The sequence below is a fragment of the Spea bombifrons genome, chromosome 5 (assembly GCF_027358695.1).
Source record: "Spea bombifrons isolate aSpeBom1 chromosome 5, aSpeBom1.2.pri, whole genome shotgun sequence".
Taxonomy (NCBI): Eukaryota; Metazoa; Chordata; class Amphibia; order Anura; family Pelobatidae; genus Spea; species Spea bombifrons.
Genome location: NC_071091.1, coordinates 106,224,435 through 106,368,613, shown reverse-complemented (window position 1 = coordinate 106,368,613; position 144,179 = coordinate 106,224,435). Strand labels below are relative to the sequence as shown.

General features: G+C 44.5%; 3 protein-coding genes across 3 annotated transcripts; 1 reads left to right on the top strand and 2 right to left on the bottom strand.

Annotated features, from left to right (window-relative positions):
* Positions 1–24,287: 24,287 nt before the first annotated feature.
* GPR20 (G protein-coupled receptor 20) lies at positions 24,288–25,543 on the top strand. The gene has a single exon (XM_053466164.1). It carries the CDS (start codon positions 24,304–24,306, stop codon positions 25,363–25,365), a length of 1,062 nt encoding a protein of 353 aa, XP_053322139.1. The 5' UTR covers positions 24,288–24,303; the 3' UTR covers positions 25,366–25,543.
* Positions 25,544–43,273: 17,730 nt separating this feature from the next.
* SLC45A4 (solute carrier family 45 member 4) lies at positions 43,274–84,699 on the bottom strand. The gene is made up of 8 exons (XM_053466162.1): positions 84,501–84,699; positions 64,050–64,684; positions 51,878–52,066; positions 48,224–48,403; positions 45,353–46,422; positions 45,167–45,266; positions 44,568–44,779; positions 43,274–43,935 (listed from the first exon to the last, which is right to left on the bottom strand). The coding sequence occupies exons 2-8, from the start codon at positions 64,285–64,287 to the stop codon at positions 43,570–43,572; spliced, it is 2,355 nt and encodes a 784-aa protein (XP_053322137.1). The 5' UTR covers positions 64,288–64,684; positions 84,501–84,699; the 3' UTR covers positions 43,274–43,569.
* Positions 84,700–96,057: 11,358 nt separating this feature from the next.
* Positions 96,058–121,303, bottom strand: DENND3 (DENN domain containing 3). Its single transcript, XM_053466160.1, has 24 exons — positions 121,211–121,303; positions 120,365–120,460; positions 112,829–113,108; positions 112,522–112,637; positions 111,995–112,140; positions 111,729–111,840; positions 111,029–111,148; positions 109,599–109,817; positions 108,661–108,779; positions 107,736–107,891; positions 105,641–105,737; positions 105,381–105,484; positions 104,766–104,959; positions 102,599–103,120; positions 101,428–101,687; positions 100,640–100,810; positions 100,119–100,248; positions 98,904–99,011; positions 98,252–98,385; positions 97,790–97,950; positions 97,081–97,214; positions 96,744–96,862; positions 96,510–96,647; positions 96,058–96,258 (listed from the first exon to the last, which is right to left on the bottom strand). Exons 2-24 carry the CDS (start codon positions 120,449–120,451, stop codon positions 96,058–96,060), a joined length of 3,828 nt encoding a protein of 1,275 aa, XP_053322135.1. The 5' UTR covers positions 120,452–120,460; positions 121,211–121,303.
* Between the last annotated feature and the right edge of the window lie 22,876 nt (positions 121,304–144,179).

Below are 144,179 nucleotides of genomic sequence, written 5' to 3'. Positions count from 1 at the left end.
ACCAAGGGCCTCAAACACGTGGCTGGCGGGCCAAATGCAGCCCGTCAGACATCAAGGTGGGGCCGGCTCGAGAACCATGCGGACGTATATATACAACCCGTATTAAAATCTTGCAGGCCCTCTGAGCCCAACGCTATTTGCAGGGGCTCAATGACAGAGGCTGAATCAGACCACCTAGACCCTCCCTTGCCAGGATTTCAGAAGTTTAGGGGTTAATGTTCTGTGCCTGCTGCCTGATCGCTCCATGAGAGTCACTAGCCTGATTGCGGCATTTTAGGAGTTAATGTTTGTATCTTCAGGTACCAAATTACAGTCCATGCTGTGCTCCTGTGGAGCACCAGCATTGAAAGAGTAAAAAAAAATGCTGTCAATTAGACTTTGCAGCAGTTTTAACCGCTGCAGAGCCAGTCAGGAATGGGCTGATGATGATGATCGGAACACCCCTGACCAATAGGAGCGATCTGATCATTATAACCCCCCCCACACACACAAGATATATTAGTCATGCGGCTGCGATCGGGGGGCACATACATGTTTATGTTGACGAGCCCGCTGTGCCATCGGAAAATATGCCAAATATTTGCCTTTTAGAATCTTGGCCGGGACTCAAAATCCAGGAAATCCGTGCTGAGCGAGCATGAGAAAAATACTGAGCGACCCAGACGCGGGAAGAAACGTCTCCCGCCAATAGATCCTCGCGGGTCACAAAGTCCTAAAGCTCTCCATATGATAAATAACCACGGTATTTAAATGGTTAAAAAAAAACCATCCTACGAAGCGTGGATCATTTTAATTGTCGTTTTCTCCACTCGATTCCTGCACCAGTTCTAAGACAAGTTACACCGAGGCCGACGGCAGCCCATGGCAGAGCCAGCATTATCTCATCAAGTTCTCTCTCCTTTCCAACCCCAACTCACAATACAAAGACTGTCTGAACCAATCAGAAACAAGCAGTAACTCAACGATAGGGAAGAGATAACGTAATGGGGAGGAATAATGATGCAGATCCTGAGAACAGGAGGGCTGCTCTCACAGTATATACAAAGCATAACCCCCAACACTTAAGGCAGGTGGGGGTTGGGGTAAGAGGCAGGGGTAAATACATATTCTATATAACACATCTGTTTCTTTACATACCCTATAGAGATGACGGTAATAATGATTATTTTTGGACGTGGCTCTAATTCGCTGAATCTATAGCGCTGTTCTATGTCTCTTAAACAGAGAGGTAGAAAGTAACCCCCGGCTGGGAACGGAAAATCATTATTCTGAATGATTATTTATATTCAGGGGGGTCTCACAAAAAAGGGCTGGTTTTGAGACCATCCAGCTGCCTGTATTTAAAGCTATAGATCCGTCATCTAAATCACACGCGAGCTGAACCAGCGAGAACGGCAGGAGTGACCCATCAAACCCCCCCCCCGACGGAGCAGAGTGTGCCGAGTGATCACGAATTCCTAACACTGTATACAGTAATAACCCCCCCCCCCCGGTGACAAAAAGCTGGATTTATCTAATTTTCTTCCAATAAACTCCCTTTATCTGCAGACCTGGAGCCGCCATTGCTGTCAGTCATGTGATATTTTGGGTGACTTTCCCGGCTCAAACACCACACTGAGCTGATGCTTTATGGCAATGCTAATGAAGTCCGTTCCTCCATAGACTTTCATTAGTCAGAGAGTCCATCTGGGTGATTAAGACGGAGCCATTCTATTGTTTCCCACAGGCAGTATGATAAGGAGTTGGGGGGTTTAGTAGATCGGGGGTCAGATAACAGAGCGAGAATCATACAAACGGCTGATACGCAGCTGCCTGAAAACTTTATATTACGGGGCAAAACATTCTTTAAGATGATTGTTTAAACCTCTTCGGTACCAAAGTTCGTGAAGCGTCAGCATCTACCTGGATCTACAAAGTTCTATTTCCAGCATTATTGCTATATAATTGATTAAGAAAGACTTCAGGGAAGAAAAGAGATTTGAGTGCCAAAGAGGGACTAGCCCTCCTAATCGGGGGTATTTGGGAGCTATGCTTGTGTAGTCCATCATAGGCTAACGTAAAAAGACCATCTTTTGCCCCATTGATTTATTTCACAGCTACAATGTTACAAAGAGCTTTTAACCCTCTGCAGCCAGGCGCTCGTTCATTCTTTTCCCTGCAGGTCCGTCCTCCCAAGTGGGCTTTATAAGTAGATTCCTTCTGTGGGGTGGAATAAATCGCATGATTCTTGCCCATTATTACCATTATTCCCACTGCATGCAAAAGAGGGGCATTGGGGCAGCTAAGTGGGGGCAACAGCACCGTGCCCCCGGAAATCAGGACTGTCCTGCGAAAAACCAGGACAGTTGGGAGGTATTATACAGTGAATCCCTGAGAAAATAGATGTGAAAAATAACACTGCTCGCAGGTGATTGGTGGGCTGCTTTGTGTCTGCAATAAACCTGATTCCCGGCGTAATAAATTTTCCGTCCCGATGCCATAATTTCGTGAAATGTGTACAGAGGGATGGGGAAGTTTTGGTGGGTCCGTCCGCCGGCTGCACCTTACCTGCTTCCTGCTTACAAGGCCTGTCACCGTGACACGGAGCAGAAGGACTGGAATATTTACATTAGAATCACACGACAACAGAAGCGCGGACTTTCTAACTCAAACGCTAGCAATCAATAGCAAGACACAGAACCTGCCGGCAGATCGGCCCCATTCGGCCCCCGTCTAGTCCGGCCCGTTTCTCCTGCTGTAAAGACTCAAACCTTTATCAGTCGTTGGTCTCGGATTCAGGAGCCGTATGTCTATCCCATGCATGTTTAATACCCTCACTGTATTACCCTCTACCACTTCTGCTGGGAGGCTGTTCCACTTATCTACCACCAGGGGACTATAAAGGATGAATTAGGTCAGTCCTCAATGAATGCCAAAAACCCATAGCCACTTAATTACCAACAATTTTTTTAAAAAAATTATTTTATTACACAGTAAAGCGATGGGTCCATAGGTGCGTTTGTTAAACGACCAATCAGGTCCCCCCTAACAAAAGATTTTGCAGAATTAGCTAACTAAAACCCCCATTTTTTATGCAATGGATGCGAGGGAATGTAGGGACATCTGGACTTTAAGCTTCGTTGAAAGCCTGTGATGGAAGTGGGCTTTTCTATATATATTCAGATATTTTTTGGGTAGAAATAACCTGGGGAAAAAAACAATTTTTTTGGTGATTTTACAGGATGACGGGTCCACTTATAGGCCGCGTTGGGCATCATCTATAAGAGTTACATTTTTTATTGTTGATGCATTTTTTATTGAATTTTAAATAAATATAACATTTTTTTTACATATAAAATTGGTCCATGTGGGCTTATCGTATAGCCAGCATCTAGCTGACATTGTTTTACTTTACTAAGAGGTAGTGGATGATTAGTGGAACAGCCTCCCAGCAGAAGTGGTAGAGGGTAATACAGTAAGGGGATTAAACACGCATGGGATAGACATACAGCTCCTGAATCTAAGACGAGACCAACGACTGATTAAGGTTTGAGTCTTTACAGCAGGAGAGAATGGACGACTAGACGGGGGCCAGATGGGGCCGATCTGCCGGTAGATTCTATTTTTTACGTTATTAACTCTTAAGGGGAAAGAACTAAATGACAGATCTGCTAAGGGTTAATAGAGAATAATAAGCGCTCTTGTGAAGCGGCTCAATTAACCCGTTGATCGTGTGATTCGCACGGCCGCTGCTCTTTGATCGTTTAAAGCTTCGTGTGAAGGTCCCGTTCCTGTTTATTTTTTGGGGTTGTTTCCGTTCTTCCTGGACGTTTATGAAGATTATCCACCTGCTTCTCCAAACACCAGAGTGGATCGGATTTCTGGAGATCACGGAAATTTGATGGGGGCTTTTGGAGGCGACGCAGCGAAACCCGTTATATTTAACCCCCGGCGCTAAAACTCACATCCACTACCCATCCGTGTAACGAGAGGAGCTACAAGAGCCATCCTTATATCTGTTTGGCTTTTCATAGCTGCCAAAAGTCCTGAATTTACCTTCACGGTTCCAGCAAAGCAGGCCTATATGTTAGATGTTAGCATACCTAGGAGCTCTGAGGATTTGGAATGGGTCCCGAGGTCCGCTTCCTCCTTCTTCAGTGTCCTCAGTGGCCTCCAGGAATAAATGGAAGGCTTACAAAGCATGCGAAACACAGGAGGGGGGCTTTATGATGGCGCCCCCCCCCCAATGGTCATACCTGGGAACTCTCCAGATTTCACCCGGGGGCTCCAGGACAATCGCCGGTTCTCCGGGTTGACACCTGAATCCTCTGGGCCGCAGGATCTTGACCCGCCCCACTGCCCACCAGTTTAACCCTTAAATGGGGGGGTCCCACAACATTAGCGGGCCTAATCCCGCAAGGGTAGGCTCCAGGTAGCCCAAAAATTCCCAGGTATGCCAATGGCCTGTCCTCCACCGCCTATGTCCTGAGTCTCTCGAAATAATAGCCCGTCGTGAATATTCTGTGTAGCGATCGTGTAGCAACCAGCCGGTGACTGCGCCAGCCGGCTTTGAACTTGGAGCGATGCTGACCAGTAGCCAAACCGGACCATTTGCCCAGCGTGCCAGATGGCCAGTCCCGGCCCGGCTTCATAGAATAGAGACATTGTTTTCATTGTAATTGTTTTTCGGTAGCTTTACGCGCATTCCAACAGTTCCGGAATTCCGCGTTAAGGCAAACCATTTCGCGTTTATACGTTTTATATGACGGAGGAAAGGACTTCCATTCATTCTCTGGATGTATTTCTTCAAAATGTGATTCAGACGAAAGAAAAAATGCTCCAGGTTTTATGTCTGCAGCGCTTCTCAGGAAAGGACGTTCCATCCGGGTGATATACGTAACCGCGAGAAAAAACACAAGAACACGCAAATACAATATTCCAATATATACTCGCTTTCCAAAATAAGGGAAATGGTCCAAGAAAAAATGGAGCTTTCAGTTGAGGATGATCATAAAAATTTGAGAAATCAAAGGTTCATTACATATACCGGTATATATATATATATACACACACACATTATATATATACACACACACACACACAGTATATATATATATATACACACACACACAGTATATATATATATATATATATACACACACACAGTATATATACACACACACACACAGTATATATATATATATATACACACACACACACAGTATATATACACACACACACACAGTATATATATATATACACGCACACACACACAGTATATATATATATATATACACACACACACAGTATATATATATATATATACACACACACACACAGTATATATATATATATATACACACACACACACAGTATATATATATATACACGCACACACACACAGTATATATATATATACACGCACACACACACAGTATATATATATATACACACACACACACACAGTATATATATATATACACGCACACACACACAGTATATATATATATATACACACACACACAGTATATATATATATAGCGCCTACAGATTCCATAGCATTTTACAATCAGAGACGCTAGAAAGGTCCAAAATCTCTGTGTAGTAGACCAACCATTTGTTGGTAGATAGGTCTCATTGTACACAGGGCCGAGAGATCCATACTCTATGTAAAAGACCCCAATTTACAATTGGGGGGTCTGCCGCAAAGCAAATCTGCGGTGATGTTTAGAGAATGTAAAGTTCAGCGATGCTATCATTAAAAGTAGCGTTCCATTCCATCAGGGGTCTTGTTTTCTAAGCAAATCATTCTGTAGCAGATTTATTCTTTCCTCGCAAGGTTTAAAGTGGCTCATTTTGTGTCATGTGACAATTAAGTGTTCCCAACCTAAACTTTGAATGCAGCAAAATGTGGAGGAAAGTGTGGGCGCTAATACGATGTCCCTTAAAGGAATAATAATGAGGATCCATCATCTGCACTTTAATGCAAATAACTCCGAGGCCCCTTTATAAGATGCCCCCCTTACCAATTATTATTATTATTATTTACTGTTTTATATAGCGCCATCATATTCCATAGCACATGAATTTGCCCCTTTTGCACACCCCTAGGTATTTTCAATGCAAAAGATGTATTTCATACATATAGATTGCTCAGGGTGCTCTCTGTGACACTGGACTGTCCCTTTAAGACAAAATTACTTATTTTACATAACTGGTAAAAACGTGACAAAAGCAGAATAAAACACTCTTAATATATATTACCGGTATATATTATATATATATTATATATTATATTATATATTTTATATTATGTTATATATTTATTTTATATTATATTATATATTATATATTTATTATATATTTTATATTATATTATATATTTATTTTATATTATATTATATATTATATATTTATTATATATTTTATATTATATTATATATTATATATTTATTATATATTATATTATATATTATATATTTTTTATTATAATATATATTATATATTTTATTTTCAACCATTTCGAAACTGTGTGTCTCAGGGATTTTATCCTAATTTAACAGTTCACGCTACACAACCCATCACATGGCAGGTAGACACGCACAACCTGGAGTTAAACGCCCCAAATTATACTAAAGAAACCAAATCCGGGCAGAAAATACAAATTTCCATAAATAAGACACTCCTTTTGCACTTTTCCCCTTCTGTGGATTCCAACTCCCATGACCCTCATCATCATTGCGGTACAGATCGATGTTCCAGTGCGTGTTTCCTGCATTTTAGCGGGGATCAGACAATTGTTTCTACGTGCCGGCTGCCAGCATGCGGTTATTTCTATTATAATAAAATATTCATTATAATTAAATATATCATTAGCATGCAGCACCGATCTCTGCGGCAGGGATTTTATCTTTTTTTCTTCGTATTTGTCTATATGATGTTTAGAATAATGGAAGATTTTATACATGTATATAGAACATGCGTGTTTGGTTTCATCAGCCTGTAATTAATTTCTATTGTGGTTTTCTTACTATTTGTATATCAACATGTAACTTAATGTTGTGAATACATGCTAATATTTGTGCAAAAATAAATCTCAATGCGTAAAAAATACATTGTTAACATGTCATTTAACATTCCACCCTATCAATACCCCTAGACTCTCTTAACATTATTTCCCTTACCACCTCTGCTGGGTGGCAGACCTACAAATGTAGCGTCTAATTAAATTTCTTTAAATGCCCCCTAACCTCTTGCCTGTATTTGTCTTCAGCTTTCCAAAATCAAATTCCATTTTTACTTTCTATAATAACGCAGTTATCAAGGCGGTCTTTTTTACTAATTTGGTGTCCCTGCCTTGAATTCTCTCTAATCTAATGAAGCCCTTTTGGTATGATGATGATGATGATGATGATGATGATGATGACGGGAAGCATCTAAAGTGATTCCATTACATATATAACTCTAGAACAAAGGAGTTAGTTAATGCATCTGGATTGTTGAGAAACACAATGTATCCAGGGATCGTGAGCCCAAGAGCTTGCAATCTGTTCTAGGTTCATAGCATAGTAACTTTTCTCTAACTTCAATCCCAGTCTGCGGCTTTTTTTTTTTTTTTTGGCTTGTAAGGACTGCCTTTAGCTAAACCGAGCTGGGGATACGAGGGAAACAGCTGACGTCAAAGAAAAAGTAAACCAAGTGGTCTGGTTCCTGTATCAGTGCGAGGAAGACGAGCCGAAGAGTGAGAGCTTTATCCTCCGAATCCAAAGTCTGCAACATCTGTCTGGGACGCTTCCCATTCACACCGCGCGTAAGTACCGGGTCGCTCCGCGGGTCGCTCCGCGGGTCGCTCCGCGGGTCGCTCCGCGCTGGGGTAGTGCGCTGAACCGCTCACAGACGGAATAACCCCGCATTCTGTGCGTTCTTTTTTAGAATGTTCTCATTATTTGCACTTTAAACATTTTTTTCCGGTAATAGATGCGATGAAGCCGATTGTGATGTCACGGCTACAGATCGTTTAATTATTATACGTGTAAATACCTTATTCTGCCCGATTACCTGGATCGCCGTCGCATTGTAAAATATTATTGTTTTGGAGTATGATGCGAAAAAAGATGTATATTAACTCTTCACTTTGTGGTATGGGTCGTTGCCACCCCTTAAGAGTAATCAAAGGGTTAAGTTCCACCAGTGATATTTTTTTGGGGGGAGTACAGGATAGTAAATTCAGAAAATAATTTTTGTAATAAAATGACTTAGAATGTGAGTTATTGGAGTGGAACGGGATATTTAACCCGTTGTGGTATTAGTGTGTAGGGTGGGCTTTGGAGAGGAGGCTTGTTTTATGTTTGATTTTAATAGTTGTGCTTGTGAATATAAAATGTCATTCAATCACTTTGTGCCCTCGGTATAGAAAAAGCTATTAACACAGAAACATAGAATCTGCCGGCAGATCGGCCCAATTCGGCCCCCGTCTAGTCGCCCGTTTCTTCTGCTTTAAAGTCTCAAACCTTAATCAGTCGTTGGTCTCGTCTTAGATTCAGGAGCCGTATGTCTATCCCATGCATGTTCAATACCCTCACTGTATTACCCTCTACCACTTCTGCTGTTCACTTATGTGAAGTCATCTAGGTGTCTGGCTTGGACCATACCAAGCACATTGGACCATACCAAGTTAAGTGTTAAACCTACTTGGGCAGATCTGTATTCATATGAAATTGAAATGGCTTTAACCCATCTGAATTTGCTGCTGAATAACTCGTCTTATTCAGAGACATCATGTTTATTAACATGCTTTTTACAGAAAAAAATGTAAAAAATATTATTTTTTTAGGGAAATCTATACAGAACTAAAACAGAAGCCAAAAATCCCTCGACAGTTTTGCCTTCGTGTTTGTAGGGCGAGATGCAACTTTAGCCGTGTGCACATAATAAAATAATGTTAAATTAGGCTGCTTACCTTTCAATGCCTTTCGGAGGGTGGTATAACTCAATGCCTATCACAACCCCCCGATAGTTGGGCTGTCCCGGCACTCACTAAAGGGTTAAGAATCATAGTAATTCTAAATGATCGAATCCACGTGTTGCTGGGTATGTTTAACCACGAACACATACTTTTCATTCAGACATGTGAATGTTTATTATGCTTCGACCGCCAAATGACACAACGACGAAGTGACTGCAGATGGAGGAAAGGAGAGTTAAAGGGCTCGAGTAGGACAGTGTGCTTTCCCTTTAATATCTAAATATCTGGAACGGTTCGGGGTGTCTGGATTTGTCTCGGGTTGAAAACCCTGTATTTTTACCGTTGTCTCTGGGAAAAACCCTTCTTAAGGGGCAAAAGAGCTTCAGGAAGTTCCTCTCCAACCATAGAGAGGTCCTTCTCATCCAGAAGAATGCTCGTCGATGCAGAGATCACCATGGCTACCATTCTAAATGGAACCCTAGAATCATTGCCTTGATTGGTCATTAATTTAGTATTCTTATTAAATTCAGTACCGGGGTGTATAATTAGCGCGGCCACCTAATTGTTGGCCATTACCAACTGCACGATGTCTCTCCCGTGAGGCACCTGATCGCCTCTTCATGATTTGCTGTTCATTTTTCTTTTATGTTGGGGCAGAATTCAGGAGCCGGGATATATTTGCCCTAAATGCCCTTCTCAGAGCTTCTGCTGTCTGAACAATATCCATACCTAGGGATATCTCAGGGCCTGGCCCCCAAGATTTGCCCCACCTCTCCTGCTCTAACAAGGGGCAGGAGGGATCATGTCTGAGATAATGGGGCAACTTAAACGGCCCACAGAAGTGGAGTTACCCCCAAATCACCTTAAAAGGGGTACGTAGCTGGTGAAAATGAAACACTTTGGCCCATAGGCCTGGTAATCATCTCTAATTCCCGATGCCACCTGCTGAAATCTGGATAGTCCCTACAACCCCATTAAAAGATTAAAAATATATATAATAAATAATAAAAAAATATATATTTCCATGGAAAAATATTTCTGAACCCACATTATTACAGAGAATCGCAACACTTGGTATTTTTTACACTACCTATTTTCTGCGATCGTCCCAGAAATTTGGCCTTACTTTTAAATCTGTCGTTTTTATTCTCGAAACTAAAGAGCCGTAAACACCGAATGTTAAACCAGCGTAAGCACAACACGCGATGAAAAGTAAAAGGGATTTATAAAAATAGAATAAATTAAACAGGAAAATGGAACAAAAAAAAAAAGTCCAGGGCCTAATTATCTTGTTTACGGCTCTAGAGAGCCTATAGGACGGCCTTTTGTTGTTCTCCTTCCATGGCCGCCGGTCCTCTTGCCCTGGCGATAGGACGCGTGTGCCCTGCCCATCCTGTGGGCAGATCGGATCCAGTGGCACCGTTTGGAAAAGATGACAAATTGATGTTTTGGCCCCGTTCCAGAAGACATCACGCAGGCCGTGGTCTCCTTATCGCGTTTCCTAAGAAAAAAACAAACGTTCCATCGGTCTGAAGACCTCGCTTTCCTGTAAGACGTTCGGAAGGACATTTAAAAAAAGCACATTTTTTATTTTTTTCCCCCCTGATGTAAGGATGTTACTCCACAGGTGACTCCGTTAAAGGGCCCGGATCTCCAGCTCGCCAAATACCAACACGTAATCGCTTTGCGTCTAGTCTGGGGTGAAAAAATCCCTTTCCACCCTAAATTAAAAGAAAAGAAAACTAATAAAAATTTAAATGTACCTCCTAAATGTCAAATTTACTAAAAAATATATTTTTAGAGGAGTTGTGGGTGTGGCTAGGGCGTGGCTTTATCACAATTTTTGACATGGTGTTGCGACATGGCGTTATAAAGCCGTTTCCTGCTTTTTTGTTTTTATTTTATTTTATCTTTTAGCTGTTTATGAAACAAAGACATTTAAAAATAGAGTAAAGTGGTTTATTTTAGTTTAATTTATAAAGCCGTTTCCTGCTGTTTCTATACACATTATCGGGGCTTTTAGGGCTGTAGAACCCTGCGATCCCCTCATACCCAGCAAACATTCTGACCTCCTAGAAAAGAGGGGCATCAGGGGAGGAAAGGGGGCATCAGGATTTGGGAGGCATGAATTCATATTTAAATGTATTGAAAGAAAAGCCCAGTAGAAAAGATGATTTTTTTTTTCTTTTTGAACTGAAAATGTATTTCTTATTCTTACTTTAAACTAACCTTATCTGCAGGCCGCCATTGTATGTAGTGATGTCATATTTGGTTGCCATCTGCTACTCATAACCCACGCCAGGCTGTCTGCTTTATGGCAAAGGCTTTGAACTCTTTGTTTAAGGTAAATTTTTATGCCACCGGCAGCTCAAAGCGTATTTAAAGAGTACTTTAATACGTATTCTTTGAAATGTAAAAAATACAAGAGAAGCTGCAGCTCCAAAGCTGCAGCCAAATGCCTCCTCCATGGTCGAACAATCCGCTTCACTGATTGAAGCAGCCAATCAGCGACAGGACGGCATTCCCATTGAAGTCAATGGGAAGGCTTTCCAACGCATGTTCACAGGGGGTCTTCCCCCTTAAGAATGCTTATATAGCCAGGGATGGGCTATAGAGCCGAGGACCTGCTAGCCCGCTAAACCAGCTGCCCCAGTCACCCTAGTTGACCCAGTAAAGCCCAGATAAAGTTTTATGATATTTATGATATTATTATTATTTATTGTTTTATATAGCGCCATCATATTCCGCAGCGCTGTACAATGGGATGCCATGTGATCTGCATTCTATCACATAATCCAGAATAAGTGATATATTGTCTGGAAGGAGGCGATGCCCTGTAAGGTCTAGATTAATATGAATAAATATTTTATCGCAATGACACGAATCAAGATACGACCGAATAAACCCCCCCTCTCCACCACCACTATCTCAATGCCCCTGAGAACAGAACTCTGGGAATTTTGAATTTATTGGGTATTTAAAAAAAAAAAAATCCTAAGAATTAACATTATATTCTACTTCCACGGCCAGTGGAATTGTGGTACTTTGCCAGATTCTATTAATTGCAAGTGGCTAATGGAAAAAACATCGTGAGCCCTCTGGCAATATCTGGGTTAATTTTAAGGTTCCCGGGAAACAAGTTTATTTGCTTTACTTTAGACACGGACAAAAAATATATATTCGAAGTTTAATATCTAGGGACGCGGTTGTAGATCAGGCTTTTTTTTTAAAAAAAATTGTATTTTTCCGTTCTAAAAATATATGTTTCTCCCAGGAAACAAAACTGAAGTTTTAAACAATTTCACTTTTTTTATATTATTTTCATTTTTTTTTCATTTTTTTTTACTTGAAAAGTTGCAATATACATTAAATAAATCAATTATAAATGTAGAATTGTCCACTGGTTGTACAATTAACTTGTTCAGTGCCACTGGGGTGAGGGCTGGATTAACCAGGGGGCATACGGAGCAATTGCTTGTGCGCTGGGTCTATAGTTAGGGGCAAAAAAAGAGGGGCCCCTTCTTAGTCGGGTCTTGCGCTCAGACAATGGCTCTTCTCGATCCTTTCCCCACCCCCTCCCGGACTTGTCTCGTGGTGTATTTTTACTTAACGACATGAGAAACAATTTAAAGCCTCCCATCTGGCTTCTTCCAATAAAAATAACCATTTATTTCTGGCGCGGTTGCCCTGGTACAAATCATTTTTGATCTCCAGCTAAACCAAGGGCTTCGAGGTCCGACCTGAAGTGGAAGCTTTTATTTACATAAGCTTAGACTTTCCCCATGAAACGTTTATTGGGAAAGTTCAAGTGCACTTAAAATATTTAAGATGCTGTTACGGTAATAAGTGGCTCGTAGACGATGGGTTCTCGTAGTGCCTACAAGACGTGACGAAGTCAGGGGTGGAAGGAAGCTATTCTTATAATACGTGCTATCAAAAAAGGTTTCCATGTAGCCACATATTCTGGCCTGGGGTGGCAGGTCTAGGGGGGCAGAAGTCCACCTGCCACATAACCGTGGGGCAGATCACCCTCTTGGGCAGTCATGGCGGGGGGCGGCTGTAAGTGCTGCCTTGGGTCAGGCCTAGGGCAGTTCCCAGGGTAAAAACCCCTCTGCGTGTAGTGATATCTGGTCACCAAAGACCCCTACATTGTGCTAAGCGGGGAAGCGGCATTTGGCTCCGCCTAGATCCCACCCACTCCCCACCCCTTCCCAGTCTATTGGGGGCTGGCCCCACCTCCTTATGGCAGCTTCACTGCTTTATCGGACACGGGGGGATATGTGTGTGATTATTTAACCTGCAAAAAGCCCACTATCCATAAATGAATCATTGCCGGCATCTATAGGACCTTTACGACTTATAATGAGCGGAGGGCAATACGACAGCCGCTGCAGACTGCGTATGTAGAATAGATTGCAAGCTTCTAAGGTTACTTGGCTGAATCCACTTTTTCTATACTCAGGAAAGGGTGAGAGCCCATAAAATACTTGCTGCCGGGATGATAAACACATTGAGTAGAAATGCTTGGATGGTGGTGGGGGCAATAGGGTGGTTGGCTAGTTTTTACTCCCAAGTATGATCATTAGGTAGTGATATGTAAGTATGTATGTATGTATGTATATATTATATATGTATATATAGATACTGTATGTATATATATTCTGATTATACCGCTACGACATTTAATGTGACTTTTTTTTTAGCTGTTTATGTAACAAAGGCATTTAAAAATAGAGTAAAGTGGTTTATTTTAGTTTAATTTATAAAGCCGTTTCCTGCTGTTTCTATACACATTATCGGGGCTTTTAGGGCCGTAGAACCCTGCGATACCCTCATACCCAGCAACCATTCCGAGCTGCTAGAAAAGAGGGGCATCAGGGGAGGAAAGAGAGATTTGGGGGGCTCTTGCTACGTATGAAACATGATTGTGTCTGGTAATAGTTGTCTGCGAGTAGATCTTAGGGCTGAGGATCATGTGCCGGAACTTTCCATGTGGGGCCCATCGATGTGCGACTGTCTGGCACCAGACCAACTAAACTTAAAAAAAATGCAATTGAAATACCTTTTTTGCCAATAATTTGCATTACCAGTAAGTGGTGATTCACCGGAGTCAACTGAACCTTCCCAGAGCAGACTACAAGAGTGCTCCCTTTCTGGGGGGAGTGGCTTCATGTAGGGGTAGGGCTAGCCATTCATGGGGGTGTGGCTAGTGCCACCACGCCCCTGCCCATAGAAAGTGAAGAGTGACCCGGAGACTCAGGGAAGCAGCAGTTCTCCCAGAGACTCCGGGTCAGACCTGTAGAGTTCCCAGTTATGCTGAACTCCAATTAAATATTAAAATATTATTATTTTGTTACATTATTATAAGGTAAATGGGAACTTATTTCTATAATTTCTCCCTGGAGAGTCACAGATGTTTGCAGGACGTTAGGTATAAACATAAGGTGATAAGGGATTGACTGTGGGGCCGGGTGATTAGACCGTTCCCTTGGTTAGTATGGTGATGAAATCTCTTTTTAACCCCTTCTTCACTAAGGGTATAGTGCTCCCTGAAACCTGAAGTTAAATTCGTGAATTTAGCATCTGCTCGTTTAACCGTAATACCTCTTTTTATCATCTTTAGTGTACCCCCTAAACTTACATATTGGGGTTTTTTACTCAGATACAGATAGAGATAGAAAAATCACCATTATTTGCCCACATAAGCTAAACGAAATCAGCACGTGTAGGTACGCATAACCAGGGCCGGACTAGGGATACCTAAGCGGCTCTGGCACTTTAAGGCCAATGGCCCACTAAATAATGCATGTCCGGCCACCGGATGGATACATGCGGCCGCATGTTGCATTTGTTGTAAGTAAGGATTTAATTTTTACCCATGAAAGAGTCTCTCATAGCAGCTTCCTTCGACTTAATTTGATTTATTGATTAATCAATTAAAAATATGGCTACTTTAAGGTAAATGTTTTATACGATGTGTGGAGCTACAAAATTCTGAAAGGAGTTAAATACAGTCTTTTTTTTTTCCATAACAATTTAGACAGTAGTTAAACTGTAGCATTTTCCATAAAAAAAAAACAGTTCTAATTTATGCAGTTCCAATCTTAAAAAGAATGCGATGTTCCCGTCATTTATTTTTAAGCTTTGTAAATATTGGGGTAAAAGAAAAATAAATGAAAGTAAGTATTTGTAGCAAGGACACTTTACAGAATGTGGAAAAAAAAGGTTCTTATATTAATGTAAAGTAATGACGTTCATGAGAATGGAACCACTTGAGCTCCCCCAAGGCTTTGCTTGCCCCCTGCTCTCCGGGGATCGATCTCGATCATTTGAGGATCTCATTTGGTGTCTGCATTTTATTCATGTATAAAGTATAAGGTATATATATATATATATATATATATATATATATATATACATATATATATGTATATATATATTTAACCCCTTAAGGACAATGGGTGGTCCCTAAACCCATTGAAAACAATGCATTTTGAGCCCGTACATGTACGAACTTTGTCATTAAGGGGTTAATATATCTAATGTTTCTCAGAGTTCTTCTGAATATATAACACCTGTTAACGTATCCTTTTCTTTTGGTGTGCAGCTCATATTCATACCCCCACCGGGTTGGATTCGGAGTCTCCGGTTGACACCCCACTTCCCCGGGTCAGTTTCCTCTTTCCCTCGGCAGGGGAGCAGTGTTTGGCCACACCCACTACCTCCCACTTCCTGCCTGCTCCCCACCAACTTCCCTCCCACTAAAGGCGTCTCTTCACAAATCCACTCCCTAGGAAGAGGAAGAGCTCCCGGTAGCCTACTCTGGGAAGTACCGGGGGCACTGGGCGTGGGAATTGTGGGTCGACGGAGGGTTCCCGCCCACATGTGTGAGTGGAGCCATAAATGCTTAAACGTCCCAGCGTGGGACCCCCAAAAGTTGATAAATAGAGGGAGAAAGAACACCATTTTACGTCTCTATTCACAGCAGCTGGTCGCTAACCATTAGACAGAGGCTGCAGCCACCATCTACCTTCCATATGTGCCAGTTCTTACCAATATGGCAAAATAATATCTTGCTTCTTGGTCCGGTTGCCTATTTTATGCGCCGAATATCCTTACGGACTATGAGTCTCTCAACAGAGGTTTGGGTACCAAGTAGGGACTGGACAAATTAAGCAGGGACACTTGGGGGGTTTACAGCGGCAGGTTATATAGTATCACCTGACCAAGGAATAAAGACTCTTTTCCCCTATGGATTTCTACCTTCTGGATACAGGGAGCTGTCTGTGACAAACTATATACACGGCGAGTGTTTTCTGTAAATACCCGCACCGGGGAACACGTTTTATAAACACACAAACGGCCTGGAATTTCCTGGTTTATATCTAAATATATACAACGTGATATAATAATAACTATATATAAATGCATGTATACACTTATTGTCCTGGCGAAGGTTCTGGCGTTATATACGGGTGTGTATACACACGCAAAAAAGGCACAATTGTGTCTGTCGTATGATGTGTTTACATACACATACATTTAGCTGTTGTTGCTGTGAAGGCTTGAGGGCCGGTGCTTCTAAACCAGGGGCGTCCAACCTGCGGCCCTCCAGCTGCTGCAGGACTACATCTCCCATAATGCTCTTTCAGCTAAGGGGCTGGCTGAGGAGGATGGGAGATGTAGTCCTGCAGCAGCTGGAGGGCCACAGGTTGGACGCCCCTGTTCTAAACCCAAATCGGCAGCCTTTGTTCACAAGGAGCTGCCTGGTGGCTGGCTGGGAGTTGTGGTCTTCATAAGCGGCATGTGTCTGGACTTGTAAGCACTTTTTTCAAACCCGCGATAAAAAATAAAATGAATTGCTTAGTTTAAGGAGAAGTTGCAGCTCCAGAGTTGCAGCAGAATGCCTCCTGAGATGAGGTGGCATCTCCCCAAGGTTCCTTGGCTCCTAGACTTCGCAGAGCTCTTATTTCATATCCATGTGACTGTAGAAAAAAAAATGTCAATTACTAATCATTGTTAGTTATTAAAGTATTTATTTGAACTATTAATATTCCCAGACTCCTTGCACCCCCCCCCAACACGTACCGTCCACATCCAATCCTCCGTCTGCGGCACCGCTGAGTGGGTTTGATGTTTTCAGCGAAGATTATTCCTCATCCGCCGGATCCAAGTGCTCGACCCTTGTGGTTGGCATGACGTACGCGTCTTTTGCAAAAATAACTTTTACTTTTGTTTTTTTCCAAGGAAAAATATAGCGGGGTAAAAAAATTAAACAGCTGGATATTGGAACTGAAGTTAGTTCAGTACTAAAACACAAAAATTATAAATATATATTATACAAACTATATTATATATATAATAACTGTGAGTATATGGTGTTAGCATGTGTGCATGTATGCTGTAAGTATGTGTGTCCTTGTTACTGTATGGTGTTAGTTTAAGTGTAAATGTTAGTGTATGGTGTCAGCATGAGTGTGTGTGTTAGCATAATGTGTTAGAGTGTGTGTTTTAGTTTATGGTTGTTATGGTGTTAAGGTGAGTGCGTGTGCCAGCGTATGGCTTTAGACTACGTGTGTTAGTGTATGGCATTATCATCATTTCGGTGTTAGTATATGGTGTTAGTGTGAGTATGTGCCGGCATATAGTGTAGGAACAGCCTAGTTGTGAGGGGGACAAAGTGCATGTATGTGAAAGTGTATGGTGTTAGAGTAAGTTTGCATGTTAGTATGTGAGTGTGTTTTAGCTAAAGAGGGCTCCAAATAAATACTGCCCTAGGGCCTCCATTGCAGCTGAGCCCCCCCCCCCCCCGCATGGGGTCCCTGGCTGAGGTTCTTAAAAACGACAAACACTCTTTATTTTTCTCCCTGGTGTCCACCAAAAAGATTAATGGTTTGAAGTCCAGAGCGGCCACTTTTGTTGCGTTTGGATAAATGCCCCAAACACACTGTGTAAAGCTGCGATAAACTGGAGACAAGGTGGTCAACATGATATAAACGGGGTATTAAATATACATTTTTATTACATTTTTAATAGACATCTGTCAGAGAAAAACCAGTTCTGATGACCAATGCTGATCAAAGGCTTTATAATATTTGCTGCCAATAAGAATTAACACTTTTCCCAAAAAAAAGTTTTAATATTTGATTTGTTATCATCTACCCTACCTAGCTAATGTCTGCCCTATCTCCAGCTTGGCCCCTATAAGTTGCCATCGTGCCTGCCTTGCCCTTGTTGTTCTATCTTGGTCCATCTCTGTTCATATAATTCTTCCGCCCGTCCCTTAGCCTATTTCATTATCAAATATAGAAGTGGTTCTCTAAATGCCAACGTTAACCCATTTTTGCTGAAACTGTCCTCTAATCATGACCAAAACCCACACATGGCAGACAGACAACCCCAAGGGACCTCTGCTGAGAAGTCACCACCTTCTTACACTAACAAAAGGTAGAAGATCTAGAACCCTACCAGATTGTTTCACACCTGGAAAGTCCAAGCAGGTCCCAGTTTTTGTCGTCGTGTTTGTCGTATATCTTTTTTTCGGGCAATGATGGGTTGCCTTGCGAGCACAGATCGCGGTGTTTGGATATTATTTTATGGCAAGCTTGGCAGGTCTTTTTGTGTTTCCCTTGCAATACCACTCATTGCCACCGGGGAGTCTAAAACGCAGTAATGCTTGGCAACCTTTTCACCCTGACTGGATCAGTTTTTTGGTCCTTTTGCTGAGCAAATGCTCAGCAGGACTACATAATGCGCTCTTAGTGTGCCATCAGACAAATGTGTTGAATCTCATATAAATAGGCCATTGGGTTAGGCTTGTGGGCTAATATTTTCCAGTGGTTGACCCCAGTAAATAAAAAAAATATATTCTGCCTAAGTCACCAAGAAAATCTGTCTTTTTGTATACTTTTCTTACTCGAGCTCCAGACACCAGCCCTTCCATAGCCATAGTACAGCATTCTAATACAATTAATCAACGAATAAAAGATCACTGAGGCTTTGGCTTTATTTTTATTTTTTTTATTTTTTCCTTTTAGGGAGTTAAGGGTTAGGAGGAATTATTTTTTATTTCTTTTATTCGTATTTTTTTACATTTTTCTGTAATTTTTGTAATCATCATCTGCTCATTTGTTTTGGAAAAAAATAATTTAAAATTAAAAAAAAAATTGCATCAAGGCTCTTCTCTCGTCAATCGGTATTTAAAATAAACGAGAAAGCCTCTGTACCGATAATTAATGTATCTGCCGCATTTACCATATCCTATGCCAGGTATACTCAACAACGAAAGATCCATCTGCGACGTGTCTTGTTGAATTTTTGTAGACCAAATACAATATATTTCCCTATTCTGTGTGACAGCTCCTTCTACAGACTCTTCAAATGTTTGTCTTACGATATTTAAAAAAAGAACACATGAATTACACATTTTCCACCCGTTACAACAAATTATGTATTGCGCTTATCCTTGAATTTACATTTCGCAAGCGCTTACAAAGCAGGCGTTTACACCTCATCTCAACACCGAGCAGTCAAAGGGTTTTCTCATCGCACCGATTATTCCTCTGGGTGTAAAATAAACTCTAAGCACATCGCTCTGTCCTCTAAAAAAATATATTATATACATGAAGGTGTATATTTTACCCAGTGTATAAATGTGTACGTTTATAAATATATACATGTGCCAGGGTCATCCCAGTACCTCCTATATACAGCGAGCAGGTTTAGTAATTTAATGCTTTGGTCTCTCCAAGAACAGATAGGTGGAATACGATCTCCATCTCTCCATGATATTGGACATAGAGGATGGGAAAAGGCTTTATCGGCCCCTGTGGACAGTGCCCTTGCAGCCCTCTACCTGGGCCAGGACTGGGTCCTCACGGCCTGCTTGTCTTTGCAGGCTTTGGGGCACAGATGGCCCTTTACTAGGGATTGGCGCCCAGGAGCTCCTGTCTAGAGATTAGGGCTGAATGTCCCCTTTCCGTACCTAGTGTTTCCTTCCAGGACATTGGGGCCTAGTGGCTCCATTATGAGCTTTAGAGGCTGGTGGCCCCATTGTGATGCATGAGGCCGCATGGTCGGAGGAGTATAAGGTGTGGTGGGACAAGCATGGGCAGGGTGGTCTTCTATATAGGTTTGTTGGCCCCAAGATTTCTGATGACGGCCCTAGGAAATAGCAACCTCAAAAAAACTTAAGTAGAAAAAGGCATTTAAAAAAATGGTGAAAACACTTTAGCAAATCATTTTTTTTTTTTTATAAAACCAACATTTATTGATTATACAATGTCTATTATTATTATTATTATTATTATTATTATTATAATTAAAACAAAAGTATGCTCAATAAAATAATTACACAAAAAAATATTTTGCTTCCTCCTGGTCGCTCTGCGTTGTGGATTCCGTATGTTTACTGCTCACCCATTTTAGGGCTGAATGTGAAATGCCCGTTACTGAAATCCTGAAGGAGTCAATGGTTTTATTATGTATTTTGGTTTTATTATTAGTATTATAATTAGTATTATGATTAAACGAGTCAGGTTCTCGGCACTGGATCCAATATCAATACACCTTCTGCTGCAGAAAACTTTTTGTTCTGTTCTAACAAATCCCTTTTCAGGTCACCCCTTTTTTATCCAATATACCGTATGTGCGTGTTCCCTTAACATGGTAGTAAATCAGGTCCTGTCACTTTAAGGCTTGGGGACAGACCCTAATGCATGTATCTCTAGAACATGTCAAAGGGAAAGTATATGAAGGACTCCTCTTTAAATATAAGTGTGTATAAATATATATATATATATATATATATATATATTTATATATATATATATATACACATATTGAACACAAATATATATATTTTATATATATATATATATATATATATAGGGAATAGTATATATAGGGAATAATATATATATATATATATATATAAGGAATAATAAATATATATGGAATTATATATATATATATATATATATATAGATTTATATAGGATAATATAGAGTTATATTGCCCACCCATGGAGACGTATCCTGTAATTTTCAGGAAGGACGGAATGAAAGTGTTCTTTGTATCGTATTGAGTCATCCATTCTTTGACTCGTATTTAAAGAGGATTTGTCATTATTGTGCTCTGTTTATAAAAGGCTAGAGGACGGCCTTTGAAAAGTCTGCGTTTCACACCATCCGCTGGCGTAAATAATAAATAACGGGATCACTATTTGATTTCTCAGTGACTCAGTGTTTAGATAATAACTATATGAGGTGAGGTCACCCTAATAAAAGGTTCATTCCATGTATAGTATAGAGATTACGTGAGACAAATAATGATGTCATTAACATTGGCCAATGAGTGTCTGAGTCACGTCTCTGTAGGTGATACCAGCAGTAGATACATTACTGAATAATGACTAATTACTGAATAATGACTAATTACTGAATAATTACATACTAATATAATGCTACTGCCTTCAAAGGGTACATCTAATGGGAAATATCTCTCCTTCAGCATTAAATCCAGCGCTGTATACAATAATATAACCCCCCCAGCGCTGTATACAGTAATATAACCCCCAGCGCTGTATACAGTAATATAACCCCCCCAGCGCTGTATACAGTAATATAACCCCCCTAGCGCTGTATACAGTAATATAACCCCCAGCACTGTATACAGTAATATAACCCCCAGTGCTGTATACAGTAATATAACCCCAAGCGCTGTATACAGTAATATAACCCCCAGCGCTGTATACAGTAATATAACCCCCCAGCGCTGTATACAGTAATATACCCCCCCAGCGCTGTATACAGTAATATAACCCCCCCCGCACTGTATAGAGTAATATAACCCCCAGCACTGTATACAGTAATATAACCCCCAGTGCTGTATACAGTAATATAACCCCAAGCGCTGTATACAGTAATATAACCCCCCAGCGCTGTATACAGTAATACAACCCCCAGCGCTGTATACAGTAATATACCCCCCCAGCGCTGTATACAGTAATATAACCCCCCAGCGCTCTATACAGTAATATAACCCCCCAGCGCTGCATACAGTAATATAACCCCCAGCGCTGTATACAGTAATATAACCCCCCAGCGCTGTATACAGTAATATAACCCCCAGCTCTGTATACAGTAATATAACCCGCCAGCATTGTATACAGTAATATAACCCCCAGCATTGTATACAGTAATATAACCCCCAGCGCTGTATACAGTAATATAACCCCCTAGCCCCGTATAGAGTAATATAAAACCCCAGCCCTGTATAGAGTACTACACCCTAGTGCTGTATACAGTAATATCATTGGCAAAAAACAGATTTTATCTAATTTTGTTCCAATAATCTCCCTTTATCTGCAGTCCTGGAGCGGCCATCGCTGTCAGTCATGTGATATTTCGGGTGACTTTCCCGGCTCAAACACCACACTGAGCTGATGCTTTATGGCGATGCTAATGAAGTCCCTTCCTCCGTAGACTTTCACTAGTCAGAATGTTCAGCTGGGTGATTAAAACCATGCCATTCTATTTCCCACAGGCAGTATGATAAGGAGTCGGAGGGTTTGTCTGGTAGATTGGGCTCAGATAACAGCGCGAGATGTTTAATGTAGGAGGGAGTTCTTTTAATCTATTTAGTGATTAAACCTATAATAGGGCTTTAATATACACTATGTTTGTAATGCTGGATCCAGGTACCGGCAGTAGGGGGAACAGCATCTCTAAGTTTTAGTAAAAGAAAGAAAATAAATCTAACAGTCTGATGAGCCTTATTTTCAATAATGGACGGAGACGACGATGGAAGACGAGAGCCTTGGGTCATGGGAAGAGAGCGTTCAGGGAGATGTTGTGAGGGAGGACAGAGCCGCGGAGGGTACTTCATCCTCAAGTCGGAGGACAATTCTCCCCCCTTTTCTTTGTAGAGCCATATTTGGTAAATTTCACAAAACCGTTCTGTCAAATATGTTAAGAGATTTAAATAAAATGACTCAGATCGTTTAACCCTTCGCTGGAAAAAACCGAAGGCTAAATCACAAAAACTGAAACGGCGGAGGGCAGATTACTAAACAGAGCGGAACGCGGGTGAGAAAAAAATAAACATTAGTTCACGCGTGGCAGATGTTCCAAAAGCTCCGTCCACCTTCAGTTCCTGAGTCTCCGGCTCGTTCAGGATTTATCCAAACAAAGAAAAGAGAAAGATGGCGGCTCCTGCATATAATAATAATAAATAATATAATAAAATCAGATATTAATGGGAGATTTTTGTATTTAAAAAATAATAATACACGGTTGAGATTATAATTTTATTATTTATCTTTTGGGGCCTTGTGCGAAGTCAGTTGATTTCTTTCCTCAGGTTTTTATAATAAGATAATATATTACGATATATATATAATATCACTAATATTACATGACAGAGATGATAAGTTCCTTATGCTTTCTATAGAATCTCAATTGTAATAAATACACATTTAAAATTTCGACCAAAGCTTGTGATTTTTTTGCAATAGTACATAATATGTTCCCGGTTTAAAAATCTCCTGAAAAAGAAGGAAAAAGTGAGCGTTATAATATTATTAAGTCTATTACATGTACCTTCATGTGAATGTCAGAAGGGTTGTGGACAGATACATTAACACATTCATTAATACAAATCTCCGTTAGGAGTGAGAGGGCAGAATTCCAGGGGGAAAGCCCCGTAATGTATATATTAATACCTAACGCCTCTTTCTTGTTTCAGGTATGTCCGTCTGGCGTCTGTCTGTGTGGTAGGACCTTAAAGGTTCCATGAAAAGTCCATGCCGCTTGTTACTGCAGCCCGGTGTCACACCCTCATCCTATGCATAGAGAGCCAGACACATTTTACAGGATCCCTGTTTTTTTCCCCCAAAGAACACTAAAGGTAAGATTTATTTATCCAACCTGCGCACAGAGATTGTTTACATATTAAAAAAAACAGCCTGTTGTTTTTAATTAATGCAAAGTCTTTAGGAGGCGGATTCCGTATCTTTCCTGCTTTTACTGTACCAATGCCGAACATCTTCTTTTAAGTCACAGGTTGGATGGAGTCAACTAACTTCTCATCTTAGACACCTAAAAAATCTTAGTCTCGCCAACCCCCTACGCAATTTGGAAAAACGAGGTCGCTAGATTTTTAAGGGGCCATATTTTTTTTTTTTACCCAAGATAGATTTAATTATATCCGACCAAAGAGACACAGCGAATCTTGGTGTTCTATTCACATGAAAATGATATATTTTTTATATATATGTTTTATATTGTGTATGTTACCAGTGGCCAGGCTTCTAATTTGTGTCCTGTTCCCCCCCCCAGATAATCTGAGAAGAAGTAACGATGGAGTGTCTCTTTAACCGGAAAACCAACGGCACGGTTTATCCTTTAGATATGAACCGCACTTCTTCTTATATAGACTCCCCTGCTATAAACCAGTTAACGGATCTAGATAAGACCCTCCACGTAACCTTTTACAGCCTCTGGGTTGCACTTATGGTCATCAACAGCATGATTTTCCTGGTGGGCATCGTGCTGAACAGTTTAGCGATCTACGTCTTCTGCTTTCGAACAAAGTCGAAGACCACGTCGGTTATCTACACCATAAACTTGGTAGTGACCGATCTCCTGGTTGGACTTTCTCTGCCGACGCGTATTATCATGTACTACAGCGGGGGAAGCTGCTCCACGTGCTTCTTCGTCCACAGTTTCACGTACTTTGTTAACATGTATTGCAGTATACTTTTTTTGACCTGCATCTGCGTCGACCGCTACATGGCTATTGTCCAAGTGGAGGCGTCGCGCAAGTGGAGGAACCCCAACTATGCCAAAATGATATGCATCCTAATTTGGATATTTGCAGTGGTGGTCACCTTTACGATCTTGACCACCACCATTAACCATCCATCGTGCTGTCTCTTTCAACTGTTTTCGTTGACATTCTTCGAGTACTTTGTGCCTCTGATCATTATCACCTTCTACACCCTGAGGATCATGTGGGCTTTATCCAGGTCGACCCTCATGAACCAAAGCCGCGAGAGGCGCATGAAGGCCGTCCAGCTCCTCATCACCGTCCTCATCATCTTCACCGTGTGCTTCACGCCCTTTCACGTCAGCCAGGTGGCCATATGCGTCAGCAATTCCATATCACGCAACGTCAGCCTCATTGTCTACCATGTCACGGTGACCCTCAGCAGCCTCAACAGCTGCATGGACCCTATTGTCTACTGCTTTGTCACCAACAACTTTCAGTCCACCATGAGGAGCATCTTCAGGAAGCATCACCCGGAGCAACTCAACGTAGATATTGTGGGTCTGCACAAAAACTCTAAGGGCTCGGGGACAATCACAGCGATATCTAACGCTATAGTGAGCCTACCACTACAAAGTAGCACCCTCATATAGCCAGCTGCAGTTACCCCCCAAGACAGCGGAGGTAGGATTACCAGGCCTGAGAACTTTGGACACCAACCCTTCCATATAACTGCGGATACGTTCCTTAACAATAACGATGCATTCCAAGGGTGACTTTTTATGAAGACAAATTTTTTCATGAATGGTGTTTTTTTTCTTTATTTTCCTTTGTATTATTATTAAGCTTACAAGGAGCATTTAATCTATATTTACAATAAATTATTTTGCCATTACTGAAAGCATATGCAATGTTTTTGGAATTTGTATATAGAAACGGATCGTCGTGCCATCCAACTGGCTTCGGTTTCCTGGAGCAGTCTCTTCTTTCTTCTAGTCTTGGTATTTAAGAGACCCTGAGTTTATGCCGGTTCCAGAATTTTAACTTTTTTTTAAAGATTTTTGACTTGTAGACAAGGGCATGCAAGATGTCATTCAACTTGTGTGCCCTCTCTTGTAACTTCAGCATTTAAAGTCGCAAGCAGCTGGCGTGGTAGTAAACATACAAGTTGTTTTGCCGGTGTTAGTATGTATGTTAGGCTGCTCAGTAGAGATAACCCTTGACGAAACCCCCGTCTCTCTGAGAGATTAGTAGCCTCTATCGTACATACCTAAGATGTATTGTCTGTCTATGACTTTGGGCTAGAATAGGGATGACTAAGCGACCCTGGCACTTTAAGGCCAGCGACCCACCAAATGATGTGTGTGCGGCCACCGGCTGGATCCCTGCGACCGCATGTTGCATTATTATACTCAGTATCGGTAAGTATGCAATCCTACCGGCCACCGGCCCACCAGGCAACTGCCCAGGCTTCCAGACTGCTGGTCCAGGCCTGATGGGGTATGTCTGAGAGACTTTGGTTCACCTCGATAACTCGCTTAACCCCTTAATGACAAAGCTACCGGCTCAAAATGCATTCTTTTCAATGGGTTTTAGGGACCGCCCATTGTCCTTAAGGGGTTAAAGTCAAGACTGGGCAGCACCCGGCCCCGCGTGTTCTGATTCCATGCCTCACAAACTTTCTAAGTGGTCTCAGCGCAGGTTGTTGCCACAGATGAAGCTCATTACAGCCATTATGGTTCAGCCAGAAGCAAAGTGGTTTTGCTGATGTCTGTTTAACTCTTTGTGAATATGTTTAGTTTGCCTCTGCAGCTAATATGTTCCAGGCAAGTTAAGCATACGGCTCCTGAATCGAAGACGAGACCAACGACTGATTAAGGTTTGAATCTTTACAGCAGGAAGAAACGGGCGGACTAGACAGGGGCCGGATGGGGCCGATCTGCCGGCAGATTCTATGTTCATATGTTAGATTGTGTTTATGTGAATGTGGTAATAAATAAGTCTATGGAACGTCTAATTCGGTGGCATATGTCCGGAATGTACGTGTAAAAATGTATCCGCTTAACTCGTGCTAAAACTTTTGAATGGATATCAATCGCTAACGTCTGCTGACATCAATGAAGTCGAGCGAAGCCCATTGCCTTTGTCTGAGGGATTAGTAATTTCCGTGTCTTGGAGATACACTAGCTGTCTGAGGGATATTGTCTGTCTTGTGTCTGGAGGCATGGGAACCACGTATCTAAGATATCATCTGTGTGAACTTTTTCTGTGTATTTTTCTGGAATATTTTGAAATGTGCAGACGAGTCTCATAAAGACGCAGTTCTTCCCGTGCTCTCCGACATAATCCAGACTCCCAACACACACAGTACGAAAACTCACCTAACAACTCAGTCTCAATCACCCAGATGGACTCTCTGACTAATGAAAGTCTATGGAGGAAGGGACTTCATTAGCATTGCCATAAAGCATCAGCTCAGTGTGGGGTTTGAGCCGGGAACTTTTTTGCCAATGTCGACCAACATTTATCTCATGGGCCCGGGGTTGCCAATATCAAGTACATTTACTAATCAGTAAAAGAATGTTACTCAAGTACTCAAGTAATTCAGACATTATATATAAAAATATATAAATATAAATATATATATATATATATATATCTACATATATAATTTATTTAATTAATGAAAGTTGTCATACAGGTAAAAGCTGTAAATAATATATTGTATACAGTAAATAACCTGGATATAATAATATATATATATATACTAAAATAATCAATAAAAAATACAGATTACTAAATGAAAATCACTGTCATTAATATTTTTTGAATAAAATTCTGTAAAAATGTTCAACCCTTCATCACAAGAACAGGAGAACAGAATACCTGCCCAAACAAAGTTTATTTATTAGGAAGAAAACAATTAAAAAAAGGTAAAGATTCTCGGCTGAAATATTTAGGTTTAAGACATCGTCTGTATTTTTGAGGGTTTGCATTGTATATGGCTACACCCGACGTGGCAAAACTCGCCAACGTCCACTATTATGATGTATTCTTAGAATGGCCCAAAAAAAAAAGATTAATGGAAGATAGCGAGCCTGATCCCCCCGGCAGGATGTAACAAATACCGTATTATTTTAAGGATTTTTAATAAATTCAATTATTGACGATTCGTCACCTACAAGCTCCGCAACAAGGGATATGAATACAAATATTTATAATAGATGTTTAGTTTTGGTTCCATTAATAGAAGTGAATTAAACCGATGGCACACTGTCTGTTCCGTTCATTTGTTCTTTTCACCGACACTGTTAAGCCAGCCTGGCTCTGCTCCAATCACCATCGAGCTGAAATAACGGGGCAATTTTATTCTAACAAGATGGGGCTTTTGTGGGTGTTTCAGTGAATTTGATTTATTTTGATTTTACGAAGGCATTTGATGCCGTTTCTAATAAAATGTTATTGAATAAATCAAAGGAGATAGCTAGGCTTATTTCTTGAGCCTGAGTTGAAAACTGGCTTAAAGATAACATTCATGGAGTTTTTGTTAACGGAAATCCGCCAACTGGACAAACACGGTAAGTAGGGTTCCGCAGGGTTCTAGACTCAATGTCATTTAATCTCTGTATTAATGATCTTGCGGTGGATATTGAAAGCCACGAATTGGTGTTTGCAGATGACACAAAATTAGGTAATACAGTCCAGGGGCGTACCTAGAGTATTTGGCACCCGGGGCGGATCCTGTATGTGGCACCCCCCCCACACACACACTTTAAAACTACCTGGCCGAAACTGAATATGACCCCCCACACACACCATAAAAAAATCTAACAATTTTATTTAAAGTAAGTAACACACCAAAATAGGACAAAACAATTAAATAACAATATATATATATATATATATATATATATATATATATATAGCAATCACATTCCTATCATGCCCAGGCATACCCAGATTCCAGTAGGCACTCACAGACTTGGCATGATAGGAGTATGATTGCCCTATCTACCCCTTCTCGCTCCCTTCTGCCCTATCTACCCCTTCTCACTCCCTTCTCCCTATCTACCCCTCCTAACTATCTACCCTCTCCCTCTTTGAAGTTCACTTACCTTTCAGGAGTCCTGCGGTGGGGGTGCAAGGCCTCTGTCTCCCAGCTCTGCCACTGTATGGAACAGTATAGAGTGATGGGAGTTATGATGTACTTTAGAGCATAATTATATAATGAAAAATACATTAGAATTGGTACAGCATAACACCCATCACTCTCACACCCTTACCAATCCACACGTATATACCAATCCACACGCATACCAATCCACAAACACATACCAATCCACAAACACATACCAATCCACACACATATACTAATCCACACACATACCAATCCACACATAGCAATCCATACACACACCAATCCACACACACATACCAATCCACACACATACACCAATCCACACACATACACCAATCCACACGTATACACCAATCCACACACATATCAATCCACACACATATACTAATCCACACACATATACTAATCCACACACATACCAATCCACACATACCAATCCACACACACATACCAATCCACACACATACCAATCCACACACATATACTAATCCACACACATACACCAATCCACACACATACACCAATCCACACACATACACCAATCCACACACATACCAATCCACACATATACTAATCCACACACATATACTAATCCACACACATACCAATCCACACATACCAATCCACACACACATACCAATCCACACACACACACCAATCCACACACACACACCAATCCACACACATACACCAATCCACACACATACCAATTCACACACATACACCAATCCACACACACATACCAATCCACACACATATACCAATCCACTCTCACTGTATGCTTTCCTACCTTTCCTCTTTTCTCCTTACAGCTCCTTTTCCTGCTCTTCGCTCCTCTTCTTCTTCAGTTCTTCTGTCTTCTTCCGAGGGCACGGGGTTCAGAGGGCACGGACAGCGGTGGGCGCGGCTTCAGTGCTGTGCGCCGGGATCTGACAACAAACCCCGGCGCGCAACAGCTGTTGCCGCGCGGATCGCAAGGAAGCGGTATCGGAGGTCTTTAACAGACCTCCGGCTCCCTTGAGTGATTTTAAGCCGGGTTCAAGGGAAATCCTTGAACCGGCTTAAAATCACTCAAGGGAGCCGGTGGTCTGTTAAAGACCTCCGATACTGCTCCCTTGCGAGCCTGCTCCTCCAGCGGCGGACATTACTGTCCGTCTCTGGAGGTGTGCCGGGTGCCGGCAAGTTGGCACCCCCCTGATGAGCGGCACCCGGTGCGGACCGCCCCCCCCGCCCCCCGCTAGGTACGCTACTGATACAGTCTGAAGTAGATGTTACTTCCCTGCAAGGAGATTTGGTCAAATTGGAGAACAGTGCTCAATGTCAGGCAGTTGCTGAAAGGGCCGGTGAGATATTGGGAGGTATGAAAAGAGGTATTGACTCACAGGGGACAAATATAATTTTGCCTGTGTATAAGTCAATGGTAAGACCCCACCTTTACTATGCAGGGCAAGTCTGGGCACATGTTCTTAGAAAGAACGTTATGGAGCTTGAAAAAGTGCAGAGGCGGCTACAAAGTTAAACAGAGGAATGGAGCACTGGAGAGCGGGAAAGCATTCTTTACAGTAAGATGTGGAATCCACTACAAACAGAAGCTGCACTATCGGACCCAGTAAATGTCTTTATACATGGCCTCTATAAGTTTTTAGCAAAATAACAATATAGAGAGATATAATGGGTTATAAGGACGGGATTAGTTATACGGCCGGAGAGTATATAATATATAATATGAGGAATATACAGGATATAACGGGTTATAAGGACGGGATTAGTTATACGGGGGGAGAGTATATAATATATAATATGAGGAATATACAGGATATAACAGGTTAAAAGGACGGGATTAGTTATACGGGGGGGAGAGTATATAATATATAATATGAGGAATATACAGGGATATAACGGGTTATACGGACGGGATTAGTTATACGGCCAGAGAGTATATAATATATAATATGAGGAATATACAGGGATATAACGGGTTATAAGGACGGGATTAGTTATACGGCCGGAGAGTATATAATATATAATATGAGGAATATACAGGATATAACGGGTTATAAGGACGGGATTAGTTATACGGGGGAGAGTATATAATATATAATATGAGGAATATACAGGGATATAACAGGTTATAAGGACGGGATTAGTTATACGGGGGGGGAGAGTATATAATATATAATATGAGGAATATACAGGGATATAACGGGTTATAAGGACGGGATTAGTTATACGGGGGGAGAGTATATAATATGAGGAATATACAGGATATAACGGGTTATAAGGACGGGATTAGTTATACGGGGGGAGAGTATATAATATATAATATGAGGAATATACAGGATATAACGGGTTATAAGGACGGGATAAATTATACGGGGGGAGAGTATATAATATATAATATGAGGAATATACAGGATATAACGGGTTATAAGGACGGGATAAATTATACGGCCGGAGAGTGTATAATATATAATATGAGGAATATACAGGATATAACGGGTTATAAGGACGGGATTAGTTATACGGCCGGAGAGTATAAAATATATAATATGAGGAATATACAGGATATAACGGGTTATAAGGACGGGATTAGTTATACGGCCGGAGAGTATATAATATATAATATGAGGAATATACGGGGATATAACGAGTTATAAGGACGGGATTAGTTATACGGGGGGAGAGTATATAATATATAATATGAGGAATATACGGGGATATAACGGGTTATACGGACGGGATTAGTTGTCAATCCAGGGAGAAATCAAGAGGCCATTTTGGAGTCAAGGAGGAATGGTTTTATCTCATTTTGTTTCAGTAAACTCCCTTTATCTGCAGACCTGGAGCTGACGTTGCTGTCAGTCGTGTGATATTTTGGGTGACTTTCCCGGCTCAAACACCACACTGAGCTGATGCTTTATGGCGATGCTAATGAAGTCCGTTCCTCCATAGACTTTCATTAGTCAGGGTGTCCAGTTGAATGATTAAGACGGGGGCATTCTATTTCTTCCCACTGGCAGTATGATAAGGAATTGGGGTGTTTAGTAGTTTGGGGCTCAGCAGATTGAGAACTCCAAGATACAAATGGCTAATGTGCAGCTGCCTCAAAACAGTAATTTAATGCGAGAACTACAAATGTTAAAAAAGCATCATACTTTTGAAAACGTATTTTTAATCTGTTAGTAAATAAATGATTATCATTGAAGTAATTTAACCAATGACTGGTGGAATAATGGTTACCTAATGCTGCCGCCTACTGGTCAGAAAGGGTATGGCACTGAGAACATGACAGAACAAGTGAAATATATATTCCAGATACAACAATTCAACGGCTTCGAAGAGACTTCGGACATCGGACAAAAGTCTCATCAGTGAAACTTAATTAAAGCACAGAATAGAAATACTTCTATTATTTGGAGACAGGAGGGAAAAAATAATTAGGAGAAATTGAAAGTAGAAACAGAGAAAGCCCTGGGGAAGGGGTTAAATCCAGCAAAAACAAAATCACGGCGTACATGGATAACGTAATAAAATAAATTATGTTCGTTTTTAGCTAACTCACAATCACTGACACTTTAGTGAATAAACCTAGAACCCAGACCCAGGATCTCTGGAGTTTGCTGCCCCCTAGAGGACAGGTGAAGGATAGCGACGAGAAGAGCCACACAGGGTCCAGCTGTGACCATTCCCCGGGTCCCAGGGTCTCGGCAGCTCTGCACCCTCCTCCATGGTGGGCCAGCGGGCCGTCATCTCACGTGAACTGCATGAGGAGCTGTATCTGGGGTAACATAAATTCACAACACGCGTTTCGCTGAATTATTCCAGGGATATACGCCACTTAAAATGCTTTCCAAGAAAAAACAAGGTTCTTATGGGAATACATTTTGAGACAATTATATAAAACACATGTTTTCCCCCAAAAGCCAGGACATCACAAATTATCAAGTAAAAATATTAGAATGGAATCCCACAGAGACTGATGAAAGCGACAGATTATTGCTGCAGAATAAACAGATTGGTGAAATAATTACATAAAATATATTATATATAAAATATATATATATTATTTCATTTCTGTATGGATTTTATAACAGAAAAGGAACGACCTTTATCTGTAAACAGGAAATAAGACTACGTTCTCCTGGAGTTGATGATTCCAGAATAATGGGCGACGAGTATATCCCATTGTACAGCGCTACAGAATCTGATGGCGCTATATAAAACAATGAATAATAATTATGAGTCTAACAACCAAGGTAGAATAACTAAAAATAATGCTGTTTGCTTGGTAGGGCTTTTTCTCTCCTGACCTTCTCTGCTGTCTCTTCTCCTTAATTACTCCTCCCGGAGCCCCCAGAAGTTTAGACCCCAAAAAGTTGGGCGACACAAGCAGGTTTTCTGTGTTCAGTGACTTTTTCGGCTTTGAGATTGTTGGACGCAGCTGTATTATTCCAAAATAAAACGGAGCCTTTATTTGAAGTTGAGACTCTATATGAACGAAAGTATGTGGACACCCGACCATCGCACCCCTATGAGCTTCTTGGGCTTTCCATTCGGAAACCATGGCCATTAACACAACACTCGGCATTGGGCACATAGAGGGGCAGAAATGTCAAGAACCTGTGGCAAAAGGGACATCCTATCAGAGTGCCACGTTTAAAGTCACGGAGCTCTTCGGTTCGACCAGTAGAATCACTAGGATGGTGTGAGCCGTGTTTATGATGTCATACACCAGATAATACCTTATTTCCTCCTTTTTTTTACAATTCTCACTCCCGGCAGAAACGGCAAACAAACTGCAGCCAGAGGAGCCACTAAATGTAGCAGATGTTTTGGTTCAGTGCTGTCTGTGTGACCGGGGTGATGGTGACGTCTGTAGACCATACAACAAAGACCATAAATAACCCCGATTTATACTGTTATAGGCTTCTCATAATATATTATTATTATTATTATCTTTTATTTATATAGCACCAACAGTTTACGCAGCGCTTAATACAATACAAATATTCAGGGGGTCTTACAAGACGTGAATTGACAGACTGAGACAAACCGATACATTTGGTGGAGAGAGCCCGGATCGCAAGCTTACAATCAGGAGAGAAATGAATAGATTATAATTTATTTGTGATTAATGCAATATATAATTATCTATTAAGATTTAGTGTTTCATTAAAAAGTCACGTTTCGCATTCTTACAGGTGGGTTTCGTGGTAAACAACTTTGAGTTACGTGTTCAAGGTCTTGCAGATGTCCGTTCGTAGTAAACAACTTTGAGTGACATAGTCAAGCTCATACCGAGTGGCGATGCCAACTTTTGGTTAAGGGTATAGCGAAATCACAATTTTGGGGGGGCGGAGCACGGTGCTTACTGAGAGACCGTATCCCATGGGTATGTTGCAACGTAGTATCTTTATTGCCAAGCATTATACTCATTCTCATATACTCTGCTTTATAGATACATTTTTTTTTTCAAATTAATCATTATTTGTTTTATTTATATACTCAATAAACATAGAGTTTGGTTTACAATTCTCAAGTCCCTTTATTTTATTATACCCTCAATTACTCATTACGAATAGAGGGACCTTACCATTTATATAAAATGATTTCTTTGGTACCTGTATGATAAACTCTGCTAAATCCTGAGAAATAAGGCGTTATTTTAAATAATGTTGATTTGTAAATCTTTCATTTCACCACTAGGGGGAGTTCAGGTACAGCATGCGTTTGTCTGACGTAGTTCTCAAACTGACCACTAGAGGGCCTCAGAAGGCTTCGTTCTTCTCAATGTCTCGGGTTCCTAGCATTCCTTTAACCCTTTCATGACCAGTATTATTGATACCCCTAGAAATAAGAGCTTTCTTTTGCCATTTTTACCATATATCACCGATCTTGATTTCCTTCGGGGGAGGAAATGTTTCCGTTGGTGCAAACATGTCCATGATGGTGGTTGTTTAGGCCACCTTCCGTATACGATCACTTTTAATACCTATATCTAATTTGTAAAAAGCATTAAATATTAGAGAAAATTCACAGAATTTAGAGAATTCCCACAGGGGCAGAACATAGGCCTCCCAGTGCACATTGGGCTCCAAAGGCTTCCTGGTGTACAAAAGGGCCCTTTGACGTTGGTACTAATCTTACCTGCCAAATTATCTATTACACTGTGTCCGTCACCACAATTTGTGGTATTGTGACTCTACTGGTTCCCTCCAAGAAGCTCAGGGAACTGCCCGCCAGAACTAGTTGGGGGGATAACGTTGCGAGATCCGTACCTTTTACAGAAGTGCATCGAGAGGTGCAGAAACGCTTCTCTTTCTCCATGAACCTATCCCTATATAACCTGCAAATTGCCCCCCCTGTCGCAGTGCTTACTGGTTCCCATCTAAGGGCCGGCTTTGACCCTTCTTGTGTGTGTAGATTGCTTTGTAAATCTCCAAGGGCTCACAAAAAGCTAAATCTATCCATGATTTAAACTTTATTCTTATTGGCAATTTGCTCAATATTGCACTGAGATGAAAAAAAAATGAAATTTAAAAAATGTAGATTTTAAGCTCTCCTCACCTTTTGTTTGTATGAATCTAAATTTTTATGTGACGCACTACCTGTTATATCCCGTTTACCTGTTGTACAGCGCCGTGGCATATGACGGTGCTATATAAATCAATAACAATAATAAAAACAGGGGTAGACATGCATCAGTTTAACATTTAGTGCGCCATCTAGTGGGAAATAGGAAGCACTGCAACAGAGAAAGCCTAGCGGTGTGACTGCACCCTTTTATATATATAATACGGTATATATTTTTATATATTATATGTTATATATATATATATACACACACAAAGTTTTTAATTTGCATATTATAAAGTTGAAGTTTGCTGAAGTTGAAGAGCATCATTTCGACTCCAAGGTACGTTTCCCGTGGCCATCATTGGGACTTGGTATATTATTTGATATCATTTCTATTTTAAGCACCCATTTTTAATCCTGATTTATTAAAAAATCTCCTGCACTAGTTCGCTGGAGCGCTCCGTCTCGCTACAGTTCGATGTGATCGTATATAACATTATATATAACATTCCATCAGTGCAGGAAGACAGACAGGAGAATTAGCGGAGTGGCAGAGTTTGACCGGCGTATATAAAGATGCCGGCGGCAGAGGAATGTACGGCCGTCGATCTCGGATACCAGGCAGCTTGCCGAGTCGTAGGAACTGGAGAGAGGTATTCGTTCCCCGGTGTCACAGCGCCATAAGGTAACGGTAGTTTGTGCCCTGATTGGGAATGCAGCAGTATATTATATTAATCGCTGGATAGATATTCACTGGAGTTCCATTAAGGTCCCTGATACGGAACATCTGAAGGATACGAATATTAAACGGAGCCTTTATTAAATGTTTCCGGAAAGGACTGTATAGTATAAGACATTTCGAAGCTCATAACAGATATATTACGCAGGAGACAGTTACAACTGACAGCCACTGACGCAACTTTGTTCGCTTAACAAAGATGTACTAATAATTATTTAATTAGTGTTCAAATGTATGATAATTTGTGTAATCCTAGCTGTGTGACTATCCAAGTACTGTATATATATATATAATATATATATATATATATATATATATATATATATATATATAAAATATACACACACACACACACACACACACTACTGTCCAAAACTTTGGGGTCTCCTAGATATTTTCTTGTTTTTTGTTCATTAAAATGACATGAAATTTATCAGAAATCCAGCACAGACGGGGTTAATGCTGTAAATTACTATTGTAGCTAAAAGCGGCAGATTTTTTAATGGAATCTCTTCATAGACGTTCAGAGGCCCTTTATCACTCCCATCACTCCTGTGTTCCAATGGCCCTTTATCACTCCCATCACTCCTGTGTCCCAATATATATATATAATGTCTATAAATATCAGGAACTGAAAGAGCTGGGGGTAACAGGAGGAGGGTGCATGGTTTTGATCAGTTCTGTCCAATTTATGTAATGGAGGAGCACATATCACCTCACTCCTTATCATACTACCTGTAAGAATGGCTCGGTCTTAATCACCCAGCTGCACATTCTGACTAATGAAAGTCTATGGAGGAACGGACTTCATTATCATCGCCATAAAGCATCAGCTCAGTGTGGTGTTTGAGCCGGGAAAGTCACTCAAAATATCACATGACTGACAGCAACGGCGGCTCCAGGTCTGCAGGTAAAGGGAGTTTATTGGAACAAAATGAAATAAAACACACTTTTCCGCACCATTTTCAATGTTTTTGATGGGATATTCATAAAAAAGCCGTTCAAACAGAAAGCCGTAACAAAGAATCCCACGCAGACCACGCGGAAGCTGTTACTGAAATGTTTATTAAGATTGAACAGTAGAACAATGTCTAGAAATTCACTGTATATGAAGCGAAGGATCGAAAAATCCATTGTTTCGTATTTAATTGTTTTTTTTAAATTAAACCAAAATCATAGAATTGTAACAGAAAAATAAATCAGCTTTAAAACAATAAAAAAAGGAAAAATGACAAACCTTTTTTCATGCAAATTAACATTCTTCAAATAAAAGGAGAAAAAAAAGCTTAACAGTGTAGAACAAATCAAAAGTGACTTCATGCCAACGAAATCGTTCGCCGGACATGCGCTTATGAAACCACCGTCAACGAATCCCTTTTTCCTCTTAAAATCAAGCTTTATGTGTTTAACACACATTTATAACGTCGCTAAACTCAGCAAGAGCTACGATAGTGCTCAACTTAATAAGTTGATAAAAAAAAGTCGTCGTTTTATGGCCAGTTCACAACGGAACCAAATATCTCTTTTTTTTCCATTATGAGATGCACTGATCTGCTGACCTCCAGAATGACGACGCGTTTAGAAGTCTGAACGTCATGCGGGGAAACCGTTCCACCTTCTAGCACCCAGAGGATTAAACGTATCAGTCTTTATCTACCAGGCTTCTTCGTCTTATTCAGTCCTGACGCTTACCGTCTGCTGACTTCTAGAATTACGAGGCGTTTGAGCTTCTGGATGCCGCGGGGGGGGGGCAGCGCCACCCTGTGGCACCAGAGGATTAAACGTATCAGCCTTATTACAGCCTGACATTTCTAGGGTTAATAAAGACTGGGGGTTATTAGTGCGATATCGGTATATATTATTTATTGTCCTTGGTATAGTGCACAGTAGGAAAGCCAGCGTTGGCTCTTTAAGGATTAGAGTGATGGGAGTTTATAAAAAAATATTGCCCTGGAAAACACTCAAGATGGTGGGGGGGGTTGGTTGGGGGTTACAAGCACACAGGGTTTGTGAAATAGGTTGTGTTACAGTAACGTGACAAGGCAACGCGATGGCTGGGAGTAGCAGTTCTATGGCGGCCGTACGTAGGTGGAAATTCAGCAGTATAAGTGGAACTGCACCTGTAATGTTTTTGGACTCTTTAGAAGGGGTAAGTCTTTGGGGGGGCTATTATTGGGGGTCTCTTTAGGTCAAGGCATATAAATCACATTCAATAATAATGCCAAATGTGGCAAAAGTGAAAAAAAAAAAAGTAAGCATTTTTCCCATGATCCCTGCTAATTAAAGAAAAAAACGGGGATCACCGGAAAAGAAAAATTCTAATTTTTGTAAAAATAGATCTACATTAAATGCACTGCAGGGGGTGAAATCATCTTATAGAACGCGCAGACCGCAGAGTAACATGCGCATGGCTCATATTTATGCTAATAATGTCCACTTTGTATTGTATATTCATTATATATGTGATCGGGGGGGGGGTTTCACCCCGGCACAATAATATACGGCTGATTATCAAAGATCAAATATTCTGATCGCCGGATCAGGGCGTGGGGTGCTTTCCTGGAGGGTGTCAGAATTACCCTCGTCAGCAATCCCTTATATAATAACCACAAGGGGGGGTAAGGATAAGAAGTAATCGGGTCTTTGGTCAAACTTTATAACGCGGTTAAGTCCCACGGCGCAAGCTTTAGGCCGAGGAAGGTTAAAAATACCTTCATAACGCTCAGTACCCCTGCGGATGATAGGAGTTTTAGTCTCTCCGGCTCACTGCAGAACAGACTGAGACCCTCTTATTACATCCGCCCGAGATTAGCATAAATCAGAAAAAATACACATATAATCCCAGTTTAACCCATAAACCGCAGCAGGAAGTAGAACGTCTCTTTGGCGAGATGCGGGAGATCCAGGCGTAGAACACGACCTTAAAATCCACGCATAAAGCCCCCCCCCCGACCATTCATGGAGATCTAAAGAGATACCCTGTGAGTAACAATGTAAGCGATGCTCCTTTTATACGTTACGCCTGGGTCAGGGTCCCGCAGATGCCCCCCCCCCTCCCGGCTTCCAAGCTTAGAATTCTGGTTAATGAGAGGAAAGGAAAGTGTCGAGACTGTTGGCATGACTGATTTCCCCCACCTTCCCCATAATATCTACCCCACTCGATCCAGTGGCACGCGCATGTTTCATCTGTGCTGCTCAAAAAGTTGTTTTACTAGCGGTCACAGAGCGGTGAGAACGCCTCGGCGGGGCGGTGTAGCCGGCTAAAGCGCAACTTCATGCAACATGCACTTATTTTAGAAAATCACCTGTTTTATTGCATTCAAACGCTGCATTCTTCCAGCTGTTAATACGCAACAACCCGGCGGCCCTCCGCTGTAATTACCGTAGCAGGAGCGGATCATGGGAGTTGTAGTCCCCTAAACAGCCGCCCGCTCCCTACAGCACATAAAGTCACATGCAGGTTCGGTCGTTTTAGTACAAAATTGCTATATTGTCAGGCAAGATGCTGTTTATACCAAATATACATAGATTTATTTATTTATATTTATTTATTTATTTTTACGGACTACGGAACGCGGTAATACTTCAGAAAGCTGTTTTTGACCAATAAAACGTGATATAAAAAATCACTATAAAATTGGGGTGCATTCTCTTGGGAGAAAAAAAAAGAGATGGGTAAAATTATTGCAAGAAAAATTAAAGTGACTTTAAAAAAAATGGAATTATATATTAAACATTTCCTCCCATTATTATCCAAGTCTGCATTAAAGAGGGGGGAGGGGCGATGCCGACAATCAATTAAGATCATCAGCCTTGGGACGAAAGTGCATGATTTACGACACAGAAGGAAATTGTAAGTCATGTAAGGAGAAATCGGTAGAAATGTAAAAAAAAAAAAAAAAAAAATTTAAAATTAAAAAAAATATATAAAATCAATTCCTTTTCTTGCCAGGATTTTTTAAAACTACAGAACTAGATTCTAAACGTGAACGGACCAACCGCAAACACCTGGAAAATAACTAAACACTATGAAAATAACAGTGTAAACTAATTAATGATCATTTACTATAACAAAAAAATTAAGTGCAGTCAAAAATAAATTAAAAAACTAAACATAAAATTCTTGATTTTTTTTTTTTGCGGGATTTCTTAAAATACATGCGCCGTATCACACGCAGAATAACCCCTTATGTTACATTGATTTATTTTAAAGCTACATGAATTTCTGTTATACCTAAGGGTGACATGTTGGACCCGAGGGGGGCTTAACAACTTGGGGCCAAATATTGCTATTTTTTTTTGTTTGTTTTTGTTTAAATTGGTTAAAATTGTGAGAAATCACAGCAGGAGTGAAGGCAAATCACGTAGGGTGCGATTATCACGGGATATCACGTAACACACAATTATTTATTTATATATATATTTCTATATATATATAAATTTGGTGCAAAATCTTGAGAAAAATGATAAAACATCACAGCAAATCCTCGTCAATATTTTATCAAACCAACACTAGTGGATTTAGGGTCTCGGCCCCCCGCGTAGAGGTCCCTGATCATCAAACTACTGGTTACTATGGTAACCCCTGTCTCTCGAGTGCGTCAAAAGCCAGGCTTACCTGCGCCATAAATCGGGCAACCGATCGTCAGCCCCGCGGAGTATTAAAAATATTGATAATCAATTTCTGATATTAACTTTTTTAAACAGGTGTAAATTTTTTAATTTTTCAATTAAAATTAAGCAAATTTTAGCACCACGGGCGGAGCGCGAGCACCAACAGCGGCTCAAACTCAAAACAAAACACAGTATTGGCATCCAGAATAAATCTTTTAAATATCCCCTCGATTCAGTATCTATTGTTAGAAGCGGCCCCTGGGCCACAATGAAAATTACAAAAATAAATTTAGAAAAATGGAAAAATCTAACATTCTTTTTAAGAAGTGACATCATCTTTTAGACATAATATTATGCGGCGACTTAGGCCACAAACGTACTGATGTTTAGAATTACATCTTCAGGAGATAAGCTGACAAGAAATGGTTTGCAACTTCCTCCAGTAATGATGACATCATAGTTTATTGAGGGGCGGGGAATAGGCTCAGAGAGAAGGGTGGGGGGGGGTTGTTAATTGGTGGATACCAGGGATTTAAATCATCAACAAAAAAACATCATAAACAAAAAGACACTGTTAATGAATTTAAAAAAAAAATAAAAAATATCCTATTATGTCATAAAAGCTATTATGTCATAATTTCTTTTTCTTGTTTTCCAGATAATTATAGAAAAGTGCTTTTTTTTTTTTCTGATGACGTGGCTGCCAATAACAGAGAAGCTGGGGTATAATCAGCAACATCTCTATAATGCTACTTTAAGTAGGGAAGCCCAGAATACACGTATTTAACTCTTCGCGAGCAAAGCCATGAAGATCAAATTTAGTAGGCCAATATAAGATAGAATCTTTTTGATTGTGATAGTGTCCCTTTAAAAAAATGACTTTTACTTTTAATGGAATTCTAGGAATGACGATAGAAAAATTGTGTTTTTAATATACCTTTTTCCATGAAAACCTAAAATTGAGAATATTTGGCCATGAAATCAAACGTTCTAGATTAATAAGTATCCGAAGACACGACTTATAACCCGACAGCTGGGTGAATAAATTCCTATCACCCCTAGGCATAGTCTCTCAGCTTTGGTGCGGACCTCGGATGCAGCTAAACTACAACTCCTATAATCCTCGTTCAGCCGGTGATTATGGTTCCACCGTAGGGAGGGACATGGATGCCACCTTCCTCGGATCATCGGGACTGACCTGGTATTAGAGCGACATGCTGGTGTTTCCAGTACAGAGTCCGGGGATCTCTGGTCCCTGGTGGGCTTGCGGGGAAGCTGCAGCCCACGGATACTGGTTGCCCATCACTGACGCCCTAAAGGCTTGCAATTAACATAGTTTATGACCCGCTCGCCCACATTCAATATGGAGTTATCCACGCTCTCAGCTCCTGAAACGTGATATTCCCAGCATGCCGTGTAAAAGCTTTGCCGTCATACTCGGTTCGGAGTAACGCATCATTTGAGAGCGTGGTCAGGGTAGGGCGATGGCGCGTCTCTGCGGCTCAATGACAATTTACCTTAAAGCCACTAAAACACACATTAGAGCTCAGCGGGGAGCTTCTATGACACAGAAGTCTCGTTTTCAGTAAGTAAAGAATGCATGCGCGGAACGGCACACAAAAAAAATAAAGTTAAATTATTGGGGTTCCTTTAAGGTAATTCTGCGCCTATAACGTTAACCCAGTCCTGCCTATAAATTATCTGCCTGGAAGTCGGCTTCATCTGCCCCCCTGTACATGGTGCAAAAACACAATCACTTCCGATGCAAAAAGTGTCCCAACAAAACTCTACGGCGGAGAAAAACGCTGCCCACCCGTACGCCTGCGGACCCCACTAACCCAACACAAGCAAACACCTAGCAAGCAGACGCAAAGCCTGTCGAATGAGTCCGCTTTCACCATGATTCGCGTGACCCCAAACCATCAGGAGAGACCCCCACGAAGCGGACGGGTCCTCTATGAAGAAGCGGGGGGTTTTACTTTGCTATAAAGAAGGCAACTCTGGGGTGAAACGCTGTGACCCCCAACGCATTCCACGTCTTTTCTGCACATATTGCTTTATGGCGCGACTTACAAGGGAAAAAGGAAATCTACTTAACACCAGCTCGGGCTTCCAGCGTCCTACCGAGGGACGGATTTAACCAGGCGGGATAAAAGCAATCTTTATATCTGTGTCTAGAGAAACAAAACTCCATATATATATAAACAGAACCCCAAAAACCGCAGAGTATTTACCTTTTCCACTAGTCGCCAAGCGCCATGACAAAAAAAAAAGTCGAGAAGTCGAGAAGATAGGTTGCAAGGAAATCGATTCTTTCCTAACCCCCCCCTTCAATCCTCAAGGGGTTAAAAGATTTTGTTCTGTTTCTTAGCAATTTATACAGTAAATGTGTTTTGTTTTGGGTTTTTTTTTTTTTTGTTGTTTTTTTTTACCGGGCTTCAGATCTTAAATCAGAAAAACCTGCACTTTTTGTAAATGTGTATTTTTTGTATCACTTTAGTCTCTTTATTTTTTTTTAAGAGAAAACATGCAGAAAAAGCATCTTCCGAGTCGTAGAAATTCTATAGGGAAACTAAGTTGGTTTTCGCTTAAACCTTTCTTTTTGTTTTGTTTTTTTATAATCAAATCAGTTTAACTGAAAGAAGAATTGTAGGAAAAAAAGCTATTTTTTTATTTTTTAGCCCCAAACCTGCTTTTTTAAATCCTGGAATTACTCATGGCTATTGTCTCCGACCTATCCTCCCGCGATGTACTCCGCCATGGAATGTGTTAAAAGAGTCGATCGGGGGCTCAAACGGCCGATTCGGTCTCCACCTCCCCCGAAGCCGATGCCCCTTTAGGAGACAGCTTTAAAACGGTGGGTTTCTCCGAGTCCGTTTCACCCGCGATCGCTTCTTCTGGGGGCTTCTGTCGTTTGGGGTCCTCTTTCGTGTCTTCTGGAACTTGGGGGTAGATGACCAAGAACGCCGCGGTGAGAAATCCCAAGAACGATCCTATGGACGCCACCAGGGGTATGACTCTGACCGTGCCAACAGCATCGACCACGCCGCCCAGGGCCGAGGCCACCAAGATCTGGGAGATGTACACCTGGCAGGAGAGGATGGCGCAGTCTATGCCGAAGCCGCGCTTAGAGTTGCCAGGACTGTGATGGATGTACTGCGGGGGAACAAGAAACATCATAACAGACATGGAAACGGAACAAGACTACAGAGCTTAACGGCAAGGACCTTCTTTCTACGGGGAACCGGCACCAAATATTAACCGAAATTCTAAATACTCCCAGCCTAGACTTGTTTCTCATATATTATCAAATGTGCAAGTTGGGAATATCCATGGTCTGGGGCTTTGGGCCCCGGAGCACCCAGCTGGCTTGGTTTTCTATTGGCTGGGGCAGGGCTAGGCAACCTTCGGCTCTCCAGATGTTGTGAACTACATTTCCCTTGATGCTTTGCCAGCGGTATGACTGTAAGAGCATTATGGGAGATGTAGTCCTGTAATCAGGAGTGCCGGAGATTGCCTGGGTTGGGGAAACATTATCAAAATCTAAAGGGCCGATTCAACATCTCTCGGTGCCCTATGAGAACGTGATTTGGGAAACCTCACCCCTCTTTCAAAAGAGCCTCTTGGACTTGGCAGAATGAAAGCACCCCTGAAGGTCACTTACAAGGTCGTTCTGCCCTACCGAGGTCACTCCCTGAATCCGCACTCAACACATCCTTTAACAACGTTCACGGCACAAAGAGCCGGTGTTGCGTGACTGAACCCGTACACGGAAGGGCCGCGCTCACCTCCTTAATCTCATGGTACTGCCCGAGAAGCGCGTAGGGGCAGTACGAGATACTCATGGAGACGATTCCCATGGTGCTGATCATGATCATGGAGACGTACACGTTCGGGAAGATGGACATCACCGCCGTTCCGATGGAGAATCCTAGGGTTCCCAGGATGTAGATCACCTTGATGCTGAGGTCATAGTTATCCAGGTATTTCTGTAATAAGGCTGCACAGAACGGGGTGCCGACATTATTATTAATTATTATTATTAGTATTAAATTAATGTGACGACAGCATGCGATCCTGACGGGGCTCTTGGGAAACGCAATTAAATGAGGGCGACCCGGCTGAGGTCTGTCTCCTGACAAACTGGGCCACAGGCAGCTCTATGCAATCAAAAACAATCTCCTGAGCTGGCCCTGTATAATGTATAGTTAAATCAGTGAGTTAACATTCAATAACTCTCTCCACACGAACGCAGCCTCCTGTCATTTTCAGGTTTAATGCATGTTGGAGTAGATGTTATATGTGATCCAATGCAACAGCCTCCCAGCAGAGGTGGTAGAGGTTAATACAGTAATGGGTTGCATGGGTTTGGAGGGTAGGGTCTTACCTGAGCAAATTGCAGCCGTAGCAGCATAAATCACGAGCCCCCAGCATCCCATCTGGACCCCCGCGTTATAGTTATGCAGTTCCGTGGAGTTAAAGAGAGCCTACGGGAAACACAAGGAGGCGTTAGGGCCAAAGGCAGGGGCAGTTTGAGTAACGGGTTGCCGGTTCGTACGCCGCCGTGCCTTACCTTAGGGTCGCCTTCGAATATGACTTGCCCCATGAAGTCCGTGTAGAACACGGCCTCGGCGATGATGGAGAACCACGTTAACAGGTGGCAGACGCAGAGGCGCATGAGCTCCTTGGGCATCTTCAACATAGAAAGCCACAGAAGCCTGACGGTGGTCTCCGTCTCCCCTTCCTCGCTCTCCGTGTCGCCGCTGGAGTTGGTGGCCCCGCTCTGGTTCCGGTGGCGCTGCCTCTGGCGCTGCCTCTTCTGCATGTCGTAGATGTCGTTCATGCTGCGCGACGACTTTATCAGGAGGATGGCGTTGGCTCTCCGGAAGCGGTAGCGGTGGGAGCCGACTTTGCCGTAGTAGGAGAAGGTGTAGGACGGCTGGCGGTAGAACATGTGTCTCTTCCGACGCATGGAGTTTGCCGTGCACGACTGCTTCATGCCCATCGCCGCGTGCCCGTTCATGCTCTCCTTGGGCAGCGCGTCGCTGCCATTGGGGACTTTGGCTTCGTTGATGTGATTATCTAGTAACATCTCCTCTTCTCGCTCACTCTCCCTGAGGAACGCGGAAAGGCGGTTAAACTTTGACCTCATGAGTTCCTGGCTGGTGCTACGCGGGGTGTTTGGGTAGGAACCGTCCTGAAAGATGGAGGGTTCGATCTCGCTCAGGAATAGCAGCTCGGATTCGTAATCTAAGGTCGCGTCGGGCATGTGCAGGACAGAGTCGCTTTTACTCCTCACGATGTCCACCTCGAGGAAGTCCAGGTTCAGGTCGTTCTCCGACTGAACGTCATCCGGAAAGTTAAAGTAAGGCTCCTCTTCGTTGATGACGTTCAGCCGGGACATGGGCGCGATGGTGCTGTTTAGTTTGACGCTGGAAAGGGTGTCTCCTTCGTCCTCGAGGCGGTCCTGCTGAGGACTGTACTGTTCTTCTTCGATGCTGAAGAGGTGAAGGACGACGGACACCGAAAAAATGATGGCCGCGAAAAAGAAAAGCACTTGCTCTTGAGATTTGAACATGCTTCCGAAAAACGTCTGCGTCCAGTCCAATCCGCCGAGCATGTAACCGACCGCCCCGCCAAACCCTGCAGAGAGAAGAGCGAGTGAGCGCCAGGCAGGGCTACGGAAAACCCATAGTCAGGAATTGTTACAAATGTAAAAGTATTGACTATTCCAAAATCAACTACTGCGAGAGAAAGGGAAAGAAAAATATGGGAGGGAGAGAAAGAACGAACAAGAGAAAGAAAAAGAATGAAAAAAAAGAAAGAGAGAGAGAGAGAGAGAGAGAGAGAGAGAGAGAGAGAGAGAGAGAGAGAGAGAGGAGGGAGATAGAAAGAATAAGAGAAAGTGAAAGAACAAGAGAAAGAAAGGGAAAATGAAAAAAAGAAAGAAAGAAAAAGAAAAGAGAGAGAGAGAAAGGGAAGGGAGAGAAAAGGAAAGAATAAGAGAAAGAAAGGGTAAATGAAAAAAAAAAAGAAGAAAAAGAAAAAGAAAAAAAAAGAGAGAGAGAGGAAGGGAAAGAGAAAGAAGGAGAAAGGGGAGGCAGATAGAAAGAATAAGAGAAAGAAAGGGAAAATGAAAAAAGAAAGAAAGCAAAAGAAAAAAGAGAGAAATGGAAAGAGAAAGGGAAGGGAGAGAAAAAGAAAGAGAAAGGGGAGGTAAACAGAAAGAATGAGAGAAAGTGAAAGAACAAGAGAAAGAAAGGGAAAATGAAAAAAGAAAAAGAAAAAAGAAAGAGAAAGAAAAGGAAGGGAAAGAAAAAAAGGGGAGGGAAACAGAAATAATGAGAAAATGAAACAGAAAGAGAAATAACGAGAGAAAGAAAGAAAGACAGGCAGACAGACAGAAATAGAGAAAGAAAAAGAAAAAAGAGAAAAAAAACTGGGAAAGAGGGAGATAGTATAACAATAATAACAAAATAAACGATAAGCTAAACAATAATAATGAGATTATCAGAGGGGCTTCCCGTGGGTGAAGGAAGATTTCGCGAAGACCCTCTGTGACCCCGCCGCCAGCTCAGACTGAGCTTCATATAGAACACAACAGTCTCAACGTCCCGCCCGACACTCCCGCTATTCAGTTATCGATTCTCCCGTAAGGTTATGGCGCATCCAGCGGCGGCGTAATAATACCGAGAAGGTGAAAATCTAAGACGAGACCGACTGATTACATCTTTACGGGCGGATTACCCGGGGGGGGGGCGGTTTTAGTGGAAATCTTCCCCAATCGACCCAAGGGATGTCAATCACCGGACAGGGCATTTAAAGTCCAGCCGAGCCCCCCCCGCTGACTTCGCTAGTCCGGGATTTGCCCCGGGGCACCGCTGGGTTAATATCCCTGCAAGAACAAGGAATTTACAACCCCCCCCCACCCCCGCTGAAGCTGGTTCTGTTATATAAATACCAATCATTTCAGCCCAAATCATTCATGTCATCAGATTACGGTAATCTGCTAGCGATTTAAACCCCGTGCCAGTAATTCTACTTTATACCCCGACCGCCTCACAGGACTCCCGGCAGCCACAGCCTGCGCTCTAACCAGGGGTATTAAACAGATCGGCGGAGACTGGGGGGGGGCAATGTGCCCGGCTTGGGGGGAGAGAAGACAGAGGGGGGTGGGAGAGACATTTTGATACATAATGGGGTTTCATAAAGTAGAGGAGGGACATTTATTTCAAAAGAGGAGAAAAGTTACAACAAGAGACCGGAATCTCACACTAGAGGATCAGAGACTGAGATGGAATGGAAGGAAGTTTTAATTTATTGAGTGGGTGGGAGATAAGTGGCACAGCCTCCCTGCAGAAGTGGTAGAGGGTAATATGCCTGTTTTCAGAGACAGGTGACTTCTTTTGCCCATTAAGCACGTCTCTAACCCGTCCGCACGTACCGGCTGAAAAGGCGTGGATATTAAGAGCCATGTCCTGTTCTTCAGTGTCTGCTACATCCAGTAAGTAGGCCCGGATCGGGCCCTCGGTCGCATCAGCACTAAAATCCAACACCACCACTCCCAGCACTGTCAGAACGATACCGATCGGCTGCCTGTCCGGAACATCCCCGATGGCGAGACCTGTGTGACGCAGCGACAGAGAGGGTTACAGGGAAGTAATATAACCCCAGCGCTGTATACAGTAATATAACCCCAGCGCTGTATACAGTAATATAACCCCCCAGCGGTGTATACAGTAATATAACCCCCCAGTGCTGTATACAGTAATATAACCCCCAGCGCTGTATACAGTAATATAACCCCCCATCGCTGTATACAGTAATATAACCCCCAGCGCTGTATACAGTAATATAACCCCCCAGCGCTGTATACAGTAATATAACCCCCCAGCGGTGTATACAGTAATATAACCCCCCAGCGCTGTATACAGTAATATAACCCCCAGTGCTGTATACAGTAATAACCCCCAGCGCTGTATACAGTAATATAACCCCCCAGTGCTGTATACAGTAATATAACCCCCAGCGCTGTATACAGTAATATAACCCCCCATCGCTGTATACAGTAATATAACCCCCAGCGCTGTATACAGTAATATAACCCCCAGCACTGTATACAGTAATATAACCCCCCAGCGCTGTATACAGTAATATAACCCCCAGCGCTGTATACAGTAATAACCCCCAGCACTGTGTACAGTAATATAACCCCCCAGCGCTGTATACAGTAATATAACCCCCAGCGCTGTATACAGTAATATAACCCCCAGCGCTGTATACAGTAATATAACCCCCAGCACTGTATACAGTAATATAACCCCCCAACGCTGTATACAGTAATATAACCCCCCCCAGCGCTTTATACAGTAATATAACCCCCCCAGCGCTGTATACAGTAATATAACCCCCAGCACTGTATACAGTAATATAACCCCCAGCGCTGTATACAGTAATATAACCCCCCCCAGCGCTGTATACAGTTGCCCCATAGACTTTCATTAGTCAGAGTGTCCGACTGGGTGATTAAGACTGAGCCATTCTATTGTTTGCCCCAGGCAGTATGATAAGGAGTCGGGGGGGGGGGGTCAGATAACAGAGCGAGAACGGCTGATATGCAGCTGCCTGAACACAATATATTATGGGGCAAAAAATACAACTGGTTTAAAAGAGATAAGAGAGCGATACTTTTAGAAAACATATTTTTAAGCGGATATTATGATTAAGCAGTATTAAAAAACAAAATTTGATAAATGAACATCCCAACCGGCTCTGCGTTCTACGGATAATGTGAGACGGGACAGAAAACACACGATTCTAACATTCAAACGGGGTTAATGTACTAAAGTAGTGAGAGCTGGCAGGAGAGCTGCAGTTTCACTGACTGTTCAGCTGCTTTTGCATAGATCTGGGTGGCAAATATCCTGAAACTTAAAAATAAACAAAATAATGACATTTTAAGCTGATTTTTGGCATTGTTGTCCCTTTGTTTCGCTACATTTTATATAAAAGCGGCGCTATCAGCAAAAAAAAGGTGGGAAAATAATTATTCCCACACAGACCAGAGATCTTCCACCGGCAAGTCTTGGTGAAGGGGGGGGGGGGACCTTCAGAAAAATAAATGTCAAAAAAGGAGATAAATTTTGGGAATAATAGTGGAAACAGGATGCGCTGCTAGATAGGCATTAAAAGAAAAATGGTTCACAACAGGAAACGTTTCTCTGTGAACAGGTTCCTTCAGTCTTCCCATGCCAGGGAGGAGAGCGGGCACCCTCCACCGCCCCACTCCCCACTATCTATGCGTGGAACGGAGAAATTCTTCTTCCGCAAGAAAAAAAAAATTACAAAAAAAAAAAAAACATCCGAGTGCCAATGAGTTACTTGCACTCCTGCAACGCGAAGGGTTAATGCACGAGATGCACGCTTTGGGGTTTATTCGACCATGAAGACCTTCAAGTGGGCGCAGGAGAGTTGCAGTTTCATAGCTTGCATAACCCTGTACAATCTATAGCACAAGCACAGAAATTTCACATCGCTGATCGATCTGTACATTATGCAGACATTTAACAGACGCACTTCACCAAGTGTCCAGCGGGCGGCGCTGTGAGGGTAATGCCATCGGTCATGTGTAACATGCGCACGCGTTTAAACTACCCACCTCTCTACGGGGTTATTTTTTCATATCCGCTGATTATTTAGAGAACTACCGTATTTGCTCGATTATAAGACGACCCTGATTATAAGACGACCCCCCAAAATCTGAATATTAACTTAGGAAAAAAAGAAAAAGCCTGAATATAAGACGACCCCAAAGGAAAAAAGTTTTACCAGTAAATGTTAATTCATGTAAACTATTTTTTTAAATAAAAGCTATGATTGAGAAAAATATTTTTTTGTTTTTATTTCTTGTATTTTCCAACCTGCCCCCCAGTTACGCACATCTGCCCCCAGGCTTGCCACTCCAATATGGCACTGTGGCCCATGATATGCCTTTTAACCCTCTATATGCCACTGTGCCCCATGGTATGCCTTTTGACCCCCTATGTGCCACTCTGCCTCCAGAAATGCCTTATACCCTATATCCCATTCTGGCATTTAGGGGGTTAAAATGCATATTATGGGGCACAGTGGCATATAGGGAGGTATAAGGCAATTCAGGAGGCAGAGTGGCATTAAGGGAGTTAAAAGGCATTGTATAGAGCACTCTGCCTCCAGAAATGCCTTATACCCCTATATGCCACTCTGCCATTTAGGGGGTTAAAAGGCATATTATGGGGCAGAGTGCCATATAGGGAGGTATAAGGCAATTCAGGAGGCAGAGTGCTCTATTAAATGCCCCCTTAACGCCACTCCAGAAATGCCCTATGCCCCCATTTAACACACACCCTATACCCCCATTTAACTAACACACACACACTCTCTCTCCCCTCTCAGCCCTCTCTTACCGGTGCTTCCAGCCGGGGCAGCGGGTTGACGTCGCCTTCCGCGGCAGCCGGAAGGAGGTGGAGTTGGCAGCGGGGGTTGTCTGTGTCCGTTGCGTATACTTTCCCCGACTGTCAGAGATCAGAGTTCCCCACACCGGTGCGGGGAACTCTGATCTCTGACAGTCGGGGAAGGTCTACGCGACGGACGCAGACAACCCCCGCTGCTAGCCACACCTCCTTCGGGCTGCAGCGGACGTTGTCTATGCGGATCGCGTAGACGTCAACCCGCTGCCCCGGCAATACAGCAGGAAGCACCGGTAAGTGTGTGTATGATGGGGGGGGGGGGGGTGAGACAGGAGGATCCAGGTCCCCTGCAGCGGTGCGGGGGATCTGGATCTTAGTCTCCTAATCAGACCTCTATTTGAGGTCTGATTAGAAGACGACCCCGATTAGAAGACGAGGGGTATTTTTCAGAGCATTTGCTCTGAAAAAAACCTCGTCTTATAATCGAGCAAATACGGTATATAAAAAAATTTAATTTACGGTAAAACCAAAAATAAATATTAAAATAAAATAATAATTCTTACTGAGTGGATTCCAGCCTAGCTACTGGCACAATGGGCACTTTGGGCAATCGTATTAAAAGGAAAAAGGAGGGTTTATTTTATTCTCACCGATAACTGAACCATTGAGGAAAAGTGCAACTCCCAGCAGAACGCCAACGCACAGGGCGAGGATAAAAGGCCGCCTGCGGCCCCATCGTAGCGTGCAGCGGTCACTGGCTGATCCTATGAGAGGAGTGAAGATCAGGCCAAGAATTGGACTCAGGAACCACGTCAGGCTGTAGTACTGTTCAGGAAGACCTGAAGGGCAAAAAAAAAAAATACAGAATCATGACTCCCCTTCCCTATTTAACATGAACAAAAAGGTATACTTTCAGCACAATTTGATGCTATGAACATTTAACAGCAATAAAAAGAAGTTCCTGCATTTGGCAAAACCCGGTCTGCACACTCTAATGTTCTTCAAGCCGGTCATGTGACATTATTTATAAAGGGACACTCCGACCATCATATCCCCTTTAATGCATTTCATAGCTAAGCGGTCCATTTAAATGTACGTGCCCCCCCCCAATAATGCATTTGCCCCACTTCCAGCCTCCAGTTATTTTCCATGCGGTAGATCTGTGAGCGTCGTGGCAGAAAGCACCCCATTGATTTCAATAGGAGCATTATTGGATCATGGATGAAGCGGTGCGCTTCTCCCTATGGGCTCTATTTTTATTAAATTTTTTTACTTTTTGAAGAAAACATGTTACAGTCCTCGGCCCCCAAAACCCACAGACTTGTTAAAACAGATTAACTGTTGGGTAAATAAATTGTTAGCATTGCGCGTTATCCCTTTGGGACATATAGAGAGCGGCCCCTAGGGCCAGCGTTTATAAAGAGCCAGGTAAAATTTGTTTTCGCGGATCTAGGCCAAGCGCACCGCTAAGCCGGCAATACACACGCAAGTACAATTCACTAAACCGGCTATGAATGAGCATTGTGCGAGGCCCAAAGCAGCGGAATTATCCCCCCCGTAAGCCGATCATTGTTCGGGGCTTCCAGGAATTTTCTAGATAAACACTCATTTAATTAAAGGCCTCTAAAAAAAAAAAGAAAAAAAGGGGGGGATGCAAATAAAACGGTAAATCCGCGTCCATGGAAATGTAACGTCCGATTGTCGGTGGATAAAAGAAACACAAGAGGCTGAAACAGATGAGGAATGCGAACAATGAGCCGCCGCGTTCCGCCTTTTATCCGCTACCTGCGGCCGTTTGTTTACGGGGATTGCCGGCGCTGGGGAGTCATCCCGTCGCAATTCACACCATCATCACATTGAGTAATTCCCTGTGATCTGTCCCCGGAGGTATTTCGAGGTAATGGGAGTTATGCGCTAAACAGCAAATACTTTACATTGTATTCAGTTAACCCTTTGGATTATGGGAGTCGGGACACTTTTTTTTTTTTGCATCACATGGTGGGAGGCTGGCAAATTTACACTAATTTTTATTTATATATATACACACACATACACACACACACACACACACACACACTATAGAGGGCGGTCCATCCGTGCCGTGCTTCTGTTAAAAGTGGAGCGCCACTATATGACATCACATCCTGACGCCCAATAGAAAGTATAGGGGCGCAAATGGGAGGGTGGGCGTCGCTGCTCTGCGTTAGGTCAAGGGCTGGGCTCCGCTGGGTGTGGCTATATTATTGAACCTTCCCCTTTAATGACAATGCCCCGCCCCCTTAGGTCGTAGAACCCGAATATCAGTGAAACTCCTTATCCGAAATTTTAATTTTAAAATAAAAATAAAAGCAAAGATCACGTCCGATTTAGTATACAAGTCCCTTTTCCTGAAATTCAAGTATTAAAGTGGCGACGTTTGTAGTTTAGAATTACGGCGGCCGCCAATTGGCAATGGAATCGATACCCTACGGGGGTAAAGCGGAGCACAGAACGGATCCAGTTCCCACATTAAACTAAGTAAAAATAAATTTTAAAAAATTATTTAAAACAAAATCCATTTAACCCCCAAAAGCTTCAAAGTTGCCCCTTGCCAGTCCTCTCCAAACGATCAAATTATCTTTATATATAGAGCTGATATAAACTACACCAAGGTAAATATTCTAAAACATATGCGTGATTGAATAGCGATATATATACCCCTCAACAATTCAGGTTCCTGAACTGGGGTAACGGTGCCGGTGGGCGTCATTAGAGACTCGGAGAGCTTCAGAGCGCCACGAGGCGACCCTGGAGGTTTCCCAGCTCCCTGAGCCGGTCAGGGGAGATCAGAGGACCCCCTAAACTGGCAGGCATCGGGACTGATCGGGAAAAACTGGGACACATGAGAGGTATAAGTAGAAGTATCTGTAAATCATATTCAATAACCGGTTAGCTATTTCCTAATATAAAAAATATAATGTCACTTCCAAGCACACAGCAGCCCTCTTCCCCCTCTGTACCGGTACGTCTCAATAAACGTCCCTCCCCTCTATCCTCTATTTAAATGTTATTGCTTCGCTTCCTATTTGTAACAGCGCTACGGAATCTGTTGGCGCCGCATAAATATAATAACTGCATTGTTACCGTGTTGGGGGTGCCCATTCACGGCTTTATAAACCAACCCCGCTGTGTTTGTGCTCTACAGGCTTGATCCGCAAAAAAAAATAAATAAATAAAAAAAATAAATTAAACACCAAAAACAAAAATGTTTTTGTTTATTTCGCAAAGAATTGAAATCCTGTTTTTATCGTAGGAGATTTTCACCTTTCGGTGGGAAACAGGAACAGAGGCAATAAAAACAGGAACACACAAACAAAAAAAGCTTTATTTTAAAATTCTGTTGACAACATTCCATAGGAAGCTCTTTTTTTTAAAGACTTATCACACAAACCATTAAAAATAAAAATGGGAAACAAAAAAAAAATAAAAATACAAAATAAAATAAAAAACAAGGGGGCTCGGTGGCTCCGGCGATCCGGTTTACCTGCTCTGCCAGATAGTATATTATTGGGTGAAAGAAGCCGTGGGCTTCCACTGAGATTCACGGAACCTCGGATTTCCCAGAGACTTCCAAACAAACAGGACACGCGACTTATAGTAAATAATTCCTTTTTGAATTTTTTTTCCCTTCGGCGAAAAGTCGGCTAACAATAGTGAGAGCAACGCGAGTGGCGGTTCACAGGAAACGCTGACTGTGTCGGCGCGGAGTGCGAGGGCTCTGTGAGGTCACAAGTTACCACGGAAAGGAAAATAATAACAATTCTCCTCTTAAAGATTCTATCGCGTCTTTCGCAACAAATAAAAATAACCGTAACCGCCGACTCTGGGGGGGGTGGGGGGGGCAAAGGTTTATTTTGATCTTGAAACAAAAAATAAGATTTTTTATTATAATTTTTATTATTATTTTTTTTATTTAAACTATGTATGCTGGGAATGGAATATATATATAATTTTATTTATTTTTATATTAATATTTTTTAATTATTTACCTTAAAAAAAATAAAATATATATAATTTTTTTTTCTTTTTTAAATAAACATTAATTAATTTACTTTATTTAATTACTCATACAAGCAGGACCGGGTGCAGCGTACACGGAAAAGCACATGAAAGTCATTTGATACCCCCCAGAAACATTCTATCCATTACATCGGAGGGCCGGAGGAGGAGGAGGGGGGGATTCAGGTGGCTATGTTAGAGGAATCTAAATGACTTCGCTGGGATCGAGATGCGTCCTTGAAGGAAAGACATCTTTATTTACCGCCGTAAAATAACAGAACAGGTGAAGTGGAAGGTTGTTCAATACAGAGGTGCATTCAGGCAACGGGGTGGAGGTTGCGGGGGGGCTATTTTGAAACAATGGAAACTTTAAAAAAAATAAAAAAAAATAAAAACAAAATACCGGTAAAACTTTGCCCTCCAAACCAGAGGAGGCTTGCAACCTCAGCGAGGGTAGAAACAGGGCTTACGATTTAACTGTCATTTAAAGGGACAGTTCAACCAAAAAGCATGCATTTTAATAAGTTGTTGAAAAGGGAAAATAAAGCGCTTTTCTTCGGGAGAAGCTGCAGCTCCCAGTCTCCTACACGGTCTGAAGATCACTGCTGCCGATTGGCTGCTTGATGCAGGCAAATACATTTGGGGAGGGTGATGCTGAATGCCCCCACCAGGCATTTGCAAAAGAGACGCTACAAATATTTAAAGGGACCCCACAGCCAAAGCCTGCATTACAGTGTATATGATGGCTGGAGGGTCCCTATACTCCGGGACCAGCATCTACTTCCACGTCTTTCCTAAGACTCGTTAGATCATTTTAACCATTTCTGCCAAGGAACGGGCTCTGAAAGGCTAATCCTTTGAAGACAGAGCGTCATTCAGCGACCCGGTGTCCGGTTGAGGCACTGGGGAAGAATAAGGTTAATTTGTCTCGCTCCACATCTACACGGTCACTTAACGCCACGTTGATACCCACTCTAAGAAATGTTTGTGCAAGGAACATTTTTGGGAAGAATGCAGGGCTGTATATTGTTCAGAAGCTACAAAGCTCTAATCGCAGCGCTACGGAATATGATGGCGCTATATAAAACATTAAAGAATAATAATAGCTGTTGCCTCTGACATTTAAAAGGTAAATCCAGCAAGATTAGGAAGCGAGCGATCAAACATGGACAATTAAGTGGTGATGGCCCCTGTCCACCTCCCCTCTTGTGTCTTCAACATTCCATTAGAAGGAATATACAAAAAAAATAAAAATAATATCCAAAAAGGGGAGCGCGCAACGTTAAAAGCATAAAAAGGCACACAGATTCCTGGGATGCTGTTAGAATAATAATGACTTTGTTTTGTGTATTTATGGGTCATTATTATTCTAGCAGCGACCCGGGAATCGGAATGCCTTTTAGGCTTTTTAACGTTGTGCGCTCCCCTTTTTGGATACTATTTTTATTTCTTTTTTTTTTTTTGCTGTGCTCCAGAGCTCTCAAACAGTTAAAGCGTCTGATTAGATATCGCTAAAGATTCGCATACATTCTGTGGGGGAAAAAAGGCGACCGCGGTAAGATTTTTTTCCTGCAAATTCTCTCTAAAGAGAGCGCCCGAGCCCCATGAAACGCTCGTCTCGCTATAAACCTGCTGCAGATATTTGGCGCGGCGTCCGAGCTGCTTGTCCGCGGCCTCTGTTTGGAGATCTGATATCCATGTTGTGCGCGCTCGTCGCTGAAACCCAACACCTGTTTTGCACATTTAGATCTGATGCCACGAGACGGTGATCGCCTTCCACGCCAGCAGCTACCGGGGCGGCCTACGGGACGTGAATTTATCATCATAACGAACGCTGACACACCGGGCAATCACGCAGACAGCGGGAGCAGCCGAGGTTAATGATAAATGTTGTTGTGTTCTATGTTAAAGGGACACCACAGAGCCCGTACCTGTTAAAATAAAGGCTACTTTTTAAGAAGAAGCTGCAGCTCCAGAGCTAAGGAATACCATTCCTTCCATAGTCTCGTTTTCACGACACCGTTTGCCCATTTGAAGCAGCCGATCCGTGTCGGGAAAGAGCTCAATGGGAGGCTGGAGCGTCCCTTTAAGACTGATAGAGGTCCTGTTATAAATACACCATCAGAAAATACATTTTTCCTGATTTTTTTTTTAAAAAAAGGTTTTTTTTGTCCTTTTTCTTTTGGTACAAGAGCTCTGCGTGGGGCGTAAATACAAAGAAAGCGACGAATAAACTATAAGGCATACTTATTATGCCTCTTCGATGAATCGCAGTGAATAAAGCAAGCGTAGCAGGATGGCTGCAGCTTCTTTGTTTTCTTACTACTAATACGTTTTCGTTAAAGTTGCTTAAATCAGATCATAAAATATAATTTAAGCTTTTAAGACCTAATTACCCGAGGATTCTTTCTAAAGACACCGAACACCTGCTAATTATCTACCAACCCCCTGGAAAGGATGTTTATTGTCAGAGTCCTGCACCGGTTCTAGAAAGGAATACACATCCTTCAGCCCTTTAATGCATATCATAGCTGCACGGTCCCTTTAAATTTTCCTGGTGTCCCTTTAACAAATCCTTGGGGGGGGCTTCTGCGGTATTTGCCCCCTTGGCTGCCTCTAGAATGTCCGAGCTGTAAAAGCAAATAAACCCTCAAAAAATAAAATTTTCCATTTTAGAAAACATAGGATTTTAACTTTATAGTATTAATTCATCTTGGAAATACGACGAGGCAATAACTAAGCCGCGTTATTACATATATATACAAACCGGCAGCGTAAACAAATATCGCTTGCCAAATTTAGCCCCCCCCAGGGGCCGTGATGAGGGTTAGAAGTGTAGATTACCCTGCGCATGTTTGGAGGTTTCTGTGAGGACTTTGTTAAAGCGACAGAGCCGGCAGTAATGACTCACACGGCTAACGCGGCCGGCTACATAAACAGCCATAAAAGGAGAAAAACATACCGAAAACTCACAATACGCAGAAAAAGTCAGAAGCAAACCTACATTAAAAAAAAAAACAAAAAAAACAATCTAACTTCCCCAAATCCTCCATCTGACGGCCTCTAAACAAAAACGTAATTTTTTATTTATATAGCGCCATCATATTCCACAGCGCTGTAAATAATATATACCATGAATTGGAAACCCCCCCCCCGTATATATAGAAAATGGGAGCGGCCAGCGGAACTTCCTGTTTTCAGAATCATCTCGATCCCCTCCCCCAATAACATTTCTGTCCCCTGCAGAATCTCCCCCATACATTTGCCCCTCGATCCCCAAGCTCTTTACCCCCAAATTGTTCGGCCAAAAGATTTAAAGGGACCTCGGCTATCATATGACGGCTGGAGGGTCCCTTTAACGAGGCGTGACATTTCCGCCTAAAGACACACACCCAGGCGGAAGACCCCCTTTAGGAGAGTACAATTGTTTGTAACCAGACGATGTCAAATGCGGACACCAAGAGGACTACAAGTCCCATAAGCCGTACTCGGGATTGCGGTCCCTTTAAGATAAAGAAAGCCGCGCACGGGATTAGCGTGTAAAGCTATATCCTAACATGGCGCGGATTGCACACCAGCTATGAGCAGCTCCTGCCAAAACATGTCCCAGATTAGGTTACCGGCTTTATCCACAAAAAAGGAAGAAAAAGGAGAGAAAACAATCATTTAAAGTTGCAGCCCGCCGATTCTGCTGAATGTAACACTTTTGCAACCAATCGCGGCATTTAAACTGAAACTGCCAGCATATCAGCCCCATTCGGCCCATATAGTCTACTTTAATCAGTCGTTGGTCTCGTCTTATATTCAGGAGCCGTATGTCTATCCCATGCATGTTTAATACCCTCACTGTATTACCCTCTTCCACTTCTGCTGGGAGGCTGTTCCACTTATCCACCACCATCTCAGTAAAGTAAAACTTCCTTACATATAAGTCTCTAGCCCTCTTGTTATTAACATTATGCCTTGAGCTGCTGAACGCCCAAACCCTTCCTATGACTTATTCTTTACATCATGTAAAATTTTCTCTCATTCATATTATTTCGAAGGGAACACTTAATTATCATGTGACACAAAGGCAGACGCTGATAGGTTGTCGTGCAGTTAATGCCCCATACAGATGGGTCGTCCCATAACCGAACCCAGCAATGACAACCAATCACTGGTGTTATAATTCAATGCTTAATGAATTTCCCTTTACTTCCCGTGAACACCCTGACCCCCCCACCCCCCGTTCGCTTTGGAATCTTCCTTACAGCTCAAGCAGGAAGTTGTGAGCAACAGGTCCCTCCGTAACGCTATTATCACAGATATCTCAGGGCGACGGGGAGATTTATACCCTGTGACGGGGCAGAAAGATGGCGGCTCCCGCGTACGGCGCAGCATTCAGAATAAACCGGATTAACGTTCTGTATAAGGCTTGGGATGGAGTTCAGATTCTGAATTCCCTTTAAATACACGGCAGGGCAGCGGATCGAGACGGCATCCTGAGCCGAGAATCTGCCACGTGGGGAGCGAAGCAACTTAATAGCTCAGGGTCTTCTCTCCTTACTCCGACACGAATATCTCGGCTCGTCCTGCTGCCCCTATATAACCTGCGCTTTAATCAGTCGGTCTCGTCAGACTCAGGAGCCCTATGCCTATCCCATGCATGTTTAAATACTGTATTAACCTCCACCACTTCTGCTGGGAGGCTGCTCCACATATCTACTACTAAACTGACTTTGCTGATTGACAATTTTAGCATTAGCGGTATATACCGCCCCGCACCGACGGCTGAAAGAGTTAAAACAGATTCCAGCCGCCTTGGCTGTTATCATTAAAAGGGGAGGGGTGTAACTAAAAATGTTATCCAATACAAACACACAGGGCGCACTCCGTGTTTGTTCATACGCTCGAAAAACCTTAAACGAAAACAAAAGGCCGATAAGAACGACAAACACCGAAAAAATAATACTAAAAATAAATAAAAATACCAAATAAGCTTAAAATACTAATAATAAAAATACTAAATAAAATAATAAAAAAAATACAGAACACCAAATTTCTGAAATTCTCCCCAGAGGCCTCCTGAGTTCCCGGTCATCACTCGCCCTGAAGACATTCACTCACTGGAGGGTTGGGAGGCTCTGAGTTGAAGTTCACAGTTGGTGTTGAGTTGGTCTTCGGCCCAAAGAGACTCATTGAGTCCATACAGGTCCAGGTGTTCTCAACAGGTGAGACCCCTCCCCCTTTCCCCAATACTTTATTGGGTTAAATGCAGAATAATGAAATATTCACAACTTTTTAGAAGAAAAAAAATATATAATCCTACAAGGGAGGTCACCTCGGGGGCCAGAGTCACCGGAAGACTCCTTCACTCAGTCTTTGGACAAGGAGGAGAAGGGCATCTGCGTATTAAAGTACTCGCGGAGGGGTTAGGGTTACTCACTCTTCTACAGTGGGGGTGTCCGTGACATTAAACTGTCTCTTTAGGTTAAGTTACTTCATACAGGGGCTTACATTTTAATATACATTTTGTTTTATCGATAGGGTGGTAGATAAGTAGAACAGCCTCCCAGCAGAAGTGGTAGAGGATTATACAGTGAGGGAATTTAAACATGCATGGGATAGACGAGACCCACTAATGATTAAGGATTAAGTCTTAAACCGGACAGACTAGACGGGCCGCATGGGGCCGGTTTGCCGTCGGGGTCTATGTTTCTGTGCCCTGTTCCGGGTAGCAGTGCCCCGTCTGGACTTCCTGAATTGTTTTGTCTGCCGGAGGAGGAGAGCAGCAATCCGCCGGCTTATTATTGTGTTTCTCATTGTTTATGCACTCCCAGGGTTTTTTCTCCCCAATGGAAATCTTATCGCCGTGAAGTGAATGGAGAGAAGTAGCTGGGGTGGAAATTTCCACGGACGCGCGGCACTCGATGAAGGGACCGATGAGTCACTGGGGTTTTTATATTACAAATATCTGCCGTTGCGCAAGCTGAACGTGCAGAAGGTGGGTCCTTTCAGCAACACCTACTAAATAATAACGACGATAAATGAAAGTTTATGAATCATTTATTAGGACTGCCCAAGGCTGCTGCCGCTTCTTCAATCTACAATTATTTCGGGTGAAAATAAAAACAGTAACTTAACAGCGGGGAGAAATAACTTACTGGGGAGGAATAACAATGTTGACACATAGAACAGGAAGGTGTGACAGCTGGGTGGAATATATTTCAAAGGGGCACTCCGGCCCTCCTTTGCACATCGCCGCATATGATGATTTCAAAGTGTCGTTATATACATATAGAGAATACACAGGCACTTAAAGGGTTAAAGCCCCCCTATTTTCACACCCCCACCCCTGTATACACGTTTGGAAGATGTCCAGAGATATATATATATTAATTAAGAAAAAAAGAAAAAGTCAAATGTGTTAATTTTAACACAATAAATAGCTAAATAATGATCCCAACTGCATAACATTACATTTTTCCAGGTTAATTTTTTTTTTTTTTTTTTTTTTTTTTTTTTTTTACATGTTACACTTAAAAAAACACTTAACACTTAAAAAAAAAGGATATTATATTATATATATATATATATATATATATATATATATATATAAAAACTGCATTACCACGTGACAGAAGGAGCCGGCACTGTGCAGACGTCGTAACGAGGAAGTGATTCCTATAAACCACGATCCGCCTGCCAGCAGTGAACGTTTTGTAATAATTTATTACCTATTACAATATCTGAATGCGCTTTCCTGGCAGACGGTGGCATCCAGGACCTTGAAAAGCCGGATAAACCTTCCCCGTCCATCGAGATAAAACCAATATTTCTGAAAGCATTCGGTTGGCCGAGGGCCGGAGGGCACAGTCACGGCACCTGGGCGATTGGGAAATCGCATCATCCAGATGTACCATATTTATGGCTGCGGTTTTTAACCCTTTAACGCTTCACTGAAGGAGTGGTGGATAAGTGGAACAGCCTTTCAGCAAGTGTTAGAGGGCTAGGACGGTTTGGCAGCTGGCAAAATAGACGGGCCAAAACGTTCTTATGCGCCAATGAAATCTTTACAAACAAATATCCCGATGGCCAGATATACATAGAATTCTACGATGGGCACGGCCCATAGTCTCACTTTCATAAATTCTGTTCCTATAGTAACAAGCTTTCTGCATCACATGACAATTAAGCATTCCCTGAAAAATAATGAACGGGGCAACATTTTACAAGAATAAAAGCGGTTACGTATGCGAAAAGGTTTGGTCATATACTAGGAATTAGTGATGCTGCATTTGGTATGAGAGGGTGGTAGATAAGCGGAACAGCCTCCCAGTAGAAGTGGTAGAGGGTAATACAGTGAGGGTATTAAACATGCATGGGATAGACATATAGCTCCTGAATCCAACGAGACCAACGACTGATTAAGGCAGACTAGGTGGGGCCGAATGGGGCCGATCTGCCCGTGGGTTCTATGCTACAAAAGTTACAACACGAGAGGGCAGTTACTGGCATGTGGCGTGTTGTTGTGCCGGTAACACGCTGCGCTCCGGGGCTCTGCTGGGAATCGGAGGATACCCCTCCATCCAAACATTTATTCCCCCTCAGGAAGTCATAACACCCGCTCGTCATGGCCGCACTTCCAGCTTCCCAGAGCGGCAGCCTCCAGAAAGAGGTGTCGGACTGGTTTCGGGGGCCGCTGGAACGTTACACGCCGGCGGGGTTAATGTTAAAGGGATGCCGCGGCCGTCACGTGCTCAACATTAAACTCTGCCTGTTATCATCGCGCTTACAGAATACAATGTAACCAAATCACGAGAACCAAAAAGGGCCAATTAACTCCCAGCCATCCTCTGCCCACCATCTTTATCAGCGCCACGCATTCCACGGGCGGGTACCAACGTTCTAAAGAGAATGTGATGTCACGCGTGTCCCGGCCCACGCCTGCTCCCTCCAACATGAAACCTCCAATTAATAACACGCGGCAAGGAGGGGGCGCTTAGAAGCTCGTTTTATATCATTAATAATCTTTAAGTTAAGAGGGGGGGCTTAACAAACACGGCCGCAGGGGTTGCAATCGTAAACGGACGACCCCCACAACCGCCCCTTTAAAAGCATATTGCTTGGTAAAGTGGAGGGTGTCGGAATTTTGGCACCCGAGGTTTCTAGTTGATGGTAAGAAACAGGCATATCTAACAAAACGGGGAAGAAAACCCCTTTTTCTCCTCATTTTTATGTTCTGGGGAGTTTAAAAAAAAAAAAAAAAAAAAAAAAAAAAATAGTACACAACTGTAAATACGCCATGTTCTATATACCTCACGGAGTACTTCAGCAAAAGGGCGGAGCCACAGTGTGCACCATGTGAACAACCTCTCCCCCTCTCCTCCAATCGGAGGGGAGGAGGTGCGTGGAGGCTCCGCCTCTTGAGGAAGCTCTCTCTGTGAGGCCCGGTCAGCGGAGCAGATACCAGGAAGAAGCGGTCAAAGAGAGAAGACGGGAGAAGAGGCAAGCGAAGAAGCGGAGCTGCGGGAGAGAAGAGGATTGAGGGAGCTTGCACGCGGGCTCCACGTTTGATGTTTTGACCCACAAAGGCCTTCTTCAAGGCCTAAAAGAAATCATATACAGACCTATAGTTATAACTATGTAACTATGTAACATATATTTATATATAGGGTATTTTATAGGTGGGGGCGGACAACAACGCTGCCAAATTTCCCTTAACCCCAGTGTCTCCTGGGACCGGGTAGGGGGTATGTAACGGGTACACACGCACAGTTGCCCTCGTCCATAGGCACTTACCAATTTGCAGCAAAACCGGCGTCACCAGCGCGGTCTCCATGGCGTAGCAGAACTCTCTGCCGAACATAACGGCGCCGTTCATCACCCAAAGGCGGACGGGGATCTTATCGATGGAGCCCTCGCTGATCGTCTCGTCTCTGCTTTCGCTCTCCCGCGCCTCGTCCTTCTTCAGCCGGGCCAAAGGGACCTCCTGTACTTGCATAGATTCCGGGTCGGCATTCTGAGGCGCCATCTTCATCACCGCACACAAAAAATATATATATATTCTTAAAGATTCTATATAAATATTAATACTATATTTCTCCAAAGATAAATAAGGTTTTCTTTTCTTTTTTTCTCCGCTCTGTCTCGTTCCTCATGCAACTAATACTTGTATTCCTTGGTTCTCGCGCGGAGTTTTCTGCCGGGCTCCGGATACGCGCTGTACAACAGAACGTTTTTTGGTGCTAATTCAATCATATGGCTTAGTGGTTTACTGTGAATTAGAGTTAAAAATCCATAATCGCCATTCAGTTAATACCAGTTTCATACTTTCTATAGAGGAGGTGGTAAAATTAATGGTCTTGGTATTGCAGTTTGTAAAGGCGTCGCAAAAAGGAGATCCGCTGTTAATCCCCATCGAGCGGCTGATTAATCTGCAAAAAAAAATAAAAAAATAATAAAAAAAGTTACAGTACGAAAGGGAAACAATTAAGCGTGTTATGGGTGTGCGGGGGTGCGCTGAAAAGTCAAATGAATGGCTAGAATTTATCCGATTTAAAACACATCTTACTTAGAATTTAAAAAAAAAAAAAAAAAATTTAAAAAAAGGAAATAAAAATTTTATATATTTTAATTGGATAATTAAAATTAAATTAAAAAAAAATACAAAAAAAATTGAAATAATTCTTAAAAAATAAATGTACAGAAAATAATCCATAATAATAATTTTCTATGTGCTAATAATCAACTACTGACATTTCCTGCTGTTTCTATACACATTATCGGGGCTTTTAGGGCAGTAGAACCCTGTAATACCCCCAGCAAGCATTCTGTGCTCCTAAAATTAAAGGGGCATCAAGGGAGGAAAGATAGGGGTATCAGGGAGAGGAAAGAGGGGCACGAGGAGGGCCTGGCTAAGATGAACAGGGACACTTTGGAGGTGTGACCCCGAGGCAGATTTTGAAGCAGGCTCCTGGCTTGGTTAGAGTTAAAACCCGCACGGTGGGAATAGCGACTGCCCCCGGCTCACAGGCGTTTAGCGATAGCACCTTAAATAGAAAGCGATAAGACGTTCCCACCGGGAGGACGCGGCGGGGCGGCCGCTCCTTACCTCTCTCCTTTGAAACGTACGTGATTTCTCAAAAAGCGTTTTGAATCACAGATGAGATGTTCTACGAGCCCCCCCCCCATTCACAGCGTTCAGGAAGCACGGAATTGTTAAAAGGATTATTAGAGGAAGGGTGGTAATTCGGGCCGTATTTAAGAGAACATAATGCTCGCAGCCCGATTCATCCAGAGCTAAAAATGGAAGTATATGACGGCGGGTTCTCTTTCCCATGTACCGGAATCCAAAAAACAAAACAAAACAAAATAAAAAATTATCTTCATGGCGAAACAGGAGGCCTTGGAAGTTTATGGTTCTCTCTTTTTTTTTTTTTTAAGTTAACCAATTATTTCTCCGGCAGAGAGTTCCGGATGCTACACACCATTTATACAATAAGCTACTCATTTTAAATTTTTTATTATTATTTTCTTTCTTTATTTTTTTTTAATAGAGGACAACAGCTCTAAAAAACATCTTACAGTCCCGATGCGACTGCTGACAATATTGCACATGCAGATTGGGACATTCCATGATATCATGATGCCGTTCACGTGACATCACAACCCACCAGTGATTTAGGCCGGCCCATGCTTAACATTACTCTCCCTCTGGGTGCAATAACCGCGTATTACGGTTTTATCTGCAGAACAGAGCCAATCAGGGTAATCGTTACATGCCGATGTCCATCCCTACGGTCTAGTCCTTTCATGGTAAGCCTTCACACGTAATTCTGTATAAAGTTTATATAGCACCATCATACGCCATAGCGCTGGACCGAACATGCAGTACCTCAGATCATTTGGACCTATAGAAACAGAAGGTTGTGAGGATTCTAGAACAGGGAACATTAGCAGCTGACAGAGGGGAGGCCTTGGCTGCACAGCGGTTACTGCCCCCTATAGATGTGCAGCACCCCCTACTGGATGAGGTCATGCATAATACTGCAGGCCAAACCTCAAATTCCCACCATAACCCCCCAAAAAGTAGTAAAGTATGTCAAAGTGTATAAAATGTCATTAAACACCATATTCCTTCCAATAACCAAGTCCAGAACACACAACAGAGGACTATGACCTAAATAACAAAAAAAATGTTTTGATTATAATATTATTATAAATTTTTATTATTATTTTTTTTACATGATTGTTTTTTGTTCTATTTCCTACCTTCCAAAGCCCCTCCTTGCTCGGCAGAGCATTTCCTTAATAGTGTCCGGGAAATACACCTTATACTAAATAATATATTTAAAAAAATGTAATGGAGTGGAAAAAAAAAATAGTAAAAAAAATAAAAAATGTAAAGAATGTAGTTTCCCTAAAACAATTAGAATGTTTACAATTTTCTTCCGTTTCACTAAATGACCTTGTAAACGCTCGGAAAGGTCTTCGAGAGATTAGGATGTCGGCCCCTGGACATGCAAACAGACGAACGGAGCAGCAATAGCCGAAATCAACAACTTCCTCTATTGTCCTGCTTGTAAGTTAACGGCTGCGGCTGCCAAATCACATGACTTCCCGGCCGAAGCGTACAATCTGCACGATACAACATAGAACCCGCAGGTGGATCGGCCCCATACGCCTATCCCATGCATGTTTAAATCCCCTCACTGTATTAGCCTCTACCACTTCTGCTGGGAGGCTGTTCCACTTATCTACCACCCTCTCAGTAAGGTAAAACTTCCTTCCATCCCATCTAAGCCTCTGATCCTCCAGTTTTAGATTACGGCCTCTTGTTCTCCTCTTGTTCTGGAGCTGGAACTCCAAACTGCATTGTTAAAGGTGCTGTTCCACTGATCGCGTTCTCTAGCACATCTAGCAAATAAACCGTAGAAGATCTGCCGCTTTAGTCTTGCTTTTGAATCTTTAATCGTGTATTAAAAACACAGAAGCATCTAAAACGTTACTTTAGTTTCTTTGACAACCTATCGGTGTCTGCTTATGCATCACATGACGATTAAGAGTCCCCGCAAAAATTGTAAATGATGCTAAATTGTAACTTGATTGAAGTATTATTATGGGAAGGGTTTGGGCATTCAGCAGTCCCGGGAATAATGGTTTTTAACGCTTCCAGCAGAGCAGCGACTTAAAGCCAATCAAGAGAACAGGTTACATCACGGATACCCGATAGCCAATGAAATTTGTAGGACTTCCTCGGAAAGGATCTGTTGCCGGGGGTAACCATTATGTTGTTAAACGTATCTTTCTGAAAGGTCTTGTGTCGTACAGAGTGTTCCTGTGTCGCTCGGATCTCTCCCACGTAATTGCAGGCTTCCTATTGTGCGCCAGAAAACAATGAAAACGTACGCTTTCCATAGAAAGAGCCATTCTTAAAGGGGCAGCCGAGTACCCCAGCCCGCCGCGCCAACTAGCCACGCATAATAAAGACATCGGCAAGTACTATAACGCACCTGCAGTAGAAGCTGCAGCGCTGAAGCACAACGCCACTCCAACTGCACAACGCCACTCCAACTGCACCAGTTATATAGACCAAGCAGTCAGCGGCAGGAAAGCGATGCCATCGACACCCACGGGAGCGCTTTCCTGCCCGGTGCGGATCTCGTTACACCTCCCAGGGAGCCGGTGCTGGAGCCGAGCGGAGGGGAGTTTAACGCACGCGGGGGGGTACGCTCAGCCCGAGTACCTCCTGCAGGGCATTTAGCAGGGAGGTGGGGAAGTTAAAGGGCCAACGCATTTATCTTACGCATTAAAGTGGAGGGGGGGTCAAACTATCCAATTTTTACTTATAGTAAAATATACTGATAGAGGAATATCAATCAGTGGACACCCCCCCCCAATGTGTGTGCAGGGGGTCTCATTAGAACCCCTGGAACTCTCATATGAGCCAGTGCTGAAGCTGGCTGGAGGTGGGTATAGCGCATGTACATGGGGCGGGGGGGGCATAGTTATCAAATACACTAAAAAGGGCATACAATGGCTGGAGTGTCCATTCAATTCTTTGGGGTAACTATTTGCACATCCCATGCTTTCAAACTTTTTTTTTTTTGCTTGTACTACCTCCACTGGACGTCTATTCTAAGTACCTACTACCCTTCATGTACCTTCTGATTCTTGCGCTTTGAACTCTGATCCATTTTGCCCCTCCCATGCACCGGACTACAGCGCTGCGTACATTAAACACGGGAGGCAGACTAGGATCGGACCCGACGCGGGCTTCCGCCGTCTCGCAGCAGCATGACCTCCCTGCCTGTGTCCTGCATCCATGTGTCTTGATTTCACGGCAAAGTCCCGTTATCTGCCCTTCACAAAGCAGCAGGAAAAAAATAAAGATAAGCGTCGGCCGATCCCTGGATATAAAAGTTCCCGAGATCAGATATTCCACGGCTTTCCCGCTATCCTTATAAACGCTCATTCTTTGGTGCTTTCTGCTAAAGTGTTGCTGTCCAAAAATAACGTGGCTGAACCCCTCCCAAATATACGGCGTTTGGACCCAAAATCCTCCTACGTCATGATTTGTATGATACCGAGACCCTTTCCCCTCCCCCGTCTAGTCGCCCGCATCTCCTGCTGTAAAGACTCAAACCTTAATCAGTCGTTGGTCTCGTCTTAGATTCAGGAGCCGTATGTCTATCCCATGCATGTTTAATCCCCTCACTGTATGAGCCTTTACCCCTTCTGCTGGGAGGCTGCTCCACTTACCTACCACTTCTGTACACAGGTTTTTATCCCATTTTGCCCCAATAAACTCCCTTTATCTGCAGACCTGGAGCCGCCGTTGCTGTCAGTCATGTGATATTTTGGGTGATTTTCCCGGCTCAAACACCACACTGAGCTGATGCTTTATGGCGATGCTAATGAAGTCCGTTCCTCCATAGACATTCATTAGTCAGAGGGTCCAGAGTGGGTGAATAACACAGAGCCATTCTATTGTTTCTCACAACTTAGTTAAAACATAGTTAAAAAATGTTGCATTTGGTTAAAACCTGTTGATGAATCAGAAATGACCGTTTAAGTTGCTTTATTTAATAAAAGCAGATATAGTATAGATAGTCAAATATATAATAACCGTATAATAATCGCTGTCCCAAATCGAGACAACGTCCACGGATTTTGAAACAGATCCCATTAAGGTGAGGAAGGAGTTAAAAGAATAACGTTGTAACTCATATTGGCTCTCAGGAACAAGGGCCCCGCTGTCCGCTTTCCTGGCGGGAATGGATCTGACCTTCTTCATTACTGCGCTTTGTTATCGTGACTTCCTTCATAGAGATAAATCCCACTGCTACTTCCCATTCATTGCCGTTGGATCCCGCGCATGGACAGGGGTTCAATTACTACACAGAGGCAGCTGCGGCCAAAGCGTGTAATCATTTTCTATCTGATGAATATTTAACCCTTTTCGTGCGACGTGGGCGAGCGAGCCCTCCATTTAATGGGGCCAGAAAAATGTAAGTAATTAACACAGAGAACAATTAAATTAGGGCAAAATAGCAGCTTCTGAGATACTTAATGCACGGTTCATACCCTACTGGGCACATAGGCCAGGACTGGCGCATGCAAAGGGGTGGTGGCAGCTTTTGGCACAAATTTCTATGGTTGTTCTCTAGCGCCGCCACATGGTACCTGGAAACATCGCACCCTGGAGCACTCCAGCTGTGAGAAGGAGATATCTACTGGACGCGGTGACCGCAACTGAAGGGATGCCCACTCAAGTGTGGTCCACAACACGTGGGGTTAGCCAGGGAGGCACCATCCTTCATCAGGCCAATGCGGCCCCCCTAATCCCAAACCCCATAGAAAGGAGAGGGTGGGTTTCATTGTTTGTATTAATAAACAGGAAATGACAGATAGACTAAGAACTTAAATACCATTGGTCAGTTTCCAGTCTTCGTTACTGAGAATGACTCGCTTCCCGAGGATTAAATCTAATCATCTTAATATACCGGCACCCCGTGCAGAGTTATGCAGAGCATCGCGTCAAAAACAAAATGACATCGTGGAATTTGAAGAGCGAAAAATACGAACAGGAAACTCTGCATGACATCACACATAACAGTCTGCAAACATCCAGCTTATATATGAGGTCATGCATATCTGCATGCCATCAGGTCGCATCGTCGAGCACTCAGCACTCAGTCATCGATTACTCAATGATTTGGCAGGTTGTTTAGTCCACCTGGATTTAAACAGCAAACTGCTCCATGTGATCAGTATATAAAGACAATAACCAGCACTTAAAGAAAGGAAGGAAGTTTACTTTACTGAGAGTGATAGGTAAATAGAACAGCCTCCCAGCAGAAGTGGTAGAGGGTAATACAGTGAGGGTATTAAACATGCATGGGATAGACATACGACTCCTGAATCTAAGACGAGACCAACGACTGATTAAGGTTTGAGTCTTTACAGCAGGAGAAACGGGCGACTAGACGGGGGCCGGATGGGGCCGATCTGCCAGCAGATTCTATGTTTCTATGGACTGTATATGCAGGGAAATAAAAGGTTATCCTCCTTGACCTTGAATAACCTTGAATCAGCCTATCAATCTTTTATACCGGGACCTTTATTCAGATAAGGCTGGATCAGGTTACCCGAGTTAAACGGGACAGACGGGCAAAGCGGGCTGCAGCTGGCCGTTCATCTAAAACTTCACAATTAGAGCAAGAGAAACGCGACTAAAAAAAGTTCTGAAAAAAAAACCCAAAAAAACCCCCAAAAACCCCTTACGGCAAGAAAAAAGCGGAACTTAAATAACGTGTTTTACTGCGTCATTAACAGCAACAACACACAGGAGCAGCGCCAGGCGCAGGAGCAGCACCAAGAGCAGCGCAGGAGCAGCGCCACGGCCGCAGGAGCAGAACCACGAGCAGCGCAGGAGCAGCACCACGAGCAGCGCAGGAGCAGCACCACAAGCAGCGCCACGGCCGCAGGAGCAGCGCAGGAGCAGCGCCACTTCTTAGAAGAGTAATTAAAGTACTAAAATCATCTGACAAAGGGAAAAATGAAAGATATATATCTGGTTATTGAAATATTACACACAATGTAGCCTTGGCCTTAAATGAACTCCGCATTCCTCTCCCAGGAAACAGCGCGTCATAAAGGTTTATGATTTTACGGCCCTTAATGAGCAACGATTAAGAAACGAGGTCATTAAAATTCCCTTTTCACAGATGAAGAGTTTGGGGCGGCGGCGGCCAACCTGCGCGCCAACGCAGAGCCGCAACCCCGGGGGCCGATCCCAGAGCGTCTGAAACGCAGAGTAAAACAGAATCGTACCAAACATACCGGGGGGGGGCTAACCCCGTATAATGTACAGCAAACTAAATTAGAGGTCGTGTTCAGTTGAACTATACATTATGCAGGGTTAGGGTACATGCACAACATGTAAGACGCTGAAGGTACATTTAAAGGGACGCTCCTGCCATCATCATATATCTGATAGCTGAGTGGTCTCCCCTTACAGACGGATGGGGGGCTATCGGCAGAATCCCGTCCGTATGCATTTGCCCCTTTCCCCACCCCCGCTATATCCCGCGCATGCGGTTTGCTTACCGGCAGTGAGCGAGCGCCAACGCACCCAAAGTGCTCCTAGTCATCTGAATGGGGAGCCCTTTCCTGCCAATCACTGGCTGCTGCCCACGGACGAGGCACGGAGCTGCAGCTTCTCCCTAAAGTAAATGCGAGTTAACCCTTTACACTCCAATAAACTCCCAGTTCAGTACTGGAAGGAGAACATCTTAAGGAGGCGCATGGGAATTAAGAACCAAATCCGCTCCTAAGGTCAAGGAGTCATCGGCGTCCCAAGGCAACGGGCAAACCGCGACACCCCGTATACCAAACACCCGGACAGCAGCGCTTTAACGCCCGGCGCTACAGATAACGGGATAGACAGAAGAAAATATTCAACTGAAACAAAGAATTCATAGAATTCAGATTAAAAAAAATGTGTCAACATGCCCATATTTGGTATAAATCACGCCATCAATAGAAGACGCCAAGATTCCGCTTTCTTCGAGTTCTATTAAAATTATATTCAGGGTAAAAAAAAAAAATATAAAAATAAATAAACGAAAATATAAAATTTGAAGCAAATATTAATAAATCTTTATAAGTGACAAAAATAAAAAGTAATAAGAAACGAGCATTAACCCTTTCCCCAACGCAAATACTGTTTGATCTATACACAGGCTACGCTAAATACCTTTAAAGCATATTCAGCAGGGCAGGTAAATCCCGCCTGTGATTGTTTATAATGAAACCTCCCGAGTCTTTTTCTTACTCGGCTGTTTTGATTGTATGGGGAGAGGTCAGGTGCTGTAAACATAATGAATGCCTGTCCAACCACAACAACACGACTAGTCACAAAGTCAAGGCCTATATAGTGAACCCCGAAGACTTTCAAAGGAGGAGAAACGCTAGAACAGGAGGCCAGAATCTAACACTAGATGGGATGGAAGGAAGTATTCATTTACTGAGAGGGTGGTAGATAAGTGGAACAGCCTCCCAGCAGAAGCGGTAGAGGGTAATACAGTGAGGGAATTTAACAATACATGTAGGATAGGAATTAAGGATTGAGCCTTCACAGCAGGAAAAAAAGGGGCAGACTACAGGGGCCGAATGGGGTCGATCTGCCTGCAAATGCTCCGATACAGGCAACTGCCCCATCTATCCGTCCCATCAAGGATTTGGCAGTACATGCATCAGGCATTCACAGCCTCGCCAGCTGCTTGTCAACTACAACTCCCATGATCCTCGGCCAGCCACATTAACCAGGGACCATATAGTTCAGGCCGTCCCCTAAAACCTCTGAAAGCGGGATCTACCATTCGCACGCGGGAAAAACAAACAGAAAGTCTAATTTAGCTTTCCTTCTGCGCTGGCTGAGGATCATGGGAGTTGCAGATCAACCATAAGAGGCAGAAGCTGCTCACATCTCTGCGGGTCGGTACACGGGTGGAGCGTCCCCTTAAAATGCCACATACGGTATTTTCTTAATTGTAGCTTTTTAACCATTAAACTTAATAATTTAAAAAAATCTAATTTTCTTCTACATTGTGAAAGTAGGAGTTCAATAGTCATAATAGCCGTTTAGCCCAGTAATTCCTAAAAGACCTTCTCTGCTGGAGAGTTGCCCCATGCGTACACAACCACTTCGAGTAAGCATTTTCTTAAATTGACCCCTAATTACCCCGGGGTAACTCCGGGTCATTGCCTCTACCTCAGGACAACCTCTATGTAGAACAGTTATAATAATAAAAAAAATCTCAAAAACTAAAAAAAATGTAAAAGATTTTTCCAATTAAATTTCCTGCATTAATTTAAACTCCCGGCGCGTCACAGAAACTTCCAAGGGCCGCGGGAAAAAATAAACATATTTTATATATTAAGAATATTTTACAAGCCTTTTGCCTCGGAGGACGGATCACAAACGATGCAGTCAAGAGATGCGAGCGAAATAAAGCCGTCTGTCTCCGGCAGCGGCTCATGTGACCCCCAGCATGGCGATACGTTTACGCCCCGGGCTGCTTTTCCTCCCCTTCCTTATTCAAACAACGTAAAGTTCCCTCCATACGTTGGCACCAAGTCATTTAATACCCAGACGCGCCCCCCGGAAAGCTCAATGCCTATTGGCTGAAATAAGCCCCCCGCCCACCCCAATTCCCGCAGCAAGCTAGCAGCTATTCTTGCGCATTCTATGGCCTTTAATGGGTTAATTTTTATATATTTTTTTAAGCTTCCTTTGTCTTGTAGTAATAATAAAAAAAATACATTCTACACCTGCGGCTACAACTCCCACCACCTTCAGCCAACAGGCAATGCTGCCGGCCTACACAATGTCGCAGTCATGGGTCTTTGGACATTAACCCTTCCTGAGCCACATCCCCCCGGGCACTTCTTGTTTGTGTTCTGGTTGCCGCCGGCGGGTTGTAATGTAAATCGTACCACAAACTTAAGAAGCTTTTTTCGGTTGCTATGGCAACTACCTATCAGCGTCTGCTTTCGTGTTACGTGCAAACCTTAATCAGTCGTTGGTCTCGTCTTAGATTCAGGAGCCGTATGTCTATTCCATGCGTCTTTAATCCCCTCACTGTATTATCCTCTACCACGTCTGCTGGGAGGCTGTTCCACTTCCCCACCACCCACTCAGTAAAGTACAACTTCCTTACTTTACATCTACAAGGACCTCTGGGCGTTCACGTGAGGTCATCACATGTCAGGGATGACCCACTTTATACTTGACATCACGATGTCCCCCCCCCTTTCAGCACCGCTACGTGGACAGCTCCAGCGGGAGAGTTTTAAAAGGCGAACAAATCCCTAAAATCCACGGCTAATTAGGCAAAAACTATTATTGGTAATAATGGATTTCTATAGCGCCGCCATACACTGCAGCGATGTACAATAAATAATAGAATTAAGCAGGGATTCGCATGACATCTATTAAAAAAAAAAAACATAAAATTATAGATGCCCCAAAATAGCATTAAGATTAAGAAGCCCCAATCAAAAAACTTTAGTGGGCAGCAGTGGCCGCTAACCCGGCTAATTCCTCCCCATCACCCCCATCTGCGGCCAAAAACCACACCGGGGCTCCAAAACCAACTCGCATAAAAGGAGTCTTTTGCGAGAATAATTGTTTTGGATTAATCTGTTGACAAAACCCGGCTCTGGTGGAGTCCGGCACACAATGGAGCCTTTACCGGCAGTAATGCCTCCGCTTAGCGGCCCACAATGGACGGCTTTCAAAAGATTAATAAAGTGCGCGGCGGTAAATCCACGCGGGGGCATTTTTCAGATGTTTCTCCGGATAAATATTGGTTTAGAGCCGGCCTCGTAGGGAAGCAAAAGCTCCAAGGCTGCAGAAATTTAAAACAAAAAATGCCCCCCCCCCCGATACTTAACTCAACAAATATATTTGGAATCAAACTATGAGAATTTTATCAAATAAAGAAAAAAAAAAGAAAGAAGCCGGCAGGTCGGCCCCAACAGTCATTGGTCCCATCTTAGATTCAGGAGCCGTAGGTCTATCCCATGCATGTTTAACACCCTCACTGTATTACCCTCTACCACTTCTGCTGGGAGGCTGTTCCACTTACCACCTACCCAGTAAAGTAAAACATTCCTTAAAATTAAATCTGCACCATATACAAATATAAGTATAATACTATGTTTTTGGCGGCTGCCTGTTGGCTGTATTCATGTTTTGGGTTTTAAGTCAGATGGTATCATGAAAGGCCTTCATTACATCAATAGAAGACCAGGACTCCCTCAGCTCTGCCATAAAGCATCAGCTCAGTGTGGTATTTGAGGAGGGAAAGTCACCCAAAATATCACATGACTGACAGCAACGACGGCTCCAGGTAAAGGGGGTTAAATGGTGCAGTTTTATGATGTCAGAGCGGTCCGTCTTCCTCGGACATTTGGAACTCCGTAGGATCAGTTTCAGATTTTTCCCCAACATCATGAGTACCAGGTCTTACCCCAGCAGGGGGGGCAGAACAGACTATAAGAGGACAGGACCGGTGAGAGCGCGGGGGCAGCAAAAATATCATCTCGCCTGTTGACGATAAGAAAGATGCGCAGCTCCCGGGGCCGGTCAGGGAGTTCCATGGGAAAAGAGGTTTTCATGGTCAATTTTTGGCACCCCCCCGACCCCCCCGGTACTCGTCTGCCGCACCGAAGCTGGTACTGAAAGGGGTAAGAGGGCAATAAAACCTGCACGCCCCGACGCATTCTAGCATAACATTCCACGAGGCATTAAACATGGAAGCGCAGCCCAGCAGGAGACGGCTTTTAAACTACGGATTATCCCCAAAGGAGCCGCCGCCGCTCCAAAATAAATAAAATTTAATAAAAAGGTTTTAAAAAACACAGCGGTCGAGTGGCGGCGCCATCTCCAATGGCTGGGCTGGTGAGAGGACCACCAAACCGTGCTCCGGAATCCCCCCAATGTCTCCTCTGCTTGCGTTCCGTTTAGTTACCCGACGCTTAAGACCCAAATATTTTTTTTAACTCTTACTAACCCACGGCTGATTGGGCAACATTGGGTGCATATATTCTGTGGTCTTATCACCATAGCAGTCAATGGAACCATCCAATACGTAACATCCCACTGGTTGCTATGGCGATAAAACCACTTTTGACACTTTGTACTATATCCCTTATGAGAATAAAAAAAATAAAAATAGGGCATTCTAAGTATGGCCTGAAACCTCCAGCACTTGAAGGCCAATCCAAGTATCCACCACCTTTAAAATTCAGGTAGATAGTCAAAGGACGTATTCACTAAACGGCATCCCGACAAAAGGCTAGCAAACCCCCAGCGTGGAGAATTCCCCCCCCCGCAGCTACGCCGTCCAGATTAATGACGATAGAATGTTGGGCAATCCCGACGTATCCAGCGTAAAGGCAACTAGAAACGTTTCATTCATTCACCTGCCCCCCAGCAAATAAATAAAAGCTAAAATAAAAACTGGGTCGGCTCTGACTTCGTGGCTCTGAAGGAGTTAAAAATCAAGTGCTTCGGTCAGAGGGTCTCCAGGAAGAAGGAACAGAAGGTAAAAGGTTTTTTGTTTTTTTTTTAACCCCGGGAATGGTGTGGGGGGGGAGGGTAATCACTATGAGGATACGTATGCTTCGCTGTATGAATTATTCACACTAAACATTTTCTACAATGATGTCATTTCCATTAGAGAGAACATGCGCATCATCAAGCGAAAAAAGAAAAAAAAGAAAAAATAAATCGCGAAGGTCATAAAAAAAAAAATAAAATTGATAAAAATTAAAAAAAAAAATAAGAAAAAAAAAAACACAATATATCCTCATCAGAGGGACGCATCAGTGTTTTCTTTTACAGCTATGAGCTGAGGCTGTATCTTCTGCAGTGATGGGGGATGGGAGAGACTACCGTGACGCAGATTATTAAAAAAAAAATCCACACTGCAGAGGACTCGCGAAATCACCTTCCTGTTCTTCCCGACGCCGATCGGCACGGAAAAAAAATATATTAATAAATAAATAAATAATGCCGCTCTAACCTGAAAAGAACTGGAGGGGCAGAAAAAATACACGCGTGACCAGTAAGAGGAAGAACGCTAAAAATTCTCTAGAATTACAACAACACAAGACAAATGTATCAGCAGAAAGAGGAATTTGCTGACGCAGCGTTTAACGAGCCCCGGCACGAGGGAAGACAAAAGGGAGAAGTACGAAAAAAACAAAAAAAAAACACCTTAAATATCACCTGTCGGCCGACGCGTCAACTCGCCTTCAAATAATAAAAACAGCTTTTAACTGCTGGGCATCTTCTGCGTCAACTCCTGTCACTCTCAGCCCTGGCCTTTGCCAAACAACATTAGAGCCTCGGAGGATGTCGGATGCCTGACCCTGATGGGGGGGGGGGGGTCGCCCATGATGGGGGTCCTGGCCGCTAATTAATAGAACGTTTGACAGCACGATCCTATAATATACGTTAAACTTCTTTCATTAAAAGGTAATTAATGACACTGAACCTTAAACATTTAGCGCTTGATATACCGGTATATATAGAATTATTTTTTTAAGCCACAAAGTAGCGAGTTGGTTGATTCCGTGAGCATCGCTGGATCCGTCCGTCCGCAGAAGGAAGCGTAAAAGCCTCTTAATTGCGTTTGAGTCCTGAAGACTCAGTAAAGCCGAATAATAGAATTACTTTTCAATATCGGCGCTTGCGGTGATTTCTCGAGGTGATGTCATCTGCTTCCCCAACGCCGACGCAAACTGACCTTCCAGCTTCCACCACCGGCGTGAAGAAAATAAAGTATAAAATTAATGATTAAATACAAAAATGTCCTAGATGAAGGGCAAACAGACTGCTTCATTGATCAGTGGCGTGGGGGATCAGTGGCGCGGGGGGGGGGGAATCAGCGGCAGTTTGTTTCCCGCTATAGAAGCATCCTAATCATTTAGCATGAAGCGGCACCTCTGCCGGATTTGCCCCCCCCTCTATATTAGGCAGATGGAGCAGGGTGCCCAGGGGCAGTTCACGTTGCATTGAGAACGGATACCTTCCGGACACAGGCACGTAACGGGTTACGAGGACAGGATCAGCTATAGCGGCTGATCGAGTGAGGAACTAGAGGGCAATTTATAGACGAGAAGGAATTTTCCTCCTTTTTTGAAAAAAAAAATATTTGGAAATCGCTTCAATGGGGGGGGCTTGAAGGACCTGTGTCTTTTTTAATTTTTTTTTTTTTTTAAATCAGCTAAAATTACTATTTTTTTTTTTTTAACATCTATGAAGTATGTAACAACTCCAGCCACCAGATAAATAAATAATAAAATAAGTAAAGACCGTATAAACGCTGCGTTCTGCTGATTTCTGACTCAATCCTGGTTCCCGTTTTCTGACCGCCGGTTATAAAAATCCCGCTTAGCGCATCGGTTCCTTTCTCTTAGCGCAGCACCAAGGCTGCGCTCTCAGCAATTCGCGAGACACCCAGCAGTTATTCGCATCGTACCGCGGACGCTCTCCCCTCCTGCCATCTATCAGATCACACGCCGGACAGTCACGCTAGGAAGCCGCTGACTTTCATTTTGTAAGACACTGGACGGCCCTTAATGCGTCTTTACAACACAGGTTTTAACCAAATTCATTATTTTATTATTAAAATAAAAAAAAAATCGGTTTAGTATTTGTTACTTTTGTTACCCTCCGAGGCCCCGAAAGCTTATGCGACTTTATCAGGAATATTTGTTTATTATTCCGCGAAAAGAGCCGACAAAGCGGGTGAACCGGGAGAACGGGTCGCGCGCCGCCGATGAATGTTGGATTCGGCGAGTCCGGTATAGATCGCCAGCTGTTAGTAAACAGCCTCGACAAACAAAAGCTCAGGACTGTGCGTGCCAAGCGCCGGGGAAAATAAATGAAAGTTAGGCTTCAAGGAGTTAAATATATATATATTTTAATAAAACAAATAAGTGTAAAAAAAATAAAAAAAAATAATAATTAAAAAAATACGAAATAAACCCCAGGAGGATATCAGCCCGCGGAGGCAATCGTATGGGCGATATTTTTTCCTGCTGAAAACGTTATATTAGGGATCATTTCCATACCATAAGAAATTATTATTCAAATTCTATCCCAAATTTCAAAACGTAGGCTAGTACCGGCGCGGTCATCATTTATGCCGCGGACACTTAACTGACATGTGACAAAAAGCAGGCGCTGCTGGGCCCCCGGCCCCCCGCAGCCTACCCTCGCGCCACGCGGCCGGGGCTACCAAACTGTGTATGAAACAAACACAAATTTTAAGGAAAAAATAGCCAAAAAACATTTCTGTTTATAAATGTGATCAAGAGATTAAATACAAAGTATCACAAGGCGCATGTTGTGTGAGCGTGAGTGTGAGTGTGCGAGCGTGAGCATATGTCAAACACGCACTGTGTATCAGTACCAGGGCTCCTTAAACTTCCACCAATCCGATGCCCGCTCCATTGCCCAACATGCCTGCCAAGCACATCGCATCTAGCGGCTCGTAGAAGAAAAATGCCCTCGGAAGTCACATGACTGCTTGCGAAAGACGTCTGCGGTAAAGCGATATATAAAAAAAAAAAAAAAAAAAAAAACACTTTGCAGCGTGCTGGAAGCCAAGCCCCAGACGGCACGGGATTTCCTCCCCTTGGCACACGAGGTGCCCTCAGCGGCCAGCAATGCGCAGACGCCTCATAACACTGAAGGTTTAAGGCTGCAGTCCCACTGGCACAGCGCTGCGGAATATGATGTCACAGGGACGGAGCGGGCGACGTGCAGGGGCCTAGGACGAAAGCGCAGGGCTCCTAGGGCAGTAGTGCGGGGCCGGGACTGGCCATCTGGCACAGTGGCCAAATGTTAGGTGGTCCGCTGACCATCATATCACACTGCTGCAGCATGGGGCTCGATCCGCTCTGTGCAGGGATGAAAACATGGCCTTAAAGTGCCAGGGCTGCCTCTACATGACATGTCTAGGCTCCTGAGGGCCACAGCCCCCCCCAACGCTTTCACTCAGGAACACTGCATGTGTAGTGATGTCATGTGCACTCCCGTGATGTAATCACAGTGATGCCAACCATATTCAAAACTATTATCCCCCCCCCCTAAATGAGCAGAAATTATTGTTTTCCACTTTTTTTCAGCACGCGGGTAAAATATTTGCCCCGGGGCTTTTCTTGGCCGGGTTATTTGGGGTATTCTCTGCGTCCGGCGATGCAAATTTCCACAACACGCATCATATACCCGCTGATGGCATTTACTATCCAACAGGCTGAAGAGGGTAGTAGCTGCAGGTCTACAGCATGAGGTTGGTGGTAGAACCTGCCCCTCGCGCCGTTTCCATGTTACCGGCTCATCCCGAGAAGCCACCGTTCCCCATCTACTCCACGTTTAATGGCCAAGCGGGAGGAGAAACGTCAGAACACGAGGCGGTCGTCTACAACTAGACACTTCGATGGAATGGAAGAAAGTTTTACTTTACTGAGGGGGTGGTAGATAGGTGGAAGGGCCTCCCAGCAGAGGTGGTAGAGGGTAGTTCAGTGAGGGGATTTAAACATGCGTGGGACAGACATACGGCTCCTGAATCTAAGACAAGACTACCATGTGTGTGTAGGATGTCTCTTTTGCCCCGCGGGGTTAATCCCCACTCTTTAGAGTGTCTCGGCGTACCACTCCTCTCTCTAATGTGTTCTCCTCGCCCCCCCCGCCCTGCGCGCCGTTAATCCGCAGACCCCCATCACACTAAAGCAGCCGAGATCTTTTAGGGCCGCATCTATTTTAAATGAGAAGAGCAGACGTAAGACGAGCGAATCCTCCTGCCACGGAACACGCTCCAAGGTCACGCAGAACTTCTAAATATTATACGTGTGTTGGGAGGCATGCGCGGTGCGGACACCCAGCATCCACCGTTTAAAGGGGAAGAGAGGTGAGTGGGGGGGGGTGTTAAGATTCCCTGCATTATAAAAAAGATGCACCAAATTACAGTTTAACCATTTGAGGTATGCATTTGCAGAGAAAGAGGGCATTAAAGGGTTAAAATTAACACTAATCATTTAAGAACGTTGGGGGTTTTATCAAAATGTCAGCATTTTAACTAAAAACACAGGGAGGAAAAAAAAAGTGAGACAGGAGAGAAAACATCGGAAGCGAGAACATACGCGGCTATGAGCTGGAAAAACAAAAACACCGCAGCGCTGGTCTACGGGGAGGAATAAGAAGCCGCTTCATGTTATTCTAAGTTATTGTTGTTCTTAATACGCATGGTGGGGGAGGGGAGGGGCAATAAGGAAATCTACCCTCTATCTGGACTGCAGCTCCCACTAAGCTCAGCCTCATGTCAGCCGGCCAAGCGTACTGAGAGTTGATAACATGCTGTGACATCATCGCTCATCTGGGAAAAAGACACGCGGACACTCGCACACCGCAGTGGGAAAGGAATCACATGTGACATGCGTGACCTAGAACACGGAATGCCAAACAACACTATATATTATTGGGGGGGGGGTATGATGTCAAAGCTCAAGGTCTCCGGTGACAACGTATATTATTTCTACAGGCAGGAGGCCTTAACCCTCAACGGCGCGCACACGCTAACAGCACACACACGGTAACACCACGCACCGACACACTGTAACACCACGCACTGACACACGGTAACACCACGCGCGCGCACACACGGTAACACCACGCACACACGTGTTCGCTGACATGATCTCGGAAATCATCCACTAATCTAGCTTTGGTGGCTTTTCACTAACCTCTAAACCTCTTACCGACGACTCTTACATCACAACGGCTCCATAAATACCCCCGGCTGGGGCAACGGGGGCAAAAACACAGGAAAATACTCATTTCATTTTTTATCTTTTTATTATTATTTAGAGGCAGAATTCAGACCCCGCTGAGGAACAGGTGAACCCAAAAGGAGAGCAGCGCCTGGTGTTCAAGGGGTTAAAGCCTTTCTAGGCCCGAGTCCAAGCCGGTAAAGGGGAGGGTCTGGAGCCGGCGGTCTGCGTGTCCCCGACGGCTCCTTATATAACATAAAGCGAGCCCCGGATACAGCATTATTAATCACTATTCGCTGTTATTTCTATAGCGCCAGCAACTCCCGCAGCGCTTCTCACAGTCCCTACATTCAAAGGCTCTGACAGAACTAGAACTGGCCGACTACGACCTCCCGATACATTAGGCTAGGGCTCACCTCGTGAGCTTACACTCTAGAGGGGATGGGGTGTAGAAATACACGAGGTACCCAGAAAGAGGGCCCGCAGAAGTGTATTAGGGGCAGATAAAAATATCGGGGGGGGGGGCAGGATCAGGAGAGACATCCCCAGAAGAGAAATTAGAAAAAGAGACAGCAAGAATGGGAGGGCAAAGTGCAAGAGAGCAGGGAGGGGAGCGAGAGGTAACCCCGCCACGTCCGAGACATCGTACACGATCAACCATCATACCCCGGGACCCCCGCTTCATACCCCGGGACCCCCGCTTCATACCCCGGGACCCCCGCTTCATACCCCGGGACCCCCGCTTCCAGCATATTAATGCTCAACTTCCGGGTCTGGGGACTCGATGAAAATTCTATAAAGTATTCTATGTATCCACAGACGGCTCCTGTCCAATGCTAAGGGGATTATTTACTAAACAGTGTGCCGGGGAAAAACATTCTCGCCGAGTTTACTATGCATTGTACGGGGCCAGCTTAACACCCCGTTTGCCAAATGATACACTACCATAACATGGCGTTATAATGCCCAGTGTTACCAGCTGCACACACCTGCCAACGGAACCAACAACCTGCCGGCAGATCGGCCCCATTCGGCCCTTCTAGTCACCCACTTAAAGACTCAAACCTTAATCAGTCGTCGGTCTCGTCTTAGACTCAGGAGCCATATGTCTATCCCATGCATGTTTAATATCCTCAATGTATTACCCTCTACCACTTCTGCTGGGAGGCTGTTCCATTTATCTACCACCCTCACAGTAAAAGTAAAACTTACATTATAACGTTTCAACATTACTTAAAGCCGTTAATAATAAATTAAAAAAAGGGAGACTCCTATCACTCCTATCACGGTCAAACTCCAGGCCGTACTTTCTCAAAATTCTCCAACTCCCATCATTCATTAACATAAATCAATCAGAATATATAATTACAGAAATAACTATACATTAGCGCATGATTAACCCTTACTATACCACAGCGCCGAGGAGGTGTACTGGTACACACGGCACAGATCCCCATCCTTGAAAGGGTTAATTCCATGACAGACATCAACAGAAATGAGATTCCCCAAGACGTCGGGTATCCTAAGAGAGCGCTCGTGCCCCGATCTTTCCAAAACAAAGTGCCGTCCTCGGGGGCCCAACAAGGTCGTCATAGATTGTAAGCGGGGACCCCTTTACCCAACGTACCGGGGGGTCTCACTCTGTCAGATCTAGATCTGTCAGACCCATTAAACGTAGGGACTGTAAGAAGCACTGCGGGAATTGTTTTCGCTATAGAAAACAAAGAATTTGTATGTGAAAACCAGCATATGGAACACACACACTCGCACGCACACTCGCACACTCGCACTCGCACACACACTAGCACTCACATACACACGCAGGTTCTTTTTGACTCTCTAAAAGGGAGAGAAGGGGTTAACAGCATCACTCAAGTCCCTGATGTATAGGGATATTCCCACAATGCTTTGCAGTAAGGGTCCAGCACCTGATCAGCGCAGAGATGCTGAGATGCTATTCGCAGGACGGACCCCGCAGGGAGGTCACGAGACCCCCATATAACATCTGACCCCCCCAAAAGAATAAAACAAAAGCAAGTTTTAATACATTTTATGATAAATTCTAGAATCCCGATGGTTTCGGTCCTCTGAGGGGCAGAATTATATACCGGGGACATTAGAGTGCAAGCCCTGTGGGTCAGACTGCTCTGCAATGATGGGACACTCTTATTGCAATGATGTAAATACCCCAAGGGGTTAATGAAATGCCCGCTCTCCCCATTATTAATGCCCTTGTTGCCCAACATCCCGGGGAGGCGCAGGTGCCTTAGAAATAAGGGAGCCCGGTATATGGGGCAGTGGGCACGGCCTGGGGTATCAGGCCCGGATCAGAGAGTGAAGAGGGGCAGTTCGCACCCTTCTGCCGATACACCTACCCCCCCTGCCCCAGCCTCCTACCTGGGGGGTCTCCTGCCTGGGAATGGTGGTCTCAGTGGGTGCTGCTGGGCTGGGGAGGCGGATGGTCCCAGCCCTGGTGCTGTTGCTGTGACTCGGGGTGTCCTGGCAGCTCGTTATATAGCGGGTGTCCGGCCGGTGCTCGGCGCTGTGCGCTCTGCCCCCTCCCCTGTGACAAGTGTCTTCTGTGGAGCTCGGGGAAGGAGGAGGAGCCTCGTGGATCGCTCCGCCCCCATACTCACCGAGCCGCTTCCGCTGACGCAGTTAATTAATATGCAGCAGCTGACTGGAGAGGGCGGGGTCGGAGGTGAGCTTCGTGTTGGAAGGTGGGCCGGTGAGGCGAGGGCGGAATTCCCGAGGGACCCAGGAGAGCGCCTCCAGCTGGCCCCGGGTGCGCAGTGTGGCACCTCTCTGCACCGGCGAATGCATTTCCCATGAGCTCTGTGAGCTGTGCTGCCCGTTCTGTATAATGTGAAGGCCCCGGGGTGCAGACTGCTGTTAAGCGTTTAATGCCTCAGGACAACCAAGCTTTAGGGTAATGGTTTTAACTTCCCCCTGAGTGGCCCGGACAGGTACACGTTTGGGGTTCCTCGGAGATTTGGATGGAATGGAAGGAGGTTTTAGTATACTGAGAGGGTGGTAGCTACGTGGAACAGCCTCCCAGCAGAGGTGGTAGAGGGTAATACAATGAGGGTATTAAACATGCATGGGATAGACATACGGCTCCTGAATCTAAGATGAGACCAACGACTGATTAAGGTTTGCGTCTTTACAGTAGGAGAAATGGGAGACCGACCTAGCGAGGGGAGAAAATGTACGATGAAGGTCGCGAGGATTATCCGGGGGGTTGGGGGCTGGGGTCTTACGGCACTCGGTCATCCTGCCACCTCTCTCAGCTGAACCGTTATTCATAATCTGTCATCGTAGACCGCGGTGATGTCATAGTGTCAGACGCAAAGTGCAGCTGAAACGCATCGGGCCGTACCAAGTGCTGATGAAGGACGGGACCGGAGCCCTGCTTTAGACAGACCAAAGATGACCTCTGAGTGCTGCGCTCTAATGGAACCGTCTCCATATCAAAATAAACATATTTTACCGCAAATCACTCCACCGCCTCCAAATAATAAATCACTAATTATGCCCCCCAATACGCCCTACGCTGCCAACGGGTGGGACCCCGCCGGACCCCAACGCTGGCGACATAACCCAAACCAGGGCCGATCAACCAAAAACAAGGATCCACGATGAGTATTGATAAGCCCGGGTGACAGGTAGCCCGTTACTGATCGTCATGGAAACCTTGACTTGTCATTATTTAAAGAGACACTAAATGGAGTCACCTGCATTCAAGCAGGGATATCAACCGTAACCTACTGGGAGCAAAAACACCAACTGGAGGTCTTATATATGATCACAGCGAGGGGAAAATAGTCCTGAGAGTTCCCAGGTGCCCCCGCTTGTGGTGGCCGTCCGATCAGCGCTCCCGGCTCCTGTGCCGTCTCCTGTCTTTGTTTACTTTTACGGCGGCCTCTCTCTCTCTCTTTTTATTCCTCGAAATCCCCAAAGTGGATGATACGGCGTGATTACCGCGACCGATCGGCGGCCCAGCGCCGTAACGCCTCCGGAACAAAGAGGCCGCATTCATCACAAGAGGCGCGATGAGACCGCCGCTGGAGACCGCCGAGTTTGTAAACAGATTTCAGTCACAAGTTCAGACACGAGCCAACATTACGCTTATTTGGGGGGGGGTTATTATTATTATTCTAGATTCCGTTCTGGAACCCGGCACAGGGACAGGGAAAGTGCCCGTGGCAAGAACGCCGGGGGCCGTGAAGTTCCACAGAACATCGTTAAATTGCCCACCGCGGACCCCCGGTAAATGTCCAGCGTGAGCAACGTTGGTGGCTGACCCGGCAACCTGTTAGTTACGCTCCAGACTCCTTTCCCTCTGCAGGATCTCACGGACGCTCCGTTGTTAAACATTTCGATTTTAATACTTTTTTTTCTTTATTTAACAATTTTCACCATTTTATATTTGGTGGCCGTTTGTGGATCTTCTGTAAATTCTGCCTCTCGTCTTCTTTAAATCCTAGCCCGGAAAGCAGCTATAAAGGGTTAAAAATTAAAACCAAGGGTCTGGGAATGGAGCTTCAGTAAGCGGGTCAGACGCAGCCCTGTCCATTCGCTCTCTGCTCTTACGCCTTCGCACCGTTTAGGTGACGCGGCCCGTTCTCCTTGCAGACAGAGGTTGATATCCCCTGTCATATAATAACAGACTTATCTCTCGGCTGTGAAGATGTTTGCTTGTTCACAGCTTTCTTTCCTTCCTAACTTGGCTCGTCTCGCTTATTATTTTTTTTTTCTTGTATCCAAGATCCCCCAGAAGGAAACACTCAAGAAATTTCCTTTCACTTCGCTCGAGATACAAAGTAAACGGCGGCCATGCTTCCTGCGTGTTCCGGAGTGTTCTCCGCGTGGAACGCTGCCCGCACCTGACTTAATGGCTTCCTGTTATGTGTCTCACAAGAAAGAAAACCTGCCTGTCCGTTCAAACCAAACACCCGGTTGTCTCGGCTCGAGACAGATGACAATATCCAGCTCCGTACATACTGGGGTGAAAAAAACGTTGTCAACCAATAAAAAGAAAGATTGGCAAAGTAACATTAAGGTGTCGCTCCGTGGACTGTGTTTATTATTGATTTATATTTTATTTGACTCCTCCCCCTGGCTCTCCACTGAAAGCGGCGAGCATACCTAAGTATGCTTCCCACACGTGTGCTGTAGGACTTATATCCAAGTCTTCGGGATTTAAAAGAGTTATTACAGATATTAGCAGAAGATGTCCTACGCCACAGGGGCCAATGTTAAACTGAATCAAGCCACGAGGGGCCACAGATTGCCATTGTCAGCCATAAGTTCTAGGTGTAGGACAACCACCGGAAATACGGAACCCTCTGAGCTTGAGTAGACTCGGGTCCCACCGAAAGTAGACCCTGTTCATGTGGGGGCTCTATCTTTGCGCTATGCCGTGCCAGTGGGCCACACGCGTGTCTCAATGATACGTTTCATTAAAGCGTTATAACAAAGTAACAACAAACTCTTGTAACAATGTATCGGTAGCTTGTAGCCAACGCAGCTCTAGACCGGTTCGGTGGGATCGTAGGGTTTTGGCCAGCGCTCGGCTGCTCTGACAGACGCCTGACCGGCCTCTGACTGATCCCGCTAATATGTTTATAAAGTTCAAGATACATTTAATGGTTTTTTTTTTCTCTCTATTTCAACGCGCTCGGCTTGCCAACAAAAACATGCGTCGGCAGCGGCCCGCCGGCCGTTCTCATTGTCTCCGGGAGCGCAGGAAAGCAGGTAGGGAAGTGCTTTGTCTTGTGTCTGGTTTATCGCAACGAGGAGATTCTGCCGCAGAACCCGCAAAGGAAGAAAATTCTGCACCGAATGTTAAAAAGAGGGGAAGCGGGACTACAATACGTCCCTGGGAATACGCTGACACTCGGAGTACGGTGTAACCGGAGGGTCACAAAGGTGCCGGCGGTGAATGAAATGCATTGTATAAGAAATCTCGGGATCCGGCAGCTGAGAAAGCAAACAGGGCAAGGAGCGGACTGAAGGCCGGCCGGACTACGATTCCCATCATGTTTATCCAGCGAGGCTCGAGTGCCTGCGCTGTATCCGCTCTACAATCCCGTTTGTTCTAGAATTGGCTCTGGAGCTGAGGGGATGATGGGACCTTTAGTGTCTCTGGATTTATATCCTGGCCTTAGAGAGTCTTACTTTAGGTCAGGCCTAGATCAGCGCTACTTTCCGGGTAGGCCGGGCATTCCAGTTGGAATCGTTCTAAGTGACGTTTTTGGTTTCCAGAAGGGACCAGGAGTGGCCCTGAAATTATTTTGAGGGACCCCATGCCTGGGAAGGTAGGCTACCTGGGGCCCCTTCTCTTCTAGGGGAGTGGTTTTGTGAAGGGGTGGGTCTAACTCCATATATAACATTAAAAGTGGGTGGAGACTGGGTGTGGCCAAACACCATTGTTCTACGGACCTTTCTGTCTCTAGAAAGAAAAAAAAGTGACTCGGAGACCCAGGGAAGCAGAACTTCACCGGCAGACTCCGGGTCAAACCCACCGAGTTCACAGGTTTAGGGGCCCCCATTTAAGGAGAATTAATGATAAAATGGATAATTAGATATAAACAAAGGAACATGTTACTTCTTATTAGAATTTTATACTACATTATGGTGATAAAAATTTAAAATGAAACTACGCCTGACCTCCCCCATTCTACGTCCTCTAAGGGGGCTCTTAGCCCAATTGGGCCCCTAAGCAGCGGCTTGATCGGTTTCTATGAATAATCACTTTTGTGGAGTGTAGACAATGATGGCGTTCTCGGCACGGCTGGCCCTTCACTGCCTATGGGTTTCTCATACAAAGTCCTGATTTCCTGCGTGGGTTTACATTAAGGGGCCGGTCGGGGGCCCTAATTACATTAACAATAGAAAAATGGACAATTTCATCCTCTTGGCAACAGAAAAACGGAAATTTCAGCTATTCATTTTCTTAACTCTTTCAAAAACAAGTCGTCTGCTCGGCGGCCCCTCGGAGTTTGTTCACTCGACGCATTTTCTTCGGATTTGAGGGGGTAGGACCACCGTTAGATGTATAAGGGGTCCTACCAGGGTCCTACCAGGTGGGTTTGGGGGGGGAAGAACCCCAAAACTAGACAACCTTCATCAAGTGAGTCAAGCATCCCGTTTTATGTAGAAACCGGCGCAAAAGTAAGTAAATTCATGGGGGGGGCATTTAATGAGGGGCAGAAGAGAAAGGAATCAGGATATTATCCCAACCGCGCTCATCCACAGAATTGCTTCGTTGGGGTAGAAGGTTTCCATCAGCTGGCTGGAGGATGATGTCCGCACCTGGAGCTCTTAGGGTTTGGCCCAGGGGCAGAATCCCCCCCCGTCTCCGGGTCCGTATGTCTGATGATTCTCAGGGCTCACACGGGATACATGTTCCCCGCTGCGTGTTGTCCTGCCGTGTGGCGCAGGAGGTGGCCGTGTGAGCTTGCAATCAAGACTTGTAGCCCTAACGGCAAAATTCAGAAATTATAACGACAAACTCCAATTCCCATCACTCTCAGCCAGCTCCCGATACAGGCTGTGCCGTTTTTCCATCCTTTTGTTTCGTAACATTATTTGTTTTCCTTGTTATTTTCTTATCGCAGGATGACGGATACCTTATCAGGACGGTGATCGCGGCACCGAGACAGGAAGGAGACGCTGTGTGCCGACAAACACATCCCCTGCTGTGATAACAAACTGCCCCGCGCATGCTCACAACAAGAGGGCAACAGCAAAGAGGGGCTCGGGGTTTAGCAGATTGGGTTTAACGTTGATAAATGCAAGGTTTCGACTGCGCCGACCAACGTACTCGCCCGCTTTAATCCTTATCAGGAACTAATGATGCAGCGGAGCACGGCCTCAATGCCCCGCATTTCTTTATTTCAATATGGCCGACGTTCTTTACATTTAATAAATGTTTGGGAATCCAGGTGGCGATTATTCCCCATTTAGCACCATTTTCATGCTTGTCAGCGCTGTAGAGGGGTAGCTGGATTTGGGCCGGGTTTCTCCTGCTGTAAAGACTCAAACCTTAATCAGCCGTTGGTCTCGTCTTAGATTCAGGAGCCGTATGCCTATCCCATGCGTGTTTAATACCCCCACTGTATTACCCTCTAACGCTTCTGCTGGGAAGCTGTTCCACTTATCCACCACCCTCTCAGTTAAGTAATTCCTCCATACATAAACATAAGTTCTGAATACCTTTAATAATAATCATATTGCACTCTGTGGTTTATTCACACCTTGTAATATTTTTATATCCATATTCAGCAAGGACCCCAAACTAATTAAACGAAGAGAGTTTTGGGGCAGATCCTGGGGTGAGGAATTGGCTGCCATCAAAGTGATCACCGCTTTTACACCATTGGCAGCCCAACAAGCTGCCATTAGCAGAATCAGAACTGCCCCAGTGGACATGGTCACATAGTGTCATGTGACCCCAATTCTGGCAGTGCCCCTCCTGAGATTGGGTTCTGAATCAGCGCATGATGGTAGTGGTGTTATTGGGGAGGGATAAACTCCCTTTAGCTGCAGACCTGGAGCCGCCGTTGCTGTCAGTCATGTGATATTTTGGGTGACTTTCCCGGCTCAAACACCACACTGAGCTGATGCTTTATGGCGATGCTAATGAAGTCCGTTCCTCCATAGACTTTCATTAGTAAGAGAGTCCGACTGGGTGATTAAGACTGAGCCATTCTGTTGTCCCCCACAGGCAGTATGATAAGGAGTCGGGGTGTTTAGTAGATCGGGGATCAGATAACAGAGCGAGAATCATACAAACGGCTGATACGCAGCTGCCTGAAAAACTACAACTGGGGTAAAAAAGGAAATGAGCGATATTTCTCAAAATATGAATCTATGCATCCTGAATACTGTCGGTGCCAGCGTGCAGGGGGTAAGTGCTGTCGGTGCCAGCGTGCAGGGGGTAAGTGCTGTCGGTGCCAGCGGGCAGGGGGTAAGTGCTGTCGGTGCCAGCGTGCAGGGGGTAAGTGCTGTCGGTGCCAGCGGGCAGGGGGTAAGTGCTGTTGGTGCCAGCGTGCAAGGGGGGTAAGTGCTGTCGGTGCCAGCGTGCAGGGGGGGTAAGTGCTGTTGGTGCCAGCGTGCAAGGGGGGTAAGTGCTGTCGGTGCCAGCGTGCAGGGGGGGTAAGTGCTGTTGGTGCCAGCGTGCAAGGGGGGTAAGTGCTGTCGGTGCCAGCATGCAAGGGGGGTAAGTGCTGTCGGTGCCAGCGTGCAGGGGGTAAGTGCTGTCGGTGGCAGCGTGCAGGGGGGTATTTGCTGTCGGTGGCAGCGTGCAGGGGGGTAAGTGCTGTCGGCGCCAGCGTGCGGGGGGGGTAAGTGCTGTCGGTGCCAGCGTGCAGGGGGTAAGTGCTGTCGGTGGCAGCGTGCAGGGGGGTATGTGCTGTCGGTGGCAGCGTGCAGGAGACCTTGGGAATTGAATCCCCACAAGACCAAATAAAGTTGTGGAATAGGATACTTCACAACTGTCCTGTTTCATGTTTGACAGTCACGCTTTTAAGTCTCTTTCCCATTGTGATCAGACCCCTCGATAGGAGAGACGTAAGAAATACCCCTGTACATCGTAAGGCTGCGGACGCCTACCTTTTTGAGGTGATTTCTTACATTTTCTTTATTATATTGTATTTTTTTCCATCACAGGGAGCTCCGTGTTGATGTCAGACACGATGTATAGAATTCCTTGTAACGCGGCATCAAACGCACCCAAATCTCAGGTCGTTCTATCCCCGGGCGATAAAGAGCTCGCCGGCCCCGTGCACCTGCATTCAGTGAGTCACCGCCATTTTCTCTTTTAGCGCGTTCGGGGAGATAAAAGCGAGTTCTGTGCCTCGGGCTACACGGGATCTGCGACGGAGACGATTCAATGTCATGCAGCGTGTTAAAGGGACCGCTTTCTGCGCACGCAAACCCCAGGAACAACCGCGGGAGATAGAAAAACTGACCGCCAAGCCTCCGAAACGTGGGGCAGAGCTCAGTGGGACAGAGTGGCAAAAATTGGGACTGTCCCGTGCAGAACGAGACAGTTGGGAGGTATGTGTACCAACAGGGCCACCATAAAAAAAAAAAAAACTCCGCCGCCCCATGCCCTTCTCATCTGGGCCCCCAAAGCTCACAAGGGCCCAAGCATGGGTAGTAGGCCGCTAGGAGCCCATGACAGATCAGGTAGGCCAGGGGCAACAAGCCATTGGCTATCGCGCATGCGCAGGCAGATAATAGAGTACTGAGCCAGTGATAACTTTTACAGTCACTGCTTCTCGGTGAGATGTTGTTTGAAAATTCGTTTTATTTTTTTTGTTACGATGCAAATCGTTTCTCCAATCCTCAGATTACGGCGTTTACTCCAGAACAGCCGCTCCGACCATCATGCAAATAACGCCATCGAAATATTACAGGATTACGCAAAACACGAATTTGCATCAAAACTTGCAGTCAGGCCCAACGTGAAAATAACCGAGCGGCGGGCGGGGGACGCGGACTCGGGGGATTCATTCATTAATGGATTTTTATAGCGCCGTCATATACCACACTTTAATAGCCCATCGGGAAGATTCTACGTAGCGACTCTCAGCCAAATGGCCCTAATACCGGCCCTCAGGGAAGCCACAAAATGCGACGTCTCGCCACACTAGGTGGGCTTCACATATGGGGCATCCATGCCGGCTGGTGCCGTCCTGTTAATTCTGATGAGCTGTAAGCAACATCTACACGGGTAGCGAGTATCTGTAAATACTGCAGCTCCTGCCCTTTAAATGTTTAAAGGGACGCTCCAGCCATCACATGCAGTCAACGAGCGGGTAGCTGCGTGGATCCTTCACATGTTAACGGCGTCCCGCTTGCACACGCATGGAGGGATTCAGCAGAAGCCCCCACATTCGGCATTTTCCCCGTTTCCATACCCCCCACCCAGCTAAATGCCATGCAGAACACATGGGGGTTCTTTTTTTCTTTTTTTTTTTTTTAACTAGCCTTATATTGGAGCAGAAACTATTTTTCTCCCTCTTTAGGACTCCAAATTCTATAATTTGACAATTGTTTACAATTTTCACAAGTCTTTTATTTTTTACTTGAGAAAGTAACGAAATAACGACTTCTATCGCATACCTGCTCCGTTATATGATTTATGGGAATAATTCTCGGCTTGAACCTCTGCTCTCTGCGAAGGGCGAGGAAATATTTGGTCTCTCCCTGGGAAATACGATAATTCGGGGGCTAATAACGCCAGAAAGGCTATTTTTACAAGAAGTTTAAAGGCCATTTTTGGAACGCTGCGTCTACCTGCGCAACCGGCGCCATCTAGTGTCCATGTTTACAAGTGCAATTTTATGAAAGCATGCAATTAAAACAATCTTGATAAATCTAAAGAAGGCCATGTTAGTGCGAGGACTGGAACACGGAGAACAATGAACATTAGCGTCTAGATTGTAAGCTTCTGCGCCAGGCCCCCGTATCGGTGTTTTCAGATCCTTTGAATGCAGGGACTCTAAGAAGCGCTGTGGATAATTTTGGTGTTTTAGGAATAAAAGAAGAAAAATTGTATTTTAGGCTAATTTAACAAGTAGCCTGACTCGAGACACGTTAATTATTATCCATACAGGCAGTGACATCATATCAATAATACTTAAACTGATCAGAATTTTAGGGAGAAGCCAAATTCTTATAATCCTAAAAAACAAGAAAAAATTAACCTAAAACAAGAAAAAAAAAACAAATACGAGGTAAACATCACTTTAAATCTGGTATGCACATTTTATTTATAAGTTTAGGAAAAGGAAGAAAAAAAATATATTTATACAAAATTGAATAAAAGACACAAAATTGGACACCGTAGAGAAATATTTATTTGCCTGTAAAAATATTTGGACTAAATTCTGTGCAAAAAAACAAGGCATTTTCACATAATTTGTATGCAGTGTTTATGTTTGACACATGTGCAAAATTAGAATTTAGTATTAAAGGTGCTGTTCCACTTAAACATGTATTTCTCTCTCTAGGATTTCTTTCCTCTAAATATGTGAATTGCATAAAAAAATAAGATTTTTCACTTTCTATGGCAACAATCCAACAGTGCCTGCTTTTGTGTCACATGCCAATTATTAAAAAAATTCAAAAATAAATAAAAAGGGGGACATTTTTACTTCTGGCAAAGGGTTGGCACCAAACAGGAGTAGGACTGATGTTTCTAATGCTTAGTTACAGAAGCAGAGTAGGTGGAACAGCAGCTTTAAATTCTTTACAAGTCCCTCATACAAGACAAATATTTATAAAAAATATTGTATTGTTTACAAATATAATATTTTTAATTTTCAAAACAAAAAACATTTATAAATCGATAAAAAATATAGCAGCATTTAATATTTCCTAAAAGCAGCCGTCTGCCACTTCAGGATTCGTTTCCAGAGCGGAATAATCATCTTATCCCGGTCTCTATACGCAAATTTACATTTAAAGTACAGAAAGTCTAGCATTTTCTTATACATTTATATATATAAAATAATATGCTGCGATTGGTAAATGTACAGAAATGCTCATGTAATAATTACAATATATCACAAAATAATCTCCTACTTTGTACTTTAAATTGGATCCGTCATAAAAATATACAGCAATACGTTTTATGGACACTTTTTGGTTCAGCAGTGTTAAAAAATTAATTGTATTTGATAAATCCTACATTTTTTCAGTTTTGTATATTTACAGGTTATGCAACGCAAATTTAATAAAAACCTACATTTTTTTTATACTTAAGTGGGGGCTGCTGTCCTAAAACTTTGCTCTGATAACTCCTCCCAATTATCTAACCCCACCCCTTTGGTGCAAGCGGATTGGTTTAACATCATATGCTCTCAAGGTGATGCAGTCCTTTACTACTTATGGTAGCCGCTTGGATTATATAATAATTATGATGTCACGCAGGTGGCAGCTGCACTTTGGATTCAGAAGTTTTAAAAGTTTTGTCTAAAATAAAAATAATATATATATAAAAAAAAAACGCATAGACTCTCCATCACGATTGAGATAATTCATGAATAATTCATGTTCTTCAATAATTTAGTCCACAATATTCGCTATGAGACGTAATACATAGATCATCGATTACGAGTCCAGGACCAGTTATAGAATTTAAAAACAAAAAGAGTGTAAAATTCAACGGAAACGTATAATAAATATAGTAATGATTTTGGGTGCGACCCAGGGGCCCTGCTATACGAGGAAGGGGGGGTTACAGGCAGTTTTTCATATTTTGTATAACGGACATTAGGAAGACGGAATTATTTAGGTAGAATTAAATCAGCTCTTTCTTGATTTTTATAGGAAAGTTTTTTTATATATATTATATATATTATATATATATATATTTCACACCAGGAGTGCCTCAGGGACCCAAGCACCAGGGTATTCTATGCCACTCACCCTGAGATGAAAGCATATAAGTAAACATATGGAGGGAAAAAAAGGCAGGAATAATCCCCGGGTTGCCATGGCGATTACTCCTCTTTTACCGATTTCTCAATGACCCCATGGAATGAAGCTCACGCAAAAGGAATGTCCTGAAAATCTCTTCTTCTGAAAGACTTTACAGTAAATTAGGACACAAATATTCTCCAGGTACGTCCTGAGTATTAAAGAGGGTAAATGACGCGGTTTTATGGGGGTGGAAAAGGCTGCGGGTGATTTGGAGTCAATGTCTGTGATTTTCCAAAATAAAACGCCCAAATCAATCTTCCGCTGCAAGGTCGCAGCACCGAAATCCTCATCAGGAACTCCCAAGGAATCTGGATATCAGTTAATCTGACAAAAAACCTGTCTTTGGAGGAAAACCCCTCTTTTCTTGAAATTGTCCGGTAAATTTCTCGCCACACATCACATTTTGGGTCATGGGGTACTTAAAGGCACCTTTTGGCATTTTCCAGAAGAGGGATTATTCCACTTTCCAGATTGCCACTTTTCCATCTTCTTTTCCAGATCCACTTAGAACATATCGGTCTTCCGCCGAACATAAGGATTTCACCACGTCTGCATGCGCGACCAGTTCCTTCTCTACGATCTTCTTTTCAGCATCAATGATGTAGATTTTCCCTTTGGATTTACCCTGTGATATCCCTTTACTGCCGACCCACATCTAAAATAAACACAGAGGAGAGAGATTTTATTTAATGATTCAAAGATTTGGTGAACTCAATATATATTATAATATTATAATTAAGCGTAATCAATATACTTTATTTTAAACACATTAAATGAAATCAGACTATGCTTAGCTTAATATTTTTGGGGGGGCGTTCGGCGTTATTAATAATGAAGTTTGTACTAGTGCTGGAATGAGTTATTAAAGGGTTAAACTGACCGAGAGGGACACAGCGGCTCTCTTACCTGCTGTTTGACCTTCAGCATACAGGTGATCTCCGTACAGTCTTGAAGAAGGATCTTGACCGGGGCTCTGGACAAATCGGCCATGTCGAAAACAAAGACTTCGTTGCTCCCCTTACACGACGCCCAGAGCTGCTGCCTCTAAAGAAGACCGGAGAGGAGGTAATTAGTCGCATGTCGTGTAAACGGCGCGCCAGCCGCTGCCCGCCAGCCGCTGCCCGCCAGCCGCTTCCATACCGCGGAGAGTAACTGGATGCAGTGGAAAGCGGAGCCGATCTTTTGCAGGCTTTCGGTGATTTCTAACTTCTGTAACGGGTGGCCGGACTTGTTGGTCAAAAGAACAGAGTCTCTGGCGCCTGGAGAAAGTAATAATTATTAATGCCAGCGGAAGGACGCTTCATTTACCAAAATATATATAAATTACAAAAAAATACAAAAACAAACGGAACGTTTTTTTTTTTTTAATGTGTAAAAGATATAAACTACGTAGCTCCTCCCAACTCGTCTTATCTTAACCGACGCTTAACTAGTAGTGGGTAACCGGCCCACGCGGGGGCCATTCAGAGACACTCACAGTACACGAGGCAGTCGTCGTAGGCTTTCATGGACGTGACGGTTTGACACGGCAGCTGGAAGCGATGGTGAATCTTAAGGGTGTTTATATCCCAGGCAAGGACGCTGCCGTCCGCACTGCAGGAGTAGGAGATCCTTAAAAACAAAGCAACGCTCAGGATCAGCACAAACAAAACATGTTTTTATTACTGGTATCAGATTAAAATAGGTTTTAAAAAATACTGCACTTTTTGTAGTTTTGCCCCATAATATAATGGTTTCAGGCAGCTGTATGATTCTTGTTCTGCTATCTGATCCCCGATCTACTAAACACCCCGACTCCTTATCATACTGCCTGCGGGAAACAATAGAATGGCTCGGTCTTAATCACCCAGTCGGACTCTATGACTAATGGAAGCCTATGGAGGAGCGGAGTTCATTAGCATCGCCATAAAGCATCAGCTCAGTGTGGTGTTTGAGCCGGGAAAGTCACCCAAAATATCACATGACTGACAGCAACGGCGGCTCCAGGACTGCAGATAAAGGGGGTTTATTGGAACAAAAAAAGGAGATAAAACCAGATTTTGTCACTGCTGACCGGTATTATATGTTCCAAGGGAATTCTGCGTTATTTGGGGAGCTGTCAGCTTGCATGCGCAGTACAGATATGGATAACGTCGGATGCCTCTGATTTCCGGTTACGTTTGTCATTTACACCCAGCCCCTGGTACCTCCTCGGACCGGCGGCAGCGTCCACCACGATGTCCACGACTTCGGTGCGATGGTCAGTCAGCTGCTTGTTGCAGGACATGCTGTGCGTGTTTATGATGTAGATGGTAGAGTTGCTGGATCCAATCCACACCTGGTTTTGCTCCACTCCCACCATGCACCTCTTCAAGAGAGAGAAGCGGGAGCGTTACACAATGACCCTCAATCAACCGGAGCGCTGCTTTTAACCCTTTCTGCCAGAACACCCTCCAAGAGCTTCAGCCCCCAACTAAGCCCGCCTGGTGGCCCCGGGTTTAAAATATTTCGCTAATCATGTAACACGCTAAACACAGCTTTATTCAGAAAATAAATACAATATTTAACTTAAAAATAGAACATTAAACAAAAAATTTTAAAAAGCTAAGAAGGTAATTGTAAGAAAATCCACCCAAAAAGGTGCTGAAACGTTTCTCCGCTCCGCTCACCAGGTTGGCGCTCCCCACTTTAAAGCAGTGATGCAGAATGGACCAGGTGGAGGCGTTAAACACGACCACCTTCCCCTCGCACAGGCCGCACCACAGTTTGGGGGAGTCATCGCCCTCCGCCGAATCCAGCTGCCCTGAAAGATACAAGCGGAGATTTCCCCCTTTAAACACAAGCGCACAGTTTTCTAAAAGTTTCCAGGGGAAAAAAAAAAATACATATTTTTTATAGTCATGAATTATTAAATATATATATAAATGGAAACACAAGAAATTCAGAAATTCAGTTTTTCTCCGTTAAAAAATAAAAATAAGAAATAATTTCAAATCGTATATAATATGTTCTAATTGGAGCCCGAGGTCAGTGCTTTGCTGAAAAAACAGAGAAAAATGGGAAAAAAAATGTCAATCGTGTCCTTTAAAACCACATCTCTATTTCCTTTTATTCGGCGGCTGCACTCCCCGGCCGGAAGGCTTGTGATTGGGCCCGGGTAACCGAGCCCGGTGATTGGAACAATTTGTTGGTTGCTATAGGGATATGGGGATACTTTACACCGGATCACAGGAATGACGGAGCTGCCCATACAGACCGCTGTTTATTGAACGCTTGCCTGAAACATCCGGCACTGATCAGGTTAATTGACCCATTCATTACCTGGCGTGTACAAAAGCACATCCACGGACTGAGCCACCGTCTCCCCCGACGACGGGTTGATCCGGTGCTTCAAGGTTTCTGCAGTTGTTTTTGGAACCATCATGGGCACTGCCGAGAAAAACACAGATGATATATTTTTAATTTAATCATATTAGATGTTTTTTTTTTCTTACTTTATGGGGAAGGGGGTAAGTGAAACTGCCTCCCAGCAGAGGTGGTACAGGCTAAAACAGTGAGGAAGGAAATGTAATCCCTTCAGGACCAAGGGTTTTTAGTATCCTAAATACCGGTTTTATAGCCATTTTCACCATACGTTGGATTCCCCGTTTCCGTGTTAAGATTTACCCACGCAAATTAGACACCCTTTATCTTCAGGACATATATGGCCTTCTTTTGAAGCCATAGAAACATCAAAAAAAATTGTTAGTATTAAAATTTATTAGCGATAATATAAAAAAAAAACGATATACTAAATTATAAAAAAAAAAATAATACTTTTTTTTGCAATTTTGGTAGGCGCCGCTGCTGAACAATGACCTAACCGATCAACCTAGCGTCAACCTAGGTGTTTGTTTTATAATTTTTTTTTTGCTTGTAGCAGTAGAGCAAATGGTTTTTATTTTATTACAATCTAAAAAAAAATAAAACTAAAAATGATACATCTCATGGGTGCCTGATCGCCCGTGGAGCAGTCTCTGGGAGTACCGGCACTTCTTAAGGGACAGCTTGCCTCATCTTATGGATGTGCCAGTATGTCCGTAGGGTAGCAAACGGGTTAAACAATTTCCCCTGCGCTGATCACACTGATCGGCAAACACGGCTTCTTCCCCCTGCCGGGTTTCTCCTCTCCTCCAAAGACCTTCTGGTGGAAGGGAAAGCCGGATCAGGTGATCGGACATTCTGGGTATAACGGTGTACAGGCGCTCACACCCAAGCTCCATTACACACAATCTGTCGGGAGGAAGCAAGCTGGCTGGCTTCTGCCGACAGCCGGAAGTCTGGGCCGTCATTAGACAGCCTGATTTTACATGAAGCAGCAAAACAAGCTGGATATACCAGTAAGATGCCCCTGCGTGTACCACTACATCCAAAGGGTATCAAATGGGTTAAAAAAAAGTTGTCCATAGGGAGTTTTCACGCTGTACAACGCTGCAGAATAGGATGGCGCTATATAAAACAATGAATAATAATAATAATAATAATAACATGAAATACCTTCATTCCTCATCCTGTCAAAGTGGGAAAGTTTGGAAGCGGCGTAAATCGCTTTGGACGTTTGCAGAGAGGCAACGACAGCGTCCATCAGAAGGACGTTGGTCAGAGCTTCTTGGATGTACTGAGGATCCTGCACAAGAGCCGCAAAGTTTTGTTTTATTATTATTTTTGTACACGAGTCATTATTGTGATGTTTGTCTATGGTATGTGATTAATATTAAAGAAAATTTATTATATATATATATATTTAAAAAGAACAGCTGTAAAAATGGACATTTTAATGTTTTATGGAATCAAACTGCCATTACTTCAAAATGATCCCAAATTCATGTGAAAAAAAACCACAAAAACAAAACACAACTTCACCAAATCTATAAACATGAAATATTGTCTAAAAACGTAGTTTGTCTTGTCTTTACATTACATTACATTTTTGGACGGCAGATTATGCCCTTGTTGAGTAATTTATTACCCCACCGGCATTGTGGGGGGTTTTTTTGTTACGTTTTTATTATTTTGACCTTGTGATCGTCGGCCATCTTCCTTCCAGCCCACATCTCCTTGATCATCAAATTCCACAGATCGCACTCGGACTTCAGGTTAGCCTCGAAGAGCTCCTTTTTTGAGGAGTCTTTTATCCGAAGGGTTGGAATCCGTAACACAAGGAAAGTGACGGTGGTGCTTTTCACCTCCTAAGAAAAATAATATATATTACTAATAATAATAATAATAATAATAATAATAATAATAATTTACAAGTGCAGCCCAAATCCCAAACCTTGGAAACAACGCCTTCATCTTTGTAACTTTAACCTCCTAGCAACCAATGACGTAGCAGGTATGTCATGAAAAGATCTCCCTAGAGGATGAATGACAGCCAATCACATGCCCTGATGCAGTTAAATGGCAAAGGCTTTGTCCCTGTTCTCCGTCTCTCTCCTTTTAACTTTATCTGCAGCCCTGGAGCCGCCGTTGCTGTCAGTCATGTGATATTTTGGGTGACTTTCCCAGCTCAAACTCCACACTGAGCTGATGCTTTACGGCAATGCTAATGAAGTCTGCTCCTCCATAGACTTTAATTAGTCACAGTGTCCGACTGGGTGACTAAGACTGAGTCATTCTATTGTTCCCCACAGGCAGTATGATAAGGAGTCGGGGGGTTTAGTAGATCGGGGATCAGATAACAGAGCGAGAATCATACAAACGGCTGATATGTAGCTGCCTGAAAACATTTTATTATGTGGCAAAAACTAGTAGAATATTTTAATGTAACGTAATGAGTGGGACTGCCCCTTTAAGCGCCATCTACCTCTATATTCCTGAACGTGGCTATCTCGGTGAAGCCGGGTCTGCCCTCAGACAAGAGGAAGAGGCGTTTCTGAGTCATCGCTATCTTTCCTACGCCGTAAGTCGTCTTGACGGAGCTTGACAGCTTGTAGACGAACTCGTTCTTATCCAAACATTCAGTGATGACAGAAGGAAGGTCGACTGCTTCGGCTTCGGCCTCCGTTTCTTTCCAGTAGGTGTAGAAATGCTTGAAGATATCGGGGTCCACTTGCTTCTGGTGACCTTGAGGGAGGAAACACAGTAAGCGAGCGATGGTTAGAATGCTGAATTATCAAGAGCGGATGCATGGTCTCCTACACAGGAAGGTTATCTGAACACGCAGAACACGTAGAAGACCTCTGGACGTTTTTTTATCAATGATGGAAGCGGAAGAACCGGTTCTACTGCAGTACAAGCCGGGCCAGGGGAGAGAGCCTGAGCGTGGGCTCCATGACCCTCGTACGAGTCAAGGTCGGCTCCAAGCTGTCATTTATAACGGTTTAAGAAAAACTTCATGAAGACAGGTTAAATGGGAATTTCCGCAAGGAACATTTAAGAACGTCTGTCAGAAACGCTTCTCTTTATCCGTGAATCTGTCTGGAATATTCAGCAAATATACTTTTGCAAAAGGGGCGGACCCAAGGGGCACAGCCTCACCCCCGTTCCTCCAACCAGAGGAGGGCAAGGAAAGAAGAACAGGAAGAGGCGAAAGAACAGGAAGAGGCGAAAGAACAGGAAGAGGCGAAAGAACAAGAAGAGGCGAAAGAACAAGAAGAGGCGAAAGAACAAGAAGAGGCGAAAGAACAAGAAGAGGCGAAAGAACAAGAAGAGGCGAAAGAACAGGAAGAGGCGAAAGAACAGGAAGAGGCGAAAGAACAGGAAGAGGCGAAAGAACAGGAAGAGGCGAAAGAACAGGAAGAGGCGAAAGAACAGGAAGAGGCGAAAGAACAGGAAGAGGCGAAAGAACAGGAAGAGGCGAAAGAACAGGAAGAGGCGAAAGAACAAGAAGAGGCGAAAGAACAAGAAGAGGCGAAAGAACAAGAAGAGGCGAAAGAACAAGAAGAGGCGAAAGAACAAGAAGAATGTAGCCGCTTCCATCACGGAAACAAGGTGCGGAACGTGAAGGTATCGGAACTCCATTGGCTAAAACGTACCCACTGTCAGCGCCTCGAACAGCCGCCGTATCGTATCCGTATCCTTCACGATTCCAGATTCCTGGACCCGCCGGATGAAGTCGTTCATCTGCATGTGAGTCTTCGGCAACTCAAACTTCTTGACGCGGTCGTCGGCTCTAATCGCCTCCCTCTCCTTCTCCAAGACCTGGCTTATCAACCTCTTGAGCTCCGGCTTACGTTCCGCCTGCTGCCGTTCCGAAGGTGGCAGAGAGAGGACCACCTTCCTGACCAGATCGGCGGGGAAAATGCGTATGTCGGTTTTGTACAAGTTCTGGAAGTCCGAAAGCGCGTTGAGGAGCCTGCTTTGCGTCAGGTTAATGAGGCCTCGGAGGTAGTGATAGCGGGCGAGGAGGGCAGAGTTTTGGGGAGGGAGACAGTTGATCTCTTTGCTGAGATAGTTGTTGAAGTCGGAGTAGTAGGCCTGGACACTTCGGCTCACGAGAGGAAAGCTAATTTCCGGAAGCTTGAAAGAGTAAACAGTTTTCTCCGGGGCTTTTATTCCTGAAACAGAAAACGGACCCTCGGTTATCAGACCGTTATTAACTGTGATTCTAAAATATAGAAACATAGATCGGCCCCGTTTCTGCTGCTGTAAAGACTCAGACCTTAATCAGCCGTTGGTCTCGTCTTAGATTCAGAAGCTGTATGTCTACCCCATGCATGTTTAATACCCTCACTGTATTAGCTCTTACCACTTCTGCTGGGAGACTGTTTCACTTATCTACCACTCTCTCAGTAAAGTAAAGTCACCTTACATTCCATCTAATCCTCTGACCCTCTAGTTTTAGATTATGACCTCAGAGTGTGTCTCAAAATAGCAGGTAGCCTTAAGCTTTCACCTACTGAACACTGGGTGGCGCTAGAGACACACGAGGCACCGTCCAGAACAAGAGAATAAATGCAAAGAGGAATAAACAGAACGTCAATACTTCTTGGGGCCAAGATGTTATCCCCCCCCCCGTGGGGACCGCAGCAGCACTCTCTTCGCTGAAGCCTGCACTCTACTCTTTAGGACATCTCTGCTGATCAGCTCTGGACCTGATCGATGGTTCTTTAAAGCAACGGAATGTATTACGTTTTACAATTAGGAGTAGGGGGTACCGAAGGGGGAGGGGTATTATATATTATATACACACACACACATTTAAATAATGATAAAGAGCCATTGGAACACAGGAGTGATGGGAGTGATAAAGAGCCATTGGAACACAGGAGTGATGGGAGTGATAAAGGGCCATTGGAACACAGGAGTGATGGGAGTGATAAAGGGCCATTGGAACACAGGAGTGATGGGAGTGATAAAGGCCACTGGAACACAGGAGTGATGGGAGTGATAAAGGGCCATTGGAACACAGGAGTGATAAAGGGCCAAAGTTTTGAACTGTAATGTGCGTGAGATGCAGACAAATTCTATTCTTGAATAAACAAATCTCTAAACCAAATGTTTGATCAGAACTTTTTTCTAGGGATGCAAAAAGCTGGCCTGGGGATATAAAAGATATTTTTAATGCTTTAAATGTTAATTTTATATGATTACAGACAGGAAGTTACAGGATACACTATACTTAGCGAAATGAAAAACAAACATAGAAACCTACAATTTGCCGACAGATCGGCCCCATCCGGCCCCCGTTTCTCCTGCTTTAAAGACTCAAACCTTAATCAGTCATTGGTCTCGTCTTAGATTCAGGAGCCATATGCCTATTCCATGCATGTTTAATACCCTCACTGTATTACCCTCTACCACCTCTGCTGGGAGGGTGTCCACTTATAGACCACCCTCTCAGTAAACTAAAACTTTCTTACATTACATCCTATGAATGGAAAACAGAAGGAAACATCAAAACTAAACTCTTTATCCAAGATATAAACAGAACTTAAAATTACATTCTATATGACCAATTTTCAATAAAATACTGTGAATAAAAATGAAATTAATTAAAAGGAAAAAAATATGTTTTAATTAACCATTTAGCCTTAAGGTGGTTTCAGGACTCGATTCGGGGGACAAACCGTAACCAGGGTTAGAACTAAGAGAAATAATATTGGGGATCCTCGGGTCACCGAAAGGAACGGGGACGATTGAAAGGCGGGAGGTGAAAGGTCATGAAAAGGGGAGTATTTGGTGTTTGGACGCCGTCCTCACCGTGGTCGGCGCTGGGTTTTCGGAGGGAGAAGTGGCGCGTGGGCAGGCTGTCCTCGGCGGTCTCCAGCAGATTCGGCATACTGATCACCAGCTTCTTACTGAACATGTGCTCGGGGCGGAAGCGCTTCGCCTTCTCCGGGGCGCGACTCCTTGGGTTATCGGGACACAGCGTCATCCCCCTTACGTTAGAGCACCTGGGGGGGACACGATATCAAAAGGAGAAGGAAAGGAGCGCGCAGGGATATCTCGTCACTGATTGGCCACGGAGACAAAATACCTTATATACAAAACTTACTGTCAGTATATGGCCATCAACCACTGTATGGGGTCTGCACTAACCCAGGTGTTTGATGTAACGTAAGAAAGTGTTACTTTACTGAGAGGGTGGTGGATAAGTGGAACAGCCTCCCAGCAGAAGTGGTAGAGGGTAATACAGTAAGGGGATTAAACATGCATGGGATAGACATACGGCTCCTGAATCTAAGACGAGACCAATGACAGACGACTAGACGGGACAAATGGGCAAAAATCTGTTTCTAAGACATCTACCTGACCGGCACTATGAAGGGCGGCCCCCAGCCGGCCCCGTACAATGTATGTCTTTAAAACGATTACCCGTTGACTTCGGAAGAGGTTCTGAGCTCCACGTGCGTGAAGGCGTCCATCCTTTTGTTGAGCCGAGCCTTTAGGAACGAGTGGAACGTATAGGTGTCCAAAACCTACGGCAAAGAAGGGTTTTTCTTGCAGTTACCATGGCAAACATTACCGCAGAATAAAAAGAACCGATTCTTTGCCTTTTCCAGAGAAATTGGTGGGTTTTGGTAAATATTCAGGCGCATGGAGATAATCACAGATCTACCTTGGCCCAGACGTACCTTCTTATAGAAGGGATAGTCGCCCCGCGCCCTCGTCTTCAGGAACTCTTCGCTGTTGAATACTCGGTGCTCGTAGTTCAGGTGGCCTTTAACATCTCTGCGGGACGGGGAGTAAACGGTTAAGCTTCAGGCGCGGAGCGAACGCGTCTCTGTCCCGGGTACTTTTATAACGAATGCATTTCCCTTCTTCCCACCAAATAAGTGAAGAAATAAAAACGTTCCGTGGAGGAGATCCGATCCCATGCAGGGCAGACGCGTCTTACAGAACTCACATCCAGACGGACGGAACGGAAGCAGCGGTTTTATTAAACTCATCCCAGCACTTTTTATTACTCAGTTTCCATAATGTAATGTTTTCAGGCAGCTGCATATCAGCCGTTTGTATGATTCTCGCTCTGTTATCTGACCCCCGATCTACTAAACCCCCCGACTCCTTATCATACTGCCTGTGGGGAACAATAGAATGGCTCCGTCTTAATCACCCAGTCGGACACTCTGACTAATGAAAGTCTATGGAGGAACGGACTTCATTAGTATCGCCAAAAAGCATCAGCTCAGTGTGGGGTTTGAACCGGGAAAGTCACCCAAAATATCACATGACTGACAGCAACGGCGGCTCCAGATTTGCAGATAAAGGGATTTTATTGGGGCAAAATGAGATAAAATCAGGTTTTCATCAACAACGACCAACATAACTGTATACAGCACTGGGGGGGGGCGTTATATTACTGTATACAGCGCTGGGGGCGTTATATTACTGTATACAGCGCTGGGGGCGTTATATTACTGTATACAGCGCTGCGGGCGTTATATTACTGTATACAGCGCTGGGGGCGTTATATTACTGTATACAGCGCTGGGGGCGTTATATTACTGTATACAGCGCTGGGGGTTATATTACTGTATACAGCGCTGGGGGGGTTATATTACTGTATACAGCGCTGGGGGGTTATATTACTGTATACAGCGATGGGGGGTTGTTCTGTGACTAAATCATCTGTTGCTTGTGAATCACTTGGTAAAAATAGCTCGGATTGCTCTTTATATTTTCCGTGGAAGTTGTGAATGTAAATCTATGGAAAGTAACGAACTCCTAGTGGAAAACATAAGGAAGGGAGCGAGGGTTCCGGACAGAAGCTGGAAACGGGTTATAAGAAGACAAGTATCGGGGCAGAAAAAGAACACCGTGAAGTAAAAATTCACTCCGGCCTTCATACGCCCTTTAATGTATACGATAGCCGAGTGCTGACGGGAATTCTTCCTTTTTTGGTGGGTTCGGCAGGAAGTAAGGGGGAGGGGCTTCACAGCTGCTCTTCCTGTTGCTGCATGTCCCATCCACTATTTTTTATGCCACACCCCTTATAAGCAGAACACACCAATGCTTATCATACCCCACCCAATTCAAGCCTATGCCCCGCCTGCACCATTTTTTTGGAGGAGGGGGTTTAAGCATCAGCCATCAGTCTTGCTCCGACAGGTTTTGGGGGTCTCGCTGCGTCCCTTTGTTACAGGTCTCGGTAGAAGTTAAGGTTAAGGATTTAACTACGCAGTACTAGTAGTTTCTGTTACAGAAGATTTTTTTAATGTTTTAAGATTAGAATGTTTTGGCTATTCTGTAAAAATGATCAACAGCTCGGCCTTGGTGATTTTCCTCTCCTGATTCTCTCCTGAGTTTTTTATGACGTTAGTACTCTTTTTGAGGTAGCGATACGCAGGTCTATTTACAAAATCTTATATATATGCAGACCTTTGTTTATACTCTGGGGCAGACCGAGAGACTGAAGCTAGACTTCATATCGAGACTGACTGGTATGTTTATTTTTATTTTTTATGCATATAAGCTTTTACAGGCATTCTATGTTATACTCTGTTTTAATTTTGGATTTCTGTAATTTTTATTATTTTTAATAAATAATGACTATTTTGAATTCTCAGTCCTTTTCTTATACTTGTGCTCACGATTTCATCTATTGAATGTGAGACCTATCCACATGTATAAAATTGAAATTTGGTAACTTATCACTTAGGGTGGAGAATAACCTCTTTTTAAGACATTACATGGGAGGAAAGGTGTAAACCTATCACAGCTTCTTACCTGAAGATGTCAACGAGAAGCTGCAGCGCCGCCTCCTGCAACTCGGAGTTCAGGTTCTGCTGCCAGAGCTTCCTGCGCATCCTCAGCTCAACGAGATCCACGGGGGAGCCGAGGTGACTTAACTCGAGGTCGTAGTGGAACCGGAGACCCTCAACCCTGTGACAGGAGAAAAAAAATAACTAATAGTAAAGTTCTGTATAACGCCTTATAAAAATCCTAAAATCCCACCATATAATCAGAGGATTCCCAATAATCAGTCGGGAAGTTTTATAACAAAAATGCTTCGGATACAAATCTATCTCACCCCTGAAATACCCCACACATCTTACACCTGGGGGGTTATATTACTATATACAGCGCTGGGGGGTTATCACTATATACAGCGCTGGGGGGGTTATCACTATATACAGCGCTGGGGGGTTATCACTATATACAGCGCTGGGGGGGTTATCACTATATACAGCGCTGGGGGGGTTATCACTATATACAGCGCTGGGGGGTTATCACTATATACAGCGCTGGGGGGGGCTATCACTATATACAGCGCTGGGGGGGGGATGAGTTACACATAATAACAGGAGGATCATAAGAAATTCACTGGTTTCTAGGAATATAAAAACCTTTTCTGCCAGGTGTTAGCAAAGCGTATAGACTACTCTTAGGCTCCACAAACCACCAGCAAACACAGTTACACGGCGCTTAGGCCAGGGCTTGACAAATCCCAGGAATAAGGCAGCCCCGGATCCTGGATATTTAAACCTGGCTGCTTTCTGTGTATTTGGATCGGTGCGGCTGATACATGATACGCAGTTTGCTCCCATATCTGTCTTTTTGGTGCTGAATTGAGAACATATATAATCTATAATATAATAAACGTATAATACAGGATGACGCCATGCCAGACCCGTCCATAACATCATGTTACCTGGATATAAAACTCTCTGCAGCGTTGACAGGGATATCTGGAACATCGGTCTCTTCTTCGCCGTTCAGGTAGGCGATGCTCCCGTTATCGATGTTAATTAACACTAAATCTTCTGCCTCCTTAAAAAGAAAAAAAAAAGTGCCGCGTGAGCGTCGCAGTACAACCGAAACTTGTCAAAACAACAAGAAGAACAGAAAAACCCCCGCGTTCAGAGGCTCGCAGACAACGTCCCCTCCAAGCTGGCGTCAGTGAAACCGAGACGGACCCCCCACGTGCCGGGTACCGGAGCCAAAACCTGACTGGAGACTACAGACCGGTGAGTCTGACACACGGATCAAACGTTATTGTGAACGATTTCTGATGACGACCTCCCAATATTAGTGAGTAACACTACTAAAGAGTTAAACACTACCTGCCTCCCGGCGAGACGAGGCGATCGTTCTGTGTGAACGTGGAGGTTATACCCCGGGGGCAAAGAGCAGAACCCCCCCCTGTTTTGTCCTGTACCCACAGATCGCCCAGCATATCACCCATCTGTCCCGCATTTACTCATGCGAGGTTATTAAATCGGAAGAGGGCGTCTCGTGACCTCCGGTAAGGCTGGTGAAAGCGGCTTTGCGGTGGTTTGGGTAACCGGGGAGAGGTGAATTCCAGGAACACAACCACTGCACGGAAACCAGAAACAGAATACGAAACCGACACTGGGGGCGCAATAAAGCATGACAGGCGACACGCAAAAGTGATTAACCCCCAAGTGGACGAGCCACAGACACGCGGAAGCACAAAAGCGTGAAGAGCGGTAAAGCAAGTAAATGACTACTTTACAAAAAAGGTAGTAGATACATGGAATAGCCTTATTTTAATTAAGTACGGCATGTTTTTTTTAATCTCTTTCCTTAACAGGGTTCTTGGGGGGGCCAGCAGGACGACTTACTGACCTTCTTCACTTCCTCGTAGTGATCCAGATGGCAGCCCATCAGAAAGGACGTGGGCGCCATGATGAAATCCAGCATCTGCCGTGATAAGATCGGGACGAACGTGTGCTGCCACTGCATGGGGTGCAAGTAAATCATAAAGCACTCGGCGACCAGCGTCAGCAGCGCCCAGTCCGACGAGAAGAACACGATCCTCTGCTCGGTGAGGATGCAGGACATGATCTAAACGAGAACACGGCAACGGAAAAACATTTAACGGAGCCCACCTAATGCGGATACGGGGGCCTCTCTAAAAACATACAACATACATCTACACAGCACCACGGTGCGGGGTCACTAACAAGTTTTATTACATTCAAATCACATGAAACGGATCAGAAATCCAGCACAGACGGGGTTAATGTTGTAAATGACTATTGTAACTGGAAACGGCTGATTTTTTATGGAATCTCTTCATAGGCGTACAGAAGCCCTTTATCACTCCCATCACTCCTGTGTTCCAATGGCCCTTTATCACTCCCATCACTCCTGTGTTCCAATAGCACGTTGTGTTCACTGATCCAAGTTTAAGTTTAAAAGGATAATTGATGGTTAGAAACCCTTTTGCGATTCTCTTACAGCCAGAATGTATCCATAAAAACAGCTCAGTGACCCCAAAAGTTTGAACTGTATTGAATATTTATTATTTATTCACTAAGGGAATAAAAAAAAAAAAAAGAAAAAAAAAATGCGACTTTTATTCCTTCGAAAAAGGTGGAATTTCCCACTTAAGTCGTATTGAAGTTGGGTTTCTCTTTGTCTCAGAACGGAATGAGGAAGAAGGATGCGGAGATCACAGTCCAGGTCTTATGCAAAGTTTAGAACATCTCTTCGTAAAATAAAAGGAAATTGTGAAATGTTAAGAAAAAACACCAACAAAAAATGCAAAAACCAGTATGTCACCCGCCGGTATGCGGAAAAACCACTCCGATTAAATTGGAATTTACCCGACAGAAGCCGCGTTCTGTGAGAACCTTCGAAACGCGACACGGGTCACAAGCGGCTGCCTTTACAACACGGCTCACTTTACCGTTTAGATATTTTCTATTGTTTCTGCACGCTATAAGACTTATTTCATTTAATCCTCCCCTAGCTGCCTCTACTGAAAGCAGGAAGCATACTTAAGTACACTTCCTGTTTAGGGAAAAATAAAAACAAATAGTTTTAGGGGTGGTTTGCGTCTTTTTCCTTTGATTTAGGAATATTTTCTAGGATTCCTAGGGTTATCTAGGCCAAGCAAGATGTTCGGATGTCACATTAAGCCTGAGCTCACCGTGCCACCCACGCTGAAAGCCGGCAATCTACCCATAACTCCTCACTACTAATCCACGAGCTGCAGTCACATTCACCCCTGAACCCTGTATCACGTAACGCACCGCGGTGGGAACAGTCACCTGTAACACTTCTTTGGGTGTGAAGCACAAAAACGGAAGGTGGAGATCCAGGTCGATGATCGGGCTGTCCGGATCTTCTCGCGAGGGGAAGACGACGTGGAGAGGTTTCATGCTGAACACCTGAAACAACAGGAACCCATCACAGTATTATCGCGTGCATCAGCAGAACATTCCCACGAGTGCGGGATATTATTACACGCACTTCACAAACACCATCTCACATCTTCTGTCTCATGAAACAAGTTTCCTGACACCCGCCTTTCTCAGAGACGTGTTACATGTTTGCACAACCTTTGTCTGATAAAGTAGACCTCCATAAAGATGGTCAGGCAGGGTGCTGGGGTGTATGGTTGGTGGCATGAATAGCAGGAAGACGGAGGAGGTTCTGACACTTGATCTCTGCTCAGACCTCACCTAGCGTATTTGGGGCACAGCCTCCCAGCAGAGGTGGTAGAGGGTAATACAGTGAGGGTATTAAACATGCATGGGCAACACGATTAAGGTTTGAGTCTCTTCCTCGGGAAATTGTCTAGATGGGCCGAACGGGGCTGATCTGCTGTCAAATTCTTTGTTTCTACGTTTGTAAAGAATCCAGTAACTGCACAAAGACTCGGTTTCATCCGAAATGAGCACTTAGCCCCCGTAATCCCATGAGTGTGTTCATGCTTCAGAACATGCAGAAGGGCATGCGTTCCCTTACCAGGTGCAGGGGTCCCGGAGGCGGATTCGGAATCAGAGCTAATTTGGCTGCAAACTCCTTAACGCGGCCATCGACGTCCGTATCTCGGCAGGACTTTAGTTGGACCAGTAAACTGAAATTTGGGTTTGAGGCAGACGATTATATTATATATATATATATATATATATATATATATATATATATATATATATATATATATATATATATATATATATATATATATATATATATTATTTAGTGAGAGAGTATAGGTCTCCAGATCTTACCAGGAAAGGCAATCCTTAAGTGCGTTGTAGTACGGGTACCTGGAGATAACGCACACAGCGAAGGGTACGAAGATGTCGACGGACTTCTGGGTGTTCCCGGAGGAAGAGTCCCAGTACGCCTGGCCATTGCATAAACCCAACGCATTCTACAGACAAACAGAACGGGGTCAGAGGGACGCAATGACTCTCTCCATCACAAATGGAGTATTTCTGCTGCCTCTTTCCCCACATTCCATCGGAACGGCTCTTTATACCCGACCCACATCTACGTTACCCATCCCTCTACAGAGCAGAGCCTTCAGGAATCCCACCAGGAAAGAATTTGGGGCGCTGCATGAACCTGAGGGTCTTTCTTCTGCTTCCCTTTGCTTCACGGGCGATGTCCTCACAGCCCTAACATGTTAATCCCACAACCTCTACATGTTAAAATACCCTCTTCAATGCCCCCTACAGAAGATCCGGTTCTTGAAGGCACCTCTCCGGTGTTGAACGTAGCGGGTGCCGCTATTGCAGGGTAAAGGAATCACCTGGACGGTTCTGTAGAACTGAGTGACCACTCCGTACGTTCTGTTCCCGTAAACATCAGTGAAGACCAGGAAGTGAAAGTGGTCGTCCTTAGGTTCCAACGTCACTTGGAGGCCTCCTAAACGATGAAGTCATTAACACGTTATAAGAAAGAACACGCTTGCTACACGCCTAATGCCAGTGTACACGCTTACTGCCAGTGTATACCCCGCTTAATGCCAGTGTATACCACGCTTACTGCCAGTGTACACCACGCTTACTGCCAGTGTACACACGATGGAAAGAAAGTCCAGCAGCGGCGGTCTTTACCTGGAAAGCAGAGCCCCGGCAAGCCGTTGAGGTCGACGTCCTTCGGCACGCTTATATCCTCGGCGGGCGTCTCTTTCTGGTCAGCGGCCCCGCTGGACGGGTTCTCCGGCTTATTTTTGTCTTTCTTCTTTCTGAAGGAGCGTCTCTTGGCGACCCTCTGAAAGTTATTCTGGGATGTGGCGGTTACCTGGGGTTCCTCTTTTAATACAAACGGAGGAACAAAAACAGAGAGTATCTCCGGCTCCAAGAACTGCGAGCTCTTTATTCCTTTTTGTGCTACCTGTGGGGGGGGGGATACAAAACATGACATCATTTCTCAACAATACGCAAGAAATCTCAAACGCCATCATTCCTCGCAGCGGGGGGGGGTAGAACGCGAGTTTATACTGGGGCGTAATGGGAATTCTTTACTGCAACTGGCCTGATGGAAGCCAATAAAACACTTTGTTACAGCAGAGATCCACAAACCCTCAAATTAACTCTTTGATCTCTAACATTGTCTTATTTGTAATTTTTGCCACTTAACTCTTTGAGTGCTGGAGGTTGGGCCTTTTTTTTTTTGCTTTAATCTTTCAGGCCAATTTCAGCTACCTGTAAATACTCATTTTGAGACAATCATCGCAATATAATAAATATATATATATTACGGTATATAATATAATATAATATCAATGAAAACCAATGAATATTTTTCCTGGAAAAAAAAAAATGGAAAAGGCAGGCAGGATAAAAGAAAGGAAAAAAGAAAAAAAAAAAAAGGAAAGGAAATATGTCAGCAAGAGAGGTGCAAATAAAGAGAGATACGGGCAAAAAAACGACAAAAGAATAGAACGGAAGGGAAAAAAGCAACAGAAGAGAGAAAAAAGAAGTGCTTGCTAAACGCAGGGGTAACGGAGCAAATTATTAATTAAGAAACAAGAAATAAGTTGAAAACGCACGTTTCGGCGAGGGCGACATTCTTCATACCATGACTGCGGCTGGGGGGGGGCAGTTCTAGTCCAGCCGTTATAGGGGAGAGGATTTTGATCACGTGTCACAGATCCCCGCGTGTTATTTCCCCCCGCATGCTGATCGTCTCATAGATTAAGCCGACAGCCCCCCCGACTCTATTTACTAAATAAAAAACTTGCTGCCATGGTAACCAGAAGACATATTGGTTACAGACAGATCAGCAGCGGAACCTCGGCGTCGGGGCGTAATTCCATGTAACGGAATTTTTTTATGTAAAAATGATTTTATCGATTTTCTTTATATTTTCTTTGGATGAAAAAAAAAAAGGAAGAGGGGAGGAATAAGAGACTAGCCACAGAAACATACGCAGTTCCAATTCCCCTTTTGTCGGACGCGGTCCACTAATTGGAAGAAGATCGTAAGAGAAGTTGGGGAAATTTCGGAGGGGAACCGAATTACCCTGGGGTGAAAAAAAATATTCTAAACAGGAGAGAGATAACGTAATGGGGAGGAATAATCATACAGATCCTACAAACAAATTAAGAGGACTGCTCTCACGGCTCTCTCATGCTGGGAAGGTAGCCGTTCCTTGGTATTCTTTTAAGGCCGGCCGTCCGAACCGATGCTTGAACATTTTTAAAAAATACATTAAAAAAGGGAAGCCGCGTTGATTTCTACACCGATGAGGTAATCAGCCGGACACGACAGGCGAAACGTACAGGTGAAACCTTTAGAATCTAATCAGAATTATTTCGGGAAGGGTTACGGTGCGACCGCGGCATTCAGATCCAAGGGGTTAAATTCAGCAGAGTCAGTGGAACGGCAGCTTTAAAGGCATTTATATCCTGCTCTGGCCGCGGCATAAATCACTCTGCGGGACTCCGCGAGGGCCACGCATTGTTCAGCGATGACTGGCAGGTCAGCAAAACCCCAACGCGAAGGTCAATCAGTAAAACCCTCCAAGCACAGATTCTGCTTTATCCGCGGGGGGGGGGGGGGGGATGGGCATTAAATGAACACAACTGCCCCCCCCCCGTTATCCTTCACTACACCCCCCCTCTTATTCCTCACCCCTGTTATAAAGGGATTTTAAATCTCTCCGATTTGGTTTATTACTCAGACTAGAGAAGACGGGCTGGATGCGAATAGCAAATCATTAAAACAATCTGATGATAATAATAATAATAATAATAAATAATAATAATAAATGTAACAACAACAAAATAATCCTTTAACTACCAAAAAAATAAAAGTCCTGTATTTTAAACATATAATATAAATATACACAGAAACACATAAAAGCAGGGGCGTACCTAGAGTATTTGGCACCCGGGGCGGATCCTGTAAGTGGCACCCCCTCCCAAATGTAAAGACATCTACAAAATTATGTTGGCAAGAATATTTATTGCACCAATTTGTAACCAATTTGTAAAATCTGAAAAAATAAATTAATAACTTATAAGTAAAATAAATACATTTAAATAACATTTACTGAACATATAATAGTGCTTTCTTTAATAACCCTCCAAAAAAAACAGCGTCCACATTGCCCACATAGAACCTGACCAGCACCCAAATTACACACACATAGGACATGCCATCTTTGCCCCCAAACAGCCCAGCATGAGTCAGCATTGTTCCCAAACAGCCGAGTGTACGCCATCTTTGTCCCATGAACACGCTACCTGTGCCATCTTTGTCCCATAAACACGCTACCTGTGCCATCTTTGTCCCATAAACACCCTGCTTATACCATCTTTGCCTTTTTGACAAATCAACTATACACCTATGATTAACACAAACACTTTTACAGTCACTCACTAATTCACTTTCGTTCACACAATCATTTATTCTTTCACACAAATTATTTACACATATTCATTGATGCATTCTCACAAATTCATTAATTCTCTCACTCATTCACACAATTCATCCACACATTAATCGATTCATTTTCGCTCTCTCATTCTGACTCTTTCTTTCAATATTCTTGCTACCCTCCTTTATCCCTATCTACCCCTTCTCACTCCCTTCTCCCTATCTACCCCCTATCCCCCCGTCTCACTCCCTTCTCCCTATCTACCCCCTCCTAACTATCTACCCTCTCCCCCCTTTGAAGTTCACTTACCTTTTAGGAGTCCTGCGGTGGGGGTGCAAGGCCCCTGCCTCCCAGCTCTGCCACTGTATGGAACAGTATAGAGTGATGGGAGTTATGATGTACTTTAGAGCATAATTATATAATAAAAAATACATTGGAAATGGTACAGCATAACACCCATCACTCTCACACATTTACCAATCCACACGTATACCAATCCAGATTCCACACATACCAATCCACAGATTCCACACATACCAATCCACATTTACTAATCCACACATACCAATCCACAGATTCCACACATACCAATCCACACATACCAGTCCCGATTCCACACATACCAATCCACAGATTCCACACATACCAATCCACATTTACCAATCCACAGATTTCACACATACCAATCCACACATACCAATCCACACATACCAGTCCAGATTCCACACATACCAATTCACAGATTCCACACATACCAATCCACATTTACCAATCCACACATACCAATTCACAGATTCCACACATACCAATCCACATTTACCAATCCATTTACCAATCCACAGATTCCACACATACCAATCCACAGATTCCACACATACCAATCCACATTTACCAATCCACACATACCAATCCACAGATTCCACACATACCAATCCACACTTACCAATCCACACTTACCAATCCACACATACCACACATACCAGTCCACAGATTCCACACATACCAATCCACATTTACCAATCCACAGATTCCACACATACCAATCCACATTTACCAATCCACACATACCAGTCCACAGATTCCACACATACCAATCCACAGATTCCACACATACCAATCCACAGATTCCACACATACCAATCCACACTTACCAATCCACACATACCAATCCAGATTCCACACATACCAATCCACACATACCAATCCACACATACCAATCCACTCTCACTGTCACTGAATGATTTCCTACCTTTCCTCTTTTCTTCTTGCAGCAGTCAGCTCCTTTTCTTCCTCTTCGCTCCTCTTCTTCTGTCTTCTTCCGGTTCAGAGGGCACGGACGGCGGTGGGCGCGGCTTCAGTGTTGCTTCAGCAGCAGTTGCCGCGCGGATCGCGAGGGAGCGGTATCGGAGGTCTTTAACAGACCTCCGGCTCCCTTGAGTGATTTTAAGCCGGTTCAAGGGAACCGGCTTAAAATCACTCAAGGGAGCCGGAGGTCTGTTAAAGACCTCCGATACCGCTCCCTTGCGAGCCTTTTCCTCCAGCGGCGGACATTACTGTCCGTCTCTGGAGGGGTGCCGGGTGCCGGCAAGTTGGCACCCCCCTGATGAGCGGCACCCGGTGCGGACCGCCCCCCTCGCCCCCCGCTAGGTACGCTACTGCATAAAAGGTTTAGGTATGAGCACCTATATATATTAAACCTGTATCAACTGCCAGGGGGAGGGGTATATTACTGTATACAGCGCTGGGGTTATATTACTGTATACAGCGCTGGGGTTATATTACTGTATACAGCGCTGGGGGGGTTATATTACTGTATACAGCGCTGGGGTTATATTACTGTATACAGCGCTGGGGGTTATATTACTGTATACAGCGCTGGGGGGTTATATTACTGTATACAGCGCTGGGGGTTATATTACTGTGTACAGCGCTGGGGGGTATATTACTGTATACAGCGCTGGGGGGTTATATTACTGTATACAGCGCTGGGGGTTATTACTGTATACAGCGCTGGGGTTATATTACTGTATACAGCGCTGGGGTTATATTACTGTATACAGCGCTGGGGGGGTTATATTACTGTATACAGCGCTGGGGTTATATTACTGTATACAGCGCTGGGGGTTATATTACTGTATACAGCGCTGGGGGGTTATATTACTGTATACAGCGCTGGGGGGTTATATTACTGTATACAGCGCTGGGGGTTATATTACTGTATACAGCACTGGGGGTTATATTACTGTATACAGTACTGGGGGGTTATATTACTGTATACAGCGCTGGGGGTTATATTACTGTATACAGTACTGGGGGGTTATATTACTGTATACAGCGCTGGGGGGTTATATTACTGTATACAGCACTGCGGGTTATATTACTGTATACAGTGCTGGGGGTTATATTACTGTATACAGTGCTGGGGGGTTATATTACTGTATACATCGCTGGGGGTTATATTACTGTATACAGCACTGGGGGGTTATATTACTGTATACAGCACTGGGGGGTTATATTACTGTATACAGCGCTGGGGGTTATATTACTGTATACAGCGCTGGGGGGTTATATTACTGTATACAGCGCTGGGGGGTTATATTACTGTATACAGCACTGGGGGGTTATATTACTGTATACAGCGCTGGGGGTTATATTACTGTATACAGCGCTGGGGGGTTATATTACTGTATACAGCGCTGGGGGGTTATATTACTGTATACAGCGCTGGGGGTTATATTACTGTATACAGCGCTGGGGGGTTATATTACTGTATACAGCGCTGGGGGTTATATTACTGTATACAGCGCTGGGGGTTATATTACTGTTTACAGTGCTGGTGGGTTATATTACTGTATACAGCGCTGGGGGTTATATTACTGTATACAGCGCTGGGGGTTATATTACTGTATACAGCGCTGGGGTTATATTACTGTAAACAGCGCTGGGGGTTATATTACTGTATACAGTGCTGGGGGGTTATATTACTGTATACAGCGCTGGGGGGTTATATTACTGTATACAGCACTGGGGGTTATATTACTGTATACAGCGCTGGGGGTTATATTACTGTATACAGCGCTGGGGGTTATATTACTGTATACAGCGCTGGGGGTTATATTACTGTATACAGCGCTGGGGGGTTATATTACTGTATACAGTACTGGGGGGTTATATTACTGTATACAGCGCTGGGGGGTTATATTACTGTATACAGCGCTGCGGGTTATATTACTTTATACAGCGCCAGAGGAGGGGTTTTATTACTCGGGGGGGGGGGTATTACTGTATAAGGCACTCCCCTTAAAGCTTTGGGGTCCGGCAGTTCTTCCTGGCAGCAGGGAACGGACTCTTTATTTCCGTGTCAGAGAGTCCATTGTCAGCTGGAATCTACAGTGAAGAACGTCACGCGAACGGAGATCCTTGAGACAGACGCTTGCTTGGCTGGCCCCGGATAATGCATATTTAAATGGGTTAGATTCGCCTCACGGTTTGATCTATACATCATGCAGGGCCAGCTTAGCCAGGGGTGTCCCTTTACAACGCAGAACGCTTTCCAGCTTTAATGAGTAAACGGAGGCAGGGGGTCCAAGGAGTTAGAGGATTCTGAGAGAGAGACCTCTGTGACGGCCTGTGGAGACGATCCCTAGTGCGCTCCCAGATTCCCTCCGCTGAGTGTGAGTGTAAGTGTAAGCGCGAGTGTGAGTGTAAGCGCCTACAGAATCTGTAGCGCTGTTACGGGGGGGGGGCGCAGTGAAAATATCCAACAAAGACAATTTAAAGTTGACAATAACATCAACACACGTTAAGAAGGAAGAAGAAGTGATCCCTGATCCTCAGAGCTTACAATCTATCCGGCGGCTGAACTCCCATAATTAAAGTTTCGTTATTTTTGTGACAGGTTCGGGTTAAAAAAAAACGTTTTTATTCACAATTTATCGGTTATTAATGTATTTCTTTCACAGCCGGATGTCGCCGGACACAAAGTTAAAAGAAGCGACGGGATTGGTGAATCCCTCTTCAGGCTGCCAACACTAAATAGAGTAACGGTCAGAGTGCTTGCGATCCAACGCCCTGCCGCCGGACCGCCTGACGCGCAGCGATAAAACCAAAAAAATACTGTATTTACCAACTCAGCCCTAATCTAACACCAGAGGGTCAGAGGCTGCGACGGAAGGAAGTCTTACTTCACCGAGGGGGTAGTAGATAAGGGTAGTAGATAAGTGGAACAGCCTCCCAGCAGACATGGTAGAGGCTGATACAGTGAGGCGACTCAAACACGGTTAGGTTTCCACGCCAAGCAGAAAACATCAGCAACATCCCAGACGGGACGTTTAAGGAATCCGTCTGACGCTGAATCAGAGAGTAAAGGAAAAAAACTGAATTTAACCCGAGACGCAGCCAGCAGGACGTTAACCCTTTCAGCACTGGATGAGGAGGATCCTGAAGACTAGAGCTCCGTCCAAACACAAGGAACGGCAAGGGCCAAAAACATAGATTCAGGAGCCGTACGTCTATCCCACGCATGTTTAATCCCCTCATTGTATTACCCTCTACCACTTCTGCTGGGAGGCTACTCCATTCATCTAGCACACTCACAGTAAAGGATTACAGCCTCTCGTTATAAACGTATACGACGGCCTGAGTGTCCCTTTAAATCACACCGTGGCAGAGTCAGAAGCACGTGCCCCAGGCGGGGCAGCAAACAACGGCTGCAGAAACATGCGCAGCATTCCAGGTAAGCAGGTTATTACCCGCCCCGTGGGTACCTTGTCGATTTCTCTGATCTTCTCCGGATTTGCCCCCACCACCACGCAGATCTCCAATAATCCAGAGGGCAGCTCCGAGTCTTCCATTACCACCACCTGAGACAAAAAAAAAAAGAGGGTGAGAGGAGGGGCGCGGGGCAGGAACGGGGCAAATACGGGCACGGCACGCGGGAAGGAATGCTGAAATAAACGGGCGGCAACTAGGGTGTGCAAAGAGGGTTGGTCGGGGCATTACAGCCAGTCGAGAGGGTATATAAAATAGAAAGGGGGCAAAATATTAACCTGTAGGAGGAGAGAAGACGTGGAGGGTGGTGACGGGACTCAATCAGGGGAATCGGGAGAGGCATGTTCATCCGATGCCCCTCTTTTCTAGGAGCTCGGATTGTTTGCTGGGTATGAGGGGATCGCAGGGTTCTACTGCCCTAAAAGCCCCGATAACGTGTATTGAAGCATCAGGAAGCGGGGGGTATAAATCAGATTGAGGTAAATGCACAATAATTGTATGAAATCATATTTCTATCTAAGATGTCACAAAATCTAGGGGAGATTCTACCCCCGGGGGGCATTTGGTCGGGATCAGCCCTGCCCCTTCATTGTCAGGTAAGTACATAGACTGGGGGGCAGGTAGGTGGCTATGGGACCAGGTGCAGCACAGGCAGGAGGCACAGAGGTGGGTAGTTGGGGGGCAGGTAGGTATCCAGGGGCAAAGAGGCAGGTAGTTGGCGGGCAGGTAGGTATCCAGGGGCAAAAGGCAACACACAGGTAGACGGAGATGGGCCGGCACGGATATCCACACGCAGAGGGAGATTCGGGGGTGGTTTCTAAGCTGAGAAGGAAATCACGTACCCGAAACAGAAGCCGGAATCTCCCCTCCGATAATCCACGCGTAATATCTCGCCAGAGATCGGAGAGTCCGATCCACCCGTGGCAACCAGACTCCGCTGCCAGGGGGCGGGGACAGCAGAGGGTACCACGCCCCCAGCAGGCCAACCAAATTACAGCTCAGCGAATAGTAACCACTCCTACTAAGAAAATAGACTGAGGGAAGCGGATTGGCGGCCATTTTGTTGGAGACCTAGCGTAAACCGCCAATTTAACCCTTTGTAAGGCTGGGAGTAAAGTGCCCAACTGCACGTTTGAAGATTATGATTTGGACGTAAAACAGGGAGGAAAAAATATTTTCACACTGTACGGCAACATCATATAGGGGACCCTCTCCTGTACCTTTATCGCTAAAACTGCCCATACAGTCATCCAGGCACATTCTACACTTTATCACCAGTGTAGTTTGGTCTCCGCCAACATGGCCGCCAATGCGCTTCCCTCAGTCTATTTTCTCAAGCTGACATTTGATGTTCGCATCTCAAGTGTTTTTAACTCTGCGATTTTACAAGGGGCGTGGCCACCTCCCCTGCGGGCCGTTTATGTTGATTGGTTGGGAGGCGGAGTCCTGGTGATAACAGAGATGGGCCTATTGGCTATGGCTGGTGCAGGCAGTCCCAAGAAATGGACCATAATTATAAAGTGCAACTCAGGTGCACAACCACTGTGTGTTAAAGCACCCAGTTGCTATGGCAATTGCTCATCTTTTAGAACCCTGCTCCAAAAATCCTCCTTGGAGCAGAGCCCGTCTCGCCTTATGTTTCTGTGAGTCCAAATTGTTATGTGTTTATTACTAATATTAATTAGGCGCCATTCCGCGGCGGAATATGATGGCGCTATATAAAACAATAATAAAATAATAACAACGAGTTGAGGACCCGGCCTGTGAGCTTGCAATCTAACCTTACGGCACTTCCTTGCAGGACTGGTGGGCTCCCGTTATGTGTATTAATCTCCTGGGAGCTTTCTTAATTGGCTGATCTGGCGACTCTTGAAATATAAACCCCTTAATAGCCCGTAAAGATTCTACGTAGAAACTCGACAAATGGCTTTAATATGGGTCTCCATGGAAACCTTGGCTTGTCATTATCTAAAGATACACTTAATTGAGTCACCTGCATTCAAGCAGGGATTTCAACCATAACATACTGGGAGCAAATACACTCCCCCTGGAACCGGAGGAGGAGAGCGTGTCGGCGTGACACATACCCCGGGAACCGGCGGGGGAGAGCATATCGACGTGACACATACCCCGAGAACCGGTCTTTCAGGTTCCAATCATGTGTGTGAAACCAAATCAGATGAGGTCACGAGATGTTTGTTTCCAGTAAGGACATGTCAGGCAATTGAAGGGTCCCCCCTGCAAATGCATGGGGGGGGACTGCAGAAACACCCCCCCCATGCACTTGCCTCTGCCCCTCTCTCCATTTGCCCCCGCTCATGTGACTCACCGCCAACCAGCTCCAGGGAGTTGGCTGCTTTACGTATAATAAAGGGGAGACCCAGATGCTCTCAAAAGCTTGCAATCCATTATACGTCAGCCGATAAACGATTGACTTTCTCTCTATGGCTGACGCCAATCGGTGGCAGAAAAACTGGAGCCTGGATGGGACACTGCGCTGCAGCTTCTCCTTAAGGAGGGGAGTTTTTTTTTTTTTTTTAATTTGTCAATTTTGTCACTAACATAAGAGGGGAATTTAGATTGTTGTAACAGGTTGAAGAATTCGCAGTCTTATCCTTTTTTCATTAGTGAGGCTGCAGGGGGTCCTGGGATGTCCCTTTAATTTACAGGTAAAATGACCCCCCCCCCCAAAAAAAAGAACCAGATAGTGAACGTTACTGGAATAAATAAACCAGAAAGAGATTACAAGTCGCCCGTCCGCTTAGTGAGTCGCTTTGGGTATTTAAAGCTCTTTATATCCTGATAATTGTTGAAAATGAGTCGTTTACGACCCGCCGGACACACAGATGGCAATCTGCGTCACCTTTTACTGGATTTCTTTTTAACCCTTTGAGCGCCAAGTGACAATCCTATACACAGCTTACACCTTCACCAGGGAAAAATATGTTTGAAATACCGCGTGCCGGAGGAGCAGGGGCAATAATTATCTGCCCCGCCTGCCCTGACTGTTCTTTACAGGCCGCTACGATTCATACGTCCTTTCTGTATTCGAAAGCCATTCGTAAGAGAAGAGTTATTAAGGTGGCAGTTCCACTAAGGTAAAAGTGAAAGGGTCTTTTTAGGCAGGGATCGGTGCATATATACTGATATATGTATTATTGTGACACCGGCTTGCCAGCAGGTACGAAAAAACGACCGATCCCTGGTGACACCGGGGGATCAGAAAATTAAGAAAATGATTTGTTTTTTGTTACTTTTCGGTTTGGGGTATAAGGGGGAATAACGGGGATTTTCTGTTTGTTTTCTTCTTGTCCCGGTGCAGATGTCCTCAATTATTCCTGAAACTGAAAGCACGAAGCCGAAAGTCCATGTCCTTAATCAGCTTTGCCCTGATGAAGACCCGTCTGCCGGAGAGTCTAAGCGTTGGTTCCGTGATTCACGTCCAATGTCTGAGAATTAAATGGTGGAGATTCCATTATCGTGACTTGGAGTTGAAACATGGCGGAGCAGGTCTTGGGGTCCTCCTTTACGCCAGCGTCTCTACTACCACAGGGTCACATAATGCACGTTACATGACCTCCGATATACCTCAGTGACAGCATGAGGGCCCATGATCCCCACTGCTTGCAATAAAGGGACAGAGGGACTGTGCTGCAAATACTGGGACTGTGCGGCGGAATGAATATGTATGATTCCTCCGCATTATATCGTTACCGCTATTGATTGCCGTTTGGCTCCCTCTAGGGGTGAGATGTTGACTTCCCTCGTGCTTTAATCGTCGTCGTGTTCACCGTGTATCCCGAGGCTCAGCCCTGTCTAACGTTTATTGTGTAAGGCGTAGCTTGGCCCATGGAGAGCACAAGTTGTCAGAATTGAGTTTTTAACTCATTATGGAGGGCCAGCACCAACAAGCTGCTCCAGAGCGAAGGGCCGAGCGTGCCCTGTATAATACATAATTCAGCAGAAGCTCCCTGGGATGGGCCGTATGCACGGTGAATACATGTGGAATTGCAAGTAAAACACAAAAAAAGCTACAGGCACAAAATGTTTAAAGAAGAGCAGCGTATTGAGCATTGAGCCATATGCCTATCCCATGCCTCTGCCACTTCTGCTGGGAGGCTCTTCCACTTATCTACCACCCTCACAGTAAATAAATACTTTCCTACATTCCAGGAATGTAATACTTGAGTTTTTAAAAGGCAGCGCACACTTGGAAGCCACAGGGTTATGGGGCAACCACAACTGAACTAACTGTTTAACGCAACAGAAGTTTGATGGATAGATTAGGGACACGGTGCTATTCTATGGTCGTTCTCAATATTTACGTTTAATGTAACAAACTAGGATAAAATATGAAGGTGACACAGCTTGACGGGTGCATACAGCAGGTTTACGCATACTAATATATAAGGAGAGGGGGAGAACTTCACGACAAGAAATTAATTAGATACAGGCTCTGCCACAAGCTGCCTCCAATTACAGCTCCCATGAGATGAAAGTTTGACCTACACCGATAGCCTTACCTGTAAAACTTTTAAATCTGATGGCTCCGAGATGCTTGGAATATTAACCCTTTAAATAGCCCATAGTGCAGAATCCATGTACAAACAAATCAATTGTTTGACCCACATTTCTCCCAGGGGAAACCTGAGTTTGCTGCGTTCAGCTCTAGATTGTGTGAGCCTAAGATTTTGTCCCTTCACAAAAGCGAAAACCCTTAGAGTTCCTGGGTATTCCAAATAAAAAGACACAAGGTATAGGAAGTGTTAATAAATGAATTAAAATATGCTAAAAGCTCTTTGGAACAATTCCAGATTAATTACAAATTTTCGAGTGCATTCTGTCGATTGTCCAGTAGATGGCGCAAGTTCACCTTGTTTATTCACCAATATTATTTTCAGCCATAGACAGGAGCTCCCTCTATCCCTACCAAGTGTAATAATAGCTGCTATATATATATCAGCAATATGATTCTTCACCATGTCTCGGTTGCCATAGTATATGGACAGCAGATTCCGCTCCGCCGAAAATAATATTCCAGCTCCACAATAAAAGGTTTCTAGCTCACTCATCATCACTCAGCCAAAAACCCACATTAAACAAAGTAATCACCCATTTCAGAGACATATAAACATCTACATTTGTTTTTTCCACCCCAGTAATCATAGGTTAACACTCCAATGAAAGAGCATCATCACCCAGTCTCAAGGAAGAGAGGCAGCAGCAGCAATAAACCAGTTATATGTGGATGAGAATTCTTTTAAAGTATCTGTTGTTGTTAAGAAAAGCTTTTCATCGCAGAACAAGTTGTCTTTCTGTGTTTCTGCGGTTTTCTGGAAGGTAATGAGATCGTTATATTATACGCTTAAGTCATTTATTATTAAAAGGTTTAGAGGAAGGTCAGCAGCGGCCCGGGGGGATGTCGGACCATGTGAAAGGGGACACGCCATAACCTGTGTCTCATTAGCCGCTGATCCTGGATTATTTGCAGCATTGTCTAAGCACAGCGTCTTTACGGGATTCTAATAACTTTCATGTCGATTTAATTTCATTTTTTTTCCTGAATAGAAAATGATGCCATAACCTCCCAAGTGTCCCCCTAAGAGAGACGCAGTCCCTCCTAGTGACCCAAATCCCTGATGCCCCTCTTTTTAAGGAGCTCGGAATGTTTGCTGGGTATGAGGGTATCGCAGGTTCTAAAAGCCCCAATAATGTGTATAGAAACAGCAGGAAAATCATCCCCGGACTTCACAATGAATGGAAGGACTGCATGAAGTGCATGACACCCCCGTGAGAGAGATTGGTCTAATTTACACACATTGTCACTAAACCATGCCTCCCAGCTGTCTCGATGTTGCCACATCTCGCTGTCCCGCCGATGGCGCCGAGCTCTACCTCTGTCCGCTTTTTAAGGGCCGAACATCGTTGGCATATCCCAGAAAAACAGCAGTTGCGGGTGTCGAGGTGCACGGCTGCTTGGGGGGATCGCAAATGTCCATATTACCGACCCAAAACGAATGGAGCGCGAGGCAGGTATGTATAATGTCAGTGTATATGTGTGTATATGGGCAGTATATGTGTATGTTTATTGGTAGTATACTGTATGTGTGTATATGGGCAGTATATGTGTGTGTATATAGGCAGTATACTGTATGTGTGTGTATAGGCAGTGTATATATGTGTGTATGGGCAGTGTATATGTGTGTGTGTGTATGGGCAGTATACTGTATATGTGTGTGTATGGGCAGTGTATATGTGTGTGTATGGGCAGTATACTGTATGTGTGTGTGTGTATGGGCAGTGTATATGTGTGTGTGTGTATGGGCAGTATACTGTATATGTGTGTGTATGGGCAGTGTATATGTGTGTGTATGGGCAGTATACTGTATGTGTGTGTGTGTATGGGCAGTGTATATGTGTGTGTGTATGAGCAGTGTATATGTGTGTGTGTATGAGCAGTGTATATGTGTGTGTGTATGAGCAGTGTATATGTGTGTGTGTGTGTATGGGCAGTGTATATGTGTGTGTATGGGCAGTATACTGTGTGTGTGTATATGGGCAGTATACTGTATATGTGTGTGTGTGTATGGGCAGTGTATGTGTGTTTGTCTGTAAGGCTGTGTATATGTGTGTGTCTGTGTGTGTGGGCAGTATACTGTATGTGTGTGTATAGGCAGTGTATATATGTGTGTATGGGCAGTGTATATGTGTGTGTATGGGCAGTATACTGTATATGTGTGGCAAGCGTAAATGTGTATGTGCGGGCAGGTATGTATAATGTCAGTGTATATGTGCGTATATGGGCAGTATACTGTATGTGTATGTATGTGTGTGTATTTGGGCAGTGTATATGTGTGTGTATATAGGCAGTATACTGTATGTGTGTATTTTGACAGTCTATGCCCTACTATTACTGTTTTGGGCCTAAAGGTTATAGAATACGGTAATTGCTTCTTTATAAAGCAGCAAATTGAGAAAAAAACTGTAATTTTGAGCAATATTTCATTCATTGGCCATTCATTCGCCATTATCACAGACACACCAATGACCCCTCCTGAGGTGCTAGTGGGCCGTACTCGGTAAATGCTAAGGAGGGGACCCTCAAGGGCCACAAATTCCTTAATCCCAGTGAGCATCTCCTGCTACGCCAGCCCTGGATAATGTATAAACTATTTAACATTGGCATTCCCACAATGCAAGCAGCTATGGAAGGGATTTACATAACTCAGGCAGTGTTATCCATTAAGCGCATGCCTAGGGGCCCCGGTACTTTTTTAGATAATGCTACCGGTGGCCGTTACATAACAGCAGTAATCGTCCTGACCTCCCTCTAACAGAGCGAGACATAGAGCCAGGCACTTAAAGGGTAAACGTAAGTGAGTGCGAGTGAATGCAAGTGTATGTTTATTTCTTTTGCCGAGGGGCCCCAAAGAGTCTTACTCCGGCGCTGAACCTGGGCCAGGGTGCAGCTGCAGTTCCACTATACACGGTATATATATATATTCTATAGAATTGAGACTATAACTAAAATCTAATGAAATAAAACTAATAGTGGGAGCTTTAAACATTCAAAACAAACTAATTAACCCTTTCCTGCTGAGCTCTCAAATGCCCACAGTTCAGCGTCATTGATCTGCGTTTCTTCCGGTAAATGTAATTATCAGACTGCCGAGACGTGAATGGAGGAAGCCGTCGGCTTGGCACGGAGGAGAACATTCAATAAAACATATTATTAGCGGCTGCGTCGTCCCGAGAGCCCGTTTGATCTGATTACGTTGATCTAAGGCCAGCGGAGAGGTCAGCCGCACAGAACGGTTATTTCTTCTCGTTAGGAGGAAATGGATTTGTAATCAGTTCAGCTCTTATCCGGGTTTTAGTCCGAATTCTGAAAACCACGTCCCAAAAGCCCACCGCAGCTGAGCTCCGATGAATGGGCCCGGGGAGACGGCTAGAAATAATCAGGTTTACTAAGGAGTAACGCAATACTGAGTGCGTGGAGGGACTGCTGTGCAGAGAAGGTAGATAAGTGGAACAGCCTCCCAGCAGAGGTGGGTGATGGGATTTAAAGACGCATGGGATAGGCTTATGGTTCCTGAATCTAAGACGAGACCAACGACTGATTAAGGTAGACACCCTGCGGTGTTGTTTAGACTGCCAGGTGAGGTTTAAGTCCAACTTGTTACGTCTTCTTCGCCTCAACCCCTCGTGACCCCTCGAAGCCACCGGACCTGCTGATGATCCAGTAGGGTACCGGCGAACCTTTCTAGTAGAAGAAGGTGGAAAACCTTAATTTTTCCATCCCAGGATGGATTTTTGAGCCCAAGAAGGACAATACAGTCAGCCTGGTTACCCACAACTCAAACGAGATGGATCCCTAAGTGGGATCTAACAAGAAGATGCTGGGCGAGGCTGTCTACATAGAGACGCCCGGCCAGCCATGATGTCCCAGCCGCCTGAGAGCGATCAGATCCGGTAACTCCATCGACGGTCAAATGCTATTAGCCAAGAACAACAAATTGCCCCATCTAAGGGGTATTGGGACATTTAAAAAAACCCAGCTTTTTGTTTATTTTCTGTTTTTCTTTTAAACAGTTCCCAGTGTAATATTGGAAGAGAGCTCTCTTATACCTGGCTCATGTCTATAGGGGGGTGAAGGGGTTAAATATATATATATATCTTCAGTCATTTCTGTGAATGGCCGTTTAGCAGTTAAAGACGGAGTGAAAGTCACAACAAAACACTTGAAATAAAAAAGGGTTAAGGTAAAGTCGTAAATAGGCACTCAACTAAAAAACTGAGAAAAAGTGAAAATATAAATAAAAGGAAAAGAATGGAACGCGCAGTAAGTGCTGGATACACGAGGGGCCGGAGTTCTTCAGGTTATAATAAGAGGTTCCAGCTACAGCGAGCGAGTTTGGTTCCTTCTAACGAGATACAGGTTTGGGACAAAAACGGAGGACAGGTAACCATGAAAGAGGGCGTCAGAAACACTAGACTCCGAACTCAATCAGAGAATCACGAGGAGTACAGAACGTTCCAGCAGACAGTCGTAGGGAAGATGTACGAGCCTCCGAAAAGTGGGGGAAAAAATAATAAAAATATATACGGTATATATATATATCTCTTCTGGACTGGACTTAAAATACTTCTTCAAAAATATTACTCTGTTTTCTTTAAAAAGAAAAGTTGTAGTTTTTGCCCCCATAATAAAATGTTTTCAGGCAGCTGCATATCAGCCGTTTGTATGATTCTCGCTCTGTTATCTGATCCCCGATCTACTAAATCATAGTACTCCTTATCCCGACTCCTTATCATACTGCCTGTGGGGAACAATAGAATGGCTCAGTCTTAGTCACCCAGTCGGACAGTCTGACTAATGAAAGTCTATGGAGGAACGGACTTCATTAGCATCGCCATAAAGCATCGGCTCAGTGTGGGTTTGAGTTGGGAAAGTCACCCAAAATATCACATGACTGACAGCAACGGCCGCCTTTTTTCGAAATAGTAAGACATTTAGAATAAATTCCGATCTCCCGTGTATCGGCGCGTCGCCCGTCCGGTCTGTCCAGCTCTTGCCATCGCAGGGTTAATGTGTTACGAACGAGTTGTGTTGGCAGCTAATTGAATTCCGTTGCTTTGTTTTTCCCTTTGACTCATCCTTTGAAAAGCTAATTGTGTTTGGCGGCTCGGACAAGAGCTGCCTATTGTTTCTTTGGCGCTGAGTTTCCTTCTAGACTCCAGGTCACTCTGTAATGTTTCGGTGGGGTGTAAATGTACCCCGCCGGTCCCAGAGAAGAGACGCTTGGACAAGCATAGATTGTGACCAGTTTAAAGGATAAAAAAGACATTATTCGGATAGAAACGCAGAATCTGCCAGCAGATCGGCCCCCATCCGGCCCCCGTCTAGTTGCCCGTTTCTCCGGCTGAAAAGACTCAAACCTTAATCAGCCGTATGTCTATCCCATGCATGTTTAATCCTCTCACTGTATTACCCTCTACCACTTCTGCTGGGAGGCTGTTCCACTTATGTACTACCCTCTTAGTAAAGTAAAAGAAGGCAAGTGTTGATAAGGCCAGAACAAAGAAATAGGGGAAACCCAAGGATTTTGGATATTAGAGGGAAGCTCTGGAGAACCAGGAACCCCCACAATGAAAATCAGGAGAGACTATCTGGGGGTGTGGCTTAAAACACCATGCTGTCATTCAGCACTTAGGCTCCGCCCAGTGAACGGCAGGCTGTAAAGTGAGACCTGCTATTAAAATTGTGAAAATGGAGAATGAGGGGGGATAACCCGTGAGATAAACGGAGGGAAGAAACGCCTCTGTATCAGAATATTTCAAAACAAACGAGGGTTTTCAGTCCTTTTAGACCCCAAGTCTGTGTCTCCGCCAGATAATCGCATTTCCCTGTATCATATATATATATATATATATATATATATATATATATATATTAACTATACATTGTGCAGGGCCGGCATAGTCAGTCTTGCAGAACGTTTTTCCATGAGTGGCCCTTTATGCCTTCTAGTGAATTAAAGGAGCAGAGACCACAAACTCCTCGATTTTGTGCATAAACCCCTCAGTGAGACATCAAGCCCTGTATAATGCATAAATAAACAAACAGACAAGGTAACCTCCCTGGGTAGGGGGTCTGGAGAATGCATACTGCGCATGCCCAGAGGTGCCAGTGACGGTCTGCCTCCCAGGCTCCACTCCTGACATCCCGGGGAGTGGCGGTTGGGAGGTACATTCAGGTGTGATGGAGTCAGGTGTGATGAGAGTGAAGGGGATTTAATGTGAGTATTAGTGTGTGTGTGTGTGAGCACACTGTTGCGTTTTTGTGTTAGTGTTCCTGGGTCCGGCCCTCGGCACTGATGAAGTTGGAAATCTGTGCTAGTAAGAAAGGTGATGAGCGGGAAAGCGATGCCAAAAAAAAAAAAGCACCCAAACGAAGCTTCGGGGTACAGCAGACAGCGAAACAATGATGTCATTCACGCCGGGGACACACAATGGCGGGCTTCATGCGGTGCTGCGAGAACACAATGACTGTCACACGTTAAGGGATTCGAAATCATTTTCCGCCCCACGCATTTATCTCGGGTTCCTTGTTTAACCTTTTTGTGTCCCAAAGGGGTAGGAAAGGCTTTAATGCCGCTCGGTGCGCCCCCAAGCCCGCGGGACTAAAGGGGTTAACTTAAATCTTGGCGATGTTCTGGAATCTGGAGGACTGAACCCGAAACGTAAATGATTTATTCCGCAAAACAGAGTCAAGTTTTGTTTCTTAAAGTAAATGATTACGGAGCGGAATCTGAGATCGCGGATCGGGGGTCTTTATTAAATTCCGAGCGCGATGTGAGTCTCATGACCCGCATAATCATCGGCGAGCGACACTTATTACTCCCAATAATGTCTTCTTTCACACCGATTCGCAGCAGCCACCGCCACACACAGTGATATCATTCATACCTGCCAAGTGTCCCTGTCTGGCACCCGAACCTTTGAGTTCCACTTTATTTCTTCCCGTCGTTAGTCTCTCGGAGATCCGGATGTTTACTGGATGCGAGAGTATTTGGCGTTCTAAAGTTACAATAATAATATAGAAACAGCAGGAAACGGGTTCATAAAGTAGCTTTAACCCTTTCAGTGATCATAAACTGTAGCATAAAGCGCGCTTCTCTTATGCTAAATTATATGCTGCTGATGATACATCTGCAATGAGCTTCTGCCGTGGCAATCACCTGCACTCATATCAATTAGATGTTTTCCATTGGTATTATCAAGAGGTCACCAGGCTGTGATTGCCCAGTGCTACCAGTTATACTGGGTTCCATACTGGGATGCTTCATCGTATATCTATATATAACGTCACATGCGAGACCACCCATAACACGCGGGCAGCAGTGCCACTTCACGGGGGGCTCCTGCCAAAGGAACGCCCCCTATGCACCTCCTTTTGTCTGCATTGTGCCAGATACCAGTCATCCCAATAAATCAGCCATTTGCCGGGATATAAGGCTGGTTACCGGGACTGTCCGTGCAAATTCAGGACTGTTTTCATGTCCACCTGACACAAGAGATTAAGCTATGGGATCGCTGGCAATAACAGGAAACCGACCTCGGAAATAGCCCTTTCTGTCCATGTAAAGGTAATAAAGCAGCGGGGAGCGCAGGCAGGGCGCGCAGGCAGGGCGCTGGCTGTCTATAGCGAGAAGCATTTGTAGCTGAAATGTTTTCCTCTGAAGAAGAGACCTCCGAGGTCCTGATAATATACTTATCGTTACTTCTCTTTCTATGTTTCCAGAATAAAAGGTACCAACTTCGACCAAAGACCTGCATAGATTTGGAAAAGGTCCTGACCCTCTACAGATTATAGACTGTAAGCTCCTCTGAACAGGATCCTCCTCACCTGTTATTTCTGTAAGGACAGATTGTTATGCGAGGCACTGCTTGTTATGTCCTGTTTGCCTGTTGTACAGCGCTGCGCAATATGATGGCGCTATATAAATCAATAAATAATGTTTCTGTGATTCGCTGGGAGTCGGACCCGCGATGGACAACTGCAAATGTTCACAGCAACAAGTACTGAGATTATACTGAGGGCTCCCAGCGGGGCCCCTCTTCTGCCCCAGTATGTCTTAACGTGTTTAATGTTGTTGGCAATTTTTATTAAATATTTTCTCCGCTTTGGTGCTATAAATGAATAAATGGAATGTTGCATTAAAAAATATCTCTTTACCAAAGGGGTGGTGGATTAGCGCAACAGCTGCCCAGCTGAAGTGGTAGAGGCTAATACAGTGAGGGTATTAAACATGCATGGAATGGCATACGGCTCCTGAATCTAAGACGAGACCGACGACTGATTAAGGTTTGACTGGATGGGGCCGGATGAGGTTTAGGTGTCAGATTTTGTTGAAATTTGTAAAAAGGCAATTCTGGGGCAAAGTGATCATAATGCTCTTAACACATGATGTGTAATACATATAATTTCTAGGGACTCGTGTGCTGTGGGGATTTACTGATATTATTGGTTTATTTTTTTCTGGGAAAATGTTTCCATAGCAACATTAAATGTTTTTTAATATATATCCATAATTTAGGGAGAGGAGCGCCATTTTTGTGAAGGGAATGGACCAGGGGCGGGGCTTGCTCAGGAGGTGACGTCAGCACGAAAGATAGCGGGAGAGGGAAGTTCCCGAAGGATCTGTATCCCGCTATGTGGGAGGGGTTACAGCGCAGCGGGCAGACTTTGCTGGTAAAGAAGAATAAGTGCGCGGCTGTATGGAAGTGGGCGGTGCTCGCTGGAAGAAAGAAGTGGACTTTGGAAGAGGGCGTGTCCCTTTAGGAAGCATCTAATCAGAAAGGGGGGGGAATCCTTGATGGGCGGGGCATTGAAGGGACGAGCGCTGGGTTGTCAGAGTTGGGGGCGAAGCGCGCTCCCGGTGGGGGTTAGTGTGTGTCGGGTACGCGCGGTGTCTTAGGCGGCGGAGGCTCGGTGACGGGAACCCCGGGAGTCTCGGGATCTGGAGCGGACGGTGAGGAGGCTTTGAGGTGAGAACCGGAGGGTCCTGGGCGGATGTGAGGAGGGAGGGGGGTACAGGCCGGAACCCCTGGCTGGGTAGTAGTAGAGGGCTTCCCGTCTGGGTATTGCTCTCTCTGAATAGACCGTGTTCAGCATGTGCCCCCAGGCACCCCATTCTTCATCGTTCTTCATGTTCCTCCTAATCCTAACTGCCGCTTTATCCATATATCTCGTACCCATGTATTTGCCCCCCAATCCTAAATGCCTCTTTATCCATGTCCCCCCACCCTTTGGCACCTTATTCATGCCTCCTTGCTCTTCATGCACCCTCATACCCCATACTTGTCTGCCTGTGCCCTCTCATAGTTGCTTGCCCCTCATGCCCCTTATGTGCCTGCTCCTGCCTGTGCCTTCTCATAGTTGCCTGACCCTGCCTGTGCCCCCTTATGTGCCTGCCACGGTATTAACCACCTGCGTGCCAGGTATACCTGTCCCTGCACATGCCCATTCCTGCCTCAGGTGTGCCACCCCGTGCGGCCAGTGCTGGATTTGTCCCTGGTGTCCCGGTTGCCTCCGCACGGTGCTCTCTGTGCCGGTTTATATGACTGGGATTCTGTGTATTCGATGTATTGCGTTATCGCGGCTCTGATCGCACACCCCTCAGCACCCGTCACCCGTTTACCCCCCTGCTGCGGGATACAGGGGCAGCTCCCGGTTGCCGGGTAAAATGCTGTACGTTGTGTTTTGGTCGCTGTGATAAGCCTTTCTGTGGGTTTATGATGTTCCCCCATTTGACTGGGACCTCGTATAAGAGGATTGGGGGTAATAATAATGCTGAATACTGAGCTACTTTGTTATTTCCTTTTATAACTACTAATTTTTACTAGATTTACAAAGAAACACAGAACCTGCCGGCAGATCGGCCCCATTCGGCCCCCGTCTAGTAGCCGTTTCTCCTGCTGTTAAGACTCAAACCTTAATCAGTCGTTGGTCTCGTCTTAGATTCAGGAGCCATACATCTATCCCATGCATGTTTAATCCCCTCGCTGTATTACCCTCTACCGCTTCTGCTGGGAGGCTGTTTCACTTATCTACCACCCTCCTAGTAAAGTAAAACTTCCATCTAAGCTCCTGGCCCTCTAGTGATTATTGCCTCTTGTTGTGACGTTTCTCCCCTCCTGCCCCGGCCGCGGTGGTGTAGTAGCGGAAGTTGTGGTGTTATGGTGGCTGCTGCGGGTTTCCTCTTCTCGTTTATTATCAGCCGTGGCTTTTCAGGTGAGTTCTGCGGATTCTGGGGTTCCGGTCTTTGACTGGGGATTGGCTGTTAACCCTTTGGAGGAATGAATACATATATTTTTGGGTTAAAGGCTCCCATCGGAGGCTCTTTAATGCATATAATGGCTGAGCGGTCCCTTTGAATTTACCCGGTGCCCCTTTTGCGAATGCATGGGGGGTTCCGCAGAATGTTTTTGCCCCTTCCCCCGCCTGCAGCTATTTTGTGTGTTCAGCTGAACGCATATCCCTGCACGGGATGTACTTACCGCCAGCTGCAGCGCTGTGGGCGGGAGTCAATGGCAAGCAGCCAATCAGTGGCAGGAAGAGGAGGAGGGTAGCTGCATGGCTGCAGCTTCTGCGTCAGGTAATTTAATATGATTTCTTCCCTTGCGGGGCTGTCGGGGGCAGTAAACATATTAGAGCCCCTCGTGTTTTATCTGCCCCTGGGAGTTCTCTCTCATCGTTCTTCTCCGCACTCCCCTCCGTCTGGTGGTAGGGACCACTAGTCTGCCACGTTTTATTACCCCACTAAATCAGGACGGAGCAACCTGTGTACAAGCAGCTATGTGGCTCAGCGTCTAAACATTGTAACAAACTGGATCTGTTACGTGCTTTACTGGGAACGACGAGGGGAGAGAGACGCTTAAATGCATAAAGGAGGGAAGTTTATTTTAAAGGAGGAGAAACGTTACAACAAGAGACCGGAATCTAACGTTAGAGGGGCAGAGGCTGATATGGAATGGAAGGAAGTTTTACTTTAGTGAGAGGGTGGCGGATAAATGGAACCGCCTCCCATCAGAAGTGGTAGAGGGTAATACAGTGAGGGTATTAAACATGCCTGGGATAGACATCCGGCTCCTGAATCTAAAACGAGACCAACGACTGAATAAGGTCTGACTCTTTACAGCGGGAGAAATAGGCATTCTTTTCGGAATAAATACATAATTCCGGCTCCTTTGTTCGTTCTGTTTGATAGCAAACGACAAAAAACACTAATTTACCAACCAAATATTTAAATGGAGGTCCAGGATTATTGAGTGTCCGCGGACGCTCCTTCTGTAATGCGGTTTCAGACATCACTCCGTTTGTGTGCAGTAAGATTAAGCATTAGTAGGCTTATTGAGCAGCGTTAGCTATACGGGAGCAGCGCGTTCCGAGCGGTTTATTACGTTTAAACAAAGTGATAAAAAGTACGTTTTCCTTTTACATTTGACGTTTTCTGGACTTTCCTCCGCATCGGCGATGTCCGTCTCTTCTATTTTCACGTGTAAAGTGCTGCCCCCTGCAGTGTGGAGGGTGAATAGCTTCACGGAACAGAGTCCGTTATCCGGGTCTTACAAAAAAAAAATATTTTTCACCCTTCACCATAAGTGGGGGCCGCCAAAATAAAAATATATATTGTTATCTTATACAAAGTTCCCGTTTCCCTGCGGATTCTTGCTGCGGGGTTTAAGTACTCGGCCGCTCGTATCTGCAGAGAAAGCCAGGATGTATAGAAATAGCCAGAAAAGGGCGAGTGCACCTAAAATAACAAATGGGCTGGCCCCGCAGTGTGATGTTTAACCCCCCCACCGCTCTGATCTCTTATTTATTTCACTAATAGAATGCCTTTGTCTCAGGGACTGTAATTATGAGATAATAGTACGAGCAGCTGTCAGGGCCCCGGCGATTACCCCAGCGAGGGAATCGGAGCTGATAAACAGTACCTGTCAGGATGCATGGCGGGGGCGCATCCAAGCCCAGGTGGCCAGGGGCTGTCACCCGTGGGGGATGGAATAAATACGGCGACGGGTTTCAGGGAAGTAGGTTTCTATCCATCGCTCACAGTAAGAGTATTTCCAACTATCTGCAAGGCTTATGCAGTCATTGCAGAGGGTAGTAGGTATATGGGACGGCCTCCCAGCAGAAGTGGTAGAGGCTAATACAGTGAGAATAAAATGCTTCTGCTACATGGATTTTCTCAGGGGGAGGGGGGGGCCATCTGTCTGTTCCCATGAAACGTTATCGCGTACACAAACATTATAACATTATAACTTATCCCGCAGAGCCTCTTGCAGGCTGTACACGGGGGGGGGGCAACTTCAATGAGCCAACAAGGGGTGTTTGCGATGCGATTGCTGTGTTCGAATGCAGTAGGAAGTCGGCACTATGAATGGTTAAGCCCCCCAGATATGTATAGCTATTGGTTAGTGTATGAAGTCATTTTATATTTCAAGTCATTTATTTGGCATTTAGGAAGTTCCTTAATCTAATAATTAAGCCGCTTCCTAATAATTCGCCCAATTATATCGAATCATCTCGTGCTCTTGGTAAGCAAGCAAGGATTATCCGGGGCCCACCTCAACTGAACGCTTCCCTCTCTTCAAGCCCCCCAGCTGTTAAGCATCTGCCCCCCTCCCGGGCTGAAGTCTGTGGCAGTTGCTTTCAATATAAGGTGTTTTTGTGTCTCAGTGGAACATCAGCTTTAATCTGAAATCTCATTTCACAAACACGCGTGCAAAATAAAAAGTACCGTTTCCCAGCCGTCGCGGGTTTGGGGGTAGATCTACTAAGCGGGGATGAGTACCGATTCCCATACAGGGGAACCTTCTGTAAGCGGTGAAGAGTTCTCGTCGGGGTTAATCTGGTTTCACATGCGCTCCGCTCCGTAAGGGACCAGTGCTACCGACGCACACACGAGTTATCTAACCAGGTGTTGGCTGAGAATCATGAGAGTCGTAGAGAGTAAAAGTCCGTGCGGGAGGTTTAATGGAATTTCCGCGGAGGCTTTATAAAGAACCTCCTCTTCTCCCGCTGTCTGTCCGTGGAGCGGCCCCTTAACGATACGTTGTTTCTATGGTAATTCCTCGTTAATGGGGAAGCCGAGGCCGGTAACACACGGCCGGCCATTTATCGGGCATTTAATACCCCTCCGGGGAGCCAGACTCTGGGCCTGCAGCCGTCACCTGATCAGACGGAGCTCTCGATATGAAGTCACAGCAGGGCTGCAGCTGCGCTCGGGTTAGGTGCCGTTCAGTGAATTGCTCCCGGAAATCTCCTCCAACGCAAACGAAAAGCCGCGTTACCGGAAAATAACCCAGCGATCCCACGCGGAGACAGACCGGCGACGGGCTTATTCCTGCTTCTCCGGACCGCTGCTCTGTTACTTTGTAGGCGACACGCCTGGCCCTTGTGATGGATGATAGGGATGGGAGTTAATATCTTTTTGTTTTATGGATAAGTGAGACGTTTTGGAGAGTTTGTGCTTTTAACGGACACTCCAATGCCCCAAGGATCCCTGAAATAAAGAAGGCATAGCACATATACTTTGTAGGTGCTTTTAAATGCTTTGTGCTTACCTTAGTGGGAAGCTGCAGACAAGCAGCTGCAGCTTCCCAGCCCCTCGGTGGTTTTGCTGGTTTCTAGTCATTCTGTGTGGTCACCGGTTTCCCGTTTTTGCTGCATCACATGGTACGTGAGCTGTCGTGTGATTGGTCGTCTGCCGATACATTTTTTTTTTTTGGTTCTGGGGGTCAGTGAGAGTGCGTTCGTTCTCGGAAACTCATCTGCTCCCCAGCTGGGTGAGAGGATCTGAGAGGCGAAGCTGCATCTGCTTTACTTCCTTAGCCTGTTACTGCGCGTCTCCCTTTACCGATACCCCCAGCTCAGAGCTGTTCTGGGGCAAAGCGGTAAAAGTGGGGCAGTTGGCGTGGACATTCCGGCAGTTGTCATGGTGATGGCACACCGGAATTCTTTGCACTTCTCCTGTTAATTTCATGTTTTTGTGGTGTGCCTTAGGTCTCGGCCCATGCGCGGTGTTCCCTCTGTGCAGAGCCCGGTGCTGAAACAGTTAAACTACTTAATAAAAGCTTGCGGGTGCTTAACGTAACTCCACACCCCCTATCATCTTACTGCAAGGGTCCGCAGGGCCGTATTACAGACGTCTTCATGGAAGTTGTGTATTGATTTATATAGCACCCCCGTATTCTGTGGCGCTGTACAACGGGCAAACAGGGCATGAGTAAGTTGTTTGGATCCGCCAGCGGGCGGCGTTCTGTATTAAGCATGCGCTTTCCTCCGCAATCCCTTTGTCTTCTGTAGCAGAGAGCGGATCGAAGATGTCCTTCCCGGATCCGCTCCCGGGCAGAGGAAGCCTTTCACGCTGAGCTTGGGGGTGATGCAGGAAGTCGGATCTCATTTCCCGTCCCGTAGGATGAGCGCAGGGAACGCCTTTTCCCTCCGACGGCCCACAGAACGCTGAAATCCCACGCGTGTGCCTTACTCAACTATGTGAGGCCTCAAAGGGTTAACACGGCTTAATCTTGTTTAAGTTAATGAACATACGAGGCGAGGGTCTCTCATCACACGAAGGCCTTTCGTTTTGTCCTCCAGCAGGTGGTGGGCTGCAGTTTGGAGACCCCCGCTATAGAGACAGTCCCTATAGCATCCAAACTTCCTATTGTCCCACCGCCCTGAACAACGTTTGAATGGAACATATACATTTCTAGATTGCAAGCTCTTGAGAACAGCCCTGGTTACCTTTTTGGCTGTTGTGTGATTCGTTGCTGGGCCTTGTTTACCCATTGTACAGCGCCGCGGAATATGATGGCGCTATGTGAATCGATATATATATTGAGTTGGATGAGACGCACGTGGAACGTTACGGTTGTTTCTGGTGTTCATCATCATCATCATCATCAGGGGTTATATTGTAACAACCGATAGCTGGAACGTCACTGAAGCGTTTTCAGGGAAAAGGGGATTTTGTAACATTTTAAGAATAAATGTTTCTTGAATAAAGAGGCAACTAATGATGTAAAATAAAACCAAACGTTTTTCATTAGAATTCATCGCGTCGGCAGAGAGCGGGCTGCGTGTGTTCTATTGGAATATTACACGTTTCTTGTATAGTTTCTTGATTCTTTGTACCGTGCCGCGGAGCCTGTTGGCGATATAGAAATAAGATAGTAAATCGTTGCAGAAGCGAGTTCTGTGGATGGCCGATATCCCTGCGCTCAACGCTGCCGGCTTCCAACATTTAAATAACAGAGGACAGGGGGAGAAACGTTACAAGAGACCGGAACCTAACACTGAGGTGGAACGGAAGGGAGGTGTACTTTACTGAAAGGGTGGTAGATAAGTGGAACAGCCTCCCAGTAGAGGTGGTAAAGGCCAATACTGTTTTTAATTTAAACATGGGATAGGCGTCTGGCTTCTGGATGTAAGATGAAACCATGGACTGATTAAGGTTGGAGACTTTACAGCAGGAAAACGGTAGACTAGACGGGGGCCGAGTGGGGCCGATCTGCCGGGATGTTTTCTGTGCTTCACTTAACCTGAAAAAAGGTAGTTACCTGAAGTAGAAGCTTCAGCTTCAGAACTGCAACGTTGAATGTTTGCGGCGAGTGCTGGAACTGAGTGCTCCCTGTGCATCGGCAAGCGGGACCCTGCGAAAACAAAGGGGCCGCTCGGTTATCCTATACGTTAAAGTGCATGCGATGCCTGGAGCGTCCCTGTAACTGGCGCAGTAATAAAAAGTCCTGCTCTGTGTATTTAGCAGCCTGTGATAATAAATGTATTGTATGGGGCTGTGTGTGAAACGTGATACGCGTAATGAGCGGTAGGACTTCCCCGCAGCATGCGCGGCCCCCTCCAGCATCCTATCCCCCCCCTAGCAGTGCTGCAGGCGTGTGCGGCCCCCCCTCCGGTATCAGATTCCCCCTTGCAGGCGTGTGCGGCGTGTTCGCTCCTCCTCGCGCCGCTTCCTGGATTTCCTTACATGATCTCAGAAGAAAAGAGACATAGAAGGAAGCGGATGCCGGAGCCGTCGGGGAAATGCCGGGAGCCGAGCGGCCGCCTGCTCGATGCAGCGATCTGAACAAAGGTACAGCCCTGCCCGTGCGAGGGGTCCGTCCGGAGAGGGGCTGCTGTTATTATTTATTATTATTATTATTATTATTATTATTAGGCGTCGCTGTCTCGTTTTATTACGCCGTTTGCTTTGAATCGTTGATAGGATGTTTCCAGATCGGAGCACACAGTCTGTCCGTTCCCTCTGGCCCAATACCATTTAAACACAGACTTTCCTTTATACAGAAACCTAGAATCTGCTGGCAGATCGGCCCCATTCGGCCCCCGTCTAGTCGCCCGTTTCTCCCGCTGTAAAGTCTCAAACCTTAATCAGTCGTCGGTCTCGTCTTAGATTCAGGAGCCGTATGTCTATCCCATGCATGTTTAATCCCCTCACTGTATTACCCTCTACCACCTCTGCTGGGAGGCTGTTCCACTTGTCTACCACCTTCTCAAAATGATTATTTCTCTGAGTGTTTGCGTTGATCAGTAGAGTCTGCTGTGCTTTTATAACGCGGTTATTTGTTGGCCGCGGTGGTTTTGGGATGCATCCTCTTTAATGGTTTCAGCACATGGCCTCTCCGTCAGTGTTTGTTACGTGAAGGTAGTAGATGGCGACGTCCTCGGCTCGATTGCATCCGTTACCCGGGAGATTTTTCCTTGGAATTTATCGTTTTTGTTGTTATTATTTTTCGTACGGTCGCGGTTCTCAGTCGGTAATGCTTCAGGCTGCCTTATCTGATTGGGAAGGACTCGGGTTTAATCCAGTGGGACGCGGAGAAGCAATCTCCCAGCTGCAGCTCTCCCGATACGCTTCTCACAGTCCCTACGTTCAAAACCAGAACGGACAGACTAAGACGACCCGACGCATTAGGTAGAGGGAGCTCGGCTCCAAGGCTTACAATCTAGAGGAGCTCCAAGCAAATCTGTCTGGTTTATTGTGCTTCGTGTGGCAGTATAAATCAGATCACAGTATCACATGGGCTTTGACAGGTTGCTGAGGATGTTGGGAGTTGTTGCACAGCCGTGAAGCGGTTAAGTCCTTGGGGGTAACATGCTGTGGTGGTAGCTCCCTTCTGTGTTGGGAATTTGCATGGCGTACGGGGTTAAATGATTCGATGGGATCCAGGCAGCCCTCGTTGCCGTGTTTCACCGCGGGTTATTATTCAGAGCGTTGGGAATACGTTGTTACCGAGGATTTAAAGAGAATCCATCAGCCGCTTGGTGTTTTAAAATGCTGCGCATGTAAATCCCCTCGCTGTATTAGCCTCTACCACTTCTGCTGGGAGGCTGTTCTACTTATCTACAACCCTCTCAGCAAAGTCAAACTTCCTTCCATTTCATCTCCGCCTCTCGCCCTTCAGTTTCAGATCATTTTATAGAAAACTACGATGCAAGGTGAGTCGCGAAGATGACTAAATTCAGTTTGAAGCGTTTGTAATTTACGCGTGTATCGCCACCACGTGCTGTAGCGCTGTCCACAAACATACCACCGGAACCTTTGGTATCCAGTTTTTATTGTTATTGTGCCGGAGCTGCGGCCCCTTCCTTCCTGCAGGGGCCGGTCGGTGACACGGTTACCCCTTGCGGGGTATTAGTAACGCACACGATGGAAGTCGCGCTGCGCAGGAATCGTCACCCATCTGTAAACGTTTGAAGGGGCCGTTTACTGCCCGCGGTGCCCCGCGTGATCGCTTTAACGTACATTCTTCACAAACTGGGGAGAAATAAAAGCGCTAGCGGCTACTGCTTTCTGTGTGGCCCGATCAGACAGTCAGGGGCAGGAAAGTGCTGCGTATGAAATCAGCTGGTGTCGTATTATTATTATTGTTATTATTATTATTATTATTATTATTATTTATTATTTTTAGGCACTCGAAAGGTTAAGTAGGATTTTTTTTATTTGCTTTCTATTCACACATTTAACTAAATACATTTAATTCGATGGATAAGAACCAATCGGTCTCGTCTTCTAGATTCAGGAGCCGTATGTCTATCCCATACAATGTTTAATACCCTCACTGTATTACCCTGTACCACTTCCGCTGGGAGGCTGCTCCACTTATCTACCACCCTCTCAGTAAAGAAACACTTCCTTCTGTTCCATCAAACAATTGACATAAAGAAAGGCTCGCGTTGGTAGTCATTCTTCATTCAGTGTCGGCGGATTCGGGGGTCAGGCCGGCAGACATCTGCATTCGCCGGCTGTGGGAAGCTCGTTCCCTGCTGGGCTCATCCGTAAGAGAAGAATCCAGCGCTGGGGGAGCGGCTCAGGCTGCGCATGCTGCGTAGCCTCGGGGCGGACACTGCGATCTCGCTGTTGGTTCTGTTAATTAAAGCTTTTCTCCGACCGAACGATATAAATCACGCGCTAAGTGCACGTCATTTACAGAGAAACATGCGTTTTATGAAGCTAAATCATACATTTCTTGGTAAGAGGCAGCAGGGGGGGGGGTTGAGAGTTTGGGGTCTCTGCCCTGGATGCCGGCTGAGAGTTGTGCGGTCTCTGCCGTGGCTGTGTAGGGCAGGTGTGCGTCTGCGGAGCGGCCCCAACAGGTGGGCATCGGAGGGTTTTTTTTTTTTTCTTTTTTGGCAAAAGCTCCGTCTAAAAACAGTCGACGTTTTTGGCGCCCTCTCTGGCAGTAATTGGAATGGCATTACTTTTAAAACTACTGCCACCGGTCATACGCTGATGGGGCATCTTCAGAATTGCCCCATCAGACAGGTCATTCAAAGCTTTGTTACATTTTTTCTTTACCCCGCGCAGAGATAGATTATATATATATATATTGTGACACGTGGATCTTGCATGCATGGATAGATAGAGCCTGTGGGGTCTCCCACCGTACACATGGACTTGTAGCGTGGAAGTCTCCCTGGCCTGATATAAACACGGGGGGGGGTTAATTGACCTTTGGATTTGTCAGGCTGGGTAAATCACCAACCATAACCTGGAATTTAACTTATAAGAATGTAAAAAAAAATGCTTTAAAACAGTCTTTCCCATATACAATGTTTTCAGGCATATAGTTTTAATCACCCAGTGGGACGCTAATGAAAGTCTGTGGAGGAACTGACTTCGTTATCATCGCCGTAAAGCATCAGCTCAGTGTGGTGTTTGAGCCGGGAAAGTCACCCAAAATATCACATGACTGACAGCAACGGCGGCTCCAGGGCTGCAGATA

Excerpts from the sequence above, each read along its gene's own strand:
- GPR20 (XM_053466164.1), top strand. The coding sequence starts at position 24,304 with ATGGAGTGTCTCTTTAACCGGAAAACCAACGGCACGGTTTATCCTTTA.
- SLC45A4 (XM_053466162.1), bottom strand. The coding sequence starts at position 64,287 with ATGAAGATGGCGCCTCAGAATGCCGACCCGGAATCTATGCAAGTACAG. Across the intron at positions 46,423-48,223 it reads TATCCACGCCTTTTCAGCCG|GGTTTGGCGGGGCGGTCGGT; the intron begins GTACGTGCGGAC and ends TTCTCTCTGCAG. Across the intron at positions 44,780-45,166 it reads TACGGCTGCAATTTGCTCAG|CCTTATTACAGAAATACCTG; the intron begins GTAAGACCCTAC and ends CGTTCTGTGCAG.
- DENND3 (XM_053466160.1), bottom strand. The coding sequence starts at position 120,451 with ATGGAAGACTCGGAGCTGCCCTCTGGATTATTGGAGATCTGCGTGGTG. Across the intron at positions 113,109-120,364 it reads AGATCAGAGAAATCGACAAG|GTAGCACAAAAAGGAATAAA; the intron begins GTACCCACGGGG and ends CCCCCCCCACAG. Across the intron at positions 107,892-108,660 it reads GCAGAGAGTTTTATATCCAG|GGTTGAGGGTCTCCGGTTCC; the intron begins GTAACATGATGT and ends CTCCTGTCACAG.